The sequence below is a fragment of the Schistocerca piceifrons genome, chromosome 1, assembly GCF_021461385.2.
Source record: "Schistocerca piceifrons isolate TAMUIC-IGC-003096 chromosome 1, iqSchPice1.1, whole genome shotgun sequence".
NCBI classification, from domain to species: domain Eukaryota; kingdom Metazoa; phylum Arthropoda; class Insecta; order Orthoptera; family Acrididae; genus Schistocerca; species Schistocerca piceifrons.
In genome coordinates, this window is record NC_060138.1 from 1,018,807,695 (window position 1) to 1,018,951,873 (window position 144,179).

The 144,179-nt window shown below is 40.5% G+C and overlaps 2 protein-coding genes across 2 annotated transcripts; one reads left to right on the plus strand and one right to left on the minus strand.

Moving 5' to 3' along the window:
• Positions 1-11,328: 11,328 nt before the first annotated feature.
• Positions 11,329-65,822, minus strand: LOC124711486 (1,2-dihydroxy-3-keto-5-methylthiopentene dioxygenase). Its single transcript, XM_047241631.1, has 5 exons — positions 65,668-65,822; positions 41,437-41,560; positions 24,208-24,327; positions 14,845-15,024; positions 11,329-13,019 (listed from the first exon to the last, which is right to left on the minus strand). The coding sequence occupies exons 2-5, from the start codon at positions 41,557-41,559 to the stop codon at positions 12,870-12,872; spliced, it is 573 nt and encodes a 190-aa protein (XP_047097587.1). The 5' UTR covers position 41,560; positions 65,668-65,822; the 3' UTR covers positions 11,329-12,869.
• A 16,281-nt stretch (positions 65,823-82,103) lies between these two features.
• On the plus strand, positions 82,104-97,468 carry LOC124777248. The gene is made up of 2 exons (XM_047252578.1): positions 82,104-82,554; positions 97,398-97,468. Exons 1-2 carry the CDS (start codon positions 82,104-82,106, stop codon positions 97,466-97,468), a joined length of 522 nt encoding a protein of 173 aa, XP_047108534.1.
• The last annotated feature ends 46,711 nt before the right edge of the window (positions 97,469-144,179 follow it).

The following is a 144,179-nucleotide window of genomic DNA, read 5'->3' on the forward strand; positions in this document are numbered from 1 at the left end:
GGCATCAGAAGGTGTTGCAACATGTATTTCATTTGCAGACGTAGTAACGTTCGGTACAGAGAGGCGTCCCTTCAGGATGGCAATTTCAAACATGATAAATGCTGTTGACATAAGACAAATTAATAAAAGCAATACGAATACAATACTGGCAATCCAGTATGCACTAACATTACTGGATGAATCGATGGTCTTAATTCTGTTTGCTGCTTCAGTGAATTTTAACTCATTATTGGAAGAAAACAAATTTTTATGGATATCCTTAATTAAATTATTGTCTTCAGAAAAACTTGATAAGGAATGCTTTCCATATGTTAAGATGTATGAACCATTGTAATAAACAGATAACATTCTCATTAATGGCTACCGTCCAATTGCATGAAATGTAGTTGGCAATACACATGATAAATCACAATGTGTGGCAATCAAGATTCATCCACTATATTCAATTTGAGTGTAAAGGGTAGCTCAGGTTTATCACAATTTTTACTTGTAAATGTGACATCGAGGGTAGAGTTAAATGAGAAAATTATACCATCAGAACATCGTTTAAGAAATGAATGATGAAGATGTGTTCAAATTCTAGGGCAATCATCTCTTGGGGGGGTGATTCATAAACAATTCTTTCTCACAGCTGTACACTCTACTTCTCACAGCTGTACACTCTACTGTCTAAAAGTACTGTCGATTCAGGGCAAATTAACTTATGACTACGTTTACACCTAATAACAGTTGTATGTGGCAAAAGCTTTAAAAAACAGTAACTCTCTTGTTCATAATTAGCAAATGTAGACTCTACCTGCATTTTGGCTGTGATCCAGTTATTATGCCAAGATGTACCCATTTCCAAAATTGTATCATTACCCTTAAAAGAACGAATTAGATCAATTTGCTTCTTTACAGAATTGAACTGTTGCTGGATTTTACTCAGATTGTACTTGAGTACAAGTTTTGCATTACTTGTTGAAACTACCATGACTGATCGTGGTTCAAACAAAACACCTGTACTCTCTGGATAAACACTCGGCTGAAATAAACACATGCATTACACTCTCACACACTACACACGTTTGTAGAGGTGTCTGGAACAGGATCACTTGGAACGTGGCGATGCCTCGGCCTCGAAGTCTGGACTGTGACCTTGCGTTTCTCACTTCCTGGGTTTGAGAACAGCAGGTCTTCCTCTTGGTTGGTCCTTGTCGTCTTGCGATACTACAGGAAATCTACCCAGAAATGGCTATACGCAATTGACATGAACGACAATCGAACAAAAGGGCAGTTGGAGCTGAAGAGTGACTGGCGACAACATCTCCAAGATTGAATATGGTCCTTTCCAAACTTCTTAAAATTTTGTCCTGACTCTTCTTTAACACCACATTGCTCAGATACACAATATCTGTAACTCGATACTGTGGCACTGCTGCTTGGTGGTCGTTTTGTCTTGCTCGCTGCAGAAAGGATTGATGATTTTCCTGTTTCACTCCCCTCCATGCTTCCTTTAGCTTGCATACTAGATCCCTTACGTGTTCATTGTTGATTCCAGCAGTCGATTTTGCAAAGTCCGAGGGTGATTCTTCTTCTGTAGATGATCTCATATGAACTTAGGTCAGTTGAGCTGTGCACTTTGCCGTTATATCAAATTACCGAATACAGTAAACAGACATCCCTTGTTGTGTTTCCTGCTCACATAATGACTAACCATTTTAATAATTGTTCTGTAGACTCACTTGACTCTTCCATTTCCTTCAGGGTGTGCTGGTGTAGTCCTTAACTGAGTTATTTGCATGAGCTTACAAGTCTGTTTAAGTAATTCACTCATAAAATTCATTCCTTGATCACTAATTATACTTAATGGTGATCCAAACCTAAGAATCCATTCTTTTACAAAAACTTTAGCTATAGTCTCAGCGCTCTGATCAGGTATTGGTATCATGAGAAGGTATCTACAGAAATGCTCTAACATTGTCAATATGTATTTGTTTCCATCTCTAGTCTCAGGCAAAGGTCCTACGACATCTAGTCCTACTCGTTCAAATGATTCAATTGTCTCTGGCAGTTCTTATATTGGTGCTTTACTTTTTCCTACATTATTCCATCTGTTACAGGAATAACATTGTGAAACAAACTCGAAAATGTCAGCTTTGCAGCTCAGCCACCAAAACATTTGAGCTATTTTAATGTTTGTTGCTTTTTTACTGCAATGTCCTGATAATAAAGAATCCTGTTGTTCTAATGCTTTCTGGAATGACTAGGTGGTTTCCTTTACTAGTGATTTTGTACAATAATCCATCTATTTTGACAAAATGTTGATCATTTTTCCATAATTTGCATTGTGGATCTTCTTCTTGACCTGCCTTTAACTCTTCTTCTCAACTTATTGTAAGACAAACATTGACTTTTCGACTCATTGCATCAGTATTCACACGTTGTTTACCAGGTCGGTGAATAACCTTAAATTGGTACTCACTCAGTCTTAATGCCCATCTTGTTAATCTGGAACTTGGATCCTTTAATCTCAATAACCATTTAAGTATGGCATGATCTGTAATAACTGTAAATTCCCTTCCTGTTAAGAAACATCTGTTGTGTGTTATACCAAAAACCAAAGCACAAAGCTCCTTCTCAGTAGTAGTATAATTACATTCTGCTTTGCTTAATTGTCTGGAAGCAAATGAGACTGGATGTTCATGACCATAAACTTCTTGAGACAAGATTGCACTAATGGCAAAATTTGATGCATCTGTTGAAAGAATAAAAGGTTTACTGAAGTCCAGGTAGGCTAACACTGGGGTTGTGGTTAGAGCAGTTTTAAGTTCTTCCATTGCCTTTTTGCACTCTGTTGACCAATTAAATGTGGCTCCTTTCTTCTGTAGCTGTGTCATTGGACATGCTATATTCACATAACCAACTATAAATCGTCTGTAGAAATTTGACAATCCCAAGAATGTTTGTAGTTCTTTCAAATTCTGTGATTCATGAAAATTCTTTACATCTTCAATTAATTTTGGATCAGGTCAAACACCTTCACTGGTTATAACAGGATGAAGATAGTTAAATTAACTTTGTGCAAAATGACATTTATCTATTGATAAAGACAGGTTTGCTTTTCTTACACGCTCAAAAACAGCTTGTAGTCTCTCAGGATGCTGCATGTTTTCACCAAACATTATTACATCATCAAGGTAAACAAGTGCTTGTGTTGGGGTGAGCTTTTGTAAAACCAAATCTATCAGGTGTTGAAATGTAATTGGAGCATTACGAAGTCCAAACAGTATACGAAAATATTTGTATACTCCTGTTGCTGTTACAAATGAAGTTTTTGCTTGATCATCTGGATGCACTATTAACTGGTGATAACTTGTTAAATCACATATGAAAAAAATTGACATCTGCCCAAGTAATCCAAGGTTTCCACTAAATTTGGTAAGGGGTAAATGTCAGGTGTGGTCACAGCATTCAAAGATCAGTAATCAACATAAAAACGGAACTGTGGTTCTCCAGAAATTGATTTCTTCTTTACAGTTACAACAGGCAAACACCACGGTGGGTCTGAAGGATCTCTTGGTTTTATAATTCCAGCTTCTAATTGTTCTTTAACCATGTCTTCTACCAACTCTCTTTGGCTGAATGGTATTCGGTAAGGTTTCTGTGTGATTGGGGCTGCATTCCCCATATGAATATGATGCTGAACTAAATGAGTGACAGCTAAATTTCCACATCCTTGGAATAAATCTGCACTCTCCAGCAAAACAGGCGCTAAAATCTGTTCATCAGCTGTCCTTTCCCCCATGAACCATGGACCTTGCCACTGGTGGGGAGGCTTGTGTGCCTCAGTGATACAGATAGCCGTACCGTAGGTGCAACCACAACAGAGGGGTATCTGTTAAGAGGCCAGACAAATGTGTGGTTCCTGAAGAGGGGCAGCAGCCTTTTCAGTAGATGCAGGGGCAACAGCCTGGATGATTGACTGATCTGGCCTTGTAACACTAACCAAAACGGCCTTGCTGTGAACGGCTGAAAGCAAGGGGAAACTACAGCTGTAATTTTTCCCGAGGGCATGCAGCTTTACTGTATGGATAAATGATGATGCTGTCCTCTTGGGTACAATATTCTGGAGGTAAAATACTCCCCCATTCGGATCTCCAGGTGGGGACTATGAAGGAGGACGTTGTTATCAAGAGAAAGAAAACTGGCATTCTACGGATCAGAGGGTGGAATGTCAGATCCCTTAATCAGGCAGGTAGGTTAGAAAATTTAAAAAGGGAAATGGATAGGTTAAAGTTAGATGTGGTGTCACCACCAGACACCACACTTGCTAGGTGGTAGCTTAAATCGGCCGCGGTCCATTTAGTACATGTCGGACCCGCGTGTCGCCACTGTGTGATCGCAGACCGAGCGCCACCACAAGGTAGGTCTCGAGATACGGGATAGCACTCGCCCCAGTTGTACGATGACTTTGCTAGCGACTACACTGACGAAGCCTTTCTCTCATTTGCCGAGAGGCTGTTAGAATAGCCTTCAGCTAAGTCCATGGCTACGACCTAGCAAGGCGCCATTAACCGTATCTGAAGAGAGTCTTATTTGTATTATCAACAGCGATGTACCACAACATGGAATAAAGTTAAGTATTTGAGGAGCTGCATACTTTTCTTAGTAGAATTCACTACTTATCCTGTTCCAGAATTCACGCCCGTCTGCGTTAGACAGCGTGCATTTCGGCCCCGTCTATCTACAAGGTGTTGGCACATTTACCAACACATCATTGATCCCATCCTCGTCGCCAATGATGTGTTCAGGCTGCTGCAAATCACAATTTACAAGACATGTTTACAGCATTAATGTCATCAATGGAAAAAAATAGTGAAAAACTTGAGAAAAACTGTCATCAATGGAAAAAACAATGTAATCTCATTAGAGCAGAGCTTAATGTGCATGTATCAAATGTTAAAAAAGACTATGAAAGCTATAGATGAACGTGTGAAAAAAGTAGAGGGGATGGTGCTTCAGAATCTAAAGTACAATAATTAGAAACAAAAATAAGGCAAGTAGACAAGGCTCTCAGATCTGAGATAGATGCTGTTGAAGTTAGATGTAAAGATGCTGTTGGAGACACTAGTAAACAAGCTGTAACCTTTAAAAATATGTTAAATGAAAAAAATAGGTAGTGTTGCCTTAGATGTGATGAAAAAGCTAGAAGATAGCTGAGATAACAGACTCAAATGTATCAGACTTACATAGTGATGTCACTATTATCAAAAAACCAGTACAACAGTTATAAGATTGGGCTTATCTAAAAACATTCTGTGAGCTGTCTTACTATGCCACTAAAGTGTTTCCCTGGTGACAACCATTTTCATCCAGTTGATTTTATACAGCATTACCATGATAGTTTTCTCCCTGGTATGAGTGGTGAATTAAAAGTTAAGTTTATTAAAAGATCATTAGAAAGGGAAGCCTTGTCATGGGCCAACCAACTTGACTATACTAATTTACCCATAGATGAATTTAAAAAGGGTTTCTTGAAAAAGTTTTGGTGTGACACTAACAGGCAAGGATAAAAAGTGAGTTTTTAAATTGTCCGATGTACAGGGAGCAGAGATGGGGTATGAAAGAGTTTCACAAAGACCGGATCATGAAACTTGCACACTTACACTGACTTTTTGATGAATTAACTCAAATAGATGCACTTAAGAGAAGGCTAGCAGAAAGAATTCAAATGGGGTTAGTTTATGGGCCAGATGATTCCGTAGACCAGTTCCTGGAAAAAAAAGAAGAAACCACCCTAGTTTTCAAAATTTGCAGAAGACATGGTGGCGGTCCCAAGATCTGTCTGGGACACTTCAGTGGCAATGTAACTTATTCTTCTTCCTATCCTGTCATTAGTTTGTAAAAAGTTAGGTAGTATCTTCAACTGTCTTAGATTTCGGGTAGTGTATGGTTAACATTTTGAGAGAGTGACACACATATTCTGAGCAGAAACATTGTTGAACAGTCATTTTTGACAGTAAACAGAAACATAAAACCTATACGACACTGATTATGTAAAATTCACAGAGAGTTAACATCTATTTGATTATTTTCTGAGTACAAGGGAAATGGAATTTTACAGAATGTACAAGTATATAAAATTATGTTGAACACCCTGAGTAACCAGTAAACGTGAAAGTGTAAAAAGGTTGTATAATTGCAGGAGTAATGAAATTAGTACTCAGTGTATAAACAGTTTTTGGTAAATTTTGAGGAAGTATATGGTATATATAGCTATTAGGAGAAGAGTACATCTGAGATGTTTAGTGTCATGCATTAATTTTCAAAGTGTTTGTATAATGTAACAAGGGAAAGTACAGTTGCCTAGTGCAGCATATTTGAAAGTAAGTGATTGTAGGGAGCGTTACCTTTCTGTCCCTTAAGTTGAAGTAATATGATTGTATAAAGTAATGAGTTGTGCAAGCAATGCAGTGATTATATACAGTAAAGTAATAAAACATGTAAATAGTGTAATTTCTGTTTCTATTGTTAGAGGAAAAGCTATACCAGTTGTGAGGTCTGCTGCTACGTGATGTTATTTTGTGAGGTTGCTCTATAGTGTTAGATGAAGCAGGTGATTTTTCTTAGGTGATTATTATTGTGGAGTATTCAGTGGAGTACTGAGGTGATATTATGAGGATATGAGGTGAAGTTATTATGTCAATGCACTCAGGAGATGTTTGATGCATTTAATGAAGTATTGATGTATTACTGATATAACGAGGAGAATGATGTTAGCTAAGGAATGGTTGAGGAACCTGCTGTTTCCTACTGTGAACAAAGTTTATGAAAGACACACAGAGTCAGCAAGGTTTGTAATGCAAGGTGTCTTTGATCTGAAGTAACAGACATAAGTAAATACTCAGTTATATTTATGCAGAAAGGTTGATTGTGTGTGAAGTGTGACATCTTTTGTAATATAGGCAACATGTTAGTAATCTGTACACTGAAAAGTGATTAAGAATCTTGTTGGTAATTAATATGAAGAACATGACACTTGAAAAGAGGAAGTAAACTGGAGAATGTTTTTAGTGAATTAACAACTATACCTATACTCCACTACATACTTGTACAATGCTGAAAGGTAATGAGAAGTGAAAACTGTTTATTCCTGAACTTATGAATCTTTTTTTATACTTACACTGTACCATATAAGGTAAGTCAGGATGACACATCTGAACACTTGATGGTTGATGTATTCAGTATTCAGAAGGCTATATGAATTGAACTATTTATTGTATCAGACTATACACTGGACATATAACTGTTTTGTTACTGTTTCTGAAAATCTAGTGATAGGTGAGAGTTATTTTGTTACTTTTCTGGAAACATGATGAGGTATATACTAAGTTTTTGAAACATTTTACCCCAGATGGGAGACTTAATATTGAATTTGTTTTGTGCTTGATGTGCACCTAGTGTTACAACCATATAGTGACTTATTGAAACATGTAATGATCAACATTTATCTGTACAGAAATTCTAGTTTTTAAGTGTTTCAGCACAACCATATCCCACACAATAACTTGTAAATATCTTAGTGCTATTGCATTTTTTCTTTGATGTTTTTGTTATTTATGTAACCAACTATGAGTAGGGGGGTGACTCATGAATGAAACTAACAGGTACAATACTACTTTGTCATTGAATACTATACTCATACCCCATAAAATACTGCATAACATTTTCTCATTTTTGTAAATACCTTGAAGATACTGTCTGATAACTAGTAATATATGTATACTTTTCTTTGTCTTTGAACTACTTGTAAACAGTGCAGAATGCACCATGCAATTATACGTAGAGGTCTATGACACAGTACACTGAAACAAACAAGTCTTATCTTCACCAAAGTGTGTAAAAAAAAAATCAGTAGAGTTGTTGAAATCTGTGGGCACTTGTTTCCCAAAATTTGATTCATAATATCATCTGTGTACAGTATATAATTTAGCGTATTACCTAAGCAGACATTTTTCAGTTCTATCTAGCTTTAAGTGAATCTTCAACCAGAATTGATATGTTAATTTCAGATGACCCCATGATCCGGCAAGGACATTTTCACTTTTGTGCTTTTAAGTGTTAGTTACATGAGATGTTTTTATGGACGCTCACCATAGTGCTCAAAAATATGTTATTCAATTGATGTTGTATAGCATCCAAAACCAAGAGTTGAACCAAACTGATAGTGAAATTGGCTGTGTGCTTGTTTAAACACACTACATGGTATCCCCAATTGAAGTTGTACCATATTAGCACACCAGACTTATATTTGAAACAACTGTACACATAATCTAGTATCTTGGAACTAAGTAGTGCATATGTAGCACACAAAACTTTATCAAAAGCTTTGATGTTTTAGTAGTGTCTATGCTGCACACAGTACTTCATGAACTATTGACAATGTAAAATAGTGTTGTAAGCCATGATAGTGCTACAAAGAAACAGAGAACTTACTTATGAGAGGTAGTATTGCCTTTTTCGGTAGTGAAATTGGTACTGTATTTTACAGTTATGATGAAAGTAACAGAAAAGACTTGTTTTCAAAATAGTTTAACTTTTCAAAAAATTGAATAACTTTAGGTAGTCAAGTGTATAAGAGAACAAATCATTTATCTTATATTTTCAGCATCCAAGTTAAGATTTACTGATTGTTGAGTGTTGGTTTTAGTCTTGTTACCCCTAATGCATTAATATTTGCTTTACAATTTTGTCTTAGTATAAGTATTTTTTTGTAATATTGCTAATTGGTATTTGTACAAAATTCAACAGTGTAATTACATCTGCCAAAATTAATTCTTTTCAATTTTTTTTTCCAAGCTGAGTTAGTATTTGCTTTTTCCTAAGGGTTGGCCAAGTATTCTTTTCACTTAACTTCAAATCAGTTAAGAAGTCATTTTGAGATTTTCTGAGAGCCCTGTTTATTTTGCAATTTGCTCATGAAATATTTCATGTATGTGGTTAGGGAACTTTGGATTCTGAAGCTGATACACTGTGAAATAATGTTTGAAATACCCTGGGACCTGTGCCACTCCTAAAAAATCATAGAGACCATCAGTAGTATGAAGAACCATCAGACACCACCCTCCAATTCAGTGCACACCAGACGCCTCTTTTTACCATCCTCCAACTATTCAGAACACAGAAATCTATGATAATATTTCTTCAAAAACACCCGTTTTACTGCATGTTCTGCTTTTCAAATTTGTAAACATTGTGCACACCTGTAAGACTTCCCCTCGCAGTGGAATGCGAACGAAACTCTCAGGGGTGGGGGGACAATGCGCAATAAGCATGTATATTCATGAATTTACAATTTTATTCTTTTTTCGATCCTATTTGAAATATTTTAAACTCCAACTGTATAATACGTCATGCTAACACAATTAATCCCTGTGATTAAAAAAATATTTCATAAAATTACTGTACTGCAGATATATATATATGGTTATAATAGAGGGAAACATTCCACGTAGGAAATATATATCTAAAAACAAAGATGATGTGACTTACCAAATGAAAGTGCTGGCAGGTCGACAGACACACAAACACAAACATACACACAAAATTCAAGCTTTCGCAACAAACTGTTGCCTCATCAGGAAAGAGGGAAGGAGAGGGAAAAGACAAAAGGATGTGGGTTTTAAGGGAGAGGGTAAGGAGTCATTCCAATCCCGGGAGCGGAAAGACTTACCTTAGGGGGAAAAAAGGACGGGTGTCACACACACACACACATACACACACACACACACACACATACAGACACAAGCAGACATATTTAAATATTTTCCCCCTAAGGTAAGTCTTTCCGCTCCCGGGATTGGAATGACTCCTTACCCTCTCCCTTAAAACCCACATCCTTTCGTCTTTCCCTCTCCTTCCTTCTTTCCTGATGAGGCAACAGTTTGTTGTGAAAGCTTGAATTTTGTGTGTATGTATATGTCTGTTTGTGTTTCTATCGACCTGCCAGTGCTTTCGTATGGTAAGTCACATCATCTTTGTTTTTAAATATATTTTTCCCGCATGGAATGTTTCCCTCTATTATATTGACATCTTTGTTTATATATATAAAAACAAAGATGAGGTGACTTACCGAACAAAAGCGCTGGCAGGTCGATAGACACACAAACAAACACAAACATACACACAAAATTCAAGCTTTCGCAACAAACTGTTGCCTCATCAGGAAAGAGGGAAGGAGAGGGGAAGACGAAAGGAAGTGGGTTTTAAGGGAGAGGGTAAGGAGTCATTCCAATCCCGGGAGCGGAAAGACTTACCTTAGGGGGAAAAAAGGACAGGTATACACTCGCACACACGCACATATCCATCCACACATACAGACACAAGCAGACATATTTAAAGACAAAGAGTTTGGGCAGAGATGTCAGTCGAGGCAGAAGTGTAGAGGCAAAGAAGTTGTTGAAAGACAGGTGAGGTATGAGTGGCGGCAACTTGAAATTGGCGGAGATTGTACGTTTTGATTTTAGTAGCTTTTGGGGAGTGTGAGACAAGCAAAATTGCAGAAAGCCATTTAAGTATCCAGTAAATGATCTAAATTGCACACATGTTCTTGGAAAATACGAAGAGAAGTACAGGAAGGGATACAGGAGGAATGGAAAGTGAAGAAGAGGGTAAAGAGCTAAGAGAACTAGAAGAAAAGGAGGAGAGCAAGGAGAAAAGGTCCTGTTGACAACTTGGTCATTAGAGGCAGAACACAAATCAGGATGGGAAAGAAACATGCCATGCCCAATTTAAAGGAACGATCCTGGCATTTGCCTTAATGATTTAGGGATATCACAGAAAACCTTAATCTGAACAACCAAATAAGGATTTGACCCACCATTCTCCAAAATGTGGGTCTAGTGTCTTATCAATGTGCAACCTCATTCAGTCTGGAACATTTGTTGTTAGAAATAAAACCAAGGATTAAGAAAATAAGCCAATTTCTTGTCATTATACTGACTGCAAGAATAGGGGGTACAGAAGAACCTAGACAAAATTCTATAGGGGAAAGTGAACATTTAAAAAATCTAGATGGGAAAACATAGATGACATAACTTGAGGTTATCAGGTGGCAGGAATAGATGGAATTATCACAGAAGCAGCGTGTGCTTGAAACCTATGAGGAAAGTCAGATGAATTGGAAGCTAGCAGTATGTTAGACTTAGTTTTTGTATTACTATTATTATTATTATTATTATTATTATTATTATAAGATGTGTAACTGCACATAAAATAAAAACAAAATTCTTTCTAGAGAGTGGAATTCAGCAGGGGAAACATTGGTAAGAAAAAAGAAAAACAGTGTTTTGAGAACTTCAGAACTTCCATATATTTAAAAGTAACAACATTACAATATACTGAAATATATATATGCCACATATGCAGAAAAATCTTTAAAAAAATAATAGCCACAAATATCTCTAATTTTTATTTACAAAATGATCTTCTTTGATGAGAATACCATTTTAGTCACAGCCTTATAATATCAGATACATTACTGCTTCTCCAATGTAAGTTTATGTTAAATGTATTCTATATTCATTTACATTCCCTTTTCCCCCCTTTCATATGTGATTCAGATTATCGACAAAAAGTTAAAATAAGCTGACTTTTATGGTTATATTTTTAACATTTCTACTTTTTTTCCATCTGTCAAATAAGACATACACATTGTGATTTCATATTAACTAGAGACATCTGAAAGAACTTTCAATCATTCTTCTAACCCTTCTCATGATTCAGTTTACATCTTCAGTTGTTCTAATAATTCAGCAGTCACTGTATTTCTGTTAACTTGAATATGGAGACTGGACACAGACATAATTTCTAAATGCAACTGGACTTTCTCTGCAAATCAGACAAAGTGTGTTATTTACCAAAGCAACATAAGATTTAAATCTTGGGAATGAGTCAAAACCACAGTTGTTTCACATATACCTCACACAAAGAATTTCTTGTCTGATTTGCAGCAGCCATAAACATAGCAGGACTTGAATCACAAAGCTAAAACATTCCCTGATTAGCTCTTTCTTGTCTGACCACTAGCCTCATTGTGGCTGTATAATAATTCTTTTAAGATAGCACACTCGAGAGGTGTAACAAATTTTTTACTAAATGAAAGTTTTTTTTAAATTGTGGAAATCACAAAGAAATATTCAACAATCTTACTTTGGCAATCATACCTAGAAACTTCTCTACCTATCTCAAACGACTTCAGAGCCTATTGAAAAAGTAAAAATTATTAACTATGTATGGAACTGAAATCATGTTGTAAATAATGTAAAAAAAGCAGTACATTATTTTGGAATACTGAACAGATTCAGATTAAAATTGGTTTGCTGAATATGTGAGAAACTGTTACCTACATTTTGGCAAAATTAACATAATTTTTGTACACTGCAGCAACTTAAAACACATTTTAAATTAAAAAAAAAAGAGCAATAAAAACACTGGCATAGTGGAAAAGATATATTATTTGAATCAATGCCAGTATATGAAGATCAATAGGTTTTTATTCACTGTCCCATGTCTGCTGAGAGATGTACATAGATTCTAGATTGAAGGACAACAGTTCCTGTAGTTTAAAATACTCTATGTGATAGCGAGAACAAAGAAATGCATAGATTTATTAACAATGTTATGATAAGCTACCTTTCATATTCAAGAAATGAGATTTTCCTTATCCTGCCACATAATATCATAATTGATTACAATTGTTCCCAGAACCATAGAAAAAAAAGTTATGACCCATTTTATAACTTTACATGGTGATATACAATATTTCCCATTTATAATGTTTTACCATAAAACTGAACCTTAGACTAAAATCTGACATACAAGAGAATTTATGAACTACCAAGTCCTCTTTGCCTTGCTTCAAACCCATTTTCTAACTGTTTAAGATACTGCTTTCGACAATCCATCTCATCAGCTGGCCTGTTGTGTGGTGTCCACACTGGTACTCCAATAAAGAACCTTTTAGCGCGAATAAAATTCTGTAACAAAAGTGGAAAGAAATTAATCATAACCAAACCAACATTTATTAAACTAAAATTTATAGAAGGAACATGATTATTAAGTATTTTGGGGCAAATGGAAGATGATGGCTAAATAAGAGTAATGTGACAGAAAGGATAAATTAAAATTTAACATGAGTAAACTCATAACATTACCCCAAAATGAAAATTTTTTGAAGCCACAAAACAGCTATGACAATTAAACAAAAAGGTCTTAATATAGTATTTTCTGGTTCATTCCACACTATTTTAGTCTTCACTTTAGTGCTGAAGGGCATTGCAGGGTCGGCTGCCATAATGCCAGTCCCTCTAAACTATGATGCAGAAGGGAAGCAATATATTGCAAAAAACTGTTTTGTTTAAAATAGTGTGACAGAAGAGTTCCACAGGAGAAGTACAAAATTTGTAAATTCTCCTGCTGGAACAAGAAGCCAAGTGTTTTCATCACCTATAATCATTATTTCTTAAAGCTGTGATTCAAATGCAATGTCTAGAATGACTACAGCTGCATGATTTGAGATATACATTTAGAGATGGGTGTTCAGCTTCAAATGACACAACTTTCAGTCACTTAGTGAGAATCACGGTGGCACTGCCTTAAAATCAGCAACATACAGGCCATGGGATGGCAGCCTTTGTAAGACATGCAAGTCAGTATGAATGTAATGGTTCCGAATTTATGTGAAAACTCTTAAAAGCTATTTAAATAACACAAACATTAACATTCAAATCTTTTTTCTTCGTATCTACATATATTCTGCCCTCTGCCACTACAGAATTCCAAACTCTAGTGTGTAACATGGTTGCATGTATCTTAACTATGTTGGTGCTTGAGAAACAGCATGCTGTAATCGAGTTCCAAATTCAAAGAGTTCGTCCACAGATGGAGTGCATTCTCCTTCAGCATGGCAATGCCATACCACACACGAGTGACATCTGCAACAATCCAACGCCTTGGCCTCACTGTCATTGATCATCCCTCATACAGTACCAACTTGGGTCCTCTGATTTTCATCTGTTTCCAATTCTTAAAGAACACCTTTGAGGATTTCACTTCGTTAGTGATGAAGCAGTGCAAGCAGAGCTGAGGTGGTGCCTCTACCAACAAAGTCAAATATTCAACAGTGATAGTATCAACAAACTGGTCTCTTGCTGAGAGAAATATGTCCGTTGCTAGGGTGACTATGTTGAGAAATAAATCTGTAGACATGAAGAATAAAGATGCAGAATTCAATAACATCTGCTTTACCTACAAAACTATAACAGTTTTTACACTAAAAATTTGAAGGCATTACTTTTCACCACACCCTCGTACAGACTACTTACTGAAATGACAGTGAAATATGGTCAAAGACATTGAGTGTGGCTTCTTGTTGACATGTTCCAACACTACATGGCCACAGCTGCAATCATCAGCTTTATAAAGAAACTGAAGTACTGATACTGCTTCAGCTGCAAAACCACAAGACAATCAAATAAGATGAACTACAGTGACAACTCCATCTCACGTTGGTCTCTGTAACTTGACCACTTGGCCGAGTTCTTGCTGCCTCCAGCTCCTGCTGTCAGTTACATCAAAGCAGTCCCATTTGACAGCCACAAGGGCTGAATTGTTCTAGTTGCCTTAATGGAATCACATCTTTACAGTGATATATTATCTAACTGAACAATGAATGACAGCATGCAGAAAGCTGGCATATGCTAACATAGTGAACACCCCCTGCAAGTTTCAATTGTAACTATGTCAGCTTACTAGTTAGTGTGATTTTTTGGATGGGGAAAGCTTAATAATATTTATACAAACCTTTGTATCAAGTGTGAATCGATGGTATATTCCACTAGGAATTATGATCATATCACCAGGTAAAACTTCAATACGAATCCACTCATCATTTCCATTTCGTACATCAAAGTATCCTGAACCTTCGAGTACGAATCTTATTTCTTCTTCTGTATGCAGGTGTTCAGTGAAAAAGCTCTTCAGCTGGAACAAAATATATAAGCTTAACAGAGTACTTTCTCAACTCAAATAAGGAATTAACATCCAGGACAAGGCATCCTGGAGGAAACAATTAAAAAGGGCTACAGTAATGCAGTGCGTACAAGTAACAAGCCAGGATTTTAAAATTGTGTTTCATATTATACTTACCATACCCAATCCTAAGCAAAAAGCACTTATTTCTTTTCACATATTTTCTTAAATTTTCCTTCTGCTGAAAACTGCAGCGTCAATAACTTCTAACAATTTAATAGAAAAATAGAATGAATCTGTTTACTTTCCACATTTTAATAAATGCAACACAGAAAACAATTTTTTAAGAAATTAGTTAATATAAACAACTGATAGTGTCTAGTGAAGTCTGCAAAAACAAAAGATTATCATATCATCAAATGGTTTCCAGGAATGAATAACAGCCGAATGTATAAAAGACTAGCTTTTACTAGAAATCGAGATGAAATAGGATTTGCATTATCTGTCGGACATTTCATTTCTGCTGTTAGACAATAAAAAGATTTTTACACTTGCATTTTTCAATCCACTGTACCTCAAAACTAGATTCAGTAAAGGACACCCTAGATCGCTGTTCCCTCTGATACCACATTTGTAAGTATAAACTGAGTAAGATATTTGCAAACATGGCAAAATCCTTTTTGCACAGTTTTTTAAATCAATACTGTCATTTTCCATGGCTAATTTCACTCTGTCTTAACAACATTCACTATTACTTTGATTTTACTGTATGGGCTGACAATTTCAGATATGATATGCCTACTACTGGTTATATTTTTACTTGAAATGTGTTACAACAAAACTAAATATAACACATCTCTACTCCCCAAACCACCTTACAGTGTGTGGTATGTATCACTGCACTTCCCCATTTTCCTGTTCCAGTCATGAATAGTTCATAATAATAGAGATTACTGGTAGCCTCCATGTGAATTATAATCTCTCTAATTTTACCTACATGATCTTTTTGGAAGATATACATAGGATGCAACAGTATGTTGCTTGATTCTTCTAGGAACATATGCTCTTTGAACTTTTAATAGTAAACCACACCACACCACACCATGATGCAGAACACCTCCCTGCAAAGAAACACACTGCTCTTCTTTGAATCTTCTCTTTTTCCTCTATCAATTGAATCGGTCAGAGCTGAAAGGCATTAAATCCATTTTTGCAACTTTAACAGGAGAAGGAAAAAACTGTATAGATGTAACTAAACCAAATAAATATTGATTATAACTCCTATTACACTAGTCAACATCCATCTGGGATGTGATACATCAACTAAAACGTATTTTGGTGTGTAGAATCCGAATATACCTTTCAAAATGGTCTAGCAAGCACCATTTTTGAGTTCTTAAAGGTTTTTTATTTTTCGTATTCAGTACTTTGCTTTTTGCTGTTCTTTTGCTTTGATGTTTAATTGTTTGTTTTTGATTTGCAGAAGAGAGCTAGAAGATCTACAAATCGTCAGTAAAAGGTTGGTGTGGTAATCTAGTGAGAGAGAGAGAGAGATCCTCAGTGAGTGTTTCCTGTGAAAGGCAGTGCAAACTTTTTGTGTTTTAAAACTTACACTAAGAAAAATGGCAACTAGTAAATCTCGTTGCTGTCTAAACCACCCCAACAACTTTTGTTATGTGTGTGGGAAACTCACTCCAAAAGCTCAAAGAAAACCAATCACTGATTTGTTTAAGAAGGCATATAAATTGTAATTTGATTGTCCTGTTGGTGATCAAGATAAAAATTTTGCACCTCATATTCCCTGCATAACCTGTACTACAACCTTAACCGACTGGCTGAAAGGAAAACACTGAGCCATTCCATCCGATGAGTGGCTGAAAGGAAAACACTGAGCCATGCCATCTGATGGTGTGGTGTGAGCCTAAAGTCCATTATTCAGACTGTTACTTCTGTCTTACAAATATTTTGGGACATTCAAGCACAACTAGACATAAAATAAAGTATGCAGATGTATCTTCAGTGCATCTGCCTGTGCCCCGTGCTCCTGTCTGTAACTTGAAAGCCACGGAACCAGACACCATGTCAAGTGAATCAGAAAGTATTGAACATATAGAAGAGTACTGCCCTCACTCAGTATCATGACACTTTGCCTCAGCTCTTAAATCAAAAGGAATTGAATGATTTGGTTCATGATCTACAACTTTTGAAACAGCTAGCTGAACTCTTGGGGTCGAGACTGCAACAACGGAATCTTCTAGCTCTAGGGACAAAAATTTCCTGTTTCAGATCAAGAGGTGCTTCTTTCACTCAGTATTTCAAAATGCAGAATTCAGTGTGTGTGTGTAGAGATTTCAATGGTCTAATGATGCGGCTAGGTGTATAACATAATCCATAGGAGTGGCGACTATTTATTGACTCCAGTAACATCAGCTTGACAGCAGTACTACTGCATAATGGCAATCCATTTCCATTGGTACCTTTGGCTTGCTTAGGCAGTAGACGTGAAAGAAACTTATGAAACCATGGCTTTGCTGCTAGAGGCAACTAAATATAAGGATCACGAATGGCACCTTTGCTGTAATTTAAAAGTTGTTGCACTCCTTACAGGTTTACAGGCTGCATCCACGAAACACTGCTGCTTTTTGTGCCTTTGGGACAGCCATTACACCAGGAACCACTATACAGTCAAGGAATGGCCTGTAAGGAAGTCATGTGTTCCTGGAAACGTAAATGTAAATGTGAACAATTTGTTGAACAATTGGTTGAGCCCGATAAAATCATTTTGCCTCCCCTTCATATCAAGTTGGGCCCTATCAAGAACTTTGTAAAAGCTCTAGATAAAGAAGGTGAAGCCTTCACTCACTTGAAAGAAAAGTTCCCCAAATTAAGCGAGGCAATGCTGAAAGAGGCTATATTTGTTGGACCACAAATAAGAAAATTGCTGAAAGATCCAACCTTTGATACCAAACTCACAGATTTCCAATTAGCTGCTTGGTCTTCATTTAAAGCAATTGTGAAGGGTTTTTTGGGTAACAAAAAAGACAAAAACTACGTTACCATTGTGAATGATCTGTTGGACAACTATAAGAACTTGGGGTGTAGAATGTCACTTAAAATTCACTTTTTACATTCTCACCTTGATTTATTCCCAGAAAATTTGGGAGCCATAAGCGATTAGCATGGTGAACGCTTTCACCAAGACATTCTTACCATGGAACACCATTACCAAGGCCATTGGAACCCTTTGAAGATGGATGACTACTGCTGGGGTTTTGTTAGGGAGAGTGGTGAAACAGCAAACAAAAGAAGAGCTCCGTCATTGCATTTTTCGAAAACCAAAGACGATTAAAGGGGGAAATATATTCTGAACTAATTTGGACCTTTTATTGGCATCATGCCCATATAAAGGGTGTCCCATTTATCTTGACTACTCTAAATAACTGTTTGTCCAGAAGCAAATTACAAAATGTTTCAAGCAAATGCTCTTCAACTGTCAGGGGGACATCAATCAGCATGATTGCCTTCACTGTAGCTTTGTTTTTTTACAAAGATATGAACAGCAGTATGACTTTTTTAAATGGTACCCTGCATTTTTTATTCAGTAATTCATTTCTTCTCCTAAAGACCTATTCAAATATGTATCACAGTGTACCATTAACTGAAACACAATGTCATTTATTACATAGCACAATACCGACGTTACGTGCAAAACAGTATTGACTTCAAACATTATGAATGTGTAGTTTTGCTTGACTTAATTGTGTCAATTTTTGCTGTTACCATTTTTTATTCTGCTGTGTATCTAGGAAATGTGATGTCATAGAGAAAAACTGATTTTACCATTGTATTCAGCGATTCAAAATTAGGTAAATACACCCATTTACAAACCAAATGCAGAAAAAGTTTAAATTTGGTAACTAGTATTATCTATTAAATAATTTTTAGAATGTAATTTTTGTTAATGAAAATACAATTTGAACATTTAACCCGCATTTATTTCTGTTTTTCAAAAATGGACTTAATGCTTTTCAGCCCTGTGGTTACCAATAAATTCATGACCTGTATTGATTAATAAATTTAATATGGAATATTAATCACATGTGTTCATGGAATACCTATTAATGGACAACAGTAATGTTAGTTACATACTGCATTATTACTATGACTGAATATAATTTAAATTCATGAAGAAACAAACAAACACACAGGACTTAGGACTTATTAGAGATGAAAAGATTCACTCAAAGTACTCATTGTTGGCCATTTTAGAATGTTCTCGTAAAATTCCATCGCGTCTTGAAGAACATATTTCACTGACTTTCAAATGTCCTGTATCTTTTTGAAGTTTATGGGAACTTTGTCCTTGTATACCTTGTCACATGGTATGGTAAGATAAGGCAGTGACCTTGACTTTCCCAGAAATAATGTGTGTAACAGGAAAGTTGATGTAAACAGATGCTTCAACCTCTCCAATTGTTGCAGTACTTGAATTTTAAGGGAGAATGCCTGCTTTTTATCTCTTGGGAATCCTTCAGTTTCCCTTCGATACAACATGTATCAAAATCAATTATTTCATCATACTCTGCAACATGTACTTCCACATTTTTTCTACTGTTTGCTTTTAGGGTATAAACTCTATCACAATTTTTTCTTTTCTTTTTGAATACTCCAAAATTTCCATCATGTGGCAGTGGGAGAAAACAGTTCGACACCGTACGGGGGACATCGTTTGGTTCACCAATGGGTCAAAAGCAGATCAAGGTGTTGGGGCAGGGTTGTACGGGGTTCAGCCAAGACTGGAGAGCAGCATCTCTCTAGGGAAACTGGCCCCTGTATTCCAAGCCGAAATAACTGCAATCAGGGCATGTGTGGAGGAGAATGTGAGTAGGTGCTACAATGATGATAACATCTACAACTATTCAGACAGCCAGGCAGCCCTGAAATCATTGGCAGCTCCTGCAACAAGGTCTAAGATTGTTGCAGATTGCCACAGGGTTCTGGTGGAGCTAGGGGGAAGCAATAGGGTGTACCTAGTGTGAGTCCCTGGCCACTCAAGGATCTGTGGCAATGAACAAGCCGACAGATTGGCTAGGATGGGGGCAACAACTCCATTTATTGGACCGGAACCTGTCTTGACAATCACCAAGGCTATGATCAAATTAGAACTATGGAACTGGCTTAGGAAACAGCACGTAGGATATTGGACCAAGGTCCATAAACAAAAACATGGTAAGGTAATGATGCCCAAGCCATGGTTTAAAATCCTGGGATTGAACAGGAAAGAGATCAAACTCATGACTGGACTGATGACTGGCCATGGGAACTTTAAAAAACACCTACACACAATGGGTATAATGGAAGAGGACCCTAAATGTAGGATCTGTGATGAGGGTGAAGAAACTGCATCACACCTAATCTTTGAATGCATGGCATTGGAGAGTAAAAGATACAGAATCTTCGGGACAACTAGACCTGAAGAAATTGTGTCTAACAAAAAACTGGTAGAGGGACTCCTTACACTACTTAAGGGCACTGGTTGGCTTTACTAGATATACAGGGAGCGATGCCACACAATAAACCTAGTTTCGGTGCGGGCAGTGGTGGGTTAGACCTAAGCTGTTTTAGCTCTCCAGTTAAAATCAAATCAAATCAAATCAAAATCAAATCAATGAAACAGATGGAGGTCATTGTCATACCTATGCTGAAAATTTTAAATCTAGTCTCATACTGACATTCCCAGCGTTTCCTGTTCTAATATCTGCCCTTACAGAGGTCCCTAGTAGATGGGTTGGACTGTGAAATAGTCTGGATAAAGCTGCCAATCAGACAAGGAGTGACCATTGTATTAGGATGTTTTTATACACCACCAGCATCCACAACAAATGTTGCAGAATGTTTCAGGGAAAGTCTTGAGTACATCGGAAATAAATATCCAAATTATCCATTAGTTATAGGTGGAGACTTTAATCTGCCATCCATTGACTGGGAAAATTACACGTTTATCACAGGGGGCAGAAGCAAAGACTCGTGTGAAGTTATTCTAGGAGTGCTCTTCAACATAAAACCTTGAGCAATTGGTTAGAAAACCAACTCGAGATGGGAACATATTAGATATCTTGGTGACAAACAGACCTGATCCTTTTGAGGAAGTTAATCTAGAAGAAGGTATTGGGGAGCATAATCTCATTGTGACGTCTATGTCAGTGGGGAACACCCAGAATATAGTTTTCTTGTTTAGGAAAGGAAATAGAAATGTCATTAATGAATATCTTCATCATCAGCTCCAAGCATTCACTGCAGGACACAAAGATATTGAGCATCTTTGGTCAGAATTTAAAGGCATTGTCCACCACATGCTAGAGAAATATGTGCCTAGCAAAAATATAGAGGAGGGAAAGGATCCACCTTGGTTCAACAAACATATTAGGAAGTTGCTGAGAAAGCAGAGAATTTTAAACGTAGTCACTGCACCACTGACAAACAGAAATTATGCGAAATGAAAGCAGCTGTCAAAAGGTCAATGAGAGATTCTTTTAATGAATTTGAAAGCAATATTTTATCTGGAGATTCTAAAAATAATCCCAAAAAATTTTGGTCGTACGTAAAATCTATGAACGCTACAAATAATTCAATACCTTCTCTTGCTGTCAGTACGGGTAATATAATGGATGATGATAAACAGAAGGCTGAAATTCTAGACCTAGCTTTCAAAAACTCGTTTACGGTAGATGACTGCAGCACCATTCTCTCTTCCAATTATCAAACAATCGCAAGGAAGGCATCTGGCTCAGATGGTATTCCCGTAAGATTTTATGTTGACTATGCTACAAATACAGCACCATTCTTATCCATCATCTATCAGAGATCATTAGAACAGCAGAAAGTTCCACGAGATGATGCTGTAGTATATTGAGAAGTTGTAACAATGGAAAATTATACTGAAATGCAGGAGGATCTGCAACGAATTGACGCATGGTGCAGGGAATGGCCATTGAATCTCAATGTAGACAAGTGTAATGTGATGCGAATACATAGAAAGAAAGATCCTTTATCATTTAGCTACAATATAGCAGGTCAGCAACTGGAAGCAGTTAATTCCATAAATTATCTGGGAGTAGGCATTAGGAGTGATTTAAAATGGAATGACCATATAAAATTAAACGTCAGTAAAGCAGATGCCAGACTGAGACTCATTGGAAGACTCCTAAGGAAATGCAGTCCGAAAACAAAGGAAGTAGGTTACAGTACACTTGTTCGCCCACTGCTTGAATACTGCTCACCAGTGGGGGATCCGTTCTAGATAGGGTTGATAGAAGAGATAGAGAAGATCCAACGGAGAGCAGCGCGCTTCGTTACAGGAAGATTTAGTAATCGCGAAAGTGTTACGGAGGTGAAAGACAAACTCCAGTGGAAGGCTCTGCAAGAGAGACGCTCAGTACGGGCTTTTGTCGAAGTTTCGATAACATACCTTCACTGAGGAGTGAAGCAGTATATTGCTCCCTCCTACGTATATCTCGTGAACAGACCATGAGGATAAAATCAGAGAGATTAGAGCCCACACAGAGGCATACCGAAAATCTTTCTTTCCACAAACAATACGAGACTGGAATAGAAGGGAGAACCGATAGAGGTACTCAAGGTACCCTCCCCCACACACTGTCAGGTGGCTTGTGGAGTATTGATGTAGATGTAGATGTAGAGACAGGAAGAAGGCCCAGGTCATAGCAATCTATAAAAAGGGTAGAAAATTGTATGCACATATTACCAGCCAATTTCACTGACATTGATTTGTTGTAGAATCATGGAACATATTTTGTGTTCAGACATAATGACCTTTCTAGACTCTGAGAAGCTCACCTGCAGAAACCAGGAAACAGTGGTCACGCGAGACACAACTGGCACTCTTTGTGCGTGATATACAACAGGCTCTAGATACCGGCTCCCAGATTGGTGCCATATTCCTCGACTTTCGAAAGGCATTCGACTCAGTTCCGCACTGCCACTTCTTCCAAAAAGTGCAAGCTTATCGTCTATCGGATGACACATGCAGTTGGATAGTGTGTTTTCTAACATACAGAGAGCAATATGTCATCTTGAATTGGGAGACTTCAACAGAAACAGGCATAACATCAGGTGTGCCCCAGGGTAGCATAATAGGTCCCCTGCTTTTGACGATTTACATAAACGATCTGGTTGATGGTGTTGACAGCGGCATTAGACTGTTTGCCGATGATGCTGTAGTCTACAGGAAGGTAGTATCACACAAAAGTTGTGAACAAATCAATGAGGATTTGCAGAAAATAAATGCGTGGTGTAATGACTGGCAGTTATCTCTCAATATTAGTAAGTGTAACCTACTGCGTATAACAAAGTGAAAATCCCCATTAACGTACAAGTACAAAATAAATGCCCAGTCTTTGGAAGTGGTAACATCTGTCAAGTATCTGGGTGTGTCTATTCAAAATGATCTCAAATGGAACGATCAGATTACACAAGTAACAGCTAAGGCGAACTGTAGAATGCAGTTTATTGGTAGAATCCTGAAGCAATGCAGTCCTTCAACAAGGGAAATTGCTTAAAATACTTTCGTTCACCCAGTCTTAGAGTACTGTTCATCTGTATGGGACCCTTACCAGTTGGGTCTGATTCAAGAGATTAAGAAGATCCAAAGCAGCAAGATTCATGACTGGTACATTTAGCCATCGCGAGAGCGTTACAAATCTCATAGACAGTTTGAAGTGGGACACACTTGCAGATAGACGATGCACTAAACAGAAGGGGCTGCTCACTAAATTCCAAAATCTGATCTTCGCCGAGGATGTAGAGCATATATTATTACCATCAACTTTCATAAGGTGCAATGATCACCATTCAAAGATAAGGAAAATTAGAGCTCGTACTGAGGCGTTCAGGCAGTTGTTTTTCCCTCACGCGATCCACGAGTGGAACATTCTGCCACAAACCACTTGGTGGCTAGCAGAGTATATATGTAGATACATAGATGTAGCTTTGCAGTCAGGGAGTATTCCTCCAGCTTTTTATTCTTTCCTGTCTCTCATGCTTTTATTTCTTTATAGTAGTGTATCAGAATTGTAAAAAGTCTTCTACATATCCAACTTCAATAAAGTTCTTAACTTTTAACATAAATACATTAATTAACAATTATCTCAGTAGAAGTGAAAATTATCTTACTACCTTTTCTTCATAGTTTGGTAAACAGTTCTTTGAACAAGTGATTTCGTCTTCATATGTGTATCCACGCTCTTTCTTGATTTTTTCAAGTTCTCCATCTTCTATAAATGTTTTTGGATTCAACTGAAATAATGATAAAGCTAATATTAATTTTGTTTATGCACATTACATTATAACAATCGTAATAAAGCACATAACACACTGACCGCAAATTATATGTGAGTTAAAGAAATGAAATGTGCGACAATAAAATACCAAAAATTGCAGTATGGGGCGCAGAAGAAACAAGTTAACAAATCAGATTTCTCTAGACTATTGTCTCATTCTGTTTCTTGCATTACAAACCAAATTAGCTGCCACAGAAACATGTGAAATAGCACTAAAGAACAAGCAAAGATATTGTTGATGAGAAGACGGCATAAAATCTGACACAGTGCCGATTATGCACACAGACAGTCTTCTAGAAAGCAGAAGGTGAGAGTGATTGATTTCCTCTTGTTGATTAACACTGTGGTACGAAAAAAAAAAGAGTCAAAGATACTCAATGCGGGAGGAATGGCATAAAGATAAAATATTGCAAATGGATAAAAAAAGGAAGAGAGACTCTGTTATCAAAAAGGAACTGACAGAGTGCCGACACGAAGACTGAAATGTTTGTTCAAAGCAGACCCATACAAACACTACAAACTTCGTGTTTAAATTCTCTGGGACATTAAATCACTAATACATTTATTTATTGTAGATCACTTTTGAAGATCATTCTAAAAGTAAAGAATGTTTGTTTCTACAGATATTTTAATTCAAAAAAATAAAACTTATTTCACAATATATTTTGGTGTTTATGTAGTAGTCATTTAAATTTATACATTTGTTGTAGCTCTCTCCATGAGCTTTCCTATGCCTTCTACATACTCAGTTACTGCAAAGTTACTGAACCAGTCACTAACATCCTTTTTCAGTTCGTTGTCATTCCCAGTGTGCTTTCCACCCAAAGAGTACTTCAATTTTGGAAGAAAGATGCTAATCACTTGGTGACAATTAGGTCCAAAAATATTCCCCTTTGACTGCCAAAGCAAATTTTCCTTCAATTTAACAGAATGTGGATGAGCATATTGTAAAGATGGGCAATACCAGTGGACAATAATTGACATAATTCATTTTCAATGGCATGGAATAGTCGCTGAAGGATCTGACAATAGGCTGCTGCATTTATTGTTTCTTCTCTAGGCATGAAGTTGGCGAGTAAGACACACTTTCAATCCCAAAACACAGTGTTCGTAACCATTTCGGTGCACAGAACTTGTTTGGCCTTTTTTAGTTCTGTTGGGGATCATGGATATTCATGCCAACAACATGTATTTTATTTCTGGACTTTTATGCTAAGCCCAGGGCTTCTCACCAGCAACAATGTGGCTTAAAAACACCTCACTATTCCTGTTGTAGTGAGTGAGAAAAGTCAGTAAAGCCTCCATTATTATTTTTTTAATCTGTCAAAAGCCAAGGGACTTGATTGGCACGCACGTTTCTATAGCACAGATCACCACTAACAATTTGATAAAGAACTAATTGTGCAATTTCAGGAAGCACAACTCTGTCCACCAGTAGTGAAACATCTACCCTGTTAAATTTTTGCCTCAGTCCTTGATTTGAGTTCGTCAATCACAACTGAAGGTTGATCTCGTCGTGTTTCTTCATGAATATTCTTCATTCATCTCCCAGTAAACATGATGCACCAGCCTCAAACTGAAGCTTCTTTTACCAAATTTCCAAAAACATAAATTTCGATAGGGTCTACTTCTTTACATTCACAAACTATGTTACAGTACGAAGATTCCACTTGGTGGGATCATTAATTTTTACACAAATTTTAAAATTACACAAATAAACAGTAAACTCCTGCCCACTGTAAACACCATACAGGTATCAATGATTGAAAGGTCTGTGGCACAGCAAGAATTCTGACACTCACCAAAATGTCCCTAATACATGAAACCTCATATCCCATCAACCAAAACTGCAATCATACAAAAACAAAAAATGAACTGCATTTGTTGCTATTATTGAAAAAAATTAATTTCCATGTATTTGTGAAAATGCCTTTAAAATTATGATACAGCTGTACAGAGAAATATACATAACGTACAATGTATAAGTACAGTATCTCAGACAGTTCCTGTACACTGGGTGCAGCTGCTTCACCTATCTACAACATGATTCTGTAAACATCTCTAAGGCAACACCTCTTCATAGCTCTATAGATGACTATTGTTTTCACCTACAGCGATTTGCGCTGAGCAACTGAAAGCTACCAAAAGTTCTACCCAGTGTTCAGAATTTTGTTACGTTGACTCAACTGTAGGAGTGTCTTAGTAGCAAATAACAGATGCACAATTTGGCATTTTTTCACGCATCTCAGAGTTTACGTCATGTCTCCTGATTTATGATAGGTACATGGTTCTTACACCCATGGTGATTGTTTCTTGACAGTAACAGACAGGTGTAACAAGTTTGGCTGAAATTGGTCCAGTGGTTTAGGAGCGAGCTGTGGAAAAACACGCAGTGCTGCCCGGGTATGTATTTATTCCAATCTTCTACTCATCCATCTCCTACATCCCCCCCTCTCTGTCAATCTCCTCCTTCATCCCATCTCTGTCCATGTCCTCCACCACCACACTATATCTCCACCTGCCCCTCCCACTGTCCATCTCCTCCTCCTCCCCCCCCCCCCCCCTCCCCCCTCCACCTGTCCATATGTTCCTCGCCCCTCTGTCCATGTCCATCTCCTCCTCCTCCTTCCCTCCACCTCCTACCTCTGTCCATCTCCTCTACCTTCCTCTTACTGTTCAATCTCCACTGCCCTCTTTTCTGTCCATTCCTCCGGCTCCTCTCCCAGAGCGGAAAGGGAAGACACATCCATATTCCTTGGTACGGGGTTCATAGATACAGCAACGGCATAACTGAAATATAGTGTAGACTAGAAAGAATATCAATGCTGACAATATGAACAGGAAACATTTGTATAGAATAGTAAATGAAAATGTACCTACTAATGACAAGAACAGCAAAGAAAAGAGAGTAATAGGTAGTTTCTGGGAAGAGCTAGATGATGCGCTGGAAAGCATACCACATAGACAAGTCAAGATATTTGTTAAGTGATTATTATATACAGACTAGAAGGGAGAATCAATATATGGAAATAGTACATGAACACTCAGTACATAACAGGACAAACAAATATGAAGAAAGGTTAACTGAACTGTGTCGAGAACACAAAAAAAGATGATGACAATACACTTCAGGGCCAAACTGTGTAAGAAAGATATAAGCAAGCCATGCACCCGTCTTCCAGACAGACCATATAGCATTCAGTCTGATCGAAGAGATCAGGAAGAATACAAGATTAGAATCACATCACTATCTTCGAGAAGTCAAGAGCCATCAGATTCCAAACAGGCCACAGATGAATATAGCAACTGGAAACATGAAAACAAACACAGACAAATTAAAATGCAATCAAGTCGCATACGAGAAAGGAGTTGAAACATACAGTGAATGGGTCAACATAAAGCTGAACACTGGAAAGTAGGCAGAACTATAGGGAAAGGAAGAAAACAAAAACAAGCACTGGCAGTGAGATAAGAATTGTCAGGAAGTGGCAGAGGACTGCATGAAAGCCTGGATTAACTGGAGTAATGAGAAGGACCACGAACAATGGGAGGTTTTCCTCAGAACAATAAAGAAAGTGTCCAGAACAATAAGATGAACCAGAAGACAAAGGACGAAGCAGGAACTGGATGAGACTGAGAACAACTTTAGGAAAACCAACAGTATACCCTTTTTTGGGAAAGGCAAAATGAGTCCGACTGGCTACAGGGGCAAAGAACTGTTTATTAGAGAGAAGGAAAAGAAACTGACTGTTAAGAGTGAAGGGTAAGTGTAAAATACTTGCAGAGTACTTTCATGAACTGCTGAATTGTGAACCACCTGAAGCCAAATAGGAACAGAGAATGGGCACAGAAGAGAGCCACGCCTTCCAACCAGGGATGATGTCAAAAAGGCCAAAACTGATCTAAAGAATAAAAATGCAACTGGAGAAGACAGGATATCAGCCAAGGTGATAAAGTGGGGAGGCGACAAAGTGATAGACAACATGACCAAGGTTACCTGCCAAATTTGCAGACAAATGTTACCAGAAGGAGGGAAGAACGTGATCATAGTGCTGATAGATAAGAAGGGTACAAGAGGGATGCAAACAACTACAGAGGAATATCACTGTCACAATTCTTCCTGAAAAGATCAGAAAAACAGATGGAAACTGCAGTTGGAAACTATCAAGTGGGAATTAGAAAAGGAGGAGGATGCACAGAGCATATTTATATTGAAACAACTGGTGGAACCTATGACTTTAAAGAACAAAAACATGGTAGTAACCTTCATGGACTTCATGAAGGCATAGGATTCCATTGACAGATGGACTCTTGGAAGGATATTGGAGAACAGAGGACAAGATGGCACTACACGAGAACTAACAATGGAAATTCTGACAGTCACAAAGGTAAGGGTGAGATTCAGAAGGGTACTATCAGAAAAAGTTTGAGATCAAGACCTGTGTCAACAGGTAGAGGGATGAAACTTCCTGGCAGATTAAAACTACGTGCAGGACTAAGACTCGAACTTGGGGCCCTTGCCTTTCGCAGGCAGGTGCACTATCGACTGAGCTACCCAAGCCTGACTCATGACCCATCCTCACAGCTTTACTTCTGCCACTACCTGATCTCCTATCATCCAAATTTCACAGTGTAGTGATATGAAACTTCCTGGTAGATTACAATTGTATGCAGGACTGAAATGTGAACGTGAGACTGTGTCTTTTAGTGGGCAAGTGCTCTATGGACTAAGCTACCCAAGCACAACTCACAACCTGTCCTCCAGCAAAGGAGAACTTCTGTGAAGTTTCGAAGGTAGGAGATGAGGTATTGCTGGAAGTACAGCTGTATGGACAGGCCATGAGTTATGCTTGGATAGATCAGTTGGTAGAGCACTTGCTCATGAAAGGCAAAGGCCCTGAGTTCAAGTCTCACTACTGCACACAGTTTTAATCTGCCACGAAGTTTCATATCAGTGCACATTCACTACAGATCGAAAATGTCATGGGTTATTACCAATTTTGTTCAACATAACACTGCACAAGGACACAACTCGGTAACCTACGCAAATTAGCCAGAAGGGTGGGAGTGAGGATCACATATAAGACGACAACTATTTAATAGCACTGAGGATTGGTGAATCCTCAAAAACATTGTCTCTGCTACCTGGAGCAGATACCAAAGAAGGGTCTAGTGCATGAAACTCAAAGAAAACCCCAAGATCTACCAAAGGTCAACAAAGCCTAGAGAAAGGAACAAGGAAGAAGAAAAGGGGAAAAAGGAACAACTGGTGAGGTGCCCCACCCAGGGAACAGCCAGAGGCCCTCGAAGGCAGAGAGGGCCATGGGGGTTGTACCCTTGCAACTTATCAGAAGCACTCCATCCAACAATACCTAGAAAGGACTAGCAACATGGACAGGGTGACAGAAGCACCAAGTCAAACAGAACACACAAGAAAGAGGGAGAAGAGCAAAAGAGCAGGAAAGGTGAGGGTTGGGGCACACTACCAAGCCCAGACAGCCCCTGCCCATTTGGGGCTGAGGAGACAACAGGGTATCCTGCCAATCCTCCAATGGGCTGACAAGACTGAGGTGCCCTCCTTAGAGAGAGTGGCAGCAGTCTCTTCATGAATAAAATACAAAACTAGGTCAGCCACTGAGGCATCATCCACTAACACCAGTGTCAGCTTGTCAGGAACATTAAGAGCCCGCTGCAGGGTGGCTGAGTTACGACAGTCCAGCAAAATATAGACCTCTGTTAAATGAGCATCACAATGACAATGGGGTAGATCCTTGTGACTGAGGAGATGACCATGAGTCAGCCAAGTAAGCCAAGTATGGCCAATGATGAGCTGGTAAAAGACAATGGAATCATTGCGAGAGGCCCACATGGAGAACCTCCACAGATTTGTTGTCTCCTTTACCTGCCATAGTTTGTTCATCAAAGTCAGGGTGTGCCATTCCAAGTCGTTAGAACTTGACAGTGTAATACCAATTGAACGTCTGATTCTGGAATACCAATCTTAAGAGGCACCTTGCCGGTAACCAGTATGGCCACATGTCAGCGAGACTCCAGGATCCCAACATGATCAGGGTTCCAGACAAAAACCACTTAGTGTCTACATTTTTCAAGGGCAAAATTGACTCCTGGATAGTTGAAGAGCAAGGGGTGGCGAGGACAACGATGGTCAAGAGCTAGTAAACTACTCAAAGAGTCAATACAGATGAGGAAAGCTTCACTAGTACTGAATGGATATACTCAAGAGCACAAAAGATGGCTACCAACTCCACAGTGAAAACAGTAGCCATCCAGCAAGGAGCAGAGGTCTTTACATCTCATGTGAATGTAAGCAAAACCAACATCACCAGCAACCACCAAGCCACCAGTATAGACCACTTCTGAACCCCGAAACGTCCTGAGAATGGAGAAGAATGAGTGAAGGAGGGCCTCAGGATGAGAGGATGAGTCAAGTACAACACACCTTGTGATACGTCAGGACGGAGCTGTGGAGGGGGGGATGCACCACAAATATGTATGTGAGTGAGCCCGGAGAAGGGCTGGGAGGTGGGAAAGCTGGTGTTCAGAAAAAAGCGACCATATACAGATGGTGATCATAACCCTACACCTGACCCATCATTGCATGAGATGATCTTCATATTTGTAAAGAGGAGACAGTAGTTTGGGTGCTCCAGAGAGCAGAGGATGTGTAAGACATATGCAATCAATTGTTGTTAGCACAGAATCTGCAAAAGTGGAACCCCTGCCTCTGCTAGGAGGCTAGTCCAAAAGTCAGCAGCTGACAGCTGTACCCCAAAATGACGTATCAGGTTCAGCATCTATAATGTTGAAAGTGATGCCAAGCCATATGTGAGACCCTTGTCATCCGGACAGGACTGGACCAATGCTGTGTAGAGCCTTATCAGAGTAGAGTCATCTGCCCCCAAGTTGGTGTCACTGAGGCTTGAAAGAACATTGAGGTTCGACCAATATCTCCACTTTAGTTGACGAAGATGAGGAAGCCATGTCAACCAGGCATCAAAGACCTGTCCCAAAACAAAACAATGAGAGACCACCACAATGCGGTATAGGCCATCTAGGTACAGATCCAGATGGGAAGGGGCTGTATGGTGACAACAAAATTGCATAACACAGTTCTTGGCAGCCGAAAAATGGAAGCCATGAGTGACAGATCGAGATTATGCTTAGTGTATTTCTCCCTACAGTCTGTGTTCAGCAATGCCCATCACAGATGAACAGAAATAAAAGCAGAAATCATCTGCTTGCAAAGAGGGGGCCACCATAGGCCATGCAGCCATGACCAGACCACTGATAGGCACTAAAAAGAGAGAGACACTTGAAACAGAACCCTGTGCAATCCCTTTCTTCAGTGATGAGAGGTGTTACAAGGGGCCCAGCCTATACCTCAAAAAAGTTCTGGATAAAAAGCAGGAGCGGGCCATGGAGGCTCCACTCATGCAAGATGGCAAGAATATGGTAGTATTGTGTGGTATCATAAGCTTTATGCAGATCAAAGAAGACTGCAGCAAGGTTTTGACATCAGGCAAAAGCCATTCGGATAGCAGACTCCAGGTAGACCAAATTATCTGCAGTAGAGCAGCCTTGGCAAGAACAACTCTGTGTTAAAGCCAAAAGATCCTGGGATTCAAGGATCCAGTACAGCCTTTGACTCACCATACAGTTAAGTACCTTGCAGATGACACTGTTGTCAGTCTGAAGAGGTGGTTTACCTGATTTCAAAACTGGAAAAACAACACTTTCTTGCAAATGGGAAGGGAATTCCCCCTCTCTCCAGAGACAGTTAAAAAGGGATAGTATATGACACTGGCCAGCCACTGATATGTGTTGAAGCATTTGGTTGTGCACCTGGTCCATTATATTGAGGCATTATAAGGCTCCAGGTGGCAGGGAACACTAAGATAAAGGGAGTTGTTCCAGACAGTGTAGGCAGACAGTGAACTGACACTTTGGCCTGGGCAAAATGCTGAGTGACAAAGAGTCTAGGCTGGTGAGGATAACACCATGCAGGGAAATTCCCAGGACACCTGTAGGATGACAGCGGCCAAAATTGTGTCTACAGAGAGAATGAAGTCTTATGGCAGGGACATATCATTCCCAACAAATCTGTTTCTGGCATTCCAGAAGATAACGGGCCCATGCAGGAAGCCATTTAAAGGCCAGGAGATGGTCAAGAGATAGATGCTGTTGTAGCATTGGAATGCACGACAGTGGCCTTTAATAGCTGCAACAATTTCAGTGGTCTGTCAAGGGACAGTCTTCCATCGGGGAGAACTTAAGGTAGAAGAAAATGCTCAAGCAGTTGCTAAAAGGGTGGTGTTGGTCAAACTCTGTACAGACTCATCAATACCACTGTGTGGTGGAGTGGTTGGAATAGCAGCTTAGGAAAAGGCATCCCAACCAGCATTAGTGAACATCCACCTGGGATAGCATTCAGGTGAGTTATGCTGGAGAAAAGAGAAGATGATCAGAAACTGAACGCAGTCACACAAATTGTTATGAGCTCCCCTTTGAAAGGAGGGGAGGAATCCATAGCTACAGATGGAAAGATCACGACCGAGAAAGTGCCATGTGCCACACTAAAGCATGTGGGGTCACCAGTTCTGAGGTGATCTTCAACAATCCTACCCTGGTCAGTGGTTGCAGTACCACACCAAATAAGTTTTTTTTGTCATCAGTCTACAGACTGGTTTGATGCAGCCCGCCACGAATCCCTTTCCTGTGCTAACCTCTTCATCTCAGATCTCAGAGTAGCACTTGCAACCTACTTCCTCAATTATTTGCTTGACGTATTCCAATCTCTGTCTTCCTCTACAGTTTTTGCCCTCTACAGCTCCCTCTAGTACCATGGAAGTCATTCGCTCATGTCTTAGCAGATGTCCTATCATCCTGTCCCTTCTCCTTATCAGTGTTTTCCACATATTCCTTTCCTCTCAGATTCTGCGTAGAACCTCCTCATTCCTTACCTTATCAGTCCACCTAATTTTCTGCATTCGTCTATAGCACCACATCTCAAATGCTTCGATTCTCTTCTGTTCCGGTTTTCCCACAGTCCATGTTTCACTACCATACAATGCTGTACTCCAGACGTACATCCTCAGAAATTTCTTCCGCAAATTAAGGCCGGTATTTGATATTAGTAGACTTCTCTTGGCCAGAAATGCCTTTTTTGCCATAGCGAGTCTGCTTTTGATGTCCTCCTTGCTCTGTCCATCATTGGTTATTTTACTGCCTAGGTAGCAGAATTCTTTAACTTCATTGACTTCGTGACCATCAATCCTGATGTTAAGTTTCTCGCTGTTCTCATTTTTACTACTCCTCATTATCTTTGTCTTCCTCCGATTTACTCTCAAACCATACTGTGTACTCATTAGACTGTTCATTCCGTTCAGCAGATCATTTAATTCTTCTTCACTTTCACTCAGGATAGCAATGTCATCAGCGAATCGTATCATTGATATCCCTTCACCTTGTATTTTAATTCCACTCCTGAACCTTTCTTTTATTTCCATCATTGCTTCCTCGATGTACAGATTGAAGAGTAGGGGTGAAAGGCTACAGCCTTGTCTTACACCCTTCTTAATACGAGCACTTCGTTCTTGATCGTCCACTCTTATTATTCCCTCTTGGTTGTTGTACATATTGTATATGACCCGTCTCTCCCTATAGCTTGCCCCTACTTTTTTCAGAATCTCGAACAGCTTGTATCATTTTATATTGTCGAACACTTTTTCCAGGTCGACAAATCCTATGAAAGTGTCTTGATTTTTCTTTAGCCTTGCTTCCATTATTAGCCGTAACGTCAGAATTGCCTCTCTCGTCCCTTTACTTTTCCTAAAACCAAACTGATCGTCACCTAGTGCATTCTCAATTTTCTTTTCCATTCTTCTGTATATTATTCTTGTAAGCAGCTTCGATGCATGAGCTGTTAAGCTGATTGTGCGATAATTCTCGCACTTGTCAGCTCTTGTCATCTTCGGACTTGTGTGGATGATGCTTTTCCGAAAGTCAGATGGTATATCGCCAGACTCATATATTCTACACACCAACGTGAATAGTCGTTTTGTTGCCACTTCTCCCAATGATTTTAGAAATTCTGATGGAATGTTATCTATCCCTTCTGCCTTATTTGACCATAAGTCCTCCAAAGCTCTTTTAAATTCCGATTCTAATACTGGATCCCCTATCTCTTCTAAATTGACTCCTGTTTCTTCTTCTATCACATCAGACAAATCTTCACCCTCATAGAGGTTTTCAATGTATTCTTTCCACCTATCTGCTCTCTCCTCTGCATTTAACAGTGGAATTCCCATTGCACTCTTAATGTTACCACCGTTGCTTTTAATGTCACCAAAGGTTGTTTTGACTCTCCTGTATGCTGAGTCTGTCCTCCCGACAATCATATCTTTTTCGATGTCTTCAAATTTTTCCGCAGCCATTTCATCTTAGCTTCCCTGCGCTTCCTATTTATTTCATTCCTCAGTGACTTGTATTTCTGTATTCCTGATTTTCCCGGAACATGTTTGTACTTCCTCCTTTCATCAATCAACTGAAGTGTTGTTGTGGTTAGTGTTTAACGTCCCGTCGACAACGAGGTCATTAGAGACGGAGCGCAAGCTCGGGTTAGGGAAGGATTGGGAAGGAAATCGGCCGTGCCCTTTCAAAGGAACTATCTCGGCATTCGCCTGAAACGATTTAGGGAAATCACGGAAAACCTAAATCAGGATGGCCGGAGACGGGATTGAACCGTCGTCCTCCCGAATGCGAGTCCAGTGTGCTAACCACTGCGCCACCTCGCTCGGTAATCAACTGAAGTATTTCTTCTGATACCCACGGTTTCTTCGCAGCTACCTTCTTTGTTCCTATATTTTCCTTCCCAACTTCTGTGATGGCCCTTTTTAGAGATGTCCATTCCTCTTCAACTGTAATGCCTACTGCGCTATTCCTTATTGCTGTATCTATAGCGTTAGAGAACTTCAAACGTATCTCGTCATTCCTTAGTACTTCCGTATCCCACTTCTTTGCGTATTGATTCTTCGTGACTAATGACTTGAACTTCAGCCTACTCTTCATCACTACTATATTGTGATCTGAGTCTATATCTGCTCCTGGGTACGCCTTACAATCCAGTATCTGATTTCGGAATCTCTGTCTGACCATGATGTAATCTAATTGAAATCTTCCCGTATCTCCCAGACTTTTCCAAGTATACCTCCTCCTCTTGTGATTCTTGAATAGGGTATTCGCTATTACTAGCTGAAACTTGTTACAGAACTCAATTATTCTTTCTCCTCTTTCATTCCTTGTCCCAAGCCCATATTCTCCCGTAACCTTTTCTTCTACTCCTTCCCCTACAACTGCATTCCAGTCGCCCATGACTATTAGATTTTCATCCTCCTTTACATACTGCATTACCCTTTCAATATCCTCATATGCTTTCTCTATCTGTTCATCTTCAGCTTGCGACATCGGCATGTATACCTGAACTATCGTTGTCGGTGTTGGTCTGCTGTCGATTCTGATTAGAACAACCCGGTCACTGAACTGTTCACGGTAACACATCCTCTGCCCTACCTTCCTATTCATAACGAATCCTACACCTGTTATACCATTTTCTGCTGTTGTTGATATTACCCGATACTCATCTGATCAGAAATCCTTGTCTTCCTTCCACTTCACTTCACTGACCCCTACTATATCTAGATTGAGCCTTTTCATTTCCATTTTCAGATTTTCTAGTTTCCCTACCACGTTCAAGTTTCTGACATTCCATGCCCCAACTCGTAAAACGTTATCCTTTCGTAGATTATTCAATCTTTTTCTCATGGTAACCTCCCCCTTGGCAGTCCCCTCCCGGAGATCCGAATAAGGTTATAGGCATTAAAATCCCCTGGGAGAAGGAAGGGGGAAGGGAGCTGTTGAAGAAGGGAAAGAAGAGCAGGAGGCCGGTTGTGGGGAGATATGGATTGCATATCATTACTGCAGAGTCTAAATGGATCATAACAACAACCGCTTCCAGTACAGAATGAAGAGGACCCAGCAACTAACAATGTACAAGTGCACCAATGTACAAACACCACACAAAGGACCAACGCACCAAGCAAAGGGCTGACCCTGTTCTGACAGAAGCCTTGGAAACCATAAAGTGTTGGTGAATGAGTATCCACAAAAAGGGATTCTTGCAATACAACACAAACTACAGAGTAGAGCTAAAGGAAAGACTGCAATTCCGGAAGTTGACAATAGTAACCATTACAGTTCCATTGGAGGAGTGTAGTACAAGAGGCTGGATGGACATTGCGTGGTCCAGAATCGGTCATTGTGCCAAGCTAGTGACCATCGCCAGTAAGGACAGAGTGACATCCATAAATATTAATTCAGACCATGATTGAGAGGGATGGGGGAGACATCCCTTGGGATGTTAGGGGTTGGGAGGTAGGCCTCATCGACTTATGCATCTTCTTCTTCCACTTCGGAGGGTGAGAGGAAGTGTGGTCATGAAGAGAGGAAGTCTCAGCAATATCAGGATCTGAAAGAGAACGAGCAGCTTGAGGACCACAGAGCATGGGTCTTGCATGCGGCTAAGTTACAGGCTTTTTGTCCAGGAAGATGTCGGGGAGAACGATTCCTAGAGGGAACCCCATCTCTAACAGGTGCCAGAGAAGAGGGTTCTTATCCAGCCAAGCAGGAGCGGTTCTGCGAGGGGAGGTAGTGGAAATCGCCAGGGAGGAGGAAAGGTAAGGGGAATATGACAGAGGTAAGGAGGAAGGAGGAGGAAAGGATGCAACAGACACAAAGAAACTGGGTGGAGATGGTCAGATTTCTGTTGGGCCTCAGAGTATGATAGACATTGGACAATTTAGCGAACCCATGCCCGAGACGCCATGGCGGGAGTTCTTCCTCAAATGGCTCACACTACGAAAACAATTAAGAAAGGGAGGTCAAACTACAAGGGAGACCAGTGGAAAAAGAGGGGAGGGGAGGGGAGGGGAGGGGAGGGGAGGGGAGAGGGCAGGAGAGGGAAGAGACAGGATGGGAAAGAGTAGATATGGGGAAGGAAACACAGTCCAGGAGAGAGGAAAGGGTACAATAGCTCAGGGCCTTGCGCCCGTCACACACATACCCACAAAAGAGCTGTTGCCTCCCTCCCCACAACAACAGCAGCTTTTAAGATGGTTATATGGATGATAATGTGTTTGTTGCTAATAGTTACTTGGCTGGCAACATTTTCAACCTGGATGCCTTCTCGCTGTTTGGGTTTTCTGTCACGGATGAAGGTCAGGTCTTCTTGGACATCATTTTCTTCCAGGAACTCATTGACATTCATGCCTCTTTCATGCGTCTGTTAGAACGTGGCTTGGGATGTGCTGGAGCACCGTAACAATGATGGACTGAGCAACCCATTACCAATGCTTAGAAGACACTGATGCCTGCTCAAAGAAACTACTCACAGTTTGAGAAAGAGGCTTTGTTGATAATGTCTGCCATTAAGAAATTTCATGTATACCTCTTTGGGACTAAGTTGAGTCTCATTAATGACCAAAAACCGTTGGTGGCAATCTTAGGTCTTACTCTCGGCTTCCAGAGTGGAGAGCTATAGAGAGAGACCCTCCTCTAGCATTACTTTTCCTCAATAGAAGTAGCTGATACCAGAAATTTTCAAATTTTGAACAGGTCAATATTATCTCAGCTGTTTTTCTAAAAAAATCATATGATTTTGTACACTATGCGTTATATTTCAACCTAAAATCTATATAAAGAAATCCGTTTTTCCTCGTTGTTACAATAAATATGTACTAGCTCTGTATGTACAGCTAAAATTATTTTTTTTTAGGAACATTTGAAATTACGAAATATTTGGCACACTTAAAATTTCTATTATTAATTATGCAATTTGATACTGTTTATTATGTTTATTTCTGGATTCATTTATAAATTAACAGAAATTCATCTGTCAAGAAAAATTGAAAACCCTTTGGAATATTTTTATTAATGCACAGGAAGTAGTAATGGGCATGCCTCTGATGTGATCAGATGTGTTTTTGTATTTTGAAAGAACAGTGTAATTTGGACTTTGTTACTGAGAAAATTCAAAAGACAGTGTGATACAGTAAAATGAGAGAATAAATTACTGCAAAACCAAAAAAAATTGCTCAGACATTCTTCAAAGTTAATTATGTCAATTGGAACCACGAGAACCTAAAATATGAAAATTTCAGCTTCAAGAACCAGACCCCTTGAAATTAAGAACAGGAGCCAACTACAAGAAAAGAAGATAAGTTTATTGTAAATCTTACTCCTCTCATATTTTTTAAAAAAAGAGACTTTACCATTGGCAATAGTAGTGACATCAACAAATAGTGAGAGGCGCAGATTACACAGCATTGGACTCTTTTCGTTAATTCTTAAAATTACACTATTAAGTACAACCTTACCATGCAACACTCAAACACGGATGCACTCTCTCGTCTACCCTCAGGACCGACCCAGCATTTGACCAGCAGGAGCTCTGTTCCCACACTGATGTAGAATGTCAATACATCTTGGTTAGGTTTCCCATTAATGCTACTCACATTGCCATGACCCTATCTTGCAGCATGTCATGCACTATGGAAATTTGTGGTAAAGTCTTATGGGACCAAACTGCTGAGGTCATCTGTCCCTAAGCTTACACTCTACTTAATCTAACTTAAGCTAAGGACAACACACACACACACACCCATGCCTAAGAGAGGACAAGGTGCCTCAGAACACTCGGCTACCCCACGCGGCCTCATGCACTATGTGCTAATGGGTGGCCTACTTATTTTTCTAAATCGGCTGATGCAGAACTCTGGGCGTGGGATCACCTTTCTCATTGTTTATCTGTTGCCTCTGATGTTCTCCTGCTGAATTTGGAGGTGGATACCCACCGTGTTGTCATCCTGATTACCTTTATGCCCTCATATCTTGAAACTCCTCCACTGTGGCCATTGGGTTACGTTGCGGATAAAAGCAGGTGACATGCCTACTCGCCAGACCTGAACAAAGACTTGGTGGCCACAGTGTGCAGCTGTTCGGCACGTGCCCAACATCAGCCTGCTGCTCTTCAGTCTTTTGCCCTCAGGCCCACTCCCTGTCACCCATGGGACCATATTCATCTGGCCTCTGCTGGTGCCTTTTTGGACTATGTGGCTCATTGCTGTGGATGCTTAATCCAACTACCCCTGTGTGGTTAGCATGGCGTCCACCACTATGGCTTCCACACTCAATGCACTTACCCAAATTCTAGCCATCAAAATGCTTCCCCACACCCTCATGTCCGAAAATGGGTCCTAATTCATGGCTAGGCCACCGAACACTTGTACAACACCAATGGCATTAAACATCTGTTTAGCCAGCCTTACCACCCCTCCTCCAATGGTGAAGTGAAGCAGATGGTGTGTGGTTAAACAATGAATGTTGAAAGCAGTGCACACATCCACCATGGCAGCAGGACTCACAATGTTCCTGAGCACATAAAGGTCCACTCCCATCCTTGACTGCAGCCTGGCAGAGCTCCTCTATAGGTGAAAGCCATGTACTCTCCTCCACCTTCTGGCACCACAGCCCTCAGAACACCGGACCTGACACAGGATGACACCCCCAAGGATCAGCAGCCTGGGTGCATTCCTAGGGAGCAAAATCTTCTTGGATGCTGATAATGGTGGCAACCATGCACGGATGGCACCTTACGACGATTGATACTCTGTGAGGTTTGGAGCATCGGCACAACAACCAATTCTGTCCCTGCTGCCACCTGACTGTGCCACTATCAGTGGGTCACTCAGAGGTGGAGTGCCTGCCCTTGCAAACCCCTCGCCCATATGACTACAATTAGGGCCCTATGGCTCCCTAGCAGTTCCTGTGGATGTGGAGGTTGAGACCTCACCATACCATTCCCTTAACACACCGACATTCTCCAGTGCACTGCGCGACATCTCGCATTCCTTCCCCTAGCTGCCAGGCTCTCCTGCCAGTACAACCAACTTTGCCATCAGTTTACCTTCTGAAACATTGTCCAGGGTGTTTCAGGTCCTATGCACCCATTCTCGGAAGGAGGGGGGGAGGGTAATTGGTATTCCAGCCCAATGAGTTCAAAAGCCCACCAGAATACTTGGACCTACACGACATCTGTTAGGTGTTGCTTCTAATATTTGCAACTGCTAGGTGCGGACCACACCCGATGGTCCAGCCTTTCAGCACCCATGGCCACAATATTTCTCACAGTGCAGGAGTCTGCACCTCAGTCGTGTCCCAACTGTGCTCTCATTTTTTCATTACACACAACATTGTTTGGCTCTTGATATTGCTACATCTAAGTCTCCCAATTTGGTTTCCACTCTGGACTTTTTGTTCTGTCACGCTGTCTTGTTGTCCGCCACTGATCTTGTTGTTCATGGCTTTCGACAACTCACAACCAAAGCTCTTGGCCAGTCCGCCAGCATCTCCTGACTGTGCCACAATTCCAGTTACTATACCAAGTATCGCCAAAACTGAGGGCAATATCAAACTACAGGTAAGCAGATCTTCACAATTTGAGTTTACACTGCAGTAATCTCCAAAAATCTTCATGAAAGGAATCAGAGCAATTAACAGTTTCATACATAAGTCCAAAGCAATACATGGAGTTCCTCTATCCCATACCGTATTTGCAGTACACAGGACCAGAAGGAATAGGATAAACAGAAATATTTAGTATACATATAGTGTTGACTGCCATCTCCTAACAACAACAATGCAAAAGTTGATACAGTTTTAATGACTGATGAAGCACAGCTCCACTTTAGAAACAGATGAACAATAAATCTGGGCACTAAAGATACAAGTATTAAATCACCAAGCCATAAACTATGCCCTACTTTATTTTAACTTGAGGTGAATGGCACAGTATATCCAGACGTCATACTCTTCATAATGCTTCTTGATATGCAATACAGTAGTGTTTGTTGCAGTAAAATGGTATTACTGTACTTGTCACACATCAAGTGAAGCTTGCAATGCTTGCAATAGACAGCAATTCTGCACTCACCTTAAAATATTCAACACCAGTAGTCTTGTACAACTCATCAAGGTCTATGAACTGAGGAGGATCTCTATGATGCTCCAGCCGTTGGTCTGCATCAGAAGTGTCCATGAACCAAGCTCGAACCATCCTACAAGACACAAAAATTTAATTTTAGAGTTACTGAACAATAAAAATATTACATATGTTGTTAATTCATACTCAAATGCAAGTTTGGTAGATTGAAAGGTGGAATAAATGTTATGAGGATAAGTCCATCAATTTGATGCACCTTACAGTTCAGCTTATTAATGAGACAAATGTCTCCATTGTGTATGAGAATTAGTCGCATCAAGTTGGAAATATATTTCTAAAATTGACATCTGAGAAAAAGCATCTACAGTAGAGAAACTCTTTACATCTCACACACAAGAAATGTCTCCAACACGGATGACATTCCAATGGAAAATATAGATTTAATGAACATGTGACAAAGTCAGCGGCCACTACTGAAAGGTGAATTCAAGCATGTGTTTATGACACCACTAGACTGGTGGGAATTGTGTGCTTTGCTATCTTTATGCAGTTTCTTATTAAATTTATATTGAGTCAGACATTTGTGTCCAACTGACACAGTCATACAATATGCCATGTCATACACAGAAATTAACACCATCAGTTTTCTGGCTGGTTTGATGAGGCTTGCCATGAATTCCTCTGTTGTGGTAACCTCTTCATCCCAGAACAGTACAAGCAACTTACGTCCTCTTTATTTGTTGGATGTCTTAACAGATGTCCGACCATCCTTTTACTACTTCTTGTCAGAAAATTACATCATTATATAGAAACTAACATACTTCTCAGCAGACATCTGAATACTGGTTGTACATAATGGAATATGTTGTAACGGCGACCGGAACGGTCGCAGGGTGGTAGTGACGGAAACGCGGCCCGTGAACAACACCACAATGAGTGAGGACGGACACGACCAACGAAGGACCTTACGACACAACAAGAACAGACAACAGAGTCACGAACCAAAGAAGACAACCATGCCCACTCGTAAAGAAAACACAAAAGTCAATACGCTGTCTAATGCGAGGCGATATGTCCTGAGACACACGCGAGGTTAGACTGGCAGGCTGAGCGACAGGCAGGTGCTTAAGCACTTGATCAGGGACGCTGCTATTGACCGCTGGAACCACTTGTTCCACTGTGGCGCCCTCACTCTAAATGCGGGCAAGGAAGTGCGCGCTGCCACAGCTTACGGCGCGAGGGTACCAGAGAACAGATATTAAATTTTTCTTCATTCTACTATTTTCAATCAATTTTGTTTTTATTAGATGTTCAGATTTTGTGCTGCATTTTATTGCACAGAAAAATATTTAAAAATTGGTAGCATTTAGTTTGTTTCATAACTAAAGTGATTTAAAAAAATACCAACACTTTCTAACATACTTTCCGACATCAGGTCTTGGAATTGCAAGTGATATTGTTGCCAGCAGATGCAAATGGTCTTTAATAGTATTTATTTATGCATAAATGTTATGAATATATGCATCAGTGTCATTATGTACACTATGTGATCAAAAGTATCTGGACATCCTCAAAAACATAAGTTTTTCATATTAGATGCATTGTGCTGCCACCCATTGCCAGGTACTCCATATCACCGACCTCAGTAGTCATTAGACATCGTGAGAGAGCAGAATGGGGCACTCCGGGGAACACACAGACTTCAAACGTGGTCAGGTGACTGGGTGTCACCTGTGTCATAGGTCTGTACGCAAGATTTCCACACTCCTTAACATCCATAGGTCCACTGTTTCTGACATGATAGTGAAGTGGAAATGTGAAGAGACACACATAACACAAAAGCCTACAGGCCGACCTCATCTGTTGATTGACAGAGACCACTGACAGTTGAAGAGGGTCGTAATGTGTAGTAGGCAGACATCTATCCAGCCCATCATGCAGGAGTTTCAAACTGCATCAGGATCCACTGCGAGTACTGTAACAGTTACGTGGGAGGTGAGAAAACTTGGATTTCATGGTCGAGCGGCTGCTCATAAGCCACACATCACGTCGGTAAATGCCAAACGATGCCTCACTTAGTGTAAGGGGCGTAAACATTAGATGACTGAACAGTGGAAAAACTTTGTGGAGTGATGAATCACGGTACACAATGTGGTGATCTGATGGCAGGGTGTGGGTATGGCGAATACCCAGTGAACCACATCAGCACCCCTTGTTGGTTTGCATGGCACTATCACAGCACAGATTTACAATGATATTTTAAGCTCCTCCTTGCTTCCCACTGTTGAAGAGTAATTCGGGGATGGTGATTGCATCTTTCAACATGATTGAGCACTTGTTCATAATGTACGGCCTGTGGAGGGAGTGGTTACATGACAATAACATCCCTCTAATGGACTGGCCTGCACAGAGTCCTAGCCTGAATCCTATAGAACCCCTTTGGGATGTTTTGGAAGACTGACTTTGTGGCCGATCTCATCGACTGACACCAATAACTCTCCTCAGTGCGGCACTCCGTGAAGAATTGGCTGTCATTCCCTAAGAAACCTTCCAACACCTGATTGAATGCAAGCCTGTGAGAGTGGAAGCTGTCATCAAGGCTAAGGGTGGGCCAACATCATATCATATTCCAGCATTACCGTTGGAGGGTGCAACGAGCTTGTAAGTCATTTTCAGCCAGGTGTCCAGATATTTTTGATCATATATTATATGTGTCTCATAAAAGTACATGCAGAAATGTATGAAATATGATTTTTCTTCTTTTTTCCCATATTTGTTGTATGAACTACATAACATCTTTTAACTTAATCATCAGTGCTTGTAAAATTTTCCAGTTATGCAGTATAAAGGAATGTTTGGCCTTTGCTTTGAAAGGGGAATATTTTAAGGAAAGTGACCACATCGACCTATGTAGTAAACGTTTTACGGCTGACTATTTTCACACTGAAGCTTTTGAGTCAGTTGCTGCACCTTCACGTTCCAATTTTTCTTTGCATTTAACACACACAGAGAAAAAGAAAACAGCCGTTTATAGAAATATGCAATGTACATTTGTAAGGTAACGGACGAGTTGTGGCACTCTGGAAATATTATATGTTCAGAGTTGGGGCGGCCGCACAGGATGCTCGTCAAAGCCGCGGCCTGGCAGCAACCACGTGGTGCCGAACATTAGCTGAGCATGAGGGGAGCCCCAGCGTGTAGTCCATTGAGCACGTGGCTGGGAATTCCTCGATGACGCTGTGCGCCGGGAGGGCTAAAGATGGTGGTCTTTGTGAAACCTCAATGGCAGACACTTCACAGTTCATACAGAAATTAACAGTAGCCAGATGAATCATGATACCTGAAAAAGAAACATGTACATTACTATTATTTGCACGACGATTCTGATGGTGTAATCAGATTTTCTTCAATATCTTTATTAGTTTAAACTTTAGTATCTGACGGTAAATTATACAAGTAACACCCAAAAATGAATTTCCAAAATATAAATGCTTCATCCAATTTTGTCAATCGCCGTGTCTTTAGAAAGCTATTAATGTAAAACTAAATTGGTATGAATTACTGGCATGTAACCTGAGTAGTACATGAATTATTGGAGGTCAAAGTGGCCGATTACTGTCGATCGCGTCAGGCCATAAGTACTTCACAGTTACACGAAAAAACGGTAGCAGGATGCTTATAAATATATTTATTCATCTATGTCTTTGTTTATATCCGATATACACTATTCATGAAGAAATTGGTTAAATATTTACTGTGTTTTAAAAAGCACAGAGACGTTAGGCTACTGGCTTACCTTTTGTTGCTATTCCTTTGATGTGTGTTCATTTAATTTGTTTATGTATTTAATAATGTGTGTTAGAGCATGTTTATGGTCCAGCGGTAGGAATATTTATTTAATTTGTAATCCAGTATTTTAAATGTGTTTCATTATGTTTGTGTGGATACATTGGCTTGCAGACATGGAGGGAGCGCTCTAGCCAATCACAGCACTTGTTACTAACAGAGCCGTATGGAGGTTGGGGAGGAGAATCGTTTCCGGAGAGGACACGAGGCAGTTCTGTAGAGTATGGCACAGGACAGAGGAGGTGCTGGACACGACAGTGGTGGGAAAGACTTGGAGTGGAGCAGTTTGCGCGTGGTCGCGGCACATAGAAATACTTCGGAGTGCTGACTTGTGCACTTGTGAGATTTCCGTGGTTTCTACAGTGAAGACGTAGTGCGCGTTTAGAAGTGAAAATCTCGTGAGCTATGTTGTTGTTCATAGCTAATTATGTGCAGTAGGGATCATTTGTTTCCCTGTTATTCAACTTTCATTTTATTTAATTGCTGGACCATTGACACCAATAAGATAGTACCTGCAAATTTTGTTTAATTGCAATCTTTCATTTATAAATTTATAGGTTACATTCATTATTCGCAATTGCCAAGTGATAGAAAACTTCGACCATTCGATTCATGTGTGGATTCTTATCATATACTGTAGACTCAGGAGTATTTGGCCTGTAATATGACAACTATGTATCACAGCCCCTAGACAATGAAACCACACAAAACTTCTAATATTTCAACTTTGAGTTGGTGGGTAGGTAGTTGAGGACCACCTCATCACTACATTTCACATTTGTTTGAAAGCCCGCACACTGAACAGTGAAATTGAAGAAATTTTATCTGTAGCTTTATCAGTATGACTACAAACTGATGAATGTTTTGAAGCAACAGTGTAATTTTCACTTGCTTAGATTTTTTAACCTTCTACATGTATTTTTAAGGAATGTCTGAAAACAACATACTAATTACCAAACTGATATTTTGTCTTCTAGTCTCATGTGAACAGTAAAGTAGATGATGCACCCTGTAGCATAAAAGGGGAATTTACTCCTGAAGAGGTAATTTTAGCACTTGTAAATAGTATATACAAGATGAATTGTAAACACACAATATTTGAAACAGTGTTTATTGCACTTTTCATATGATCAAACATTAAAAGGATGAAAACTGCATTAATACTTAGAATTCTGAAGAATTTACGTTGATAGCAATGCTACATACATTACTCTAGTACAGTAGGTCACTCAGCTGCTAAAATCACTACCTTATTCTTGCCATGATTGAGAGAGAAAAGATAACTGTCTGTCCCATTTTACATAATGTGTAATGACAGGAACTTGGTCTTATTACATCTGTCATGTGACTGATGGTTTCAAAGCTTGGAGCAGCAGAGACAGGGGTTGCAAATTCTACATGTAAGGTTTTAGGAACTATATGAAATTCCTGAACATAACTAACAATTAAAATGACAGCAGCAACACTAACATAGCAACAAAAACAAATCTGATAATATAACTTTCGTGTTTTTGTTGTGGTCTGCAGTCCAGAGGCTAGTTTGATGCAGTTCTCCAGACTAGTCAATATTGTACAAGCCTCTTAATCTCTGCATTACTACTGAACCTGCTTCCTGTAGTCAACCATTGGTCTCCCACTACTCCCCCATCTTCCCCAATATCTGTGCCTGCACGCGTGCGCACCCACCCACCTACCACACACACACACACACACACACACACACACACACACACACACACACACACACTCGTTCACTCACTACTCTCCATTACAAAACTGACTATTCTTTGATGCTTCATGATGTATCCTGTCAACTGATCCCTTGATATTATTTTTGTAATTTATAAGACTTGTTCAGTATATAATGCCCCACAATTTTTCTCGGAACATACTTATCCTTAGGAGTTATAATTTGGTGGCAATCTCAATCAACATTTGGTGGCAAATTCCCTGATATTTCCCTGATTTCCAGACAACTTTTAGCATTTTTCCTGACAAATTTTGAGATTTCAAGTGTGGATGAAGACTTAGATTGACAAGAAAATGTAGGGACTTGCGTATTTCTAAATGTGTTACCAAAAATCTTAAGTACTAACATCAACATCTTCTGTAATGATGTGTTTTTAGATGGAGAAAGCAAGCCCAATGGTACGTGTGTTTCATTAAGACAACTGATGTTATTTTATTTCAATAAAACGAAACAAATTTGGTGACAAAAATACTCATTTCCTTGGAGTTGCAAGATATATTTAAAATACCTTCACATATTTCACAAATAATCTAAAAAAAGTAGGCCTCTTGAAAGAAGTGTATAAGGTGGGGAAGAGTTGTATAAACCAATGCTATACGTGATTGCCAATAAAATGTTCATTGTACTATGCCTATCATTGTCAGTTATTACTCACTGTCTTATATCTATTATTTCACAGGTATTGTATGTCCATCCACTTAGCTGAGTGGTAATGTGTTTGCCTAACATGCAATGGGCCCGGGTTTGATTCTTAACCAGGTTGGAGATTTTCTCCACTTGTGGGCTGGGTGATGTGTTGTCCTCAGCATCACTTCATGATCACTAACATGCAAGTCACCAAATGTGGCATCACCTGAACGAAGACTTGCAACCCAGTGGCCAAACTTCCCTGGATAGGGCCTCCCCATCAATGCCATGCGATCATTTCATTTTACAGGTACTGTGTGATTTTTCTTTTGAGAAATACACAAGTCCATGGTATACAAACCGCCAGTGACTGCCACAATTTTCTTCTGCTTATCATCCATATTTTCTAATATATGAACTACTTTTGAAGTGCCAAAATGTACTAGAATAAATAAAATCTCTATAAAACACCACACTGTATTTGTGGTGAGACAGTCGCAATTCTTGAAATCCATCGCCTGTGGTCTCTGGCCTGCCGAGGAGCACTACAGTCCTGGGTCCACGGATAAACCATGAAAAATCTGCCGCAATATACCACACACCAACAGACCCAGCCTGCGGGCAGGTCAATGGGACTAGACACGACGGGCAGAGCTTGCATATTTAGAGGGAACAATGGGCTTCTGATCGGCAGGCCCGATCCAGTAGAGATATCAATAGAAATGGCATGCAGTTTTGGCCCATCATTGAAGTCCACTTGTGCAGTCAGCTATTCACGTGTCATAGACATCAAGTTGAGAAAATGAGATCATGGTGATCAATCCATGCAACAGATAACTTGCGCAAATATTCTGAGAATCAATTCTATGGGGATAAGTAACAACTCACAGTGAAGATGATCACTGAGCCACAGACAGGCACATAGGAATAAGAATCACACTATCACAACTAAATTTTCGTCCATAGACTTTGTCAGAAAATGAGAGCACATACACTTTCACATAACCACTCAGACATAGCTTGTGCACATGACTGCTGTCTCCGGCCCCTGCATCACCAGTCTTTGAGAATCAGATCCAAACAAACCACTCCTCATGCCTCCCTGCCTCTTGTCAGCAGCTGCTAGGCTGGCGGCAGACTGCAGCCTGAGGGGAATGGTAGGAAGGTGTTTGAAATTCCCTGATTTCCAGAACTTGTGGCAACCCTGAGTGATAATTTTTTCTTATACTGAAATGAAAATGTGTTGTTTTTACAACAACAAATCAATTTTCTTATTTTCTAAATGGAGATATAATTATTAGTTGTTAGCACTAAAAATAAAACTGCTTGAGAATGCAGTTTTTTATTAAAAATTACTTAGTTACACTTGCCTTAGTACGAAAAATTTTGAAGCCTTTTGGAAAATTAAGTTCTACATTATATTCTTCACAATGTACCTGGTATGCTTTCTTGCCACTTTCCCAGATGTCATTCTGATTTGTTATGCACAAACCTTTTGGCTCCTCTGATGCCATCTTGACATTTCTGTAGTTGGAATCAAATGTCTTCCATTGAGTCTGTTTACAGGTGAATTATTTTGAATGGACGTTTATTCAACCTAGCCTCCTTTGCTCATCAAAGTCAAGCAAATTCAACAAGATGAATGCTAATATGCCTCAACTGTTTATATATAATAATCATGATGAAAACATGAATAAAAGCTTTCTTTTACCACTTCACTCGCTTCCTGTCAAAAGACTAGTACCCCAGTAGCTGGTAGCTAAAGTGTGCGTCATTTATGTTGGCGGCCGAGTTTAGGTTCGTTCTACGCATCTGACGTCACAAAACACAGTCAGCCAATGAACAGAGAACGATGCTGCCAGATCTCGACTGCAGAGCAGAGTACGGACGAGTGTCTTCAGTTTTAGAAATGTTCAGTCATAAATAAAGTAATAGAACAAAAGCAATGTCTTGGTAGCAGACTTCCTTTTATAGAAACTTTGGAAAAAGCATTCTTTATACCAATTGCTTCATATTCTGTTAATTAATTAAACAAAACAAGCAATAAGACTCCTAATTCACGCGATAGCAAGGAAAGGTGTTTGTATCAATCTCACGAACCGCTTTTCCGCAATAAAGAACAGTGGTAATTGTTTATTTCCTATTGTACTTCGACGAAGTGTGAGTAATTCATAGGCATACCAACAGTGTTTGTCAGTATTTTGCATGACCTGTTAGACACCTCATGGAGTTACATTTTGGTACGAGCTGCATTAGCGTAACGGTTAAGGCGTTGGGCTAGTAAGCGAAAGGTTAAGAGTTCAAGCCTTGTGCAGTGCTTAATATTTTCTTTATTTCAAATAATATCGAAGTGTCTTACTTCACGAATTTTATTCGTTTGAAAGCAATTTTTTTAAATTTCTAGTGCTTTGTCTCTTCATTAACCCTTTCGCTGCTGCAGACACGTGCTCCCCGCATTCCGCGCTGTGCGCGATTTTGTCATCACTGCACTGCTCGCCTGTGCAGACACATGGTGTTTCGACTGCTTTGACACACTTTATCATTCGATTTCACAAAAATCTGATTTTTACACATCTTCGTGACTGATACCTTCCCCTCATAAATGACTTAATTTTGTTTCGATGGTCAACGCAGTTATTGTGCAGCATTAAAAGTAGTAAACCATTCCACGAAATTTTGAAGAGTTTGCAGAGGTAGAAGTCCATAGAGCATACTTTCCGTATGGTCGATTTTAGTTGCCACAATGTTGAGAATGAAATGTGGACAAGATACCTAAAATCTCATTTAATTTAAGTACCACATAGGTGTCGTATGTAATATTAAGAAATATTCCGTCTTTCGTGACTGTAATAAAAGTTTTATTTACACCGGGCGCGTTTGGTTTTATTTTATAGCACTTCAGTCAATGAAAGGTATGGCACATACACAATGGTACTCATGTTCTCTTTCTTGTATTTGTTCCACAGTCGCAGTTTTACCAATGGTAATGAAATATATTCCTCTTCTGCAACTGTAATAAAGCGACTTATTTAGACCAGATGCGTGTCTCTCTTTTGAAGCATCTTCAGTTGACAATATTTTGTCTCCTCCATTGCCAAGTCACCTTTCGTAGTTTTGTGCTGCGGTAATACAATATTCAACGTTCGTGTCGGCTGATCAGTGTTTTAGCAAATAAATGTTGTTTGTGTGTGCCACACACAAAAATTATATTTGACATAGCTCAGACCACTTCACTGATAGACGGTATATTCAAGTCCCAATGTTTCTGTAAGTCCACAGTTTTGTTTAATTTATTTTGTCTACTTCCTTTTGATTGATTGAAGTGCTTTAAAATAAAGCCAAATGTGCCCGGTGTAAATAAAACTTTTGTTACAGTCGCGAAAGACGGAATATTTCTTAATATTACATATGACACCTATGTGGTAATTAAATTAAATGAGATATTGTTATACAGTAAATTTTATATGAAATTTAGGTATCTTGTCCACATTTCATTCTCAACATTGTGGCAACTAAAATCGACCATATGGAAAGTATACTCTATGGACTTTTACCTCTGCAAACTCTTCAAAATTTCGTGCGAAGGTTTACTATATTTAATGTTGCATAATAACTGCGTTGAACATCGAAACAAAATTAAGTCACTTATGGGGGGAAGGTATCAGTCAAGAAGATGTGTAAAAATCTCATTTTTTGGGCCAAATAGTTTTTGTGAAATCGAATGATAAGAGTGTCAAAGCAGCCGGAACACCATGTGTCTACACAGGCGAGCAGTGCAGTGACAAAATCGCGCACAGCGTGGAATGCAGGGTGCACGTCTTTGTAGCAGCGATAGCGTTAATGTGGCCGTGGAGGCTTTATTACATGAACTGCGGGCTCCCCCCTAAACCTAAGCTTGCGAACTATGCTATACTATGGCGCTGCTTCTCTTGGCGCATGCGTCGTGTGCAACTGGCAACGCAGCAATCTCCCGCGTCTGGGCGGGCATGCGCGAGCCGCCAAGATAAAAGAATTCAACTATATAGTTGCTGTGACCCACATCAAACCTGATTTTATTATTATCCAAGACAGGCAGGTTTCATCTGCTTTATCATTCCTAATTTTGTTCTGACATTGACATTCGAAGCAGTCATTTTGCATTTTGTCATGAAAAGAAATACATACCTAGTGTCTTTCCATTTTATAAACATTAAATCACCACATCTGTGAAATGAAAGTTCACTCCTCCCCCCACCTTCTAGGCAATTAGATCCTTAGCTAGCAGTTTACTATTTTCAGTACTGCACTGTGTGGTCATCTTGAAAATAAATACAAAGCTTGTGCAGACAATAACCTACACCCTTTGCACTGCAAGTGACCTTGTGAGGCACAGCTTAGGGCAACAGGGGGAATGGAAAGGCCCAAAGGAAGTAACATACACTGTTGGCTGTATTCCTTTTCCATCCAGTACAAGTGACAAGTCTGTCATCTGTTTTTTTTTTTGTTTTTTTTTTTTTTTTTTTTTTTGTTTTTTACAAGCATCATACAGTATCTTCAGTAGGTACTGCATCATTACTCTTTTTGGAATATAATCCATGCAACATAGCAGCTACATCGTACATCTCCAATGCATTAAAGTGGCAGATTAGGATTGCTGGAGATCTTGTTGAATTCCTCATAAAAGCAGTAGATCTGTACAGATCAGATGGTATAATAACAGTTTACAACAGGAGTCAATGAACTGGGATAGATATGATAGCATTAGATATTATGTCCATGATGGTATTCAGTTGAAAGTCAACAAGCGTTGCACAATGGCTATCCTGCCAAACATGTGCATAATATGCAGCACCTGAGTACCTCAAAGACAAGACTGAAGAATACACAGTGGTTGTTGTGTTCCATGTAGTTTATGGGGGATGTTGTAATTAGTTTTCCGTTTATGAGCTAGGTTCAGAGGGTGCTGCTTGAAGTACCATGCTCAGTCCAAGATGACAACTACATACTTTAGGTTTCAACTGTGATGAGGAACCATGCCACTGAGACTTACTTCCAGTTTCACATACACCAGATGATTATTCAAATGGAAGCATGGATCCTCTGTTTTGTTCACACTGGTTTAAAGTCTCCAGATTTTAAAATTCATCTCCAGCATAGACAAGTCTTTGGTCAGCATCTTTTCTGCCTGCTGCAGTTCCTTGTGTTGTACAGCAAGAGCCAGGTAGGGGGCATAGCAGAATTTTATGGATGAAGTGGCAGATAGGTACAACTTTAACAGAAATACCAAGAGAACTGATCCTTGGAGCAATCCATTGTTGAGTTGCCTTCTCCTTGCTTATCTTGCTTCCAATTGTTACCTGGAACTGCTGATCATCTAGTATGTTGTTAACAAGTTGTGCCATTGTTCTGCAGGAAACAATATGAAGAAATTTATAAATTAGAACTCACCCCCCCCCCCCCTACACACACACACACACACACACACACACACACACACACACACACACACAAAGTGTTGAAGGCAGTGGTGAAATCAACAGCTTGGAGAGTTTTACAGCTTCATTTGAATTCTGCCTCTATGAAGGATGTAAGACACAATGCTTGATCACATCAATTTGCCCTGGTCTGAAGCCTGCGTGATCAACTGGAACATTCTATAGGGCAGACAGTTATATGGTGCACCAATAGTAATTATTCCCGATTCTGAAGACACTGTTTCATTGTAAACTCTTCCCTGTGTTGCTTAATGCAACATCCAGCATCATCCTTTTATTTAGACAGGATCAAAGCCAGTTAACAGCAAAATTTCTCATTGCACAATATTTGGGCTTCTCTATGAGAAAACTGAATTGCACAATAAAATGCCTCTGACATGCCACAGGAAATAGAAGTAGACAATATTTTATAATTTAAATTCTTTATAATCTGACTCATGACTTGAAAAATAGGCCTTTTCAAACACAAACCGAGGCTAAGTATCTTACTTTGAGAGAGATGTGTTATGGTTGTTGGGCACACAATCTTTTCCAGTGTCTCTGAGGAGGATGGAAGCAACAGGACCAGTCAGTAACTATTAATATCTGTCTTACTACCTTTCTTACAAAGTGGTCTGACCTGTTTTTCCATAATTATTCCCTACGCTTTGCTGTATTGCATATGTTGAATACATTGCATATTTGTGAAGAGAAGGATTTTAGAGTGTGTCTTTGGTTTTGAAGGAGTTTATTACATTCTTTATTTCTTTTGCAGAGCATGCCATAACTGTAATTTGAATGTATGTGTGCAGCATTGCTTATTGCATGTAATTTATTGCTATGTTCCTTGAATTATCCACACCTATCTTAAAAGCTACTGAGAGAAGCGATTATTAAAAACATTGGCTGCCGCACTATGTTCATTTATTACTTTGCTATTTTCTTCAATAATACAAGTCCTCAGACAAATACAAAATCAAATAGGGGTAATGCAGGAGTAGGTTTAATAATGAATAAAAAAAATAGCAGCACGTGTCAGCTACTATGAACAGCATAGAGAACGCCTTATTGTAGCCAAGATAGACATGAAGCTTATGTCTACCACAGTAGTACAAGTTCATATGCCAACCAGCTCCACAGATGATGATGAGATTGAAGAAATGTATGATGCAAAAAAAGAAATTATTAAGAAGTGAAGGGAGACAAAAATTAAATAGTCATGGGGGACTGGAATTCGACAGTAGGAAAAGACAGAGAAGGAAAAGTAATGGGTGAATGTGGAATGGGGGTAAGGAATGAAAGAAGAAGCTGCCTGGTGACATTTTGCACAGAGCACAACTTAATCATAGCTAACACTTGGTTTAACAATCGTTAAAGAAGGTTGCATATGTGGAAAAGAACTGGAGATGCTGGAAGGTTTTAGATATGTTATATAATGGCAAGACAGATTTTAAATTGTAAGACATTTCCGGGGGCAGATGTGGACTCTGACCACAATTTATTGGTTAAGAACTGTATATTAAAACTGAAGAAGCTGCAAAAAGGTGGGATTTGAAGGAGATGGCACCTGGATAAACTGAAAGACCCAGAGGTTGTAGAGAGATTCAGAGAGAGCATTAGGGAACAATTGACAAGAACAGGGGAAAGAAATACAATAGAAGAAGAATGGGTAGCTTTGATAGGTGAAATAGTGATGCAGCACAGGATCAAGTAGGTAAAAAGACGAGGCTAGTAGAAGTCCTTGTGTAACACAGGAGATATTGAATGTAATTGATGAAAGGAGAAAATATAAAAACACAGTAAATAAGGTAGGCAAAAAGGAATACAAAGCTCTCAAAAATGAGATTGACAGGAAGTAAAAAAAAAATCATGAAGCGGGGATGGCTAGAGGACAAATGTAAAGATGTAGAGGCTTATCTAACTAGGGGTAAGATAGATACTGCCTACAGGAAAATTAAAGAGACCTTCAGAAAAAAGAGAACCACCTGTATGAATATGAAGAGCTCAGATGGAAACCCAGTTCTAAGCAAAGAAGAGAAAGCAGAAAGGTGGAAGAAGTATACAGAGGGTCTATACAAGGGCGATGTACTTGAGGACAATATTACAGAAATGGAAGAGGATGTAGATGAGGATGAAATAGGAGATATGATACTGGATGTAGAATTTGACAGAGCACTGAAAGACGTAAGTCAAAACCAGGCCTCAGGAGTAGATAAAATTCCATTAGAACTACTGACAGCCTTGGGAAAGCCAGCCATGACAAAACTCTTCTATCTCATGAGCAAGATATATGAGACAGGTGAAACACCCTCAGACTTCAAGAAGAATATAATAACTGCAATTCCAAAGAAAGCAGGTGTTGACAGGTACGAAAATTACTGATCTATCGTTTTCATAAGTCATGACTGTAAAATACTAATTCGAATTCATTACAGATGAATAGAAAAACTGATAGAAGCTAACTTCGGGGAAGATCAGTTTGGATTCTGTAGAAATGTTGGAACATGTGAGACAATACTGACCTTACAACTTATCTTGCAAGATTGATTAAGGAAAGGCAAACCTATGTTTCTAGCATTTGTAGACTTAGAGAAAGCTTTTGACAATGTTGACTGGAATACTTTCTTTCAAATTCTGAAGGTGGTAGGGGCCAAATACAGGGCATAAAGGGCTATTAACAATTTCTAGAGAAACCAGATGGCAATTATAAAGAGTAAAGGGGCATGAAAGGGAAGCAGTGATTAGGAAGGGAGTGAGACAGACCTATCCCCGATGTTATTCAATCTGTAAATCAAGCAAGCAGTAAAGGAAACAAGAGAAAAATTTGGAGTGGAAATTAAAATCCGTGGTGAAGAAATAAAAATGTTCAGGTTTGCCAATGACATTGTAATTCTATCAGACATGGCAAATGACCTGGAAGAGCAGTTGAATGGAATGGAATGGACAGCATCTTGAAAGGAGGATATAAGATGAACATCAACAAAAGCAAAACGAGGATGATGGAATGTAGTCGAATTAAGTCGGGTGATGCTGAGGGAATTTGATTAGGAAATGAGACAATTAAAGTAGTAAAGGAGTTTTGCTATTTGGGGAGCAAAATAACTGATGATGGTCGAAGTAGAGAGGATATAAAATGCAGACTGGCAATGGGAAGGAAAGCGTTTCTGAAGAAGAGAAATTTGTTAACATCGAGTATAGATTTAAGTGTCAGGAAGTCGTTTCTGAAAGTATTTGTATGGAGTGTAGCCATGTATGGAAGTGAAACATGGATGATGAATAGTTTAGACAAGAAGAGAATAGAAGCTTTCCAAATGCGGTGCTACAGAAGAATGATGAAGATTGGTTGGATAGATTACATAACTAATGAGGAGGTACTGAATAGAATTGATGAGAAGAGGAATTTGTGGCACAACTTGACTAGAAGAAGGGATAGGTTGGTAGGACATGTTCTGAGGCATCAAGGGATCATCAATTTAGTATCGGAGGGAAGCATAGAGGGAGACCAAGTGATGAATATACTAAGCAGATTCAGAAGGATGTAGGTTACAATAGTTACTCAGAGATGAAGAAGCTTGCACACGATAGAGTAGCATGGAGAGCTCCATCAAACCAGTCTCTGGACTGAAGACGACGACGACGACGACGACAACTGCCTTTTCCTTGCATGGGATATTTTGATTTCTTTGGTCATCCAGGAGCTTTTGGATGTGTTACTAGTGGAATACTTTATTGTTTCTTGGGAAAGCAGTTGTTACAAACCGATAAAAAGTCATATGTACATTAACTAAGGAACTGACATGACACATCACACTCCTCCCTCCAGCTTCTTGTAAGTTTGCCTAGACACCCTGTTGTTTGTTTTCCATAATACCACTTCACTATAATCATATAAATTTGATAGAACATATATATTCCTTTACCATATGCAAATATGTTGGCTGGGAAACCAGAAACACATAAATACCATTTTCAACAATATAAGCTTTTTGTGGCATCCTAAAGGATCGACTGCGCACTGACCAGTGACGTGCCACAAAATGGCATCACGAAGGTGCCAACCCACACCACAATGGAAAAGTGGTCAGTGCCACACATCCAGGACGACAGAGTGGCTAACGTACAAAGCAGGGTTCATTCACAAGAAAATGAATGAATTCTGAGGCCAGTGAGGAGAGCAGAGGCAGCACACTCTGCCCACGGACTCCCAAACATTAGCTTCTAATAAGTGAGGGGCGGTATGGAGAGAGCAAGCCGCATTTATGCAACGCAATGTTGGCATTACACTTGCACTCACACATCAATTAATGCCCTAAGGGCCCGGACTCAAGCTCTTCATTTTTGCTCTCCTTACCCTAGACCTTTTACAAGGAGTGGAAAGAGTATTTGGCGGTGCCTGTGATGGGCTAGGAACCGCTTCAACAATCATCAAGAGATTTATCAATTTGTTACACAACAATCACTTTGCACGGTTCTGTATTAGATCACCGAGGCCTGCAGTGGGCGGACACAACATATGAGCAGCTGAAGTTGACCGAATTCTGTATCCAGAACTAGGGAGCCCTCAGTCATCCCTTTGTGAACACAGAGCAGACTAGCTTTTTCCCTCTGAATATACACATATGGTGACATCAATTCCTGTGCAACTAGGTGACACAAGCGAGAGAAGATGAATCGCTAATTTGGCAGAGACTCTTTATTATCCACAGAGAGTTTTGTTTGACATTCTTTATATTTACTTGTTACAAGTTGGTGTGTGCAACAAAAAGAATATATTAATTAATCACTCTGGCTGCAGTTTTATATGGGACTTACTTCTTTTCAACAAAATGCCCATGGTGGTGAGCATCATGCAATTACTTGAAGAGGATATTCAGAACTGAACATTGCAATCACCAGAGACTACATTTAAAATGGAAAAATCCTTGTCTCCAGCTTTGCCACATCGTACAGTCACTAACATAAATTGGCAAGATGTGTATTCTACGACTCATTTTGGTTATGTCAAATGTCCGCCATTCTAGCCTCATCGTCCATTATGTGATTAATGCATGTAGTGTGCACCTTCCAACAATTTGGGTGAGCCCCAACAATGACAAGTATGGAAGCATGTTTGCACATTTGGAAGGAGCAGTGATAGAAGAATTCATAGAAGATGTACTACACCATTGTTACAAATCACTACAGGAGGCGCTCAAACAACGCTACACATTGTCACCAGAGCTTTGGCTGCAGAAAGGTTTTAATGGCGAGCAGTTAGGCAATAGATCCCCCATCTCAAAAGGTGCAAGCTTTATGTGCTTTAGGTAGCCCTGCTCTGCTGCCTTTATAGTCATGATGGATTCACATGGCTTTGTACGTTACCAGTTAGTATCTGCACAGTCATGGCAACCATCATGATTTGTCGTTGCAGGCGTTGGTAGAGAAGGTTGATGCAGCAGTGAACATCTTGCCTGATGTTAAGGTAAGTGCTTAAATTGAGAGTACAACAGACAATGGTCAAGGAATGCATGCTGAAGCAGCAAGTGCCACCACTAGCATCCCAACACATATGATAAGTGCAGATGCACCAACACAAGAGCAGTGGTTGGAACAGTTAAGAGGACCAAATTGTGAACCTGAACCTGCAAGTTATTGTCACAGCAGTGCATTTTCAACCCCAGTATGAGCACACTCCTGAGCAGCATGTGACAAAGCAAGCTGGGATAATTTTAATTCCCCTCTTGTTTTGACCTCTGGCTCTTTTAATTTGTTTTTTCAATTTTAACTAATTACCATTAACATACATGAATATAATCTGCATTTTCATAACAGAGAAAGGTTGACCCTCAGTTTTAAAGATTATAACAACAGATCTAATTTTGTGTTTAGTTTTACATATGTATTTGATTTTTTAATTTATTTTGGTTATTTTAGGTTAGCATCCTTTATTATAGGGTGAAATCAGTAATTGTTTCGTAGCTTAAATTCTATTGTTGACATATAAACAAGTATAAATTCTGTAATAATTGTAAACATTTGGAAGACGAAGTACTAGTAATCTTTAAGTATCTATTTAGCTCTATTAAAAAACATGTTAGCAAAACCAGCCCTTCATTAATTCCAAAGTAATTAACAGTTTTGTCAAAAGTATTGTTTACGTAACTATATTTGTTAATTTCATGATTTAAACAAATAATTCAGCCTAAGTCGGTCCACAGCTGAGATTCAGATGAGTAACCTTTGCTGGTTAGAACAACAACAATGCTTCAAATTAACTGTGGAATAAGTGTTAAACAATGAGGCCATGTGTAGAAACAGTGACAGTGTCTGCTCCATATGTACCCAATTATTCTTCAAGAACAGTGAACTTTGTGGTTAGGTATTACTGCTCACAGATGTTCAACAAGAAACTATTGCAGCAGTATGTGGAGTTTTGCCTCTAAACTATTAAAACTATTAATGAGGCTTATTGAAAGTTAAACAATAGTGCACTGGCCATATAACTGTATATTACTGGGGCGTTGTGAACAGTGAAATTAAAGTAGAGTAAAATGTCACTGTGTATCTGTTGGCTACATCGTTTAAAGTAGTCAGTGTCAGAATCCACAAACCCCATTTTTCAGCCAGTGTAGCAACGCAGTACGTCAACACCAAGGAGACAAACGAAGAGAGAATTAAAAGTAGGTGGAATCGCCATAAGCAGACAGGATGCCAGAAAGATTATCTGCATATATTTGAGAAGACTACTCGCCAATGGTGCTGGTATCACAGGCATTTAGGAGATGCAGCTTGCCAGTGCACCAGCCCCTTCTGTTACCTACATGCCAAAAGTCACAAATGTTCTTGAACCTATCATTGTTGTGGATTTTTGGTCTCAGATTCATTTGTCACCAGCTTTTGTGAGCCACTATTTGATAACAGTGAACTGCAGTGCCAATCTGTCAACTGTGTTATCTGTGCTGGTAAATGAGGAGATAAATGATCCTGTATAAATATGTGGGAACCACCTGGGTGTGTCACACGTGATGCTGTCCACAGATATCAGTGTTTTTTGGCTGACAGAAACCATTACTACAGTATATGATCGCATTCTTTTTGGTCACATATACAAGAATTTCCAGTGCGCTCACCTCTGGTCACCACCGATGGGAAATATGATCACTCAACAACACAACATATCTGCAGATTACCTGGCCAACATTACAGCTCAGCCGAGGGGGACTTCCACAAGACAAGCTCCTGATGGTACAAGTAGGGTTTGAGGGGTTGTTGAAAGCAGGTGGGGTAACTAGATCGGATAATTCTTGGGCATTCCCACTGCACATGGTGTGCAAGAAAGATGGTTCCTGAGAATTTCATAGGGACTACAGGGCACTAATGCCCACACGATTCCTGATTGTTACCCTGTTCATCACGAGACTGGCTTTAATAGTGTGGTCTATTGTGCAAAAGCATTTTTGCAAATTCTGATAGTGCTGGAAGGTGTATAATGCCTCTTAGGCTTTTGCAGTAGAGATCCATACCTTTTGGATTGAAAAACACTGCACAGACATGGAAGTATTTTATGCATGAAGTGCTATGGGGTTGCCACGGGGTTCTGTTACATGGATAATATCCTCATATTTTCACCTACATTTGATGAGCATGTGACCCACTTGTGGCAGGTTTTTCAGTGCCTACAGAAATATGGAACAGTCATTAATACTGCAAAGAGTGTTTACGGCAAATTAGAGGTGCAATTTTCAGGTTAGGTAGTGTTATGTCCTAGCCAGTAATGCCACCCGAGCCCACTGCCAAAAGGTTGGCAGCATCAAAGTCCGGACGCCGTCCGCATAAGCAGCGCCAGCGAGACAGGAAATCGCCGCAAGTCTGCGCGCGCCACCGCTGGCTTCTGGCTTCTTAAGCGCTGGAGTCGCGAGCGCTAAGACAGTTCTGCATTCGCCGCTCAGTTGTATACTCGCCTCCGAATTGTGTACTTGGTAGTCAGTTGTGTGTTCATCGCAGCAGAGTTGTTGTTTGTCGTCAGCCGACGCTGACCTAGCCGCTCCGACTCGAACTAGACAGATTTCTGTAGACACTGAGTTCACTACTGTGTTACTGTATCTTCATTAATAAAAGATAAGTACCGACTTTTATTTAATATGAGTGTTTGGGCTTTCATCTTTCTGTTCACTGTTCCAGCGGACCGGTCGGCCCACTATTAAAAGTGTGGCGGTGACTTCGTAAGCCATTTCTGCAGCCAAGTGTTTGTCGCTACGAACACCGCCACAAAAGGTAGTCTCATCAGCTGTCTGTCACCAATTTCTGGATATGTGGCAGCAGTGCAACATATGGTTTTGCTGACAACCTACAGACTATTGTGCAGGTTTTTGGAAATTCTACATTGCTACTGGCAACACCTTCAACAGCTGGCAAGTCCTGGAACAATTGGCTATTTTTTAAAAGAGTGTGGGGGGAGGGGGGGGGGGGCTGATTTGGCAAAATCAGCTCCTGTACAAGCAGCTGACACAAGAAACGGAAGACGACTCAGTCTTGGCAGACTGTATATTATTGATAGGGAATTTTGATAGATAGTCTTTGTATTGACTTGTTCGTTATGATTTACTCTGTGCAATAAAGAGAACACACAGATTAATCATCCTGTCCAATATACTTCTTCCCCGAGCACACATGTAGTTACTTCCACATCTATCTACAACTTTCATCCAAGATAAGAATCTGAGTTCTCCAAACCAAGAAATTCTCAAATACAATCACAAATTTTGTTTTAATCACCATATGAATATATTTTTGTTAATAAGTGTTGGTGTATTAATGAGTCAAATGCTTTCGGAAATCAAGAAATACTACATCCATCTGGTTGCCCTGATCCTTAGCTTTCAGGATGTTATAATTAGTAATTTTGCATGATATATTGTAATGACATGGAATGAGTCATTTTACTTTCACATTTCAAATTAAGTTGTAAACATCGTTACATGCTGAACATTAGAAACTTGCAAGTTGGATTAAACACGACACATACATGTGGTTTTGGAATTCATGCTGGCTGGTTAAAAGGTCATTTTGTTTGAGATAGGTCATTACAATGACGATGGGATTTGCAGTATATTACGCTTAAGGGTTAGGGGTGGGCTTGCATATTTTGTATAGAATCTCAGAAACTGACAGGGACTTCATCAGGTCTTCGGGCTTTTTTTAATTTCAACAATTGTAGCTGTTCCTCAACACCACTGGCACTAATATCTACAATACCTATCTTTCCAGTAGCGAACAGAATAAGCCAGGATAGTACTCCTCGATATTCTTTGGTAATGTAAAATTTGAAAGCTGAGTTCAGCATTCCTGCTTTTGTTCTGCTACCCTAAATTCCAGTTTTTGTGTCATCCATGTGTCTGGATACTTAACATCACCTGCATAAATCAGTTTACTGTAACAACAAACTGCTAATAAGAAGCACCTAAGCATATTTAAGCAAATATTGTAAGACAGACAAACAATCTTCTATTTTATGCAAGGGTGCCCATGCGATAGTCAGAAGGGCGGGACCTTTACCTGCAGGTATGAAGTACTTTTAATATTTTGGAACGCGAATGCAGACTTGTAAGTAGTCATACAAAAGTTTCAGTTCCAAGCCTGCCAAAAATCCAAGTAACACTGATGATTAAACCATTTTCATGAATGAAATGGGACCGATGACCTCGCTGTTTGGTCCCCTTCGCCCACTCAAACAACAACATGAATGAAAAATACCCAATTAACAATATAACTTTTCCTTTCACTGAGAGCTAGGGGGTGTGGGGAGAGAGGGCTGAGCCCCTTTGTCCGCCCCCCCCCCCCTCCCCAAAGTATGGATGCCCTTGATTTTGTGTCTCCCTTCTCACTATAATCTGTCATAAATCCATCAAACAAAAAAACCATGGAAGAACACAATGGTCACATGTCACATCCCTTTACAAGAAGGATAGTAGAAGTGACCACAAAACTACCGTCCAGAATCCTTGGCATCAATTTGTTATAGAATCTTAGAACATTCTGGGCGACAACGGAGGAATCCAATCCCACCCGTCGGCTTTGACCCGTGACGTAAGGGTGTTGTGTTGTGTGATGTCATGATGCCACAGAGTTTAGTTTATGAGTGTGTTGTGTCTGAAGATGTCGTCTTGTTGCAGTTGGTGGTGTGTGTATGGTCCTTGTGTTACGTGGTGTATTGGGTTCATTTGGGTGTCAGTGCCTGAAGTGTGCATTTATCAGTCGTGACTGTTATAGAAGAAAGGAAATTAGTTTCAGTGAGTTAAGAATTAAGTTTCCGTTGTGTTTATGTTATTGCAGAGTTGTTTGATATTTGTTGCATGGTAAGTCATTTAATTCAATTTGTGGCCTCTTTTGTTAGGTATGGATATGAATTCCGAGTTTAATAGTGCGCGTCTGCGGGCTTAAATGGTGGACGACATGTTGTCCATCATTAAGTTTCTGCAACTTTTTGGGCTTGTGATGGAGATAGTGAAATGTGGCATATACAAGCAGAATATGAGAGTTGGGGGTTAGTGTGTAGCGCTGAAACTTTTTCATGGTAAGTAGTCATTTTTTTGAGTCTATTGTTCGCGTGTTATGGTATTTGGTGGGGTTTTAATGTGTTTTTGGGTCGGTGTTATTTACTGCATGTGTTGGTGGTTGTTTTAGTATTAGCACTTGCAGTTGATTTATGTATCTTAGTACTCAATTTCAATTTGTTTGGTATCGCCATTTGTGTTTAAGCCGTATAGGTCACGGGAAGTGATCGATTCCAATGTGTCATCATAGCTATGTGTGTTTTGGTATTGTGAGCTGCTGTTGGCCTATGTAGATCAGGGAAGTGTCTGATTCCAATTTTTGTTGTTTAAAGTGTTGGTTTTGTGGTATCGATAGTTGCGGTATGATTATAATTTTTGGAGTAGTTGGTTTTTATTTTTTGATATTGACAATTGCGGCTGAGCTATGTAGGTGAAGGGAAGTGACTGATTGCTGTCGATATTGTAAGTGTAGTGAAATTTGGGAATTTTGTGGTGCTTTTATGTCACTGTTTTGTGTGGTTTGGGATCATGGTGTGTTTATATTTAGTTTGTCCCCACCCAAAAGCCCCCAATTTCCTGCGCTGGTCCCGTTAGTTTGATTATATTTTTGGAGAGAGATGTATTTGCTGTTGTTTAAGTAATGATGTCATAGGCGCCATATTGGAGACGTTGAGAATGGTCGTTCCCACCATATTGGTGATGTCATGTGTCAAAGCAGACGGTTGGAATCGGACGCTTCTCTAATCCCCACTCTGAGCTAACATATAATTAGGTATCTTGAATAAAATGACCTCTTTCATGCCGACCAGCATGCATTCTGAAAAACCAGATCATGTTCTCACATGAAATCCTCAAATCTTTATACGAAGACATTGGAGATGATGCAGTTTCACACAGTACAAAATCTAAGCTTATTGTCAAATGTATGATCCTCTGGGGTATCTACCGAAATTTGTGACTGGATTGAGTATTTTTTGTTTAGATGGCACAGCATGTTATCTCGGATGGAGAGTCGTCCGATGTAGAAGTAACTTCAGGTGCGGCCCAGGGAAGTGTGATGGTACCCTTTGTGTTCATGTTACATATTAATGATCTTGCAGACAATATTAATAGTAACGTCAGACTTTTTGTGCATGATGCAGTCATTTATAATGAGGAGCTGTTTGTGAAAAGCTGCATAAATATCAGTCAGCTCTTGATAAGATGTTAAAGTGGTGCAAAGATTGGCAACTTGATTTAAATGTTCAGAAATGTAAATCCGTACATTTCACAAAACGAAAAAAACATAGTATCCTACAATATCAAAGAGTTGGAATCAGCCAGTTAGTACATATACTTGGTTGTAACATTTTGCAGGGATATGAGATGGAATGATCCCATAGACTCAGTAAAGCAGGTGGTAGATTTCGGTTTATTGGCAAAATACTGGGTAAATGCAATCAATCTACAAAGGTGGTTGCTTATAAAGTACTCGTGTGACCCATTCTGGAATAGGCTATTGGTCAAGTGTATGTGATCCGCAACAAATAGCGCAAACAACGGATATTGAATGTGTACAGAGAAGGGTAGCATGAATGATCAAGGGTTTGTGTGAGTCGTGGGAGAGTGTCACAGAGATGCTGAAGAAACTGAACTGCAAGCCTTTTGAAGACAACCGTAAACCGTCTCGAGAAAGCCAACTAATATAGTTTAAAGAACCGGCTTTAAATGATGATTCTAGGAGTATAACACAACCTCCGACTTACCGCTCACGTAGGGATTGTGAGGACAATATTAAATTAGTTACAGATCACACCTAGGCATTTAAACAGTCGTTCTTCCAGCGCTCAGTACGTGAACGGAACGGGATGAAACCCTAACACTTGGTGCAGTGGGAAGTACCCTCAGCCAAGCATTTCACAATGATTTCAGTGCGTATATGTAGATGTTTGTATTCATAGGGTCGTAATATAGCAGGTACAGTTCATAAATAATGACTGAAAACGGTTATCTTCAGTAGTACTTCTTGACTTACCTTCAATCGATTTCCTTCAGGAACTCGCTGTTCAACTGCGTGTCTTATGCAAATTTGAAGGTCGCGTGACAGCCGATTCCGCGAAGAATACGTCTTCCTCTTAATTCTCCTAACCTTTTTGTTTTGATATTGGTGTAGAAATTATCAGCAGCCAGCAATTCTCGACTCCTCGATATCATTGTCGATACTTTCATTTTCAGTGTGTATCGATACGGGAATGTACTGGCAATTGGCAAGGCTCGTCCATACCCAACGACATGTTTGCGCCGATATCTGTGCAAATGTCTGTGCATGCAATAGATAGCTGCAGATGTGGTTCACACTACATAAGTTGCAATCTACTTCTCGCCCGCCGTCTGTCGATGTAGAAAAGAAATTTCAGTGGCAAGTGACCAGATTTTCGTACAGTAATGGCCCCTACACGGGTTCTAATATTCCTTGTCGGTCAGGTAGGACCACTGGAGAGCCAACCTCACACCACCCCACCCAGCACCCGACAAACTGTGCTGCGAGTAGTGCTATCGCGCCAACTTTCACGGCGGGGTTCGTGAGTTTCTGGACACAGCAGATATTTGTGAGACACGTCGTGCAATACGTACCGTATAGCAATGTGGATGCAAGAAATTAAGCACGTTTTTCATTTTTAACGGATCCATAATGGTTTCGTGTGGTACTTACAGAGAATAAAAGTACGTCGACCACGTGTATTGAGGTTTTATTTCCGATACATGTCGGAAATGACAGAAGCTGTAAGCTACTATATTACCGGGTGATCAAAAAGTCAGTACAAATTTGAAAACTGAATAAATCACGGACTAATGCAGAGAGAGAGGTACAAATTGACACACGTGCTTGGAATGACATGGGGTTTTACCAGAACCACAAAAATGCAAAAGTTCAAAAAATGTCCGACAGATGGCGCTTCATCTGATCAGAATAGCAGTAATAGCATAACAAAGTAAGACAAAGCAAAGATGATGTTCCTTGCAGGAAATGCTCAATATGTCCACCATCATTCTCAACAATAGATGTAGTCCAGGAATAATGTTGTGAACAGCACTGCAAAGCATGTCTGGAGTTATGGTGAGGCATTGGCGTCGGATGTTGCTTTCAGCATCCCTAGAGATGTCGGTCGATCACAATACACTTGCGACTTCAGGAAACCCCAAAGCCAATAATCGCACGGACTGAGGTCGGGGGACCTGGGACGCCAAGCATGACGAAAGTGGCGGCTGAGCACACGATCATCACCAAACGACAAGCGCAAGAGATCTTTCACGCGTCTAACAATATGGGGTGGAACGCCATCCTGCATAAACATCGTACGTTCCAGCAGGTGTTTATCAGCCAGGCTTGGGATGATGCGATTCTGTAATATATCGGCGTACCTCTCATCTGTCACGGTAGCAGTCACTGACGTTTTGCTGTCCAGCGCCATCTGTCGGACATTTTGTGAACTTTTTATTTTTTTTTGTTCTAATAAAACCCAATGTCATTCCAAGCATGTGTGTCAATTTTTACCTCTCTGTCTACATTATTCCATGGTTTATTAAGTTTTCAAATTTATACCGACTTTTTGATCACCCGGTATTATTAGCGACTGGCGGAAGTTAAGAGGACCACAAATTCAGTGCTGTTGTATCCCCACAATTATTAACTACAGTGATTCCAGAAACCTGAAATGTGATTTATAGTTAATTCAGTAAATACGTCGACTAAAAAGACTTGCACCAGGCGAGTGGTCTACCCGACGGGAGGCCCTAGCCACAAGACATTTTATTTAGCAAATATGTCATGCTAATGCAAAATAAATAAAAGATTTTCGCGTAAACGTTATTAATTTATTTATGTTAAGTAGCTTAAAAGATTGCAAGTAAGTTTCAGAAACTCATTTCAAAACTGTTTTTGCAGCGATATTCTTGGGTATAGAAGTCCATAGAGCTTGCGTCCACACAGGGAGATGCTGTCAAGGTTGTACTTGTCTAGTCTTGGTTGGCGCAGCGGTCTGCCTGTACATGACGTCAGTACTGGCTGAGTAGTGGTACTAGATGTGCCATTGTTAGGTCGTCTGCCTGTGGTTGTACGTGATCCTGTGTCCAGTTTTCCGTGTTGTGGTCTGGGGCTGACACATGTTGGATGCCATCCCTGGATAACGCAGATAACAGTGAAGCTGTATCGATTGACTGTGATATCGGTGTGGAGTGGTACAATGATGGCAACACCATGCTCTTGCCAACTTGTCAGTTTTTGTACGTGGTAGATACCACAATCGTCGTGTCATGTAGAGACACTGTGATATCTTCTGAAAGGTAGTGCTTGACATTGCCTATGATGGAAAAGGCTGTTGTGTCATGGCATGAGGTCAAAGGGGCGCTATTGTTTCCCGGCATCTCTGCCGAAGTCCATGCTGGCTTCAGTCTATTGACGGACACAATAGTGGGTTTGCTGGCTACCATGATTTTGAATGAGTTGGATTCTCACATCAGGTGGAGGTGGAGCAACATGTCACATGGTGCAGTTGTCAAAAAACTCAGGGTCACCAGTCTGAAGGTTGCGTGTTCATATCATTTGGGTAGTGAACGCAACGTTCATGATGTGTAATGACTGTCTATGTTACTGACTCACATACACAATATTTATGTATACATATTATGTGGACAGATACAACTCAAACACTTGGCATCTCAGGACACTTTGCACAAGGTCCAGAGGTACTGTTTTTGCAGTGATATTCTTGGGGACGGAAGTCCATAGAGCTTGTGTCCCCACATATCCAAGTGATAAGAGTGAACAAAAACAGAATAACGTATCAGGAAAAAGAACAAACAAACCAACAGGATAATATATCAACAAAAACAAAGAGTAAATATAGATCATTAGCTGAGCCAAAGATGATCTACACAGGAACCTTCACTTACACATAGGCACTGCACAATACACAACACCGCACACTAACTTGCATACACTTCACTACTCACCCCCTTCGTGTCACCAATATTTTTGATGAACTTTACACATCATCCAGATTGGGTGATAACAGGCCACATACTGGTTGTTGCTAGTTTGCTGGTGGTGGACTCTGACGACTGTTGTGGCTTGCCCTGCAACAGGTGGTGGAGTGACAGATTTGTTTGTTGTGTCCAAGGTGAGTGCAGCAGGGTGGTTACACAAAAGGCTGGTGATAGCTGTTGGTATGCCCATAATGTTGGCGGCAAATGTTTTGCCTTGCATGATAACTACATAGTACAGTCCATCACAGGGTGGCCACAGTGGCTTGTGCACCGCATCATATTGGATAAAAACATATTGACAGTCATGTAGCTGAATAGTGATATGTGGGGTGATGGTGGAAGTTGATTAATAATTGTATGAATAATTGGAAAAATTGATTGGAAAGAATAGTTGAAAGAAATTTTAAGGTAATTTATGGGAAACTGTGCACGATCCGGGGTGAACTTTAACAGATACCAATATCAAACAGACCTTCAGTATCAATACATTCAAGGTCAATATTCATAATTTGTTTTACATGCTGCTTCACATTAATTCCATTGTGCGTAGTCTTGATTATGACAATATTGATGCAGGATCACTCCTCCATTGTTCACATAAATTCTTCTTGTCTGCTCAAAACCTCTTGATGCTGGATATCAGTCGTGAGTGAAATGATGAACAGATGGGGATGGACATCATAAATGTATGAATTAATCTTGCCTTTCTAATAACTTTTTATAACATGTTTAATGTAAGGTTGAAATACACATTTTTTAACAATGCTCGTATGACGGATCCCAGGATATGTCCGCACACTACCACTTATAGAAACAAATGGGTAAAGATATGGGAATTAATAAACTGAAGAGCGTATTTCTTATTTTGTTTCATATGGATGTATCAAAACATTATCCTTACCACAAAACAACTCTTTAATTTATCTTTGTAGGTGTTTATAATCCATTCAATTTACATATAGCATACATATAAGAAAAGAACAAAAAAATAATATGATTCAACACAGCTTGTCAAACATGAATGGGCAGCAGTTCGGTTGATCCCTTGGTGCCATTGTATTTAGCCACTGTATCTGTGTATGCAGGTTATTCATAAAGTATGACAGGCCAGTGGATCCATTTTGTACACCAGCAAAGAACTTGCCAGGAAGACATATAGGCCGACTAAACACAAGCTCCACTGTTGTTGCTTTGTCATCTTCTTTTGGGGTTGCATGTAGACCTAAGACAACATTAGGTAACATGTCTGTCCAAAGTTGTGAATCATGGCATCACAACTCTGAGCTGGCAGTGCATATGCTCAACTAAACCATTTGCTGCTGGATGGTATGCTGTAGTCGAGCTTCACTTCATGTGAGACATGTAAGACAACAAGCATTTTCAAGAGATAGGATTCAAACTGTCCCCCGGATCAATTGCCATCTGCAGAGGTATGCTGAATTGTGTGATCCATCCATGAAAGAATGTGGTCATGGCAGTTTCAGCATTATATCAGTTATACGGAATATTCAGGCCAGCATGTATAACTGTCTACAGCTGTGAGACAGTAAGTGTATCCATCTGACATGGGAAGGGTCCTCCTATGAGATCTATGTGAACGTGTTCAAATACACTCCTGGAAATGGAAAAAAGAACACATTGACACCGGTGTGTCAGACCCACCATACTTGCTCCGGACACTGCGAGAGGGCCGTACAAGCAATGATCACACGCACGGCACAGCGGACACACCAGGAACCGCGGTGTTGCCGTCGAATGGCGCTAGCTGCGCAGCATTTGTGCACCGCCGCCGTCGGTGTCAGCCAGTTTGCCGTGGCATACGGAGCTCCATCGCAGTCTTTAACACTGGTAGCATGCCGCGACAGCGTGGACGTGAACCGTATGTGCAGTTGACGGACTTTGAGCGAGGGCGTATAGTGGGCATGCGGGAGGCCGGGTGGACGTACCGCCAATTGCTCAACACGTGGGGCGTGAGGTCTACACAGTACATCGATGTTGTCGCCAGTGGTCGGCGGAAGGTGCACGTGCCCGTCGACCTGGGACCGGACCGCAGCGACGCACGGATGCACGCCAAGACCGTAGGATCCTACGCAGTGCCGTAGGGGACCGCACCGCCACTTCCCAGCAAATTAGGGACACTGTTGCTCCTGGGGTATCGGCGAGGACCATTCGCAACAGTCTCCATGAAGCTGGGCTACGGTCCCGCACACCGTTAGGCCGTCTTCCGCTCACGCCCCAACATCGTGCAGCCCGCCTCCAGTGGTGTCGCGACAGGCGTGAATGGAGGGACGAATGGAGACTTGTCGTCTTCAGCGATGAGAGTCGCTTCTGCCTTGGTGCCAATGATGGTCGTATGCGTGTTTGGCGCCGTGCAGGTGAGCGCCACAATCAGGACTGCATACGACCGAGGCACACAGGGCCAACACCCGGCATCATGGTGTGGGGAGCGATCTCCTACACTGGCCGTACACCACTGGTGATCGTCGAGGGGACACTGAATAGTGCACGGTACATCCAAACCGTCATCGAACCCATCTTTCTACCATTCCTAGACCGGCAAGGGAACTTGCTGTTCCAACAGGACAATGCACGTCCGCGTGTATCCTGTGCCATCCAACGTGCTCTAGAAGGTGTAAGTCAACTACCCTGGCCACCAAGATCTCCGGATCTGTCCCCCATTGAGCATGTTTGGGACTGGATGAAGCGTCGTCTCACGCAGTCTGCACGTCCAGCACGAACGCTGGTCCAACTGAGGCTCCAGGTGGAAATGGCATGGCAAGCCGTTCCACACGACTACATCCAGCATCTCTACGATCGTCTCCATGGGAGAATAGCAGCCTGCATTGCTGCGAAAGGTGGATATACACTGTACTAGTGCCGACATTGTGCATGCTCTGTTGCCTGTGTCTATGTGCCTGTGGGTCTGTCAGTGTGATCATGTGATGTATCTGACCCCAGGAGTGTGTCAATAAAGTTTCCCCTTCCTGGGACAATGAATTCACGGTGTTCTTATTTCAATTTCCAGGAGTGTAGTAGATTTGGACGGATGAAGCTTCCCAGCAGTGACCTGACATGGCCGCTATTTTATTGCTTTGATAGGTCACCACTGTCACACAAATTGCTTACGTTCCCTGTCAATATGCAGCCAGACGAACACTTACTTTACCATTTTTATTGCAGTTCTAACTCCTTGGTGTGAAATGTTGTCCAGTGAGGCAATTGCCTGTTGGAAAAACTCGGCAGTCACAAATGGCTGTCATCTGTTATTGATAATGTCACAATATAGCTGGACAGCTGATGGTGTTAGCATGATGCAGATGCCTGATGGTTACATAACAAATCGTGTAATTTATCGTCCAATTATTACACCACCGCAAGAACTTCAGAGTCAATTGCTTCAGAAATAGAATCTATTCATGAGAGCATGTCAAGTGGCATATTCATTTCGTCTTCAACATGGATGATGTTGGTAGTAAATTGGATGATGAAATCAAGACATTGGCAAGCATATATTAGTGGCTTGTGATCCCTTAACATAACAAACTACTGTCCATCCAACATGGGTTGGAAATTTTTGATGGATGCATTGGCAGCATACAGCTCACTGTCATATGTTGACGAAGTTTGCTGCAAAGGTGACAACTTTTTGCTGAAGAAAGCTAGTGGTTGCCAATGTTCATCCACACATTGTTGTTGTGCAGCAGCAGTGGAGGCAGATGCATCAACCATCATTGCAAGTTGCACCTGCAGTACTGGGTGCACCAAGAATACTGCTTCAGCAATGGTAGTCTTCAAATCAGAAAATGCTGTTTCAGCTTCTAGATTTCACTGATGTTTATCCTTTGATCTTGGTTTGCCTTGTAAGAATTTGCTGAGTGGCGCAGCTAGGAGGACGTGGTTATGAATGAAACAATGACAGAACTTCAGGACTCCGAGGAAATGTTGTAGTTCCTTGATTGGTGTAGGTCATGGAAAACATTTTCTTTTGATGGATGAGTTCTTTGAGCATTAGTGGTACAGCCAAGAGATTGAACATCTGGTATAGTATACCGGGCTGGAATCGTTATTGCATTTAGCGTTAGTCTTCACAAGGACGACGTCTGTTGTTTTTTTTTTCAGTACCACTTGATGGATGGCAGATCCTCTATGTGTAGGCAGAGCCAAAAATCTTATTGCATGGAACCTTCACTTGCATGTAGTGTTACTCCATACATACACACTACACACTAACTTGATAAGGTTCCAGCTTAAGTAACAGAATATGGATGAATTTCTTTCCTTGGATTAGCACTTATTTGCCCATAGCTTTCTCTCAGCTTTTTCTTTTCAAGAAAAACTCTAGCTTTCCGTTTCTGTGTAAAATCAAGTAGGATCTCATAGAATATAAACACAATGAACTTAAGTTAAACAAACGACAAAAACATGGTGGCACTGTAAGTGCTGAGAGCAGTTTGTCGGGACATGTGTAGGCTGCCACAAAACCAGTGGGTCGGTCGGTCAGCCGATAAATTGGTGCATGTGTAGGTGCCTTAACTTCAAAGCTTACTCATTTGTTAAGAAATGGTGGAAATTCTGTTTTAAAAAAAGCAAACAGAATGGCAGAAACCGAAAGACAGACCAAAGTGGTATACACACTGGTTGATTAATCAAAGGCAATTTTTGCACATAACAATAAATCACGCAAATCCTGTAAATTCTGCTAAATACTCTGAATAATTTAAATTGAAACTGTGACATAGATAATGTTGTGAGAACAGCAAACAAAAGACTGCACTTTATTGGCATAATGCTTAGGAAAATTCAGTATGTCTACTGAAGAGATTCATTTTGCTATGCTTGTCCACCCTTCTCTAGAGTATAGCTGTGCAACATGGGATCCACATCAGACAGGATTGACACAGGACATCTGTGTGAATGATCTGTTGTTGTCTTAGTTTTCCGCAGAGCAGGTTCACAGTAGTGTTTTGCACTGGTTAAAGTGTTTTTCAGCTTTTCTTGGAAAATGAGTAGTTCCAGTGAGGAGCAACTGTTTGCACGCAATTAATGAAAAAACATAGTAGTTGAAGTTTTTCAAGAAATGTGGAATATTTTGAAGCCAATCTGTTTGCTTCCTCCCATGACACAGACATGAAAAAAAGCTGAGAAAAGTTTTTCATCATTATGGGGTTTTCCGAACTGTGTTGGAACAATAGACGGGAAACACATTAAATTAAAATGTCCCAAGAACATTGGATATGGCTACTATTGTTACAAAATTATAATTTTTCACTCATTCTTTTGGTGTTGGTGGACCCACTCTACAAGTTTATGGTCGGTGACATAGGAAGTTAAGGACAACATAATGACAGTAGTATTTTTGAGAATTTAGTATTCTACCCACAATATATTGCTGGAAAAACAATTCTACCTCAAAACCCATTACCTGGCACACACATCCGCATTCATCACATACCTAATGAAACCATATCCAAAAGCCGAAATGATCTCTGATCACAGAAAAAAGTTTGAATGCACAGCTCTCTCGAGCACGTCGTGTCATCAAAAACGTGTTTGATATATTGGCTATCAAATGGCATGTATTTCTGAGAATGACAGATACAGATGAGTGACATGCAAAGTGCACAATTAAAGTAGCTTGCTGTTTGCATAACTTCATTATAATGAAGAATGACAATGAATGTTCAGCTAATGATCAAAGTGAAGAAGTCAAATGGCCTACATAAGCACTGTTGCCAACACATGCTACCAATCTGAGAACAAATCATGCTGCAATTCAAGTCTGTGAAACTTCTGCTGATTATTTTAATAGAATTGTTTGTAATACTTGTATGAGGTACCTAACATAAAGTAATAACTACATAATAAAATAATTTTGTGAAATAAAAACGTATTTGTACTTACTAGTAACATTCAGCTCTTCTGCAATCATGGTCCATGTTTTTGCTTTTTTCACTATATTTTTGTAGGGCTGGAGTGAAATGTCTTACAAATATGTGTACTTCCTCACAAGTGCTGTGCTAATGATTGTGTCCTCAGTATCTGAAATGCTGTGAAATGTGAACATAAATAATCATATGCTCGTACCAGTATGACATAAAATGAACACTGTAATGCATAATTCTGTACAATCACAACATAATTTCATTTTAGGTGTGAAAGGTAACAATAACTACTTAATAAATACAAACCTCCAGTTGGGAGTAGATGAAAATGCAATGTGTTCTTGAGATTTGGTTCACATTAAGCATTCACTTACCATCAGTAACAGAAGAATTTCCCCCATGTCAGAAATTTGGTAACATCAGAAAATGTATATTGATAATTTTATAAAGCAGGCCTTATTCTCTCTCCTGACATTTCTATATATTGCCTCCTGTTTCTCAGGTATAATGGGATTCGGTTTTTTTCAAAGTATGTGCTGAGAGATGCTTATCCAAACACTGGAATATCTTTGAGGATATTTATGACAATTCCAGTGACTGTAGCATCTTGTGAACGCAGTTTCAGTAATAATAAAATTTGCTAAATCTGCCTATAAAACAAACTGAAAGGCAGTTTTATGGGATAGGGTTTGGGGGGGGGGGGGGGGGGTTAGAGGGTGGAAAGGGAGGCACAGTGTGTTGTAATAAAAAAAATGAATAAATAAATACTACTGAATATGCATATGAAAACACTCTTTACATCTACATCTACATTGATACTCCGCAAGCCACCCAACGGTGTGTGGTGGAGGGCACTTTACGTGCCACTGTCATTACCTCCCTTTCCTGTTCCAGTCGCGTATGGTTCGCGGGAAGAACGACTGTCTGAAAGCCTCCGTGCGCGCTCTAATCTCTCTAATTTTACATTCGTGATCTCCTCGGGAAGTATAAGTAGGGGGAAGCAATATATTCGATACCTCATCCAGAAACGCACCCTCTCGAAACCTGGCGAGCAAGCTACACCGCGATGCAGAGCGCCTCTCTTGCAGAGTCTGCCACTTGAGTTTATTAAACATCTCCGTAACGCTATCACGGTTACCAAATAACCCAGTGACGAAACGCGCCGCTCTTCTTTGGATCTTCTCTATCTCCTCCGTCAACCCGACCTGGTACGGATCCCACACTGATGAGCAACACTCAAGTATAGGTCGAACGAGTGTTTTGTAAGCCACCTCCTTTGTTGATGGACTACATTTTCTAAGCACTCTCCCAATGAATCTCAACCTGGTACCCGCCTTACCAACAATTAGTTTTATATGATCATTCCACTTCAAATCGTTCCGTACGCATACTCCCAGATATTTTACAGAAGTAACTGCTACCAGTGTTTGTTCCGCTATCATATAATCATACAATAAAGGATCCTTCTTTCTATGTATTCGCAATATATTACATTTGTCTATGTTAAGGGTCAGTTGCCACTCCCTGCACCAAGTGCCTATCTGCTGCAGATCTTCCTGTATTTCGCTACAATTTTCTAATGCAGCAACTTCTCTGTATACTACAGCATCATCCGCGAAAAGCCGCATGGAACTTCCGACACTATCTACTAAGTCATTTATATATATTGTGAAAAGCAATGGTCCCATAACACTCCCCTGTGGCACGCCAGAGGTTACTTTAACGTCTGTAGACGTCTCTCCATTGATAACAACATGCTGTGTTCTGTTTGCTAAAAACTCTTCAATCCAGCCACACAGCTGGTCTGATATTCCGTAGGCTCTTACTTTGTTTATCAGGCGACAGTGCGGAACTGTATCGAACGCCTTCCGGAAGTCAAGAAAAATAGCATCTACCTGGGAGCCTGTATCTAATATTTTCTGGGTCTCATGAACAAATAAGGCGAGTTGGGTCTCACACGATCGCTGTTTCCGGAATCCATGTTGATTCCTACATAGTAGATTCTGGGTTTCCAGAAATGACATGATACGCGAGCAAAAAACATGTTCTAAAATTCTACAAGAGATCGACGTAAGAGATATAGGTCTATAGTTTTGCGCATCTGCTCGACGACCCTTCTTGAAGACTGGGACTATCTGTGCTCTTTTCCAATCATTTGGAACCCTCCGTTCCTCTAGAGACTTGCGGTACACGGCTGTTAGAAGGGGGGCAAGTTCTTTCGCGTACTCTGTGTAGAATCGAATTGGTATCCCGTCAGGTCCAGTGGACTTTCCTCTATTGAGTGATTCCAGTTGCTTTTCTATTCCTTGGACACTTATTTCGATGTCAGCCATTTTTTCGTTTGTGCGAGGATTTAGAGAAGGAACTGCAGTGCGGTCTTCCTCTGTGAAACAGCTTTGGAAAAAGGTGTTTAGTATTTCAGCTTTACGCGTGTCATCCTCTGTTTCAATGCCATCATCATCCCGTAGTGTCTGGATATGCTGTTTCGAGCCACTTACTGATTTAACGTAAGACCAGAACTTCCTAGGATTTTCTGTCAAGTCGGTACATAGAATTTTACTTTTGAATTCAATGAACGCTTCACGCATAGCCCTCCTTACGCTAACTTTGACATCGTTTAGCTTCTGTTTGTCTGAGAGGTTTTGGCTGCGTTTAAACTTGGAGTGGAGCTCTCTTTGCTTTCGCAGTAGTTTCCTAACTTTGTTGTTGTACCACGGTGGGTTTTTCCCGTCCCTCACAGTTTTACTCGGCACGTACCTGTCTAAAACGCATTTTACGATTGCCTTGAACTTTTTCCATAAACACTCAACATTGTCAGTGTCGGAACAGAAATTTTCGTTTTGATCTGTTAGGTAGTCTGAAATCTGCCTTCTATTACTCTTGCTAAACAGATAAACCTTCCTCCCTTTTTTTATATTCCTATTAACTTCCATATTCAGGGATGCTGCAACGGCCTTATGATCACTGATTCCCTGTTCTGTACATACAGATTCGAAAAGTTCGGGTCTGTTTGTTATCAGTAGGTCCAAGATGTTATCTCCACGAGTCGGTTCTCTGTTTAATTGCTCGAGGTAATTTTCGGATAGTGCACTCAGTATAATGTCACTCGATGCTCTGTCCCTACCACCCGTCCTAAACATCTGAGTGTCCCAGTCTATAAAAACTGATACAACATGATTGTGCTAGTAGAAACGTCCCGCAGGACATCGGATTTCATTTTTTACTTCTTCAATTGTAGCTGCAGGTGGCAGACTCCAGGAACACTGGTCCTTGTTGTAATCAAGAAAATCTTCCATATATGTTCCTTCACTTACTTCAATAAATAAAAAAAATTTGATATTGTTTTCACACATACATGTGATACCAAGAGCTCGCAATACTTCATATCTAATATCACACAGCTTCATCATCCTTCTAACTACAAGAGAATGTACAAATAATTGAACGAAAGTCCCTTTGTTTGTTTGCACCACACCGTGCATTCACAATTAATGTCTCTGTCAACTCTTACGTTCAATTGGTGTTTCATTTTTTTGTTTTTGTTTTTAATAAATACTAGATTCATGATATCCTGGGGGTCTTTCATCATGTGCCTACACAACAGCTTTGACAGTTGAGCAAAAGCATAGGATTACCTTGGTATGACTCTGGTTTAAAAGTAGCTTAAAAGTGAAAACATTGACTTGATAAATTCATTTTCAGGTTACAGTTTAGCATTCAGGTTTTGTAGAAAAAACTGGTTTGGAGGATCGTGCATTCTAGTAGTGCAGTCAATAAGTTTTAAAGTTAAACAAACTTTTAATTGCTTGAATGAGGAATTATTATTTGAAAGCTGCTACAATGAACTGCTAAAATATGGTATATTAATTATTAGCATATATCACATCCCTGGCTATTCAGCTGCAAGTGTATTTCTAGACAAATCTGAAACTTTGTGGAGTAGGTTGCAGGTAAAAACCTCATATAAAAAGGTAATAGTTTGTGTCTATTTCAACGCAGATATAGGACATAAAGGAATTAAAAACATTTGCTCCTAGTAGGCATTGATTTAAATTATTGATTTAAATTAATGGGGAAAGTTGAAAATTTATGCTGGACCAGCATTCAAACCCTGGTCTTCCGCTTGTTAAGCAGATGCTCTGACTACTGCAACATCTGTGCACAATGGTCATTGCAAGTGCACGGACTGCCCTAGCACACCTCCTGTCAGATCCAAATTCACAGCTTATCCACACAGTACTGATGTACAGCATCTTGCCCATTGAGCCCATTACTTGCAGCATTTCACTGATTCCTGTAAGAGTTTGAGCTTAGAGTGCATCTGCACTGAAGGGATCATTGGCTGTCCTCCCCTTATTTATATAAATGTGGAGTCCACTCTTCTGGAATGTCTGAAAGAATAGGCACCTCATATACAGTGACCAGCCAGAACATTATGTCCACCTTTGGCACAGATAACAGCAGTGATGCATCATGGCGTGGAAGCAATGAGGCCTTGGTAAGTTTCTAGCAGGAGCTGCCACTGCATCTGCACACACAAGTTGCCTAATGCCTGTAAATTCCGGGGAGGGGCAATGAGCTCTGATGTGCACTCATCACATCCAAGATGTGTTAGACCAGATTCAGATCTGGCTAGTTGGGGGACCAGCACATCAATAGGAACTCAGTGCTGTTTTCCTCAAACCACTCCATCACATTCCTGGCCTTATGACGTGGTGCATTATCTTGCTGGAAAATGCCACTGCCATTGGAAAACATGATCATCATGAAGGGGTGTACATGGCCTGCAACCAGAATGCAACATTCCTTGGTCATCCTGGAGCCTTGCACAACTACAGTTGATGCATGGATGCCTATGTGAATGTTCCACGGAGCATAATGAAGCCACTGCTACCTTGTCTCCAACCCATAGTACACGTATCAAGGAGCTGTTCCCCTGGAAGATGACAGATTTGCACCCTCCCTTCAGCATGATGAAGAAGGTATCAGGATTCATTAGACCCTACAATGTTCTGCCACTGCGCCAATGGTCATATGCCTGATTCAGTCATAGTTTCTGATGTTGTAGTGTTAACATTGGCACATGCATGGGTCATCAGCTGTGGAGGCCTACTGTTAGGAGTGTTCAGTGCACTGTGTGTTCAGACACACGTGCACTCTGCCCAGCATTAAAGTCTGATGTTAGTTCCACCACAGTTTGTCACCTGTCCTGTTTTACCAGTGTGTCCAGCATACGACACCTGACATCTGTAATGAGGAGTGGCTGTCCAATGCCATGATGTCTGGATATGGTCTCACCATGTGTCGAAGACATTCACCACAGCACTCCTCGAACAGCCAACAATTTGTGCTAAGCCTCCAGGCCTTCTCAATCTGCCCTTGGTCAAAGTCAGATAAATCATACACTTTCCCCATTCTTCACATTGACAATATGCTCACTGATACTACATGCACCAAGTATGTGTCTGACTTTATGGGAATCAGTGAAATGCTTTGAGTAATGAGGATAAGTTAAGGGTCTGGGTATGACGGGAGACATGTAGGGTAGTCTGTGGTAGGCTGTGGTGACCAATGTGTCTGGATATAGTGGTCAGCGCATCTGGTAAGTAAGCAGGAGACCTGGGTTTGAATCCCGGGCCTGCATAAATTTTCAACTTTCCCCATTGGTTTAAATCAATGTTCACTGCCAGCTAAGCCTTTAATTCCTTTGTCTTGATTCATAGTGGCTCCAGGAACAAATTGATGTTTGTTCTTTTGGACATGTCTGAAAGAACATACATTGCATATATAGATTTAAGAGACGATGACAAATTTGTCATTTCTCTGATGGACTTATTATCTAATTTAAGTCAATGTCTACTGGTAGATAATACTTTGAATTCCTTTGCATCCTGATTCATAATGGCTGCAGGAAAAAAATGCTGTTGCTCCATACCACGATGTGTTGCCATAAGAACAGACACCACTTATATAGAGATAAGAGATGATACAGATTTTCCATTTCTCTGATGGACTTATTATCTACATATGCCAAACATTAAATTTCAGGCTGTACACTAGAGTAACAGGATCTTCTGCTACATGTCTACATTTATGTCTACATGTATACTCTGCAAACTACCATGAAGTGCAAGGCAGAGGGTCCCATTGCATCAATTATTAAGGTTTCTTTCCTTTCCATTCATATATTGAGCACTGTAAGAATGATTGTTTGAATGCCTCTGTGCATGCAGTAATTATTCAAATCTTATCCTCACAATCACTGTGTGAGTGATATGTAGTGATTGTAGTATATTCCTAGAGTTATCATTTAAAGCTGGTTCTTGAAACTTCATTAATAGACTTCTTTTTTTTGGATAGTTTACATCTTATCTTCAAGAGTCTTCTGGTTCATTTCCTTCAGTATTTCTGTGACACTCTTCTATGGATCAGGCAAACCTGTGACCATTCATGCTGCTCTTCTGTATATATGTTCAATACTCCATGTTAGTCCTATTTGGTATGGATCCCACACACTTGAGCAGTATTCTAGAATCAGTCACATGAGTGATTTGTAAGCAATCTGTGTATGTTCCCTTTTAATGGAGGTATGGATTATTTTTATATATGTCTGCATTTGTATATTGTAGGAACAAAAAATAAAAAATAATTAAAAAGAAACAGTGTGGAAAAATTTAAGAAAGAGGAAAAATTGAGATGTACTGTCAAACGTGGTGATTTTGGACACTGGCGCGAATTCAGACAGTATGGCTTATTTTCTCTTTGACACTGCATAGAAACAAAAAAACTGTGCACCAGTTATTTTAAGCGCAAGATTGCATTTATTGCTTTCCACAACTTTTATTTTGCTTCAATTGTTTCCCTAGCTGAATAATTGACAAACAGTCTCAGTGTTAAAAATCCATGCATTATCATAAAGTGGAAGCTTTCTATTGTTGCACTGAGTTGGAAGTTATTGTAACCATAATTGTGGACATGCTCAGTGGCTAACAGCATTGAGGCACTTTATTTACAAGTTTGTCCAGTTTTTTGTGCAAGGTTATGAAATAACAATGGTTTTTGTAAAACTGTGTACTGTGTGAGGTGATTTTGGACAATGCCAAGAACATATAAGAGCAGGAGAGGTGCTACAGTACAGTGTAATTATCACCCAGAACTTTTAGCTAAAGCTGTTCGTGATATTCAGAGTGGTAAATTATCACACAGAAAAGCGTGTGATTTGTAGGGTATACCTAAATCAACCCTACAACATAAAGTGCAGGAAGCGCATCCGAAAAAAATGAGAGCACAGCCAGTGCTAAATAAAGAAGAAGAAGAAGAAATGTTGAAGCAAGGTATCTTGTGGGCTGCACATTGGGGATTTCCCTTCACTAAATTGGATATTAGATATTTAGTTAAAGGCTATCTTGACAAATCTGGCCAAAAAGAGAAGAAATTTCATAATAATTTGCCAGGAGAAGAATGGATGCATTTATTCCTCAAATGACAGTCAAAATATCTTTCCATTCACTTAAGCGAAAATATTAAACGAGCTCATGCAGAAATGAACAAAGAGACTGTTAAGATGTTTTTCTCCAATATCAAGGCAAAGCTGGAAAATCTCCCACCTAGCAACATGATCAACTATGATGAAACCAACATGTCAGATGATCCAGGCAAGCAACAGATAATTACGAAACGAGGGAGTAAGCATGCTGAAAAAGTGATTGACTCATCAAAATCTAGTGTCTCAATAATGATGGCAGCTAGTGCTGATGGTGAACTGCTTCCACCATACTTCCTTCACAAATCAGAGCATTTGTGGGACACGTGGCAAGAAGGTGGACCACAAGGAATCTGTTTCAATAGGAACAAAAGTGGATGGTTTGACCTGCCAGTATTTGAAGACTGGTTCTTTACAATCACTTTGCCCTATTTGAAGAGGCAAAATGGGCCAACAGTCATGACTGGAGACAACTTATCCAGTCATGTGTCTTTACATGTTATTGAAGAGTGTGAGCGGAACAATATTTCATTCATTCTCTTTCCCCCCAATAGCACACACCTCCTCCAATCGCTCGATGTAAGCTTCTTCAGGCCAATGAAAACAGCGTGACGAGCTATATTAACTGTTTGGAAGAAACACATGCTTGGGACCATTTCCAAGGACGCCTTCCCATCTCTTCTGAAGCAGACACTGACTAAGATTTCAGCAAACTCTTAGGAAAACATAAAGGGTGGATTTCACGCCACAGGCATAATCCCTTTTGATCTAGATCATGTCTTACGAAAATTGACTGATAATGAGGAGAGCCAGCAAAGCAATGCAGATGCATGGTGTTCCACTTTTGAAGAAATGCTAAAAGAAATTTGTTATTCTCCAAATAAGTTTGGTAACTCCTGCTGCCGCCACAAACTGGATGTTCAATCTGGAAAATCAATCACTGGCTGAGATTTTCAAGGAAATGAAAACAGTGCTGAAACAAGTGACAGTGCTTCTAGCAGTAGTGAAAGTGAAAACGACACATCATCCAATGAAGTTCTACTGCTGCAGAGTACAAATATAAACGTGGAAACAAGGAGCGAACAAGGTAGTATGTTGGAGTGGCCACAAATGTTGGTGCTACGGAAGTAAGTGTGAAATTCTTGCACCCACACAAGAACAGTAAAAACATGTTCGTGTTTCCTAATGTCCCCGATGAAGCCATAATACAAAAACTGCAAATTTCAAGAACACTCCCCACACCAGTTGAGAAGAGATAAATGTTCATTTTTCGAGAAGATGTGCTTTAGACTCAAAGACAATCATTTATTTAAAGTGTTTTCAACTTAATTTAGAATGATGAGTGAGAAAAATTATTTTGACCTTTTAGTTAAATTACTTTGTTTGTTTCTGTCTGTTTCTAATATTTCAGATATGAGCTGTAAAAAAAATTTATTTAAATTCTTGCAAAATAAAAACTTATCTGTAATATATAAAATTCATTATATCATTCCATATCACTTATTCGTAGCAAAGGGCTACCTTAAAATGTGTAAAAGGACACCAAAATCAAATAAAAAGCATGTAGAATTAAAAAAAAGGCAGTAACTGTCCAAATTCGCCCTCTATATACTGTAACTTAGGACACAGATTTAAACAATACATGTGTCTGAAATCACCCCAATCCATGTGGTGACTTGGGACACTTTATTTAACTGCCTCAGATAAATATACCTACACATACACTTTCTGGTTCTGGGATATTTTATTTGTTACACATATACCCTACCACTTCTACTACAATCAGTTTAATCTAACAATATATACGAAAGTTACAATCAAAATAATGACAAAACCATCCGAAATCACCCTGTTTGACAGTATTTAGATTTTTATATTGTAAACGTACTTGTGTCTGCATGCATACACCTTCTAATTTAATGTTTATTGGTTTTTTATATAACTATGTAGGTGTAGAACTGTAGTTGTTGATGAGTCACCAATGTTCCAATCAAATGATTATACATGAAATAGCGGAAAATCCAGGAAAAGGATAATTGCTATACACCATATAGTGGTAACGTTGAGTCGCAGACAGGCACAACAAAAAGACTGCTAAACGAGCAAGCTTTTGGCCAAAAGATCTTCTTCTCAATTGGACAACACACACACACACACACACACACACACACAAATGCAACTCTGACATACCTGACCACTGTCTGTGGCTGCCAAGGCCGCACCTGGTCTGATCTGATGTTCACCAATTTAACTGGACATCCCTTTTCTGTATTTGACCCACTGCCATATGTGAAACCCTGGCTGGCAACTTGGAGGTGATCAACAGAGGAAGTCTCCAGTCAAAAAAGATAAAAAAATGACTGCAGAGCAACATCCCTTCAAGTGTTAGGTGAGTATTGGAATTATAATTTTCCAACTAAAGCCCTGCGTTCAGTCTCTCCCCTCCTGTCTTTCAAAAACACACAACGTATTATTACATATAAACAGTTCCTTATAGGGACTGTAAAGAGTAATCAAACAGATATGATTTCAGTTTGCATTTGAAGTTAGTTTTATTATTTATTAAATTATTTTTGTTGCCAAGTACTGCACTCCATTCTGTGCCACAATAAGACTGAGTAATGAATAGTGTAAGCTTTCTCCTCCTAGTATTATATTTATGTGTGCTACTATTGTTTACAAACTGTAATTGTTGACAACAAATTTCATAAGAGGGTAAAGACGGCTTAAGAATTAACCAGGAGAAATGTTGAAACATAGCAAGTAGGTATTTAACCCATCTGTTACATTTTCTACTCCCAAGAAAAACTAATTTTTTTTTCACTTTTTCATTCTATATCTAGTGCAGGTGCACACATAATATACCATCAGTCCAGGGATATGTAAAATTGTTATTTATCCCAAATCTTATTTAAACTTATATCACAGTTGTTGTAGTCTTGTTCCTGATTACAGGAATGCAGTTAGTTTTTCTGGAAGTGTTATTAATTAAAAGATGCAACTAATTAAAGGTACTATGACATCACGTAAGTAAGAAACATTGGTGAACTAATCAACAGCAGAGAAATTATTGTTACCATTCATTCAAAATTAGGTACTCCTAACTTTCTGAGAACATAATGAGAATTATCTAAAAGTAATTAACTTATGAAAAATCTGACACCAAAAGTTCAGACCCTCCAGGTTTCAATCACCTACAGTGCTTTAATGACTGTAAGATTCAGAACTTTGGCAATATAATTTAGTTACTGTATTTTTTTCTGGATAAGACAACAGTTTTCACCAATTAATCCAGTCAGTAATTAAGATTTGTAATAATTTAGAATCATAAAATGTATATTTCAAGATGGATGCCATACTCACAAGTTGAGGATTCCAAAAACTGCATAATAGTAATGTTCTGTGTATCTTTGTAAATTATTAACCTAAAACATATTTCATAAACCAGAAAATAATAAAGTCTGAGAGTCCATCAGAACAGCAAAATCTAACCTAACCAAACTTTCCAAGCATTGTATAATATGATGTTCTTAAATAGGCTGTAATATCATGTCTTTAAATCCGCTATAACATGTCTTTAAACAGTCATCCTCCTCCCAAAATCAGCACTTTGCATCCAAACTGTACACCACTACCATCTGTGAGACTGATACATAGATAAAGTATATATCAAACAATGGGAAATACTGGATAGAAAGTAACAATATTATGAAAAGGAAAGTTGCCACTCACCATATAGCGGGCTCATAAGACCTATGTCAAGAATAAACAACCGAAACACACACACACACACACACACACACACACACACACACACACACACACACACACACACAATTTATGCAAACACAACCCACACACACGACTGCAGTCTCAGGCAAATGTAGCCACTACAGTTGCCTGAGACTATGTGCACGCACGTGCCTATTTTTGACGAAGGTCTTACAGACCAAAAGCTTTATTTGTGAGTCTTTTTGTTGTGCCTCTCTGTGACTCAGCATCTCCACTATATGATGATGAGTGCCAACTTCCCTTTTCATAACATTGTTAAAGTATATATGTTAGTTCTCTTGAAAAGTTTGTGAGTGATATTTATTCAGATAACACCAGTATGTCAAGCTGTGAGAAAAACTACATATAACTGTATTCAGTGCTTGATTTGTGGTGACACATGATGGTATGCTGTACTAGTACCTCTGATAACACTATTAATCAAACAGTATTATGAATTATGTGACAATCTTAATTACTATTTCATCTGCACTTTGTTAATCACAATTACATTAGCATACATTCAGTCTGCCACTATGAACTTTCTCTATATCTGTGTCATTGTTGGTTAACTGTGTGATCATCCTCATTGATGGGATTATAATTGAGGAGATGCACATTTGTTTACTTGTGTACATTGTGAACTGTGAAACTGGAACTGGCCACTAACTTTAATACAGTGAAAATACATTGCATTAAATAACATTTAAAACTTATTGCTTGCACAGTCTACATCATTTGAGTCTCTTCTACTGTTATCAATTCTCAGTATTTCAGTTCAATGAGATATAAGACTCCAAGGTTGTTCAAAACCATGTGCAACAATAAACCACAGATAAGGAGATTGTTGCAATGTGAATTATTCTACTCTTTGTCTTCCTACATTCTGCCTATAAGAAGCCTTTCTGTCAGCCAGAAATGTAAGTGAACACTGTTTTCAGTGTTCTTTCATCCAGGTCACTACTGACAAACATCTATAGCTAATGTGGTCTTCATAGGCTTGCTTACACAGCTTCCGCTAAACAGCTTGCCCATAATCAACAAAAGAGTCCTTTCTTCTTTCATTTATAATTAATAAATTTATTCTATTCTTATTATATGACATTATAAAACCAAACCTCAACAGCTACCATAAACCCTAAGATATATATTTTGTTTCACTTTAAATTTTTTGGAAAGTTTATGCAGTTTGTAATTTATTTAGTATGGTGTAATACATTTAATTTGTTGTGCATAGTATTTTTCATCAGTATTGTTCATTTAAGCAATATTTTTAATAATGCTTCATTTTATTATACTTACTTTCAACTGTGACCTGCACCAGTATGATGCAAGGCAAAAGTTCAGATACCATCTAAATAGCCACAGAACAGCTTTATATGAAAAAAATGCACTTCATGCTGGGCTGAAGGTAGCCAATGCCCTACCAAAAAGTCTCACAGCCCTTCCTACTAACAAATTAAAAGATCAGCTAAAAATAATTCTAATTGAAAACCCTTTTTATTCTCTAGATGAGTATTATATCCATATGAAAAGTGCTTCATAAGTATGTCAAGCTCATAGTTTTAAGTAACCTACAACTAATATAATGTTGATAAAAACAATATTTGTAATATCGTGATTGTATACTACCAAATGTAAAATCCATCAAAATGTAAAATTTATTAACACAAACAAATCTTTAGTTTGTAATTTATAAACTGACGTATTCAGAAGAATAATCTGTATGATGTCCTGAAACTATTATTTCTAGGGATTGTATCTGATTATTCGATGTTGAATAAATATTATTATTATTATATTATTTACAAAATTTGCAAACTCTTTGTAGTAAAAATTGTGGAAAGCTATTTTTGTGGGAGTGGAGTTAGAGAGTGTGGGGGGGGGGGGGGGGGGAGACATGACATCTTTGGCACTTCTGCCAGGGGTGGAGTGTCATCTCAGTACAGACCAGAGTATGCTTTGCTCACTTATGGGAATCCAATAACAGTGTTGGCAGCACTATTCAGTGTCAACCCCATTGGAGCGCGGGGAGCAGATGTAGGCTTGTCACGGTAGCTACGTTAGCCTCCTCACCCCAGACATACTGATTCTCTAGTGAGGAGCAGGAAGAAATTCAGCAAAGCTAAAGTGGAAACTTATTCATTTATTTATCTTGTGCAGTGTATCGTGATGCTCCATGCGTATGTCCAGTGGGATGGGTGGGTGACAAAACCATGGTCCTCGGTTGTGGTACACTGTCTGAACCCCAGCCACAGTCATAAAGAGTAGGTGTGGATCAGGAGTGGAGTGGCCTTGCTGGGCAAGCAGCTCGCTGTCAGTTGTACTTCATGGTCACTTGATGAGAGGGTTGTGGTGACAGTGTCCCTGGGAGTGATTTTCAGCAGACATGATGTCAGAGTGTGAACTCTGGTGCCAAACATTTGACTGGGGACAGTAATTCTAAGCAGATAGGTGACTAGTATGGTCTTAGTGTTCAATGCAGATGTATAGGAAAGGACCCTTTGAATGCTGCTGACTGGCACTGATGGCTGCACCAGCAGGTGAGGATTAAGTAATGATGCTTCTTTGGACCACACGGCAGTAGATGGCTGTACTCAGATGCGCTTTGCCAGTTGGGTGAGCAGTGTTTATATACAGCCTAACCTAGCATGTTTTCTTATAGGTGCCTGAGGTGTCACAGCCACCCTGCTGTAATGCTGAAATGGCATCCTAGATTTCAATAACATCACTGGTTGCTGAATATGTGGGCATACCAGTGTACGGAGACAAAGTTGTTTAATGCTTCTTGCCAATGTTTCACTACAGATCTACTGTGTGATGCATGTGATCCTTTTTTTTATCACTGCAGGCTAAATAAGGAGATAACTGTGATTCTTGAAGTTTTCCCGGCGGACATAATGTTCCATCATCTTTCGGGCATGCACTCGGGACAGCGACAATTCTTCTTGCGATTTTCGGCTAGAAACCTCCCAGCCATCTTCAAGGCAAGTCAGAGACTGAGTTAAGAGCATTTTCGGATGCCTATTTATATGGAGAGTAACGTGATACAAAGCTGCTGAGGATTGAAAGCGCATGCATCAAAGATATCAAAGTCGCCACGACTGCACTAGTCATAGATAAGATGTATATAGCAAAGATAAACATATAAGCGCAGAGCGCAAAAAAAAAAAAAAAACAACACTTTTAAACATTAATTATTTATTTACAAGCATGGTGGATTCACAGCAGCACTATTTTGTGTGTGTGTGTGTGTGTGTGTGTGTGTGTGTGTGCACTCTGCGCTTATATGTTTATCTTTGCTATATACATCTTATCTATGACTAGCGCAGTAGTGGCGACTTTGATATCTTTGACGCATGCGCTTTCAATCCTCAGCAGCTTTATATCACGTGATTCTCCATATAAATAGGCACGCGCAAATGCTATGAACTCAGTCTCCGACTTGCCTTGAAGATGGCTGGGAGGTTTCTAGCCGAAAATCGCAAGAAGAATTGTCGCTGTTCCGAGTGCATGCCCGAAAGATGATGGAACAAGGAGATAACTATTTATGATGTCATGCTGAAAAGTAATTCCACTGAATTTTTTATGTGAAAACTCTTAAACCTTTTGAAATAAAACAGATGTTATTAGTATAGCATATCTTTATTCTTCATGTCTATATATTCATTTCTCGACATAGTCCCGAGGGCAGCAAACACATTTTTCCCAATGAGATGCCAGTTTGTTGATACTGTTACTGTAGAATGCACCACTTCATCACTATCAAACTGAAGTCCTTGCAGGTGTTCTCTAAGTTTTGGAAACAGATGAAACTTGGCTGGAGCCAAGTCGGGACTGTATGGAGAATAATCAATAACAGGGAACCCGAGGCATCAAGTTGTTGCAGGTGTCACAGCATTCATGTGTGCTCTGACATTGTCATGCTGAAGGTCAGGTGCTCCATGCGTAGACGAACTCTTTGAATTTGAAACCCAATTATAGCACACCATTTCTCACATACCAACATTGTTATGTTACACACTGCCATGTTACACATTACAGTTGGAGCCCTCTTGTGGAAGAGGGCTGCAAATATATAGACATGAAGAAGAAAGATTTAGAATGTTAAAACATTTGTTTTATTTAAAAAAACTGCAAGGGTTTTCACATAAAAAATTCCGAGGCATTACTTTTCAGCAGGCTCTTGAATTAAAGTTTGCTTTCTCTTCCTCCAAAACTCTTCCATTTTCTCAGAGTGACCACTTTTCCTCCCATCTGATGATTTGGCAGCAGTTGTTTTTCTGTTTTAGCTTCCTGAAAATCTTGGAATTTCTTAACTTCTAGTCTGAATTTGTCTCTATTGAGTAAGGTGTCAAGTTCACTCTGCATTATTCTAACTTCTTTTTTGTTTGCCTCCCCTCCTTCTTCTTTGTTCATTGGTCTTCTTTCATTCTCTCTGGACATCCATGGATTTGTAACATGTGTTTTCCTTATATTGTCCATTATTTTAGGGCAGAATGGGTATATGTTATTAAATGATCTCAAAACCCAATTGTAACTTTCTTCTTGATTGGACATAACATTCTTCACAGCATTCTTCTTTCTATTTTTTCCAAGTCTAGTAAGACTCTCTGCATCCAGGAAAAAGAAGCGTTTTCCACAGATAGAAGATTGTGGTTTTACAACAGTATTATAGTGCTTTAATTTAATGTCTTTAGAAAAACTTTTTTATTGCATAGAATTTCATTTTCAAGTAAGCTCTTTTCATTTTCTCAGTCCTGATTTTAATTGCTTCTTTTTCACTTTTATGTTTATATTTTCACTCCAATATTTAATATTGTCTGTTTAGTTGGTGTTTGCCATACTTGGTTCTTAAAATTCTTGGTGAACGACTTTCATTGGTCATGCGTTCTGCTTTTTCAAATGATATTTGTAGACCTGCCTTCTCAGCTATTTCCTTCAGAAGTTCTAGTCTTTTCCTTTTCTTTTCTGAGGTCCATCTATTATTAAGAGATCATCTGCAAAGGCCAAACAATCACCACACTTTATATCATTATTAACTTTTTGTTCTTCTTCCTCTATTTTCCATTCTCTTGTAACTTTTTTTCCAGCCCGTAATTGAATATAAATGGTGACAAGAAATCTACTTTTCTGACCCCTATACAATTGGGAAGGAACTGTAAGTTGTCCCAAGAAATTTTACTTTTGATATTATGTGTATAAGATTTTGTTTAGTTATTTCCAGAGTTTTCCTATCTACTGGGTTTTAAAGAGGGAGTCTTTGTCCGTTGTATCAGAAGCCTTTTTAAAATCAAGAAATATTAGCACTGTCTTTTTGTTTGATATTGTCATATATAGTATACTTTCAATCATTTGGAGTAATGTGGGGGAGAAGATGCATGAATAATCAAAAACATGAATAACTGAGATATTTTCAAAGATGTATTTGACATGATGTCTACTGGATGGGTAGTGGTGGCAGCATCAGCAGCAGATGTCTGCACCTGTGCCGCTGCGGCTTGGTCCAAATGTCTTCTGCTGCCAGTCTGGCTTAGTGTCTGCTGCTGCCCCTAGCAGTTGGTGGCAAGCTGCATTCCCAGTCCATAAGTGTGTGAGACTTTTTTATTTTTATTTATTTATTTTATGCAAAAATTATCTACATATGCATAATTGGGAGTATACTGCACTTAATTAGTTGTTTAAGGTTTGGAATTCGGTCTGGGCAGGATCTGTCACTCCTAAATCCCCATTCATACTCTCCAATTTGTTTATCTAATTGAGGTATTACTATGATCAGAAGAGCTTTCAAAGCAATTTTGTTTATTTATGGGTAGTAGTCTAATTACTCTATGATTAATGATATCCATTTTGTCCCCCTTTTTATGGATTGAGTGAGTTAATGTAACATTACAGTGTCCCAGGCCATATCTAATTTTTCTTTTATAATTTTGACACCTAGATCTTCACTAACTTTTAGAATTTTTCTGTGAGATCATCTCAATTAGGGGCTTTGTTGTGCTTCTATTATTTGATGTAACTTTTAATCATATTGATGATTCATGGTTTTGAATTTCCATTTGGAATATCATTATGGAATTCCAGTTGTTTGGTCAGTTTTCACAGTTCAATAGCTTTTTGAAATATGCTTCCACTAACTTACTTTTTTGTTGTTAAGTGCAAATTTTCTATTTTTTTCCTGAAACCTAAAGATTGCAGAGTATACATACCATAAAATAACAGTCTTTTGTATCATGTTTTTTAAAGTGTTCCTGTATATTTGCTCCTTTTTAAAGCACCTAATAATTTTATCTGTTCACATTTTCTCAGATTGATAGATTTCCCAGTTACTGCTTGTTTTCCTGCCATACCAGGTGTTCCAAACAGCCTTTTTTTGCGTAAGTGCTTCTTCACATTTACTATTCCATCATCATTCCAGCATCTGCACTGTCTTTCCTTGTTCTCTGTAACTATTTCAAATGCAATACATTTGTTTCTGTTAAGTTGTTGGCATCAGCATTCACTGCCTTAAGTATCTTTTGAAAATTGCATTCCTTTTCCTTCAAAGTTTCATTATTAACTCTCTTGGTTGTACTGATGATTTTGTGTTTTGGAATAAATCTCTTGTGAATCTCAGATGGGTAGTTATCTGAATCAACTTCCATTCCTCTCTGACTCTGATGATCTTCATTTCTTGAAAATTGTATCTGGAGAAGAGACATGATCAATTTGAAACTCTCTGAAGTTGGGGTTTGGCTTTTTCCATGTTTTTTTGCTTTCTAGGTAGTTTTTTAATGCATGTTTTAAGATAGAATGACTTGCATACATCTACTAATCTTGAGCCATTTGTGTTAATTCTCTTTTGAACTGATAATTTCCAATAACTTTTAGAAATGATTTCTCATTATCCAATTGGGCACTGAAATCTCTCATCTTGATTAATATGTTATTGATATAATGGAAGGAAACATTCCACGTGGGAAAAATTATATATAAATACAAAGATGAGGTGACTTACCGAACAAAAACGCTGGCAGGTCGATAGACCACAAACAAACACAAACATACACACAAAATTCAAGCTTTCGCAACAAATTGTTGCCTCATCAGGAAAGAGGGAAGGAGAGGGGAAGACGAAAGGAAGTGGGTTTTAAAGGAGAGGGTAAGGAGTCATTCCAATCCCGGGAGTGGAAAGACTTACCTTAGGGGGAAAAAAGGACAGGTATACACTCGCACACACGCACATATCCATCCACACATACAGACACAAGCAGACATATTTAAAGACCCACACACGCACATATCCATCCACACATACAGACACAAGCAGACATATTTAAAGACAAAGAGTTTGGGCAGAGATGTCAGTCGAGGCAGAAGTGTAGAGGCAAAGAAGTTGTTGAAAGACAGGTGAGGTATGAGTGGCGGCAACTTGAAATTAGCGGAGATTGAGGCCTGGCGGATGACGAGAAGAGAGGATATACTGAAGGGCAAGTTCCCATCTCTGGAGTTCGGATAGGTTGGTGTTGGTGGGAAGTATCCAGATAACCCGGACGGTGTAACACTGTGCCAAGATGTGCTGGCCGTGCACCAAGGCATGTTTAGCCACAGGGTGATCCTCATTACCAACAAACACTGTCTGCCTGTGTCCATTCATGCGAATGGACAGTTTGTTGCTGGTCATTCCCACATAGAATGCGTCACAGTGTAGACAGGTCAGTTGGTAAATCACGTGGGTGCTTTCACACGTGGCTCTGCCTTTGATCGTGTACACCTTCCGGGTTACAGGACTGGAGTAGGTAGTGGTGGGAGGGTGCATGGGACAGGTTTTGCATCGGGGGCGGTTACAAGGATAGGAGCCAGAGGGTAGGGAAGGTGGTTTGGGGATTTCATAGGGATGAACTAACAGGTTACGAAGGTTAGGTGGACGGCGGAAAGACACTCTTGGCGGAGTGGGGAGGATTTCATGAAGGATGGATCTCATTTCAGGGCAGGATTTGAGGAAGTCGTATCCCTGCTGGAGAGCCACATTCAGAGTCTGGTCCAGTCCCGGAAAGTATCCTGTCACAAGTGGGGCACTTTTGTGGTTCTTCTGTGGGGGATTCTGGGTTTGAGGGGACGAGGAAGTGGCTCTGGTTATTTGCTTCTGTACCAGGTCGGGAGGGTAGTTGCGGGATGCGAAAGCTGTTTTCAGGTTGTTGGTGTAATGATTCAGGGATTCCGGACTGGAGCAGATTCGTTTGCCACGAAGACCTAGGCTGTAGGGAAGGGACCGTTTGATGTGGAATGGGTGGCAGCTGTCATAATGGAGGTACTGTTGCTTGTTGGTGGGTTTGATGTGGACAGACGTGTGAAGTTGGCCATTGGACAGGTGGAGGTCAACGTCAAGGAAAGTGGCATGGGATTTGGAGTAGGACCAGGTGAAACTGATGGAACCAAAGGAGTTGAGGTTGGAGAGGAAATTCTGGAGTTCTTCTTCACTGTGAGTCCAGATCATGAAGATGTCATCAATAAATCTGTACCAAACTTTGGGTTGGCAGACTTGGGTAACCAAGAAGGCTTCCTCTAAGCGACCCATGAATAGGTTGGCGTACGAGGGGGCCATCCTGGTACCCATGGCTGTTCCCTTTAATTGTTGGTATGTCTGGCCTTCAAAAGTGAAGAAGTTGTGGGTCAGGATGAAGCTGGCTAAGGTGATGAGGAAAGAGGTTTTAGGTAGGGTGGCAGGTGATCGGCGTGAAAGGAAATGCTCCATCGCAGCGAGGCCCTGGACGTGCGGAATATTTGTGTATAAGGACGTGGCATCAATGGTTACAAGGATGGTTTCCGGGGGTAACAGATTGGGTAAGGATTCCAGGCGTTCAAGGAAGTGGTTGGTGTCCTTGATGAAGGATGGGAGACTGCATGTAATGGGTTGAAGGTGTTGATCTACGTAGGCAGAGATACGTTCTGTGGGGGCTTGGTAACCAGCTACAATGGGGCGGCCGGGATGATTGGGTTTGTGGATTTTAGGAAGAAGGTAGAAGGTAGGGGTGCGGGGTGTCGGTGGGGTCAGGAGGTTGATGGAGTCAGGTGAAAGGTTTTGCAGGGGGCCTAAGGTTCTGAGGATTCCTTGAAGCTCCGCCTGGACATCGGGAATGGGGTTACCTTGGCAAACTTTGTATGTGGTGTTGTCTGAAAGCTGACGCAGTCCCTCAGCCACATACTCCCGACGATCAAGTACCACGGTCGTGGAACCCTTGTCTATCGGAAGAATGATGATGGATCGGTCAGCCTTCAGATCACGGATAGCCTGGGCTTCAGCAGTGGTGATGTTGGGTGTAGGATTAAGGTTTTTTAAGAAGGATTGAGATGCAAGGCTGGAAGTCAGATATTCCTGGAAGGTTTGGAGAGGGTGATTTTGAGGAAGAGGAGGTGGGTCCCGCTGTGACGGAGGACGGAACTGTTCCAGGCAGGGTTCAATTTGGATGGTGTCTTGAGGAGTCGGATCATTAGGAGTAGGATTAGGATCATTTTTCTTCGTGGCAAAGTGATACTTCCAGCAGAGAGTACGAGTGTAGGACAGTAAATCTTTGACGAGGGCTGTTTGGTTGAATCTGGGAGTGGGGCTGAAGGTGAGGCCTTTGGATAGGACAGAGGTTTCGGATTGGGAGAGAGGTTTGGAGGAAAGGTTAACTACTGAATTAGGGTGTTGTGGTTCCAGATTGTGTTGATCAGAATTTTGAGGTTTTGGAGGGAGTGGAGCTGGAAGTGGGAGATTGAGTAGATGGGAGAGACTGGGTTTGTGTGCAATGAGAGGAGGTTGAGGTTTGCTGGAAAGGTTGTGAAGGGTGAGTGAGTTGCCTTTCCGGAGGTGGGAAACCAGGAGATTGGATAGTTTTTTGAGGTGGAGGGTGGCATGCTGTTCTAATTTACGGTTGGCCTGTAGGAGGATGCTCTGGACAGCCGGTGTGGATGTGGGAGAGATGTCTGCTTGTGTCTGTATGTGTGGATGGATATGTGCGTGTGTGCGAGTGTATACCTGTCCTTTTTTCCCCCTAAGGTAAGTCTTTCCGCTCCCGGGATTGGAATGACTCCTTACCCTCTCCTTTAAAACCCACTTCCTTTCGTCTTCCCCTCTCCTTCCCTCTTTCCTGATGAGGCAACAATTTGTTGCGAAAGCTTGAATTTTGTGTGTATGTTTGTGTTTGTTTGTGGTCTATCGACCTGCCAGCGTTTTTGTTCGGTAAGTCACCTCATCTTTGTATTTATATTTAATATGTTATTGTTGTGATCTTTCAACAGACTATTTTCCAGAACTTCCCAGAAGGTTTCTGATAATGTATGTGGTAAAATAACATCTGGTCTGTATTTACTAAGGAGATTAGTTCAATATTTAGATATCGAAGCAATAAAAATAGCGTATTTTGGGTTGGTGTATCCCCATCTATCTTATGGAATTGTATTGTGGTGTGGGTGTAGCCAATACAATATAAAAAGGGTATTTGTATTGCAGAAAAGAGTAATAAGAACTATGGCAAAAGTAATACCCAGAACTTCATGTAAAAACCTGTTTATTAAGTTTAATATTATGACTATCTATGCAGTATATATGTTTCAATCAATATTATTAGTGAAAAAAGACAAAAAAGTGACAAACAGGAATATGGAAATCCACAATTACAATACAAGACAAAAATCAGACTTTCATATGGTGAGCAGACGATTGAATCTAACAACAAATACCCCATTCATTAAGGGAGCAATATTTTATAATTCTCTGCCAAACAACCGGAAACAGCTTTCTGGTAGAATTTTTAAAAATGAGTTAAAAAAATGACTTATATTGAAGTGCCCATACAGTATGGTGCTGACATGATTTGACCTCAGGAATGCTATGTTAAATATACTACTAGGAAGATATTTTACTTAATAGCATGTAATCTATTTATATTGTGTATCAATAATCTAAATGTAATTATTATAACATTGCCCATGCATGTTAAATACATGTTTCGAGCTGTAAATAAATAAATAAATACGCTATTTCAATTTTTCTTGTTGTCTTCACTTGTTGGTGCATGGCAATTGAATTCTGAGTGATAGTTATTGTATTATTTTATTGTTGAAATAGTTTTTCACTGAAGGATTTAAAATAAACAACATTTCAGATTATACTTTAGTGAAGTGTGAAGGCTGTTCCTGAAATTCTGAGACTTGGGTTGGGAAATCTAATTGCCAGTTTATCTTTAAAAATTCAATAGTTTTAGCTACCCATTGTTAGGTCATCAGCATACCTTGTTGCTTGGATCATTTCTAGTTGGATGCTGCTGCTGTTTAAAACATCTATCATTTACTTGAGTTGCCCAACTTTGCAGGGGAGTTCATATTTAGGGTTGTTAATTTATATTTCCTCTTAAATTTCAACTGTTGCTTCAATGAGGGTGCACACACTCTAGAATCCAAATGTCTGCTTGCAGTCCTTTCAGGAGTGATGAATTGACCACTTGGTGAAATATTAGTTTTTTCATTACACATCATGGTTATCCTATTTTTTAATGTGGGTCAATGTTTATGCACCTGAGTTAAAACTAAGATTGTTAGTCATAGGGTGTTCTTTTCCAGCAGCCCTAACATGGGATGCAGACACCAATCAACCACCACCCAGCCCGGGAACAGACATGTTTGGATTTTGATTTCTAGCTTTTATGTTAACAACAACCTTGTCAAAGGGGGCAGAGGAGCAGACAGAGATTGCCCTTGGGGTGGCAAACTACCCCTAAAGGTGGAAGAATCAGCAATGTTCAATGGCGTGACAATGCAGAAGGCAATGGAAACCACTGCATTAAACACACAAAGTGTGTACCCACAGGACATGTTGCCTGTAATTGAAAAATGTCATGATGATCTCTCTATTGGCAAAAGATTCGGGGAGGGGACTGCCAAGCAGGAGGTGACCATGAGAAAAATATTGAATAGCCAATGAAAGAACAATATTCTATGAGTCAGGGCATGGAATTTCAGAAGTTTGAATGTGGTAGGCAAGTTATAAAAATCTGAAAAGGGAAATGCTAAAGCTCAACCTAGATATACTGAGGATCAGTGAAGTTAAATGGAAATAAGTTATGGATTTCTGGTCAGGTGAGTATAGGATATTATCAACAGCAGGAGAAAGTGGTATAGTGGGAGTAGGATTCATTACAAATAGGAAGGTATGGTAGCGAATGTGTTGCTGTTAACAGTTCAGTGACAGGGTTGTTCTGTTCCTAACCATCAGCACAGTAACACCAACAATGACAGATGGTAGAGCACTTGCCCGCGAAAGGCAAAGGTCCCGAGTTCGACTCTCGGTCGGGCACACAGTTTTAATCTACCAGGAAGTTTTAATGACAGTTTAAGTTCACATGCCAACATCTTAAGCTGAAGATGAAGAGGTAGAGATAGAGGATGTGGAATCTGTAGGTCTAAGGATTCTCATTCCATTATATTGTGTTATGGATCATTGTAGTGGTTAAGTAACTTTATATTCTTTACCTGTAAACATAGTGTACAAGTACTTGTCATTGACAATGTAAAAATTGACACACACTACATCCATGTGAAATTGTCACAGTTGGATCCATGGTGTAAGAAATAAATAAATAAATAAATAAATAAATGGGTCATTCAGTTTGCAACGGGAGATGGAAATCTAATAACCATGTGGAACTGGAATGTGACTGTAGGGAAGGGAGTAGAAGAAAGGGTTACAGGAGGGTATGGGCTTGGTACTAGGAATGAGAGGTGACAAAGGCTAACTGAGTTCTGCAATAAATTTCAGCTAGTAACAACAAATACTCTGTTCAAGAATCACAAGAGAAGGAAGTATACCTGGAAAAGGCCAGGAGATACAGGAATATTTGAATGGTATTTCATCATAGTCAGACAGAGATTCTGAAATCAGATACTGGATTGTTAGACAAACCATGGAGCAGATGTTGTCTCAGATCACAATTTATTAGTGATGAAGAGTAGTCTGAAGATTAAGAGACTGGTCAGGAAGAATCAATATGCAAAGAAATGGGATACGGAAATACTAAGGACTGAGGAGATATGCTTGAAGTTCTCTAAGGCTGTAGACTCTGTGATTAGGAATAGCTCAGTAGGCAGTTCAGTTGAAGAGGAATGGATATCTTTCAAAATGGCAATCACAAAAGATGGAAAGAAAAACATAGGTACAAAAAAGGTAACTGCAAAGAAACCATAGGTAACAGAAGAAAAATGTCAGTTTATCCATGAAACAATGAAGTACAAAAATGTTCATGGAAATTCAGGAATACAGAAACACAAGACATGGAGGAATGAAATAAATATGAAGTGCAGGGAAGCTAAGGTGAAGTGGCTGCTTGGAAAATGGAAAGAAATTGAAAAATAAATGATTGTCAGAAGGACTGACTCAACATATAGAAAAGTCCAAACAACCTTCGGTGAAATTAAAAGCAAGGGTGGTAACATTAAGAATGCAATGGGAATTCCACTGTAGATGAAGAGGAGAGCAGATAGATAGAAATAGTACACTGAAGTGAAGGGACAGAGAGGAAGTGGCGGTGGCCACCACAGTGGGAAGTGCAATTAGGTTGATGTGACAGGACTCTGGCACAACATGCTATGAGTTGAGAACAGTGGATGATATGCAGAGTTATGTACCTTTCACTGTCCAGTTGAAAGCTGAATGCAAGCTTCAGAGGCTTCCCGTGGTTCTTCGTTGGTTTGTCTCCTTGTTTTAGGTTCAGTAACTGACACAGTGTTTAGCATCCAAAAACTTTATTTGAACAGCCAGTACAAAACTGTATCAGTTTGAGAGTAACTGCCACAGTGTGTTACTGCATGTAAATATATTTGAATATTTCATGCAAGTGAAAGAATAGATGTCACAGTGTGTCAGGGTCTGAAAATGTCATTTGAATAACAGGTATAAGGCTGTATCTGATTTGATTTGATTTGACTTTTTATTGGTCCAGTTTTATCATACAGCAAAAATTGTACAATTTATATGGGACAGGTCAAAGATAAGTTACAATAATACATAGTATTAGCAAAATAGTAGGCAAATTAAAAATAGGTACCTATTACAATTAATTTTGTTACATATTCAGAAATTCTCTGACAGAATAGAAACAGTGCTTTATTAGAAATGCCTTTAGTTTAGCTTTAAATATTGGTTGAGTGGCATTTTTTATTTCCTCTGGTATCTTATTGTGTAGTATTACACCAATGTTAATTATGCTCCTCTGATAGGTGGTTGTTCAGTGATATTTTTGATGTATATTTGATTTCCCTCTGGTACTATAGTTAGGTACATTTTTGTTCTGTAGCAGTTTGCCTGTTTTCAGGAGGTAGTCCCTAGTGAACAAGATAGTTTCATAAATGAATAGACTTGGAACATTTAGAACACCAAGCTCAGTAAAATGGGATTAACAGGACTCCATCTTTTTAAGGCCACAAATTATTCTTAGAGCTCTTTTTTGCATTCTAAAAACCTTTGCACTGTGAGTTGAGTATCCCCAGAAAACGACCCCATATTGGACTAGTGAGTGGAACTGTGCATAGTATGCCTGAAGTACTGTTGTTTTGCTTGTTGTAGCCTTTAAAATTCTTGGGCCATAGCACACAGATGATAGTTTTCTAGACAAGTTATTTATATGTGTGTCCCACTTTAAGTCTTGCTGAACCCATAGATCCAAAAATTTTGTGACACTTACATTTTCTAGATCATTTTTTAATTGTGTTGGAATAGACATTTGATTAGTTGGAGGAATTAAATGAAAATCAACACACACAGTTTTTTCAGTGTCTATAATGAGTTTGGTTTTTGTGAACCACTCAGAAAGTCTTTCTGTAGAACTTTCTGCTGTGGACTGCAAAGTTTTTGGGGCAAACAAGATAGTTTTTGTGGGACTCATGTATTCAACTAAGTCATCCACATAAATCAAGAAGAGTAGTGGAACTAAGATTGAGTACTGTGGTACACCATATTTTATTGGTAATTAGCTAGAAAGAAAAGAGTTGTTTCTTGTTTTATTCATTTCAATGCATTCATACTGAAGTGATACTTTCTGCCTGCAGTTTTATGTATGAACACAACCAGCTATGTGCTACACCTCTACTCCTCCTCTTTCTAATTTTTTGAGCAGAATGTTATGGTCCAGGATGTCAAAGGCTTTTGATAGATCTAGAAAAATACCTGCAGCTAATTTCTGTTGATCAAAGGATTTTAAACTGCAGTCTAAGAATTCGAAAATTGCTGTCTGTGTAGATTTAGGCTTTCTAAAACCATGTTGTTGTACTGTAAGGGGTGCATATTTATTTATAAAACTTAAAAGCCTGTCATAGAAGAGGTTTTCTAGAATTTTTGAAAAGGAACTTAACTGTGACACGGGTCAGTAGTTCGATATTTTTTCAGAAGAACCTTCTTTTTATCAGTGGTGATACTTTTGCTATTTTAAAAATATCTGGAAATACACCAGTTTTTAATGAGAGGTTGAAAATTTTTGCCAAGGGTTTTGCTATGTGGTGAGCACATGCTTTTAATATGAAATCAAGTACTTCATCAAGATCACTTGACATTTTATTGCTTAATGATTTAATTTTACTTATAATTTCATTGGGATTTGTTTCATAAACATACATAGAAGCGTTCGAGATCACTGCCTTGCTGGAGAAACTTGGGACGTATCCTTGACAGTGTAATTGAATGAGGTCTTCAGCTAGTGAAGTGAAGTATTCCTTGAATTTTTCCACAACTGAATTTGGGTCTGTGACTTTTGGGCCTTCTAGTGTTATTGATACATCCTTTTTCTTTGGCGCTGAACTACAAGTTTCTTTCTTTATAGCTCTACACGTGGATCTCATTTTGTTAGATGAGTTTCTTATCAAATTGTCATTCCACATAATTTTTGCCTCTTTGACTACTCTACCATAGATTCTTTTGAAGGCTTTTGAATAATCTGCGAATTCTTGGGTTACTCTATATTTCTTACAACAGTACTGCAGAAATCTGTTTCTCTTTTTCATGCCTTTAGTTACCCATTGCTTATTATTGTTAGGTTTTACTGTTTTCACTACCTTTGGAAATGCCACAGAAATTTGCTCTGAAAACTCATGTACATGCTATAAACATTGTTCTGAGTGGTGATGAATTCCCAGGTTTCCTTCGCCAGTAAGACATTAAAAATTCTAATGTTATCTTCAGAAAAGGTTCCTTTTTCATCTACTTTTTCGGAACTGCTACTACTTGTTAGCATTTCTATACACAGCAGCTGTGCCTCATGATCACTATAACTCATGCTCAGTACTCTGCTTGTGAATCCGTAATTTGTTTCTGAGATGAATATTTGGCCGATAATGTGTTGCAGCCACATGTAGTAAGCGTTGCTCCACGCAGCGGAGAATGGCAAAACAGAGGCACGCCGGCGACCAAGGCATAGTGAAGTAAGCACGCACAGATAGCCCTGTGACAGCAGCAGTCTACCAAGAAGCTGATGCAAGGATGCACACAGAGCAAGCGCCGAGTGAAGCCTGGAAAGTGCTGAGTAAGGGGAAGTGAGGCCAGCACGCTAAGTTACACTGCAATATACTGTGGGAGTAATAACAAAAAGCTACAACCGAGGGTAAAAAATGTCCTCCTGCTGGATACAAATAGTGGAGCACAAGCAGCAACAGACAGAAGCCATTAGGAAGGAGTTCGGATCTGAGGATGATTGTGGTCCATGTCCGAATGTTCAGTCTTCATAGGTGACGATTCTGGAAGTCTGTTCCAGCTCGCAGGAGTCATCCGTTCGCCACCAGATGTCAACTTCAGCTCTGGAGGTTGGCCCAAGTTTGGTCAGCACCATGGCTGACTAACTAAAGCGAGAACTTCCAGCACGACCGGCCAGAGCACGGTCTTGGTCACCGGGGACTGACATCCAGACTTCACAGCAACCCGGTCCCATGGTGCATGGTCTGTCCATGACGGGACCTCATGGACATCATGACTGATAGCTTCCCAGCTGCGAATGCAGCAGACGTCGGCAGCTGACCTCACGGCAACGCGGCTCCATGGGCGTGCCCGTACTGGGGCACCGAGCGGCGACGAGTTCATCTCAACCACAGGGCATTTTGGCTTCAGCGGAGCACTGGTGGCTTGAGGCTCCCGAGTGCGATCAGCGGCATGCGTTGCGCACATTGACAGAGAATCTACACAGCAGCAGCCAGGAGGAGGGATCCGTAGGACTGGACAGTGACGACGAGGGAGAAATTGTAAAGAAAGTTCAATAAATAATTGTAAAACTCCACGCCATCTCAGTCTTTGGTGCAGCCACTGTGTCTGCTGCTAACAAGTGGTGTGGAAGTTGTAACAAGTTATGTCAGGTGCACCGATGCCACGACTTTGACTAGCACCGTCCGGAGCAACCGAGAAACAATGAATAGGGTGAGTCCAGCAACTGCCTTCTCTCGTATGTTTTCTGTGTAGCTAGACATGTCGAGGGTAATGTTAAGGGATGTGAAAGTGTCACTTGAAAGGCCTAGCAACCCTGTAGACTTATTGCAGTTTGATGGGAATGATAGTCACATTAACTTAGTACCATCTAAATGTGTAGTGTGTGGATTAACAGGTCACGTCGCTCCTTGTGATAAATTTGTACCAAGCACTTGTGATGTGTATGGCTTCTATGGCCATGTAATGGGGCAATGTGGTAAGTCTAGTTATCTTGCCATTAGAGGTGCTAGGAATTAACTTGCTTCTAGGTAATACAATTTTATTTTTGTGAGGTATACCACACGGAAAATGCCAGAGACACGTGCAACCGGGACAAGTGACGCAAGTTAAAAAACTGATGGAAGAAAATACGTTCCAAAAGCAGCACATGCAGAAGATGGAGCAACAATTGTTGCAAAACACTCAATCAGGCTCAGGAAGCTATAGTGTAGAATGCAAGAGTACTTCTTTTCCGGTGTGGCAGATTGTTCAGCAGCTAATTTGATACCTTCCTTCTTGGGTAAAACATCAGAGGATGTGAATGTTTTCATTGGTGACATATGTAGTACGGCTAGACTGTGTGGCTAGTTGGATGAAATGTGTTTGCAAATGGGGAGGTTATGGTTAGTAGATGACGCAAAGACTTATGTGGCATACCAGGAAGGGTTAAAGGATGCTACTACGTTCACAGAGTTTGCTGAGGGATTATTGCAAAGGTTCAGGAAACAAAACAGTGCCAGATTTTTTAGAGAAAAATTGGTGAGGATGATGCAAAAAATGGGTGAAATGTTAGAAGAATTTTCAGATAGAATTAGGAGAACAAATCGCACACATATGAGTTAACACAAGGTGCGAGTGCAAATGAAGTTCTATTGAAAGAAGCAGAGAATAGAGGTTTAGATGCATTTTTGCGAGGGGTCTTGCCGGATTTTTCATGCCAGATACGGATGGAAAATCCAAGTGACTTAGCAGCAGCATTGCGCGTAGCTACACAATTGCAGGAAGTGGATAGCGCCACTAGAAGTCGCAATGACAAGAAAATTTTTTCGTCTTCCAAAGAGGGTTACCATTGTGGGAAGCAAGGTCATTTTAAGGGACAATGTTGGGAACCACAGTGTTTCAATTGTCAGAAAATAGGGCATAAGGCACGGCAGATACAACAAGTAAAAAACTGTTAAACAAAAAAGGGAGTGTTCCTGCCGTCGGGAGGCATTCCCAGTAAAAAGAGGTACTCAGAGAGTGCACAAACAGGTGGATTGTAGTTTGATGGTCTGGATAAAAGATAAGTGGAGAAGAGTTTTAGTGGATACTGGAGCGCGTGTATCAGTTTTCAGTGTGGACCTCATGGGCAAGAAAGGATTGGAAGCTCCGAGATACAGATTGTGCACAGTAGGTGGTAAAAAATTAGATGCACTAGGGACAGCACAGCTCAATTTTAAGATAGGGAACGTGTGGTTCCGGAAGCAAATGGAGGTGCTGTCAACTGTGGGAAAGGGATTTTCAGCAATACTTGGGTTGGACTTTCTGATTGAACATCACCCCAAAATTGACCTTTTGCAACATACGCTGGAACTCGATGGGAACTTGTTCTCAATGGGTACAGCCGTTGCAAATGTTTCAGAGTCGCAGGGTGCACCGATAGCTAAGGTGATACCAACTAAACTGCGTACAAGTGCATTAACGGTGATTTTGTGTGACAAAGTATGAACAGGTACAGGGAAGTTGATCTGGGTACTGGTGGATGTCGATGTGCCACAGCAGGGGTTATTCTTGGTAGAGCCACTACCGAGTAATGAGGCTTTAGATGAAAAGCATTGCTTTATTCGTAGGAGTGTCTCATGGGTAATGGACATAAACGGGCAGTTTATGGTTCCGGTGAGTTTAGATAACTTCTGGCAGGATGATGTCGATCTGCTGAAGGGATTAGTAATAGCCACAGTAGAGTTAATGGATGAAGAGGAAATCGATAGTTCGGGGCTAGACTATGATGTAAAGCACACTGTCAGCACGTCTGCACTTCGTGACAAGGTAAATCATTTGAGAGGAAATGATCGTTCGGGTATGGAAGCATTATTACTAAAGTATAAAGCATTGTTTGAAGCACAGGGTACATTACCTGCTACACCGATAACACAGCATCATATTCCGACAGGGAATCACACTCCGGTGTATCATAAGCCATACAGACTACTGAAACAATTACAACCAGTAGTAGAGCAATTAATAGAGCAACAACTGGAAGATGGGATAATCCAGCACAGTAATAGTCCTTGGTCTAGTAGTGTGGTCCTAGTTCTGAAGAAGACACCAGACGGGTCAAAAAAATTTTGCTTTTGTTGCAATTACAGACATTTGAATGAACGGACAGTGGTGGACGTATATCCGATTCCGAAAATCACAGAAACGTTAGACAACCTAGGGCAGTGTAAAGTTTTCTCCACTATGGACTTGCGAAGCGGTTATCACTAGATTGAAGTATGTCCGGAGGATAGGCCAAAAACAGCATTTACAATGCACTGTGGTTACTTCGAGTATAAAAGAATGCCGTTTGGACTAAAAAACGCTCCAGCAACATTTCAGAGATTGTTGGATGGAGTCCTTTGCGGGTTGAAACCAAAAAAATGCATGGTGTATCTGGATGACATTATAGTTTTTTCAAGAGATATAGAGCAGCATGTGGAATGGTTAGAGGAGATGTTTAAAAGATTAGAGGCAGCATGGCTAACATTAAGTTTGGACAAATGCCATTTTGCACAAGCACAAGTAAATTATCTCAGGCATGTTATCAGTCAGGATGGGGTATGGACAGGTCCTCATCTCACTTCTGCAGTACGAGATTTTCCGGTTCCGCAAATGGTTAAACAACTGCAATCGTATATTGGTCTTGTCAGCTATTATCGAAAATTTGTACAGGGGTTTGCAGAAATAGCGAGGCCACTTACTAAGTTGCTAAGAAAAGGTGTTACCTTCCAGTGGACATCAGAGTGTGAGAAAGCATTTCAAGAGTTGAAACGGATACTGACATCAGATCCAGTTTTGAAGTTTTCAGACTTTTTGAAGGAGTTTATACTACAATGTGATGCATCTAATCACGCTCTTGGGGTTATACTTGGGCAAGAAATTGATGGCAAAGAACATCTGATGGCGTTTGTGTCTCGTCAACTTAACAAGGTAGAACAAAATTACTCCACAATGGAGAAGGGATTGTTAGCGGTAATATATAGGATTTCGTACTTTTGATGTTATCTGTATGGTACAAGGTTTAAGGTTGTGATGGATCATTCAGCTCTGAAATGGTTATTAGGTCTGAAAGACCCAGCGAGTTGGCTAGTGAGATGGGCACTGAAACTCAGTGAGTTCAATTATGAGGTAATACACAAGCCGGGTGTGAAACATGCCAATGCTGACTCATTGAGCTGGAAAGTGGCAGTATTACAAGTAACAGGAGTGACAGAAGATGAGTGGAAAAGGGCACAAGCTGTGGATAGTGATTGCCAATTATTCAGAAAGCAACCGCAGTTCCTAGTACAGGATGGGATACTTTGCAGGTCGACAAAATGCAGCCCGCTCGCCGTTGTACCAGCAGAGTTAAGATCTGAAGTTTTGCAACAGGTGCATGACCATTTTCTCTCAGGACATGGTGGGAGAAGAGCTACGGATAGGCAGATAGTGGAGAAGTTTTGGTGGAGGACATAACATCAAGACATGGACGAGTATGTCAGCAACTGTGTGCCATGCACACAGTGTGTGGAGTTGAGCCATCAAAAGATTCAGCTTCAAAGATTACCAGAGGCAGACAGACCTTTCCAAGAAATCAGAATTGATGTATTAGGCCCATTTAATAGGAGTGCAGCAGGGAATAAGTGTGTGTTAACAGTGATTGGCCACTTTTCTAGGTATTTAGTCATGGTCGCATTACCAGATCAGAAAGCAAATATGGTGGCACAAGCTTTAGTTAATAATTGGTTACTCAGGTATGGGATACCTCAAGTCCTTAATCTCGGATCAAGGTACTAATTTCACGTCTGATCTGATGAAGCAACTGTGTAAGTTAATGAAGGTAAAGAAACTACGTACTAGTCCATTCCATCCACAAGCAAATGGATGAATGGAGAGAGTGCATTGTATGATCACTAAGATGTTGAGTCACTATGTAAATAGTCAACACACCGAAGGGGATGTGTACTTGTAATTCGTAACCAGTGCATATAATAGTAAGGTACATATGTCAATAGGATTATCGCTGTACAAAGTGGTGTATGTGCAAAAGACGCCATCACCTTTTGACATGCTTTGTCCAAGGCTGGGAGCAGAGGGGGAGCATGTAAGGCAATTTGCGAAAACCATTAAGGAAGTATGGCAGAGAGTTAGACAAGCTAACATGAAAGCGTCGGAATGACAAGAACGGATGGGAGGTACAATGAGGAAGTTGCCACAGTACAGAGTAGGCCAATGGGTGCTACTAGCTAATCCGTATGTTCCAAAAGGGAGAACCAAGAAGTTCACAAACAAGTTCCAGGGATCATACCAGGTAAAGGAAATGACATCACCTGTTAATGTAAAATTACAATTGCCTACCAAGACAATAGTGGTTCACGTTAGTAGAGTTAAGCCATTCCAGGGAGTAGTAGATCTGTGTATAAGTACTTCTCCTTCTTGCAGAAAGCGAAAAGAAGCACCAGAAGCAGACAGTAAACTGGGTATTAAGTATAAGTTGCGTTCGAGGGATGTATAGTTAGCAGTAATTATCATGTGTGTATTATTTTTGTGTGTGGACTAGGGTTATTTTATCTCCATCCTGTAGGTGATGCAGGATGGGGTACAAGTGGATAGTATGGGGCGTAGTCCTCTGGCAGCTGACACAAGCTGGCCAGGTACAGGAGATGCCGTTGGGAAGTGGGGTGTTGTTCGGGAAACAACCGGATGTGGTCCTCACGAGTCATGAGTAGATGCTTCGGCTGGCACTCAACATCCTGCAGGTAAGGAACGAGATGCGGCAGTTACAGGAGGTGGTATCGAGTGTGGAAACAGTTGCATCTAAGAATGGAATATTATGGGATGTGCAAGAAGAGTACGAGGCTTTGGATAGGTCATGTAAGGAAATAAGGGAACAACTGTGCCAAGTCGTGAGCATGATTCCAGGGAGGAGAAAGAGAGTAAAGAGGGGTTGGTTGAATGCAGGTGGGAAGATGCTAAAAGCAATTTTTGGAACAGCAGATAGAGACAATATTGAGGGTTTGAACAATTCTTTAACAGTTATTCGTGACAGGGAGGAAAGCATGGGGAAGTTAGTGGATATACACACAACAGAGATCGGAGATTAGGTACAGAGTTATTGAATGTGACACGCGTGGTGCATGGGATGGCTACAGGGTTACGAGCATAATAGAACAAACACAGAAATTATTGAATGCAGGTATGGAACAGGTACAAACACGATTGGATATAGTGGAAAGGAAGCTGGAAATGGCTAAATTGCTGCAGGAAATGGTTAACAGCATTGGTGATGCACGAGTGAGGATGGATGAATTGCAAGAGGCAGTTCATCATACATTGCACGGGCAGGTGAGTGTGACGTTGATGTCACCAGAAAAATTTAGATAGAGTCTGAAGCAGGCAGAGGGAGAGTTTCCAGAGGGGGTAGAGCACACAGTGCTGATAGTTGAAGTGGATATGTCACTTTTTTATTATATGTCTAGGATTAAGGTAACAACGGATCTAATTAAGATGTATATAGAGATTAGATTTCCAGTAACTAGTGTGGGGAGACAGTATCACTGTTACACAGTGCGTCCTCATCCGGTCAAATGTGAGCGCATGGGGAAGGGCATACAGTTCAGAGGCAGACAGACCTTTCCAAGAAATCAGAATTGATGTATTAGGCCCATTTAATAGGAGTGCAGCAGGGAATAAGTATGTGTTAACAGTGATTGGCCACTTTTCTAGGTATTTAGTCATGGTCGCATTACCAGATCAGAAAGCAAATATGGTGGCACAAGCTTTAGTTAATAATTGGTTACTCAGATATGGGATACCTCAAGTCCTTTATCTCGGATCAAGGTACTAATTTCATGTCTTATCTGATGAAGCAACTGTGTAATTTCTAAAGAGGGGGATACTCATGCTACTATGTCGAGTTTAGAGTTGAGTAGATGTCTAACGGAGTCAGTTTCCATTTGTCCATTATGGGTTTTTTCACGGGCAAGGGGTCATGTGAGATCCAGTTATTTAGGGCAGAAGCAGAAGCTTCAGAGTGTCAGAGAATAATAGTGAAGCCTACGCCACATTTTTACATGATGGGAGGCATTGGTTGTATTCAGTATTCGCTTTGGAGAGAATATCAGCCAAGTGTTACGACAATGGGAATTGGACAGCAACCACGGAGGTGGAATTATAGGACAGTGGTTTGCTAACCACCAGGACAAATTGTGAAATAGTAGAGAATCATTTCAGCTTACCAGCGACAGTCACGGGAGTCACCAAGGTTACAGATACTCATCTGACGTTGTACTGGCCAGATGTGTCATTCAGCACCGCTCCAGGAGAAAATTTGATGTATATTAACAACACCTTCAATGCTACACTACTGCAAACAATAGATAAACTACTAGATTTGGAGAAAGGTCAAATTTCAATGCAGCAATTATTAAGGCATGTGGAGGAGTATGATACCAGGCGGAAACGTAGCATGGTGACCATTGGTATTCAAACCAGTACTATTACCATGTTGATTGTATTTATCGGTGTGGTATATGTCTTACTAAAACAGAGGATTCAGCACGTTAATGTAAGACTGCACCATGAGATTCCTGTAGAATGGATTACTAGTAGGGCATGAGTCAGGGCAATCTGGATGTATATAGGGAAGAAGTAGAATATGGGACAGAACTAGAGTTAACGTGTAGCGTTGCTTCACACAGTGAAGAATGGCAAAACAGAGGCACGCTGGCGACCGAGGTGTTGTGAAGTAAGCAGGCACAGATAGCCTTGCTGACAGCAGCAGTCTACCAACAGACTGACGCAAGGACGCACACAGACCAAGCACCGGGCGAAGCCTGGAGAGTGCTGAGTAAGGTGAAGTGAGGCTAGCACGCTAAGTTACGCTGCAATATACTGCGGGAGTAATAACAAGAAGCTATCATTGACGGTAAAAAACATCCTCCTGCCAGATATAAATAGTGGAGTGCAGGCAGCAACAGACAGAAGCCATTAGGAAGCAGTTCAGATGTGAGGACGGACGTGGTCCATGTCTGAATGTTCAATCTTTGTAGGTGATGAATCTGGAAGTCTGTTCCAGCTCGCAGGAGTCCTCCATTCACCGCCAGATGTCAACTTCGGCTCTGGAGTTCGGCCGGTTCGGTTGGCACCATGGCTGACTAATTACAGCGAGAACTTCCAGCACGATCGGCCGCAGCACGGTTTTGGTCACAGGTGCCGCTGGGGACTGATGCCCGGACTTCACAGCAACCCGGCCCCACGGCGCATGGTCCGTCCATGATGGGACCTCGTGGACATCACGACTGACAGCTTCCCAGCTGCCAGTGCAGCAGGCATTGGCAGCTGACCTCACAGCGATGCGGCTCCATGGGCATGCCCGTACTGGGATGCCGAGTGGCAACAAGTTCATCTCAAGCACAGGGCATCCTGGCTTCAGCAGAGCACTGGTGGCCTGAGGCTCCCGAGTGAGATCAGCGGCGCGCGTTGTGCACATTGTCGGAGAATCTACACAGCAGCAGCCAGGCGGAGGGATCCGAAGGGCTGGGCAGCGATGATGAGGGAGAAATTGTAAAGAAAGTTCAATAAATAATTGTAAAACTCCACGCTGACTCAGTCTTTGGCACAGCCACTGTGTCTGCTGCTAACAAGTGGTGTGGAAGTCGTAACAAACGGAATTTGTGGATTCTGTTAATCTTGTTGGGCAGCATATTGCGGAGATCCTTTTGAATGTGTTGGTCTATTTATCAAAGCATCTCTGGTGCTGCTGTCTTTTGAAAAATCAATATTGAAATCCCCACAAAGCACTATCTTCGTATTGAGTCTACTGATCCTGTTCAGCAGAACCTCTAGTTTATTCATGAAGACTCACAGGTTTCCACTTGGTGCTCTATACAGGGTGTTACAAAAAGGTATGGCTAAACTTTCAGGAAACATTCCTCACACACAAAGAAAGAATATATGTTATGTGGACATGTGTCCGAAAATGCTTACTTTCCATGTTAGAGCTCGTTTTATTACTTCTCTTCAAATCACATTAATCATGGAATGGAAACACACAGCAACAGAACGTACCATCGTGACTTCAAACACTGGTTACAGGAAATGCTCAAAATGTCCTCCGTTAGCGAGGATACATGCATCCACCCTCCGTCGCATGGAATTCCTGATGTGCTGATGCAGCCCTGGAGAGTGGCATATTGTATCACAGCTGTCCACAATAATAGCACAAAGAGTCTCTACATTTGGTACCGGGGTTGCGTAGACAAGAGCTTTCAAATGCCCCCATGAATGAAAGTCAAGAGGGTTGAGGTCAGGAGAGCATGGAGGCCATGGAATTGGTCCGCCTCTACCAATCCATCGGTCACCAAATCTGTTGTTGAGAAGCGTACAAACACTTCGACTGAAATGTGCAGGAGCTCCATCGTGCATGAACCACATGTTGTGTCGTACCTGTAAAGGCACATGTTCTAGCAGCACAGGTAGAGTATCCTGTATTAAATCATGATAATGTGCTCCATTGAGCATAGGTGGAAGAACATGAGGCCCAATCAAGACATCACCAACAATGCCTGCCCAAACGTTCACAGAAAATCTTTGTTGATGACGTGATTGCACAAATGTGTGTGGATTCTCGTCAGCCCACACATGTTGATTGTGAAAATTTACAATTTGATCACGTTGGAATTAAGCCTCATCCGTAAAGAGAACATTTGCACTGAAATGAGGATTGACACATTGTTGGATGAACCATTCGCAGAAGTGTACCCATGGAGGCCAATCAGCTACTGATAGTGCCTGCACACACTGTACATGGTACGGAAACAACTGGTTCTCCCATAGCACTCTCCATACAGTGATATGGTCAATGTTACCTTGTACAGCAGCAACTTCTCTGACGCTGACATTAGGGTTATCGTCAACTGCACGAAGAATTGCCTCGTCCATTGCAGGTGTCCTCGTCGTTCTAGCTCTTCCCCAGTTGCGAGTCATAGGCTGGAATGTTCCGTGCTCCCTAAGACGCCGATAAATTGCTTCAAATGTCTTCCTGTCGGGCCACCTTCATTCTGAAAATCTGTCTCAATACAAACGTACCGCGCCACGGCTATTGCCCCGCGCTAATCCATACATCAAATGGGCATCTGCCAACTCCGCATTTGTAAACATTGCACTGACTGCAAAACCACGTTCGTGATGAACAATAACCTGTTGATGCTACGTACTGATGTGATTGATGCTAGTACTGTAGAGCAATGAGTCACATGTCAACACAAGCACCAAAGTCAACATTACCTTCCTTCAATTGGGCCAACTGGCGGTGAATCGAGGAAGTACAGTACATACTGACGAAACTAAAATGAGCTCTAACATGGAAATTAAGCATTTCCAGACACTTGTCCACATAACATCTTTTCTTTATTTGTGTGTGAGGAATGTTTCCTGAAAGTTTGGCCGTACCTTTCTCTAACACCCTGTGTATGTTAATAACTAAGAACTTAAGCTCTGGTGGTTTAGTGATGGAAAGTTCAAAGTCTTTTTCAATTGAGTCAATATAACTTTTACTGACATCACAGAACTTTATTTGTTCCTTCACAAAGATAGCAGAGCCATCATGTTTGGAAAACTCTCAGCTAAAATGACTTGCCTAACTATATCCTGAGATTGAGGTTAATTTTACTTCGTCATTTTGTAGCCAATGTTCAGTAATGCAAATTATGTCTACATTTAGTGCATACTGGAGTAGTGCTTCCAACATGGAAATTTTATTTGTAAGTGACTGAATGTTATGGTGTAGTATAGCAAAATCTGGGTATTTAGTAACTTTAGTTGAAACCGTTTCTGATTCTTTATCTAAAGGCATTTCTAATACAGCACTTAACCTAAAAAATTTTCAGTATCTTTCTTGTGTGTGGGTTCTGTTTGCTGGTGGCAATCAGCAGGTGAGTTAACTTCTGGAGCTTGTATAAGTTTTGCTTCATCCACATCTGTCCTCTTCGGTTTAAACCATTTCGTAATTTTCGTTTGGCTGATGACTTGATTGTTTGTTTCTTGCCTAATTGGTTTAAACCACTTGGTAATTTGTGTTTGGCTAATGGCACAGTTTGTAACTCATCTAAAGCATTTCTTAATCTCTGTTTGTTTGATACTTATACTTTTTTTCTTCACTCTTCTTCGAAATGCAAATACATATTTTTTCGGCTAGCAATTTCTTTCCTGGTGTATTTACATGAAGTCCATGGACTGTATGGAACCTTCTCTCCAATCTACAGTATCAACATTCTTAAAGTTAGTGCATATTTCAGTGATACACTCATTTGCAACATTAATTTTGTGGTTCACACATGACCAGGGTGGTAAATCATGATGATGTGAGATGCATTTGTGTGGGTTAAATTATTTAAACATTTCCTCATTTCTGTAACAACCTGTTTTTGGAGTAACTGCCACAGTGTGTAAATGTATGTAAATGTATCTGAACATTTATAGAAAGTTAAAGAATGGATGTCACAGTGTTTTAGTGACCAAAAATGACATTTTAATAGCAAGTATAAAACTGTTTTTGTTCTGAGGGTAACCATCATAGTGTGTTAGCACACATCAATGCATTTGAACATTCATTTTAACTTAAAACATTAATGTTACAGTGTGTTAATGGTGGAAAAGTTCGTTGAAACTAGCTAGCACAAGCCACTTCTATTTGATAGTATTTGTCACTGGGTGTTAGTGCTCATGAATGCATTTCAATGTATGTCTCTATTGAGAGAATATGTGCTGCTATCTGTTAGCAGTGATCATCTCATTTGATAAGCACTGTATAAACCTGTTACTGCTTTGGTAATAAATGCCAAGGTTGTAGCATTCATAAATGGAGTTGAATTTTGCTTCTTGTCAAAGTATGTCATACACTGTTAATGGTCAGACAGTTTGCAGAGGGTGTATACAACAGTTCATTCTTTGAAGGCAACTCTGTTCCAGTGATCTGCTGCTTTTAAGTTCACTGGAAGTTCAATACATTCTTTTCATGAAAGAGTAATTGCTGCTGTGGGCTAGTGCCTGTAAATTTCATTGTGAGAAAAGTCATAATATTTTACAGTATTTAATATTCAGCATTGCCGTGACAAAGAGTAATTACTGCAGTGGGGTGCTCCCCACAGTTGTTAGCTGGTGTTAAAAAAAATAGTTGCTGGGCTAATGCCCTTAAGTTTATTTATTATTCAGTATATGTTAATTTTAACAAAATAATTGCTGCAGTGGGGTAGTCCTTGTAAATTTCAGTTTTTTTTCTCAGTGAGAAATTGTATGTTACTTTGTTTATTTGTTAATAAATTGTTGATCTAAAAGTGAAGTGGCTCTCACTCCAGGACTGTGTGTTCTAGCTTACCAGCTCTAAGGTGCTTCCGTATTTCCACTATGCTTGTGAAGGTGTAACAGACCTGAAGAAAGTGTTGTGCAATGTCAAAATGTGCAAGCTGTTTGAAATTCTGATCAATAGGGAGAGATGGGTTATGTACAACATGTACAAGACCCATGAGGGAAAAATAAGAGTGGAAGGCCAAGAGTGAAGTGCTTGGATTAAAAAGGGTGTAAGACAGGGATGTGGTCTTTTGCCCCTACTGTTCAATCTATACTTCAAAGAAGCAATGCTTGGAAATAAAATAAAGGTTCAAGAATGGAATTAAAATTTGGGGTGAAAGGATATCACTGATAAGATTTGCTGGGCCATTGCTTTGCTGAGTGGAATGGGCTGTCTAATGAGCACAGAACATGGATTGAGAGTAAACTGAAGAAAGGTGAAAGTAATAAAAAGTATCAGAACTGAGAACAGTGACAAAGTTAACATTAGGATTGATGGTCTTGAAGTAGATGAAGTTACCCAGGCAGCAGACTAACCCATGATGGACAGAGCAAGGAGGACATAAAAAGCCAACTAGACCAGCAAAAAGGACATTCCTGACCAAGAGAAGTCTTCTAGTATCAAACATGGGCCTTAATCTGAGGCAGAAATTTCTAAAAATGTACATTTGGTGCACAGAATTGCATGGTAGTGAAACATGGACTGTGGGAAAACTGAAAAAAAAAATGAATCAAAACATTTGAGATGTGGTGCTACGGATGAGTGTTGAAAATTAGGTGGACTGATAAGGTAAGGAATGAGGTGGTTCTGTGTTGAATCAGAGAGGGAAGGAATATATGGAAAACACTGACAAGAAGAAGGGACAAGTTGATAGGACATCTGTTAAGCCATCAGGAAATAACTTCCACGTCACTAGAGGGAGCTGCAGAGGGTCCAAACTGTAGAGGAAGACAGAGATCAGAATACATTCAGCAGATAACTGAGGACATAGATTGCAAGAGCTTCTCTCTCTCTCTCTCTTTTTTATGGAAAAAGTAAGTAATCTGTTCATTATTTTAAAGGTAATCACCATAACTGTTAATACACTTATCCAGCTGTGAGACAAGACAGTCGATGCCTTATTGAAGAAACGTTGCCTACTAAACTGTGGTTGTAGGGGTGTGCACCTCTTCATCTGAAGCAATGTGACAGTCATGAATGTCTTTCTTCAGGGCTCCAAAAATATGGAAGACACAAAGGGAGAGATCGGGATTGTATGGAGGATGCATAAGGGCTTCCCAGTGAAACTTCTGCAGCTCAATCGAAACAACCTCGGCAGCATGTGGGGAACTTTAAACTGTAACAGAATGAGCCTTCAGTGAACCAGGGAGCCAGCAGATCATGACAGAGGTGAATTCCACCATGACATTCAGTGCACAAGGAACAGGCAGAGTTTGCCGATGGATGGGGAGTGATGCAGTGCCTCGTGAAATGTGTCATACAGAAATTGCTGTTATTTCAGTTATATTTTAGCTAATTATAGTGTACGACACATAGAAGGGAAAAAGCTGTAGTGCAATAGCAGTGGCAGATGTAGCTTGGTGTGGTAGTGGTCTTCTTTTATAAACCTTAATATGGTAGGAAGTAGTTTTGCATTATCTGTAATATTGTATTAATTATTTACCAACATTAATTGTTGATGGAAGTAAGCATAGGGCTACAGATAGAGAGATGCTAAATGAAATGTGTTGAGTTATCAAGAGAGCAATGCATGAAGCCTTTGGTGGCTACAATAGCAGAATACTGTTGAAAGATCTTTCTCAAAATCCAAAGCAATTCTGGTCATATGTAAAGGCTGTAGTGGCACCAAAGTTTATGTCCAGACACTCATGGATAAGACAGGAATTAAAACTGTGGGTAGCAAAGCAAAAGCAGAACTTCTTAACTCCATTTTAAAATATTCAAGAGTATTGCTCCAGTTTACTTCTCATATCACTGGAAAGATGAGAGAAATAGACATTAGTGTCAGTGCCCTTGAGAAACAGCTAAAATTGTTAAAATGAACAAAACTTCAGGGCCCATCAGAATCTGTATCACTGGGATCCATTTGGTGTAGAATCTTAGAATGTATTCTGAGCTCAAACATACTGGCCTGTTTTGAAGAGATGACCTCTTCCATGCAAACCAGCATGGATTCTGAAAACACCAATCAAATGAAACTCAACTTGTAGAGACTAAAAATAACTAAGTGTAAGTCAGTACCAAAACAGAAAAGCACTTGCTGATATACGGTATCCATGGTAGAGGTGTAGGCCAGATGGTACAGGACAAATTAGAAACAGAGTACCAGGTCACAAGTATTATGAAGTCAAGTGTAGTGTTAACCAGGTGACACAGACCACAAGAAATTTTTGTAAATGTTTTGACAAAGAAGATGAGGTTGTCATAGTAGGTGGAGCAGGGAATGGTTTGGCTAAAGATAGACCTGGATGAAATAGGAGCAGCAATTATTCTAGTACCTCCCGCTGTGGAAGTCGAACACGTGCCAGAACAAATGGACGTGGCCAGCACATAGAGGGCTCCGTGTTCGCGGCGGCTCTTCCACGCAGCGGCTCTCGCGCAGCATTGGCGCCACCACTACACCACGTGCAGACTGCGGCCAATAGCTGCTCCCTCCAGTTTCATATATAGGGACCCGTTCTGCCCCAGTCCAGTCAGGCTGGTACTCGCTCTGGATTGCGTCTCTATCTCGGCGGTACTGCGTTCTGGTCATTGCTCATTGTTGACATTTACCTGGCTCTGGTTCCGAGTGGATTTACTGTAGGTGTTTGGTGTTGTGGTTCTACAAGCCTCCATTGTTTATCTCTTCCTTGTTGTGTCGGTCATAGTCGGTCGTTGTCGGTTGTTGTCGGTTGTCGTTGGTCTGTCGTCCGACTCGCCCTTGTGTTTACCCAGTGGTGCGTGCTTCCCCACGCGAAGGAACATCTCATGGCGCGGCCCCATGTGCCAGCGGTCAAGTCCACTTCCCAATCCACTCCTTCCCGCCATCGACGGGGCACAGTCTCCAGAGGGCACCGCCGTCGAGATTCCTCGCTGTCTGACGTCTCTATGGCGTCCGAACCGCCAGTCGCCCGACGACGTTGGCCGCGTGGCCCCCTCCCGTCGTGCCTCCAGTGCTTCTCAGCCCACACTCGAGCTGACTGTCCCCATCGCTGGAAGACCTGTTCACTCTGTGAGAAAGAAGGCCACCTTTGATCCATCTGTTGTAGCCGCTCAACCCGCCCCCGTCCCACCCCTGCAGGCCAACAGGAGGCCGTCCATGCTTTACACACAGTCGCCCCTCGGACCAACACATTGGCCCAAAAGTTATTCCTCACCCTACACATCTTTAACAAGGACGTCCGTTTCCAGGTCGATATGGGGGCCACCGTTTCTTTGGTCAATCTGATGACTTACGCACATCTCGGGTCTCGCGAATTGTCCCCACCCTCTCGGAGGTTGGTCGACTACGGCGACAGTTCCATCCCTCTACGTGGACAGTTTTCTGTTATGATCATCTACAAAAACGTTCCCCGGCCCCTTACCCTCTTTGTGGTGGACCACCCGTCGGCTTCAGACATTTTTGGACTAGATGCGTTTACACGGTTCGGCTTTTCCGTTCAACACGAAGTGCAGTTTGTTTCAACTACGGTTCCATTTCAGGACCTAGACGATCTGTATGCGTCCTTTTCCTCCCTGTTTTTGGCAGCCCTGGGCTGCGCTTTCGATTTCCAGGTGCACATCACTTTACTGCTGAATGCATGGCCTCGCTTTTGTTGGGCTCGGCCTATTCCGGTAGCCTTGCGTGCGGCCGTCAAGCAGGAACTTGATCGGCTCCAGGCTGTGGAGGTTATCAAGCCAGTACAATCAAGTGCCTGGGCAACACCCTTAGTGGCCATCAAGAAACCCAATGGATCGCTTTGGCTTTGTGGGGATTTTGGGGCTACAGTCAATGCTCAGTCTTTGGTTGAAACTTATCCCATTCCTCGACAGGAAGACCTTCTTGCTAAACTGGCAGGTGGCGAGTACTTTTCTAAGACTGATCTGGCAGAAGCCTACCACCAATTGCCGTTGGATGAGGAATCGCAGGCCATCGTCGTCATCAACACGCCTTCCGGTCTCTATAAATACAAGCGTCTTCTGTTTGGCATTTCCTCTGCCCCTACGATTTTCCAGTGGTATCTCGAGCAACTTACGCAACCAATACCGGCTTGTGTCAATTACCTCGATGATATCTTAGTCATGGGGCGCACATGCCATTTAACATCTGTGCAACCTCAGTAACTTATTTCATGCCCTGCAGGCTGCGGGTTTACGTTGTCGGCTGGAGAAGTGCAGTTTTTTTCAACCGGAAGTGGAGTACTTAGGACATTGGCTCAGTAAAGATGGCATTCGCCCTTCGGACCACAATGTTAAAGCCATCGATGCCCGATGCCCTTCCCCGTCCACAAAACTTATTCGAACTCCAGGTATTTTTGGGGAAAGTCAATTATTACTTAAAGTTCTTACCCCAAGCTGCCCACGTCATGCATCCCCTAAATTGCCTGCATCGCAAAGGGCCTTACACGTGGACTTCTGCCTGCGATCAGGCTTTCACCCGCCTGAAGACAATGCTGAAAACTGCCCCTTGCCTTATGCCTTTCTCTCCGGATTGTCCCTGGGTGGTGGCGGCCGATGCCTCAGCATACGCTATTGGGGCAGTCCTGGCACACAGGAATGAGGGTGGGTCGGAACAACCTGTGGCATATGCATCCAAGATGTTAACCCCTGCGCAAAGGAATTACTCTCAGATTGAAAAGGAGGCTCTTGCCATTATTTTTGCAGTTCAGAATTTTCACATATACCTGTTTGGGGTGCAGTTCACCCTCCTCACGGATCACAAGCCCTTAGTGTCACTTTTCGGGCCCCATTCGCACCTCCCAGAATGGACAGCTCAGCGTCTTCAGCGCTGGGCGTTGTTCTTGCATAATTACACTTACACCATCCGCTATAAGCCCACCAGTCAACACACTAATGCAGGTGCCTTGTCATGTCTCCCAGCAGGACCCGATCCGGCATTCAATCAGCAGGAAGTCCTGTGCTTCCACATCGACTCCGCCCGCCCACGCACAGGGACCCCACTCTGCGGCAAGTCCTCCGCTATGTGACCCATGGTTGGCCTCCCTACGTTACCCGATGTTTGAAAACTGACTTCAGCCCATGGCGTCACATCTCACACAGACTTTCAGTAATGGAGGACGTCCTCCTATTGTCCACAGACTCGGACGCCCATCGGGTGGTTGTCCCTCCGGATTTACGCCACCGAGTCCTGCACTTATTACACCGCAGACACTGGCGGATGTCTCGCATGAAGGCGTTGGCTCTACGACATGTCTATTGGCCAGGGATCGATGGAGACATTGAGCACCTGGTCCGTGGTTGCACAGTGTGTGCGCATCATCAGGCTAGTCCTCCACAATCTTTCACGCCCTGGCCAGCACCCAGCCAACCCTGGGACAGGATCCATCTAGATTTTGCAGGCCACTTCTTAGGCTCCATGTGGCTCTTCATCATTGATGCCTATTCCAAATACCCATATGTGGTCTGCATGGCATCCACCACCACTGACGCCATCCTCATTGCCTTGGCCCAGGTGCTGGCCATTGAAGGCCTTCCTCATACGTTGGTCGCAGATAACGGGCCCCAGTTCAAGGCGTCCTCATTCCAGAACTTCTGCTCAGCTAACGGTATCAAACACATTCGCTCTCCCCCCTTCCATCCTTCATCCAATGGCGTGGCGGAACGCCTGGTCTGCACTTTCAAACAGCAGCTCATGAAATCAGTGGAGCCGTCAGCCACCACCTCAGCCCTCACCTTGTTTCTAAGCACCTTCCACACTACGCCGGTGGCCGGTCATAGTCCTGCTGAACTCCTTCACGGGCGACAACCTCGGACCCTCCTCCACCTGCTGACACCATCCCCTTCTGGGGCCCGCTCTCGCCCCTCCCAGCACTATGCCCCATGCATGGCCATGTGGGCCCGCTCCTATGGCTGGACGCCCGCTACAGTGACTGCAGCGGTGTGTGACAACCATACAGACACACAGGGGGCTCGAGTGTCGCCACCATAACCAACTCCGCCCTTGGGCCCCCGGCTTGATTCCTTCCCCACCACCTTCCCTGCTTCCTGGTGCGGACACGTCCCTCGAGGCGGAGCCCTTCCCTTCAACCTTCATCTCCTCGTCGGCTCTGCAGACGCCCCTTCCGCCTCGCCAGGGTATAGAGATGCCCTCTGACCCCCTGACCTCTGGTGACACCTTGATGGAGGCCGCAGACAGTCTGCCTTCCCCTCCCCCAGTGGTCCCTCTGGACATATTACAACCCGTGCCCTCGTTCTGCCTCCCTCGGCATTGTCCGGGGCATTTCCGCCCCTATGCACCAATTTCGGGGGGGGGGGGGGGGGGGGGAGGGATCTAGTACCTACCGCCACAGAAGTCGAACACATGCCAGAACAAATGGACATGGTCAGCCCATAGAGGGCTCCGCATTCGTGGCGGCTCTTCCGTGCAGTGGCTCTCGCGCAGTGAGGGCACCACCGCTACACCACGTGCAGACCACGGCCAATAGCCGCTCCCTCCGGTTTTCCATGCAGTGCCTCTCACGCAGCGAGGGCACCACCGCTACACCACGTGCAGACCACGGCCAATAGCCGCTCCCTCCGGTTTTGTATATAGGGACCTGTTCTGCCCTAGTGCAGTCAGTCTAGTACTCACTCTGGATTGCATCTCTATCTCGGCGGTACTGCGTTCTGGTTGTTGCTCATTGTTGACATTTGCCTGGCTCTGGTTCCGAGTGGATTTACTGTAGGTATTTGGTGTTGGGGTTCTACAAGCCTCCATTGTTTATCTCTTCCTTGTTGTGTCAGTCATAGTCGGTCGTTGTCGGTTGTTGTCAGTTGTCATTGGTCTGTCGTCCGACTCGTCCTTGTGTTTACCCGGTGGTGCGTGCTCCACCGACGGTGGCTTCCCCACCTGGCAGCTCCGATCCACAGCCCAAGGCATTCCTGTGGTTGGTTTTGGGTACTACAATTATAACACAAGTGTGAGTTTTGTGGAGGTTCTACAATACCATGGCCAGCCCTGGGTTAACACTGCTATGAGCTGTGCAAACAATGAGTTTAGTTGGCTGCTGCTGACTGAAATTAAATCTGATGTGAGTGCAGTGCTTGTTGGAGATGGTGCAACTGTTAAGCTTCTTGTAGAATATGTACATGGAGGGGGGGGGAGGGTGGGGGGGGTACTGTGGTACCTTCAATCAAAGTAGGATCGCTGTGGTTACTTGTGTTGGAGAGGTAGCTTTTATAAGTTAGAATTAGCTTTCAGATACACTCTTATGAAAGAAGTTAAATTAATGGAAGAGTCCCATAAATTGCTTAAGAATACATAGAAACAGAAGGATAGTTTACTTCATCAGAATATAAGAGGATTGAACAGTGAGGTAGAAGAGCTTCTTGTCTGTTTGGAAAAGATAGATATACTTTTTCTATCTGAGCACACATAACCTCAGGGTTAGGGAAGTTAAATATAGAAGCTTATGTTCTAGCATCGTACTCACTTAGAACTAAAGTGGCAAAAGGAGTGGTTACATATATTAAGACAGAACGCAAGTTCAAAAACATTGAGATCTTGTAGTGATCAGCTCACAGATATTGTGCTTGTGAGTTAATACTGAAAAATAATTCACATTTAATTGTAATTATTTTATATATCCACACTGGGGAATTTTGAACTCTTTATGGGGAATTTGTATTCCTTAATATGCTGTCTGTCAAGTAGCAGAAAGGAGTTAATAGCCTGTCATGATTTCAATGTAGATTTTCTGAAGGATTCTGATAGAAAAAATGATCTTGAAACTTTATTTGGATCCTACAATTTGATCTCAGTAATAAGCCTTCCAACATAGGTGGAGAAAGACCATTGGACCCTAGTTGGTAATGTTTTCTTTGATGTTCAAAGCAAGAAAATAACAGTATACCTGGTAACAAATACCCTCTCTGTTCATGATGCACAGGTAGTTAGGATAAATTAGATAGTGCCTTACAGTCTTGTACTTCTCAGTGGAAATTAGGTAGAATAATTAATGGCTATAGAACAAATGTTTTCCAGTTTACAAGAGATGATCTGGGACAAAATTTATGGTGAAGCAAATGATGACATAGAATTTAATATGTTCATGATAAATTTATATCATTATTTGAAACAGCTTTCCATATAATGTAATCAGAAAGGACAGTAAATATCCATGTTATACACTGTGAAACACTAGGGGGATCAAAGCTTTTTATGAAAGGTAAAGGGAAATGTATTTGCTGGCTAGAACAAGTAGAGGTCCAGCAGTAGTTGCACACTACAAAAACTACTCAAAATTACTGAGAAAAGTTATTAAAACAATCACACACATAATGTCAGAAATCAGTAATTCCAGCAATAGGCTTATGACTATATGCATTGTAATGAAACAAGAGACAGAACAATTGGCCACAGAACATTGTAATGTCACTACTGAATTTCATGGAAGGGCTGTAAATGATGAATCACAGGTAAGAAATATATTTAATAATTATTTCTTAAATATAGTATAAAATATGGGGACAAACAGTTCCAGAGAAAAATCACAACAGTATACAGAAAAGGCAGCTCTCATAAAATTCAGTCATTTTAATGTATCAGCAACTTCTTCTGAAATAAAAAAGGTTGTATATTCTCTCAAAAATAAAAGCTCATCTGGATTTGATGGTGTTTCCAACAGAGCACTAAAGACTTGTTCCCATATAATAAGCCTCATCATGTCTGAAATATGTAACACTTCACTAACTCAATGCACTTTTCCAGAGAGGTTGAAATGTGTCATTTATAAACCTCTCTATAAGGAAGGTGATATGAGCGATATCAGCAACTACAAACCTGTTTCCCTACTGACACTTTCCATAATTTTTGAGAAAATGATGTGTTCTAGAATAGTATCCCACCGGAGCAACAATAATATCCTCAGGAATCACAGTTTGGATTTCAAAAGAGTTGCTTTACTGAGTAAGCCATTTACATGCTCACGCACCAAATTTTACAAGCATTAAATAACAAAATAACACCTGATAGTTTTTTCTGCAACTTGTTTAAAGCATTTGACTGTTTTAATCACAACATTCTCCTAAATACACTGAGGCTTTATGGGACTGATGAGCATAACACATGGTGATGAAATAAGAGATAGGTTGGAAGCTTTAAAATTTGTTCATATTGAAGAGAATTTTGCTGGAAAAAGCATATTTTGGAGCTCCTAAAACAGCTTAGTTCAGCCACAGCGAAACTTAGGATCATTGCAAATCTTAGGGAGAGACGAATCAGTATATTGACATGTTTTACATATTTTCATTCAATAACGTCATATGGAATAAAGTTCTGGGAGTAACTCACCTTTAAGAAAGAAAGTCTTCATTGTTCAAAATAATGCTGTAAGAAAAATATGTGGTGCTCACCCACAATGATCTTTTAGACATCTGTTCGAGTTGGGCATTCTGACTATAGCTTCACAATATATTTATTCACTCAAGAAATTTGTTGTAAATAATCCACTATAGTTCAAAAGGAACAATGATATACGTAATTACAATAACAGAAGGAAAAATGACATCCATTACTTCACATTAACATTGTCTTTAGCACAAAAAGGAGTGCACAATGCTGTGATGAAAATTTTTGATCACTTACCAGCTGATATCAAATTTCTGACAGAAAAATATTGCAATACGTAAAAGTTGGTGGGTAGGATTTGCTAACTCACCCATTATTAAAAACCAAAAAAGAAAGAAAGAAAACAAAAAGAAACTTATAAATATACAGCATGTAGCCGTCCTTACAAATCATTATGTGATGCAAATGTAAAATGACTCATTCCATACAATTCAATTTACCGTGCAGACGATCCATGGAACGTGAAATTAACTAACTGCTTTTTTCACATGACATACTGAAAGCCAGGGATATACATCTACATTTACATGCATACTCTGCAAATCACACTTAGGTGTGTGGCAAAGGGTTGATTGCACCACATGCACAGTAATTCTCTATTTGTTCCAATCTCAAACAGTGTGCGGAAAAGTGAACATCTATATCTTTTTGTGCAAGTTATGATTACCCTTCCTTTATTAAGATGATCATATCTCCCTATGTTGGTTGGCATCAACAAAATACACTCCTGGAAATTGAAATAAGAACACTGTGAATTCATTGTCCCAGGAAGGGGAAACTTTATTGACACATTCCTGGGGTCAGATACATCACATGATCACACTGACAGAACCACAGGCACATAGACACAGGCAACAGAGCATGCACAATGTCGGCACTAGTACAGTGTATATCCACCTTTCGCAGCAATGCAGGCTGCTATTCTCCCATGGAGACGATCGTAGAGATGCTGGATGTAGTCCTGTGGAACGGCTTGCCATGCCATTTCCACCTGGCGCCTCAATTGGACCAGCGTTCGTGCTGGACGTGCAGACTGCGTGAGACGACGCTTCATCCAGTCCCAAACATGCTCAATGGGGGACAGATCCGGAGATCTTGCTGGCCAGGGTAGTTGACTTACACCTTCTAGAGCACGTTGGGTGGCACGGGATACATGCGGACGTGCATTGTCCTGTTGGAACAGCAAGTTCCCTTGCCGGTCTAGGAATGGTAGAACGATGGGTTCGATGACGGTTTGGATGTACCGTGCACTATTCAGTGTCCCCTCGACGATCACCAGTGGTGTACAGCCAGTGTAGGAGATCGCTCCCCACACCATGATGTCGGGTGTTGGCCCTGTGTGCCTCGGTCGTATGCAGTCCTGATTGTGGCGCTCACCTGCACGGTGCCAAACACGCATAAGACCATCATTGGCACCAAGGCAGAAGCGACTCTCATCGCTGAAGACGACACATCTCCATTCGTCCCTCCATTCACGCCTGTCGCGACACCACTGGAGGCGGGCTGCACGATGTTGGGGCGTGAGCGGAAGACGGCCTAACGGTGTGCGGGACCGTAGCCCAGCTTCATGGAGACGGTTGCGAATGGTCCTCGCCGATACCCCAGGAGCAACAGTGTCCCTAATTTGCTGGGAAGTGGTGGTGCGGTCCCCTACGGCACTGCGTAGGATCCTACGGTCTTGGCGTGCATCCGTGCGTCGCTGCGGTCCGGTCCCAGGTCGACGGGCACGTGCACCTTCCGCCGACCACTGGCGACAACATCGATGTACTGTGGAGACCTCACGCCCCACGTGTTGAGCAATTCGGCGGTACATCCACCCGGCCTCCCGCATGCCCACTATACGCCCTCGCTCAAAGTCCGTCAACTGCACATACGGTTCACGTCCACACTGTCGCGGCATGCTACCAGTGTTAAAGACTGCGATGGAGCTACGTATGCCACGGCAAACTGGCTGACACTGACGGCGGCGGTGCACAAATGCTGCGCAGCTAGCGCCATTCGACGGCCAACACCGCGGTTCCTGGTGTGTCCGCTGTGCCGTGCGTGTGATCATTGCTTGTACAGCCCTCTCGCAGTGTCCAGAGGAAGTATGGTGGGTCTGACACACCGGTGTCAATGTGTTCTTTTTTCCATTTCCAGGAGTGTATTTTCGCCTTCAGAGGAGAAAGTTAGTGATTGAAATTATGTGAGAAGATTCCAATGCAATGAAAAATGCCTTTGTTTTAATTATGTCCACCTGAAATCCTTATCATGTCAGTGATACTCTCTCCCCTATTTCACAGTAATACAAAACATGCTGCTCTTCTTTGAACTTTCTCAACGCACTCCATTAATCCTATCTGGTAAGTATCCCAGACCATATAGCTTTACTCCAAAAGAGGACAGACAAGCAAAGTGTAGACAGTTACATTTTATAAATGTTCTACCAACAAAACCCAGTCTTTGGTTTACCTTCCCACAACATTTTCTATGTGTTCTTCCCAATTTAAGTTGTTCATTGTTGTAATTCCTAAGTATTTAGTTGAATTTATGACATTAAGATTTGACTGATTTATTGTGTAACTGAAGTTTAATGGATTCCTTTTAGCACTCATGTGGGTGACCTCACACTTTTGATTATTTAGGGTCAATTGCCAATTTTTGCACCATACAGATATCTTTTCAATGACTTTCCATCACTTACTACACACTGTGACCTCTCTGACAGGAAACCATGAATCCAATCACATAACTGAGATGATATTCCATAAGCAAGCAATTTCACTACAAGCCGCTTGTGTGGTACAGTGTCAAAAAGCCTTCTGGGAATGTAGAAATATGGTATCAATTTGAAATCCCTTGTCAATAGCAGTCAAAACTTTGTGTGAGTAAAGACCTAGTTGTGTTTCACAAGAACGATGTTCTCTAATCCGTGTTGGCTACGGTAATAGACTGTTCTCTTTGAGGTAACTCATAATGTTCAAATACAACATATGTTCCACTGCATATTGATGTTAATGACATGGAACTGTAATTTAGTGGATTACTCCTACAACCTTTCTTGAGTACTGGTGTGACCTGTGCAATGTTCCAGTCTTTGGGTGCGGATCTTTCATGAGCGAGTGGTTGTATATGATTGTTAAGTATGGAGCCATTGTATCAGCTTATTCTGAAAAAACCCTAACTGGTATACATTCTGGAATGAAAGATTTGCTTTTATTAAGTGATCTAAGTTGCTTCACTACTCCAAGAATATCTACTTCTAAGTTACTCATGTTGGCAGATGTTCTTGATTCGAATTCTGAAATATTTACTTCATCTTCTTTGATGAAGGAATTTCAGAACACTGCATTGAGTAATTCTGCTTTGACAGCACTGTTATTATAGTTCACTGACTATCATCGATAGTATTTTCTTTGCTATTGTGTATTGCTGCTGGCATACATTACATACGATCAGAAACTCTCTGGAGTTTGGAATTTCTTCCATGACTTGAGACAAGGTTTCATTGTGGAAACTATTAAAACCATCTTGCATTGAAGTCTGCAATGAATTTCGAGTTTTTCCATTCATTTCAATTTGGCATGCTTTTTTCATTATTTCTGCAACAGTGTTCTGACCCATTTTGTGTACAAAGAGGGCTCAGCTCCGTAGTTTATTTTATTTGGTACAAATCTCTCAATTGATATCAGTACTATTACTCCAAATTCAAGTCACATCTGCTCGACACTTACATTGTTAAGTTGGAAGGAATGGAGATTGTCTCTCAGAAAGGTGTCAAGTGAATTTTTATCTGATTTTTTGAATAGGTATATTTTTAATTTATTTTTGGAGGATTTATGGGCTACAGTATTCAATCTCACTATGAAATCCCTGTGTTCACTAATCCCTGTATTCATTTTGATGCACATTATTAGCTCCAGGATTATTTGTTGCTAAGCGATCATTTTTTTTCCCCCAACTGTTTACTATTCTCATAGGCTCATGAATTAACTGCTTGAAATGTTTTTTGCACAATTTTGGATGATGTTTCATGCATACCTCTGGATTTAATAATGTATTTTTGCCAACATATTGAGAGCAAATTAAAGTCACCACCAGCTACAGTTGTATAAGTTGGGTACATGTTTGAAATTAAACTCAAGTTTTCTTTGAATGTTTCAGCAATTGAAACATCTGAGTTGGGAGGTTGGTGAAAGGATTCAGTTATTATTTTATTCTGGTTGCCAAGAATGACCTCAGCCCATACTAACTCACAGGAACAGACAACTTGCTTTAAATGTAGAAATGTAAAGTTGTGCGTTCCTCAAAAGAAAAAAAGTAGTATCCTATGAATGTAATAACATTGAGCAACAATTCTAATCAGTCATATCATACAAATATGTTTGATGAAACACTTTTTAGGGATATGAAATGGGGCAACCACATAGCCTCAGTCACAGGTAAAGCAGGTAGGAGACTGCAGTTCATTGGTAAAATACTAGGGAAATGCAAGCAGACTACAAAGGAGACTGCTTACAAAACACTCTTGCAACCTGTCCCAGAATATTGCTCAAGTGTGTGGTATCCATATCAAATAGGACTACGAGGAGGTATTGAATGGATACAAAGAATGGCAGCATGAATGATCACAGGTTTGTTTGAGCCATGAGAGAGTCATGTGAAGACGTTGAAAGAACTGAAATGCAGGTGCTTGAAGATGGATACAAACTATCCCATCAAAACATACTTAGTGAGCAAAATTTTGAAAAACACAGCCCTTAGTCGCGAACACAATTAATTTGTAACCTTATATTTAGATACAGCCTTAGATACCCGGGCAGGCAAAAATCTTAACGTTTTTAACATGGCTGTCAATCAATTTTGTATTATACAACAGTTGCTGATTGACAGCCATGTTAAAAACCTTAAGATTTCTGCCTGCCCAGGTATCTAAGGCTGTAACTAAATATAAGGTTACAAATTAATTGTGTTTGCAACTGCCGGCCGGGGTGGCCGAGCAGTTCTAGGTGCTACAGTCTGGAACCGCATGACTGCTACAGTTGCAGGTTTGAATCCTGCCTCGTGCATGGCTGTGTGTGCTGTCCTTAGGTTGGTTAGGTTTAAGTAGTTCTAAGTTCTAGGGTACTGATGACCTCAGTAGTTAAGTCCCATAGTGCTCAGAGCCACTTGAAGCATTTTTTTGTTCGCGACTGAGGGCTGTGTTTTTCAAAATTTTGTATTATACAACAGTCGCAGATTGACAGCCGTGTTAAAAACCTTTACTTAGTAAGCTTTTAGAACCAACTTTAAGTGTTGAGTCTTGAATATATTGTGACTTCTTACATATCACACAATTGTGAGCTTGTACAAGATGAATAAGTATCTCTATAACAAACAATAAAAGCAAGGTGGAGCATTTTTTCTACATCTATGTGTGTTACTGACAGGGAAAAGTGAAGAGCTTACAGAAAAAGTGTGTGTAATGAAGACTATAAACACTCATGGAAATCTAAGAGTTAAAAAGAATATGCATGTGGCAGTTCTATTTTGTACAAAAAAATTATTTAAAACCGTGAACTGTGATTTCTTTATTTACACAAGACCATTATTGCACATCATATCATTGCAGTATATTGGAAATTATAACATTGTAGTGAGCAAGACAACACGTCTACATGGTGGATCCACTGTAAAACATTAAATCTTTGCTACTGTAACACTGTATTAAACACACTTTAGCAGTCATACCTATGCAAGTTATCTTTGATACTCATTTGAGAATTTCATCTCTGTTTTTATTATTATTTGCAGCAGCTCTCATACAGTTATGATGAGACATATGTATGACAGTTTCATGAAACATAATCCCAACGTAATTTTGTGATGTGAAATTCCATCTTAATTGCAGTTTCACTGCAATTTGCAGTCACTTCAAAACTTTCAAGTGCAATATTTGCCAATTTCATACTGAACACATTCTACATAAAAGCAGATTAGGCAAAAACTGATAGCCATAAGTAATGTCTATATTGTGCCAGAAAACAAGAAACACCTGCATGTAAAAAATTAATCTATAATTGGCAAACAGGAGAAGAAAAACTTCCGCAAAATCGAGATTAATGCCCATTGTCCTCAATGCTACAAGAAAATATTGAAGATGATCTGTTGCACTGAAGCATAAAATGTAAATAAATGGTATTCTCTGTATCTATGTAAAATAAGAATTGTGCTGCATCATATCATGTTAGGTCAAAGCATAGTGGTGCTGACAAGGAAAAATGTATGCAAGTGTAAAAGCAATAATGTTTGCTGAGTATATGTGTTACAAATAACCTACAAATCTGCTCTGTAGTAGTCGTCGAACTTGTGACTAGATGAACTCTCTTAAATTTCAATCCAATGCCAACATCTGCTACATCTCTATTTGACAACTTGGGATTACAATCATAATTCAATATGGGTTGACTATACACCAGACATGAGACTGTTATTAGTATGTGACTTTATGTGAGGCTGACATTCACTTCAGACTCTTGACATTGAACCAACTAAACAAAATGTTATAACATACAAAAATTCAGTATTTATTATCATTACTGCAATATATCATGTTCAAATCATTGATATTCCATGGAACCGTGTACACCACAGCAGTCCCTTTGTTGCACTTGTATGACAATCAAGCACAGCGCTGCAGCTCTCTTCTGTGCACAAAGCTCATAGGGAATACCTGAGGCAAATAAATAGAACAACTACAACAGAATGTGCTTCATAATAAACTTTTATACATAATAAAGATAGTGAGGAAATTTGATAATTTCTTTATTTTGTCCATCTCAGTAGCATAAATATACAGTATGTGCTGCAGTGGTTATTGGTTTTGGGCTGACATGCTCATTCTAGAGCCACATACCTTGTTACTAACCATAACTAGTTGTACAGTATGTTCCAAAAGACATGAATAATTTCTGTAAAAAATTTCAACCGTGGGCAACAAGTACTCACTTTCATATTAGTCTACATAGTTATTTTTATATTAAATTATCCAGACATCATATGTATGAATATACACATAGAGCCATGATATCAATCAGTCAGTGGTTCAGTACTCCTAAGTTTGCATATGTATTGCCGTATTACTCTGATTTATGAAAGCCATATATGCCATTTTAGTGAATTACTAAGTAAGACAAAAACCAAATTCCTTTCCAACAAACTATTAACGCATAAGTTGTAGTACAGCAATTACAACAAGAATTCTCATTCATCTTAGCTGCAGTAGTACAGGTGTACCACACATCTAAAGGTCTCAGGTAAACTGTCTATACATACAGTTCATATCTGGTTGCTTAGCTTAATTCAGTTACATTCATTACTTGCAAAGATGATGTAATCCAACAAAAATAAGCAAGTTGCTGTACTCATCTCTGAAGGAAAAAAGTCATTTATTCAATGAACTGCAATTGACCTGGATACTGTTACATGAGTTGGCAGTGAGATATTTACAGTGACAGAGGAATTGTTTCACACTTATCTTCCATAGGTATGAAATGAAAAGTTGAAATCCTTCCCAGGTGTGACCTAGTAAAAATTACATAATGGTGTACAAAATACAACATAGTTATGTGTCAATTTTGGCCCCATGGTGTGTATTCTCAAATAGTAAAAAATGACCTTTCCATGTTACCTAGATTAGGAATAGTAGTTAGTGCTTAAGCATTGTTTGGACTGGGCACTGTAATTGCTTAACATGGAATTCAAAATGGAGAGACTTGGCAATGGTTTAGGCTCAAATTTGCCATATTACTAACAACATTGATAATAGATCTGGCAGTTCACATTATTAGGGCCCATGCCTATTAAACAGGTGATATTGGTGCCAAGGAAACACCCTTTATTGTGGGCAATAAATAGAACAGATTGGTTCAATGCGCAACCCATTATTTCTAGTTAAGACTGCTTCTGAATCTTAAAATTAACTTTCATTTTATAATCACAATTTAATTGTCACTCCTTTGTCAGTATACACAGTAAAAAACTAAGGATAACTTTAATCCTGGAGCTCCTCTTACCACTAGCATGAAACTTATCATGCTTGTTTATTTATAAGCTACTACAGTGCATAGTTTTGCTACCAGTCTTCTATATCCATCAGAATTATTACATACAAAATCATGTAAAATCTCGCTCTGCCACAGAACATAGTTGGCATTTCTGTCAATATTTTGATAGACTTATGTATGAAAAGAATGAATAATACGTAAAGTGTGAAAGACAAATATTATATTTTCTATATGTTTCATGTACTATATTACATGTGCACCTTCTATATGAAAACATGAAAACCCTTAAACCTTAATAAAATAAATTTGATAAATAATGATCATTTACTGTAGTTCTTTCCTCAGTGACATACACACCACAGTCCTGATGTACCTTAATACACCGTGGCAGAAAGTTTTGATGTAATATTGGTTCAGAAGTTCTAATATAGCATTACTGTTACTGAAACTTAAGAATCATATCCTGCAGCAACTATAGAAAACCACTTGTTACAGAAACATGGAAAAATTTTGAGTGTCCTCACCATGTTTTTGAACTTGGTTCTCTTCTTGAATGTGTGTATCTTTGCTCTGTCAATGGTGGACGTTGCACAGATATACTGTATACCAACAAATATTTAGAAAATGCAGCAAGAAATCATGCTACTATAATCAAAATATGAAGATATAATCTTTGAACTACAGTCAGCTTGTAAACTATACTTCTCAACTGGCAACTTTTCTAGTACACTTAAAAATTGTTAAAGTGAAACCACTACACAAAAAGGAGGCCAAGAAGAGATGTTAAACTATAGGCTTGTTTCTCTAGTGACTATATTTCTGAAAATTCTAGAAAAACTTTCTTTCTATAAAAAAAACTCTTTAATTTCTTAAAGAATGGAAATTCCAGGATAGAATGTAAAAATATTATGGAAAGGATAGTTGCTACTCACCATATAGTGGAGATGCTGTGTTGCAGATGGGCACAACAAAAAGACTGTCACAAAATAAGCTTTCGACCAACAAGGCCTTTGTCAAAAGTAGATCTCCCACTCTCTCTCTCTCTCTCTCTCTCTCTCTCTCTCTCTCTCTCTCTCTCTCTCTCTCCATCTCTCTCTCTCTCTCTCTCTCACACACACACACACACACACATACACACACACACACACACACACACACACACACACACACACACACACACACAAGCAACTCACACACACATAACTGCAATCTCTGGCAGCTGAATCCAGACTATGAGCAGAGCAGCAGTGCATGATTGGAGAGGCAGGTGGGTGGGGGTAAACAGGAGGCTGGGGCGGGGAACGGGAGGGATAGCAGGGTAGGGGTAGGGGCAGTGAAGTGCTGCTGTGGAGCATGCAGGGACGAGATTAGACAGTGGGCGAGGAGAAGGGGGGGGGGGGGGGGGGGGGGATAACGGAAAAGGAGAGAAGTAAAAAGACTGGGTGCATTGATGGAATAGAGGGCTGTATAGTGCTGGAACATGAGAACAGGGAAGGGGCTAGATGGGTGTGGACAATGACCAATGAAGGTTGAGGCCAGGAGGGTTAGGGGAACATAGGATATATTGGAGGGAGAGTCCCCACCTGCAAAATTCAGAGAAGCTGGTGTTGGTGGGATGGATCCATACGGCACAGGCTATGAAGCAGTCACTGAAATGAAGGACAGAGGACAGGACATTTCTCATTTCAGGACACAATGGGAGGTAGTCAAAACTCTGGAGGGGAATGTAATTCAGATGCTCCAGTCCTGGGTGGTACTGAGCTACAAGAGGAATGCTCCTCTGTGGATAGACAATGAGACTTTGGGAGGTGGTGGGTGACTGGAAAGATGAGGCACAGCCTATTTGTATTTGTACAAGGTTGGCAGGATAATTACGTTCTGTAAAGTCCTCAGTGATACCCTCAGTATACTTTGAGATGGACCACATTTCACTGCAGATGCGATGGTCACATCCTGCCAACTATCCTTACCATCACTCCAACAGTGGTATTCCACCACCCACCAAACCTACACAATATACTTGTCCATTCCTACACAACCCTTGCCCCCAATACCTTACTTCATGGCTTGTATCCCTGTAATAGACCTAGATGCAAGACCTGTCTCATACATCCTCCCACCACCACCTACTCCACCCTGGTCACAAACATCACTTATTCCATCAAAGGCAGGGCTACCCATGAAACCAGTCATGTGATCTACAAGCAAAGGCGCAACCACTGTGCTGCATTCTACGTGGGCTTGACAACCAACAAGCTGTCTGTCCGCATGAATAGCCACCCACAAACTGTGGCCAAGACACAAATGGGTCACTGTCTTGCTGAGCATGCAGCCCAACATGACATTCTTCATTTCAGGGACTGATTCATAGCCTGTGCCATATGGATCCTTCGCACCAACACCAGCATTTCTGAACTGTGCGAGTGGGGACTCTCCCTGAAACATATCCCATGATTCCGTAACCCTCTTGGCCTCATCTTTCATTAGTCATTGTCCTCACCCATCTAGCCCCTTCCCTGTTCCCATTCCAACACTATACAGCCCTCTACTCTACCAACACACCCAGTGTTTTTACTTCTCTCCTTTTCCACTACCCCCCTTTTCCCCCACTCACTGTCTAACCTCCTGACTGCATCTAGCCCCCTACCTTCTCTCCAGCTTGTCCCTGCACGCTTCGTAGCGGCACTTCACTGTTCTCCACCCCTACCCTGCTATCCATCCTCCTTCCCATCTGCTCCAGCCTTCTGTTCACCCCCACCAAGTTGTCTCTCCAATCATGCACTGCTGCTGCTGCTCATAATCTGGATTCATCTGCCAGAGGCTGCGGTCATGTGAGTGAGAGTTGCATCTGTGTGACTTTCTGTGTGTGTCTGTCGTCTATTTTTGACAAAGGTCTTTTTGGCCAAAAGTTTATTTTCTGACAGTCTTTTTGTTGTGCCTATCTGTGACTCAGCATCTCTGCTATATGGTGAGTAGCAACTATCCTTTTCATAATATTGCTAATTTCTTAAATAAATATAAAATACCAGTGGAATCACAAAATGGTTTCAGAAAAAAATGATTCAAGTGAAATAGCTAACTTTCTCTTCTGTTTGAAATGCTACTGGCCCAAGATAGACAGGAATATCTCCAGCATTAACCCTAGACTTAAAAGAACCCTTTGATGCCACCAATCATGATTAATTACTCAGTAAGATTCATGACTGGGGAATTGAGAAAGCATCAAGTAACTGGATTATCTGATACTTCCATGAAACAAAACAACTAGTGGCTGTAACATACGTAGTAAATGGCAAAATCAGTACTGATCAGTCAGATTTATTAATAGTCTGGCACCCAGTTCCCTCAGATTCTGTATTGGGTCTGCTCTTATTTTTTTCTATATATAAATAATTTGGCTATAAACAATAGTAGCAGAAAACTAAACCAATTTATAGGTATAGCATCTCAGTTACAGGAAGTACTAAAAAAACCTGTGGAAACAACATTAATTTCACCACAAAGAATATAGCAGAGTACTTCGATGCAAACAGTTTGATTATATATCTGGGAAAAGAACAAGAGGAAGAAAACCTGTTCTAATGGAAATATTACAACCTGGAACAGAATACCATTTAATCCCCACATTGGAATAAATGGACAAACAACTGGAAAAACAGAGAGTACAATATATCTTGATATATGAGTACAACAGAATATAAAATAGGATACACATGTAGACTACATAAACAGAAAACTGAGCAAAATGTTCCATAATATGAATACTAAGAAGTTGTACATCATATGATAATCTCAGGATCATATACTTTACTTGGACTTACTTGTTGTTGAAAGCTATGGTATCCTGCGGAAAAGAGCAGGTTTAAAATCATTTAGATTACAGAAAAATATTCGTAGACTAATGGAAGGGGTAGACTAAAGGTCATCATGCAGGCAACTATTTCTGAAAAATAAAATACTGGCACTTGAATTTTCATACATTGTAGAAAACTGAATTATAATAAAAGAAAAATTAAACAGTAAAAGTACATGTATTACCTGTAAGTACAGAGCTACTACAAAAGGCAATGAATAGTGTACATGTACAACAGACAAATGCAGCACTGCTACAGAAAGCCATACTTCATCCTGGCATCAAACCATACAGTGCATTGTTCAAATCCACAGAAAATAATTATGTGCAGAAACAGTTTCAAATCAACCATGAAGGATTACACGGTCAGGCATACTGCTGCACAATAAGGAAGTATCTAGGACAAAAAAACTATAGCACCAATTAAGATTGTATTTGTAAAGTGTAAAGAGTAATAAAATATTGCAGTATACTACTTTTTGATAAAATAATGTGTGTAAAAAAAGTTTGAGAATTATGTATAGTAATTAAGGAAAATGCCAAATTTCTTTTGTGCACTGCACAGTTTTTGCTTCACAGTACCAATAGATCTCTATAATACAAAAGACTACACTATGTGATCAAAAGTATTCAGACACCTGGTTGAAAATGACTTACAAGTTAGTGGTGCCCTCCATCGGTAATGCTGGAATTCAATATGTTGTTGGCTCACCCTTTGCCTTGATGACAGCTTCCACTCTTGCAGGCATATGTTCAGTCAGGTGCTGGAACATTTCTTGGGGAATGGCAGCCCATCCTTCATGGTGTGCTACACTGAGGAGAGGTATTCATGTCGGTTGGTGAGGCGTGGCATGAAATCAGCGTTCCAAAACATCACAGAGGTGTTATATAGGATTCAGGTCAGGACTCTGTGCAGGACAGACCATTACAGGGATGCTCGTCCCCTCCACAGCAGGCCGTGCACTATGAACAGGTGCTTGATCGTGTTGAAAGATGCAGTCACCATCCCTGAATTGCTCTTCAACAGTGGGAAGCAAGAAGGTGCTTAAAACATCAGTGTAGGCCTCGGCTGTGATAGTGCCACACAAAACAACAATGGGTGCAAGCCCCCTCCATGAAAAACATGACCACACCATTACAATGGCATTCGCCACACCCACACCCTGCCATCAGATCGCCACATTGTGTATCATTATTCATCACTCCACACAACATTTCTCCACTGTTCAATTGTCCAATGTTTACGCTCCTCTCACCAAGCGAGGTGTCTTTTAGCATTTACCAATGTCACGTGTGGCTTATGAGTAGCCGCTCAACCATGAAATACAAGTTTCTCACCTCCCGCCTAAGTGTCATAATACTTTCAGTGGATCCTGATACAGTTTGGAATTCCTGTGTGATGGTCTGGATAGATGTCTGCCTATTACACATTCTGACCCTCTTCAACAGTCAGCAATCTCTGTCAGTCAACAGATGAGGTCAACCTGTATGCTTTTGTTCTGTATGTGTCCCTTCATGTTTCCACTTCACTATCACATCGGAAACAGTGAACCTAGATATGTTTAGGAGTGTGGACATCTCACATACAGACATATGACACAAGTGACACCCAATCACATGACCACGTTCGAAGTTGAGATATGTGTAGCACCCCATTCTGTTCTCTCATGATGCCTAATGGCTACTGAGGTCGCTGATATGGAGCACCTGGCAGTAGGTGGCAGCATAATGCACCTAATATGAAAAACTTATATTTTTGGGGGTGTCTGGATACTTCTGATCACATAGTGTATGTTCTGACTGACTGACTTATCGTTGCCCAGCCCAAACTGCTATGAATAGAAACTTTACGTCTGGAGAATGTGTGGATCCTATACTGTAGTCATCATTTAAGAAGGGATTTTTCAAAATTCCAACTGTAAGGGGGGGAACTAAGGGATGAAGAGTTTCTCTGAAAAATGTCACTATTAAGGCAATTTTGAAGCTAGATCTACGAAATTTGCTGTTTGATTTCTTCGTCAGAAATAAAGAAACATGTGTTTAAGCATTTTTCGAAATTTAATCCAATGGGGGTGAAATAGTGGGTGAAGGCTTTTTCTGAAAATATATCATTATTAAAGAACTACTAAAGTATTCTTAAAGCTACAGCTACGAACATTGGTATTTGACCTATCATCTACAAATTTAAAAAAAATATGTATTTTAGTGTTTTTTAGAAACTGAATGCCTATGGGGGTGACATTTTTTATGGAGATATTTTATTTATGATAACATTTTTAAAGCTCAATGTATGAAGATTTAAATTTGGCATCTCAGCTAGAAATAAAAAAAAGTACTCATTTCAGTGTTTTTGAAAATTCAACCCCAATGGGGGTGAAACAGGGGATGAAAGTTTTTATGGAAATATTTCCTTGTGCAAGCATTTTTGAAGCTAATCTATGAAAATTTGGATCTGACTTCTCTGTTAGAAATAAAACATACACGAACCATTGTTTTTGGAAATTCAGTCCCTAAGGGGGCCAAATGAGGGCGAAATATTTAGAAGATCTACTAAAGTAATTTTAAAGCAGCATCTGTGAAAATTGGTATTTAACTTCTCAGTTAGAAACAAAAAAAAAATACCTGTTTCAGTGTTTTTGGAAATGGAACCCTTAAGGGGGTGAAATAGGGGATGAGATGTTTTTATGAAAATATTTTATTGTGAAAGCATTTTTCAAGCTGACTCTATATCCAGAAGGTTGGTTTGTAATTGTGTACTTGATATTATAGTTATTTCATAATGAAACCCATTGGAAACATACAGGCTGAGATGTATTGCTTACAATCAAATGATTTGTACAAAAATTACATACCTGCAACATATTTTGTCAGCAGAATATGCTTTCTTAAGTACTTTTCAATGAGATGAAGATTTAATAGTTAAATACAAAATATTTTTGGTGCTTCAGCCCTTTCTGTTCTTAGAAGAAGACAACAGACTTGAATGTTGAATTTTTAATTAGTAAATTAGCTTGCCATGGAACACTGATTGTTTAAATTCTATTGTCAGTGAAACAAATTAATAGGGTTTGTAACAACAACACAAAGACTTGAGAGCATTTAACGTAATGTCAAAAAGTCACCATAAAATTAAGTCTAATTTTCAGTTTCATATGAACACATTGTAGGCACTCCAAATTCCAAATCAAAACTAAGCAATTCATTTACTGTGGGGAACATATGGCCCTGAGAAGCATCCTTCATATCCCTTGTTTCCAATAGCTGTTTAAGTTTCTTCAGAGCCTGTGAACAAGCACACATTTTAATTCATAATTGCTAGCAATGTAACACTGTAAATGTCACTTTGTCAGTTTTACATATGAAACCTTCAGTACCCTGCAAGCTGGTAGAGGAACTGCACCCTCGGAAAATATTTTTGGACGTGACAGGGTATCTTCAAGTCGTTCTTTTAGTGTGATCACCATGAACCCACATGCAAACACAAGGAATGGTGTGTACAGACGATCATCAAATGCTAAATCACTATTGTACATCACATTACCTTGATTTTCTTTTATATGCATAACTGCTTGCCATAATCGTTGAAACTGGCTGTTTGCAGGTCCTTCGGCATATACTAGTACCTGCACATGAATAAACAAATTTAAAAGACTACAATTATGATACAACTTATGATAATTTGCTATCTATCTCTTAAGGGTCATCAGTTGAATTTCTCTAGTGTTCTTTTGTTTCTGCAGTCTGTAGATAGAGTCTGCCTAAACGAAATATTGCATATTGTGTGTTTCATGCAATGCCTATTGTCAACAGGAAATTTTGCTTCATTTCTTGTTACAAACATGTGTTTCTTGAAGTTAAATTTATGTTCCCATTTGACACATCAGTCCCTAATTAGACTAGTGCAACTCTCACTTAATGACATGTTAATATGGATGGAAATATAAGAGAATAACCAATACTCTAGCAGTGACTGAGTAACTGTGCTGCAAGGTCATAACAGATAAACAGCTTGGCACAGGCTAGTATACAATAGGGGGAAAGTTGAGCAAGAAATATGTGGAGAGCAAGTGTTAACCGATTTGTTGGTGTCAGCTTTTGTTATAGAAAGCATTAGAGGCCAAGCAAAAGTGTGTCATGGAGGAACAATACTAAAACAGCTTGATACAGTATCACTTTAAATTTGTTTTCTCAGAACAGCCTAGTCTTCCAGTTTATATGTGCCCACTTGTCTCACGTGTCAGTTCATACTGCACTGGCAGTTTGCTACCACCATACAGCAGCTTTACTAAGTTTCTGCTGAAGTACTGGTTATTTTTTATATTTTCTCTATTAATACAAACTGTTAAACTTAACTCATACTTTTTTTTTAGCTGCTTATTTCCCCTGTCTCTGTCTGAATCCTCCTCCCCCATCTCCCTGTCTCTACATCTCCCCCTCCACCTCTCCTAGTCCATCTTATCCGCCCCTTCTCTCTGTCCATCTCCTCTTCTCCCCTCTCTCTCACCATCTCCTCCACTCTACTGTCTCTGCATGCCTGATCTCTTTCTCTCTCTCTCTCTCTTTCCGTCTGTTCCCTCCTTGTCTCTCTCTCCACCCATCTCCTCCACCTCCTCCCTTGTCCACTGCCTAGGGCCCTTTTCTGTATGTCCATCTCCTCCTCCCTCTTCTCTGTCCACCACCACCACATCCTCCACCTTGCTCCCTATCAATGTCCCCACCTTCCCTCCCCCATCCTCAGTTGTGACCATCCTCTGCAGGTGTAGCCCCTGCAAGATATACTGTCACTACACACAATACATGCCACCTTCCCTCTCTCTCATGTGTTAGTCCTTGCCACACTGTGTGTTTGCTACCACCATACAGCAGCCCTACTAAGTTCCTGCTGAAGTAATGTTTTTTTTTACCATCAGTATTAATACACATTGTTAAACTGAACATCATACTAGGATAATTTCGGCCTGCTCTGTTCAGTGGGTACATGAAACATTAAACACATGATGAGCAGTATTTGTCTGGGTTCACTCTATGTATTGTAAAAAGGAGTTGCAAATATCTACTGAAATAAATTTCATTTTCCTAAGGTTGATTGTATCACTAGGCAAAGCTGGTTGTTCAAATTAGTGCTGCATTTTGATCATGAAGTTAAAACATTTTAAGGAGTTCCTTTATGCCCATGACTTCATAACTGTTTGTAGTGTAGTACTTAACATATTATAATCAGATCTGTAGTGTTGTGGGTTACTTTCTTAATATAAGAGAACATAAAATATTAAAATTTGGGCTCCTGTTCTGGGGAAAAACGAAATTCTCATAGAAAATAGTGCAACAAATAGGCAGTTTCTGTAAAAACTGTGCAACCATTCCTAATATAAATGTATGAATATTAAAATACATGTTTACAAGGGAGAACAATGTGGAATTTACGTGACCAGATAGCCATTTCCCTTTGCATATGCATTCAACACATATGTTGCTGGCATCTCCTATCCCCCCCTCCCCCCTTGTGCCCACCTCTTTCTCCCCTGGTCTTTCTGTCCACCTCCTCCCCTCTCTCGATCCACCTTCTCTCTTTCCCCCTCTCTGTTCATCCCCTCTTCCCCACTGTCTCTGACTAAATCCTCCTCCCCCATTTCCCTGTCTCTACATTTCTTCCTCCACCTCTCTTTGTCCATCTCATCTGCCCCCTCTCTCTGTCCATCTCCTGTTCTCTTCCCTGTCCGCAGCTCGTGGTCTCGCGGTCGCATTCTTGCTTCCTTAGCACGGGGCCCCAGGTTCAATTCCCAGTGGAGTTAGGGATTTTCACCTGCCTCAAGATGACTGGGTGTTTGTGTTTTCCTCATCATTTCATCATCATTCACGAATGTGGTGAGTTTGGATGAGCAAAGTTTAGGAATTTGTACAGGCACTGATAACCATGCATTTGAGTGCCCCAAAATCAAAATATCATCATCATCATCATCATCATCATCTTATCTACCCTGGTCTGTCCCCTCTTTGCTGCTCTCTCTGTCCATCTGCTCCACCTCCTCTCTTGTCAATCACCTAATGCCCCTCTCTGTCTGTCTGTCTCCTCCTCCCCCTGTTCTCTGTCCACCCATCGTCCTTCCTTGCTCACTATCAAATTCCTGCCCCCCCAACCCCGCACCCAGTTGTGACAATCTGCAGGTGTAGACCCTACAAGGTGAACTGATACTACACACAAAACATACCATGTCCCCTCTCTGTCCATCCCCTCCTCTCTGTGTCCATCACCTCCCGGCCATGCTATATATCCATCACCTTGTCTCCCCCCCTCTCTCACTTTTATCTTCTATCGCTTCTCTCTTTACTCAGCAATGCACATTTCACATATACCTTTGTTGTGCAGGCCAGCATACATATACGAGGGCAGTTCAATAAGTAATGCAACACATTTTTTTTCTCGGCCAATTTTGGTTGAAAAAACCGGAAATTTCTTGTGGAATATTTTCAAACATTCCCGCTTCGTCTCGTATAGTTTCATTGACTTCCGACAGGTGGCAGCGCTGTATGGAGCTGTTAAAATGGCGTCTGTAATGGATGTGCGTTGCAAACAACGCGCAGTGATGGAGTTTCTTTTGGCGGAAAACCAGGGCATCTCAGATACTCATAGGCGCTTGCAGAATGTCTACGGTGATCTGGCAGTGGACAAAAGCATGGTGAGTCATTGGGCAAAGCGTGTGTCATCATCGCCGCAAGGTCAAGCAAGACTGTCTGATCTCTCGCGTGCGGGCCGGCCGTGCACAGCTGTGACTCCTGCAATGGCGGAGCGTGCGAACACACTCGTTCGAGATGATCGACGGATCACCATCAAACAACTCAGTGCTCAACTTGACATCTCTGTTGGTAGTGCTGTCACAATTGTTCACCAGTTGGGATATTCAAAGGTTTGTTCCCGTTGGGTCCCTCGTCGTCTAACCGAACACCATAAAGAGCAAAGGAGAACCATCTGTGCGGAATTGCTTGCTCGTCATGTGGCTGAGGGTGACAATTTCTTGTCAAAGATTGTTACAGGTGATGAAACATGGGTTCATCACTTCGAACCTGAAACAAAACGGCAATCAATGGAGTGGCACCACACCCACTCCCCTACCAAGAAAAAGTTTAAAGCCATACCCTCAGCCGGTAAAGTCATGGTTACAGTCTTCTGGGATGCTGAAGGGGTTATTCTGTTCGATGTCCTTCCCCATGATCAAACGATCAACTCTGAAGTGTATTGTGCTACTCTTCAGAAATTGAAGAAACGACTTCAGCATGTTCGTAGGCACAAAAATCTGAACGAACTTCTCCTTCTTCATGACAATGCAAGATCTCACACAAGTCTTTGCACCCGAGAGGAGCTCACAAAACTTCAGTGGACTGTTCTTCCTCATGCACCCTACAGCCCCGATCTTGCACCGTCGGATTTCCATATGTTTGGCCCAATGAAGGACACAATCCGTGGGAGGCACTACGCGGATGATGAAGAAGTTATTGATGCAGTACAACGTTGGCTCCGACATCGACCAGTGGAATGGTACCGTGCAGGCATACAGGCCCTCATTTCAAGGTGGCGTAAGGCCGTAGCATTGAATGGAGATTACATTGAAAAATAGTGTTGTGTAGCTAAAACATTGGGGAATAACCTGGTGTATTTCAATGCTGAATAAAACAACCCCTGTTTCAGAAAAAAAATGTGTTGCATTACTTATTGAACTGCCCTCGTACATGTCAGAGACTTGTGCTGATACTTGTGAAGTTTGCTGTTTGTGTGCCAAGTTGGATTGGAATCAATCCAGGGGTAACTCCCTTCCCCTGTCTCTGTCCATCCCCTCCTGCCCCCTCCCACAGCATCGATCCCCTCCTGCCCTCGCTCTTTGCCCATCCTCACCTCTGTCCACCTCACCTGCCCCCCCCCCCCCTCCCTCCTCCCCCCCC

Coding starts and splice junctions, on each gene's coding strand:
- LOC124711486 (XM_047241631.1), bottom strand. CDS start 41,559: ATGGTTCGAGCTTGGTTCATGGACACTTCTGATGCAGACCAACGGCTG. Junction 24,328..41,436: donor CTGGTGTTGAATATTTTAAG/GTGAGTGCAGAA, acceptor TCATTATTTCAG/TTGAATCCAAAAACATTTAT. Junction 15,025..24,207: donor TACCAAACTATGAAGAAAAG/GTAGTAAGATAA, acceptor ATTTTGTTCCAG/CTGAAGAGCTTTTTCACTGA.
- LOC124777248 (XM_047252578.1), top strand. CDS start 82,104: ATGAACAAAGAGACTGTTAAGATGTTTTTCTCCAATATCAAGGCAAAG. Junction 82,555..97,397: donor TTTACATGTTATTGAAGAGT/GTGAGCGGAACA, acceptor GTTCTTTTCCAG/CAGCCCTAACATGGGATGCA.